This window comes from Talpa europaea, assembly GCF_964194135.1.
Source record: "Talpa europaea genome assembly, chromosome: 12".
In the NCBI taxonomy this organism is placed as follows: domain Eukaryota; kingdom Metazoa; phylum Chordata; class Mammalia; order Eulipotyphla; family Talpidae; genus Talpa; species Talpa europaea.
In genome coordinates this window covers 68,623,481-68,767,659 of record NC_140079.1, presented here as the reverse complement: position 1 = coordinate 68,767,659, position 144,179 = coordinate 68,623,481, and the positions used below count along the sequence as shown (strand labels likewise).

Below are 144,179 nucleotides of genomic sequence, written 5' to 3'. Positions count from 1 at the left end.
CGTGGCTGATACAGGGGTAGGCCAAGCAATCAGGAAAGTGCATTATATTAAGCCAGTTCTCATGGTAAGCAGCTGGAGTTTAATTCTGATAAACAAGGAAACTGTTCAAAACACCTCAGAATAGTTCCACCTGAGAGGCAAGGGAGCTGGGGTCTTTGAGCAGTGGCTATTTACTCCAGGCACTGACAACCAGCAGCAGGGGAGCAGCAGCAGGGTCTTTCAAGATAGGGAGAGGAGAGCCCCCAGATACGCAAAATCAGAGAGATGAGCACCGACTGCCTACTACACCAGGCTAGAACAACAATGGCTTGAAGTCAGAGGTAGAGTGAAGATGGTGAGGGGTGGATTTGAAGTCAACTGGCGAGGCTTGCTGGATGTGTGAGTGATAGAGAAATCGGTTTCCTGGACTGGGACCTAAGCCACCAGGTAAACAGCAGGGTCTGTCTTGTGAAATGGGAATTGGAGGACTCATCAGCTCTGGGGGCAAAAAGAATTTTCAGAAGCCTAGTAAACATCCAAGTGTAACAGTCAGTGAACAATTGGATGTAGAAGGTGAGTACATGGAAAATGTTCCCGCACCCAGCCTTACTATCACCTCACTCCAATCCCACCATACTTTCTAGGTTGGTTTCCCTGAAAGATTTCAGCTGAGTTACTCCACAACCTTGGAAGAATTTGCAAATCACTTAGCAGTGAAAGGACGCTGACTGCAGAAACTTGAGATCCACAACTTACTGAACAGCAGGTTCTGTTACTGAGCAAGTGGTCTCCCTACCCAGTGAACAGAGACTGACAGCGTGACATCAGGCTTAAAAGAGAAGTTCTATTGCAAATTGACTGGCAAGGAGGTAGGAGAAACTCAAATATACTGCCCCAATTAAAGTTATATAGGCTTGGGGGTACCAGGGTTAAAAAAAAGTTAAATTTGGACTGAAAAGCAGGTTTGGGGCAAAGAAATGTGCAGTTGGCTGAAGTTCACTGGCTAGTTACAGGGAAGTTCCTACATGGAGAAGTATAAAGGTTTTTCTTCAGATAAGAGTTCTGAATTTCTGTTGATGGGTTCCCTGTCTGTGTAGCACCCTCTCCTCTGCAGATTCCCGGCTCTTGCAGCCTTGGAATTCAGCTCAAGGTCAAGAAGCCTCCAAGCTCTGCTGTGTCTATAAAAGCAAATCTCCGAGAAGCTCAGATAAGTTTTTTCCCCTATCTTTGTGCTCTTAGGATCTAAGACTGACCAGTTACCCTGTTACTGGCCTTTTACTCAATGTCACAGACATCACATTTAAGCCTCTGATAACCCAGGATATAGATTTCATTGTCATTTGGGATGTGGGCAAACTGAGATAAGGCAACTTATCCCAACATCACACAGTTAAGAGAGAAGAACCATACTCATTTCTGGTACCACATTGCCTGGCCCAGCAATCGAGAGCTAACCTTGCTACCTAACTTAGATATCTGAAGGAATTTGACATCACATTTTAGTCATTTGTTAAAACTTCCCTGCCCCACTAACCCCCAACCTGTCTCATCTCATCTGGGGCTCCAGCACTCAGCCCCAGAAGCAGCAGCAGGTGACAGGCACTTTACCATCCACCACCAGTGGCCCCACCAGACTCAGGCTGCAGGCAGAGGCCAGCAGTGATAGTGGGGGGCAGTGTTTCCTCCACCATGCCATCCCAGAGTATGCAGCCCCTGGTTCAGGGCTGCAGGGAGGGGAAAGAAGCCCCACAGGCCAGCTCTAACAAACGCTGTAGCTGCAGGCAGTCGAGAGGCCCATGGATTTAGCCCCTGGGTCTTGGAATAGACCCATCAGGTGTGAGCTATAAACTGATTGGTGCTACAGTCCAATCAGACTTACTGGGGGGGAGGGGGAGACCCTGAAAAAAGGACATGAGGCAGGGCCGGTGCCAGCTTGGGACTTTCAATTCCTGGCCTCAGACTGGACAGCACTGGCAAATAGTGCTGGTTACCTAGTCACTAGCACCCCAGTTCTTTGTGAGTTGTCCCACAACAACAGCTCTTTGAGGGGACCTCCTAGTAGCCTAGGGGTTAAGTCTCAGCACTCTCACCGCTATGGCCAGAGTTTGATTCCTAGCAAGAGAGCTAACCCACATGGCACAGCAGATCTGTCTCGCCTACTGCTCCCCTAAGCAGTGTATTTCAGTAAATCCACCTGTTCTGCTTCCCACTGTCTCTGAATTTTCACTTCATTATTAAACAATATTTGCTTCCCCCCTCCCCAGGTGTAGTAGCCAAAGAATTTCCTTCATCTGATGAATCTTCTTAACCCCCCCCCCACACCACACCTCTGGCCTACACCCCAGTTCAATGCAAGAAAAAAAAAAAAAGCCAGCACCAGAGAGCTAACCCACATGGCACAGCAGATCTTTCCTGTCTCGCTTAGCTGCTCCTCTAAGCAGTGTATTTCAGTACATCTGCCTGTTCTGCTCCCCCCGTCTCTGGTGATTTCCTTTTACCTCATTGTTCATTTTTAAACAATATTTTCTTCCCCCCCCCCCCCCACCAAGGTGTAGTACCCATAGAATTTCCTTCATCTGGTGAATCTTAACCCCCCACCCCGCACCTCTGGCCTACACCTAGTTCTTCAATGCAAGAAAAAAAAAAAAAGCCAGCCCTTTGAGACACCAGGCCCAGGGCCTTCGGCACTTTTTCCAGGCTATCTTAGAGGCAGGGCCAGAGGCAGGTACAGCAGCCCCAGCCTCTACAAAGCTCTTTAGCTTCTCTGTGAAGCTTTTTGGCTTCACTTCTTTAAGGTTGGCTGCTGAATTTTTCGGAGGTCAGGAACAGAGCACGTCTGAGCTTATCTCTTCTGAAGCCAGGAACCGATAGTTTGAGAGCCCTAAGCTGGTCCCTGTCCTGCCTTATATTCTCTTTTAGGGTCCCCACCCCCTCACCTAGAAGTCTGATTGGACCAGTTTCAGGACAAAGGCTGATTGGACCGTTGCACCAATCAGTTTATAGCTCACACTTGATGGGTCCATTCCACAATCCAGGCACCAAATCCAGGGGCCTCTCTACTGCCTGCAGCTGGAGGCAGCCACAGCATTTGTTGTAGCTGGCTTATGGGGCCTCTTTCCCCTCCCTGCAGCCCTGAACCAGGGGCTGCATGCTCTGGGGTGGCATGGTAGAGAAAACACTGCCCCCCCCATCACTGCTGGCCTCTGTCTGCCGCTGGAGTCTGGTGGGGCCACTGGTGGTGGGCAGTAAAATGCCTGTCACCCGTTGCCACTTGCACTGCCCAAAAGCAGCGCTCTGGGGCCAGGCACTGGAGCCCCAAGTGGGGGAGGGAGTCTCAGTTCCAAGAAGAAACTAGAAAAAGCAGTACCAGCTGACCATTTCCCAGACTATCTCATTGACAGCATCCATCAAATAACAATGCCAAGAATACAACCCGAGGGAAGACTGCATAGCACATTCTCCTCTCAGAGAGTCACAGCGCATAGCGGAATGTTGACTTTTAAGCGCTGTAGTTGAAAGTCTTGTCTACTTTTGCTTCACCTACCATTTCCCAAGCCTGCTCTGCCCATGTCACTCTGGTTTCACAAGAGTCCTAGTCACATCCCAGAATGAGTGTGCCAAGAAACAAGTTTGAAAGCCCACACTTGACTACGTCAGCACACCTGGGTTTGCATGAGCTACCTCCACAATCACCCCTCCCCATTTGCTCTGTGTCTTTGAACATTCTGATTAGACTCTCTGAAACTCAGCCCACCTGCTCCTATGACGGCTCGGCATTCACAACGCCTCCATTCAACAAATGTTCGTTGAACTTGTGCCAGCCCCATGCAGGGATGGGCAAGTGCACGGGGAATCAGCTCCAGGAGCTGGGCTCCTGGTCCTCACCACCTGTTAGCACTACACAATCTCCAGAGCTTTCTCTGTGAAGAGTCAACTGGAGGCTTTAACCAAAGCAGACAAGAGAAATGATCCTTTTCCTACGATGAATCCTAAGGCTAGCTAAAAAGTAGCCCCGAGAGCAAGGCTAGCTACATCATTTGTGGAGCCTGTGCAAAATAAAACCGCAGGGCCCCTTATTCAAAAAGCTGGGGGCAGTGCAGTTAAAGGTACTAAAATATAAAGCTTGTTCATTTAAAAATATTGCACTACTTATAAAACATAATGGGGATGATAATGATCCATGCGTAAAATTTATAAATTATAAAAATATTTTTGTAGCATAATTTACATAACAATAAAAATTCAAATGTGGTATTTTGATTAACCACAATATTTTTCTGGTGTGCTTTTCTGGAAATTTGTTTATTAGGTTATAAAAATTTACACTTTAACAACTTCATTTTCAGCTGCTATAATTGAAAACTACATTTCTCTTGGAAAATAATTTTTGGTAATTTTTTATCTTGAGAAGGATCTTTTTGCTGATGCAACTGTTGCTGGAACTGTTAAGAATATTTTATAGGTTGTGATGACATTGAATAAATTTTTGATAAATTATTTCAAAGTATAAATTTTAGCCCATCTAGAGCTGATGGTTTTTGCAAAACAATTTTTCTAAAAATACTTAACCCTTCATACAATTCAGTTTTGTGTAAGTCTGAATTTAGTTTTAAATATAAATTTGTACAATGGCATTTTAATGTTTCCTCTGACATTTCCTGTTACTTGTGGAGGATCTACAAGCAACCAAACATGGTGTCATGCTTTGTGTATCACTCAAAATGTCTATGTATGAATTATACACCTATGCCTTCAATTAGAAGGAGAATGTACATTTCAAATGGTCTTCTTCATTAATAATGGTGCATCCAAAGTGTCATATGCAAATTGTTTTTTTTTTTCTATCATATGTTGTAGGGTAAGGAAAAAATGTCAGGCTTTTCTGCCCTCCCGCAAACAGGATAGATGATGGATCCTTGCGGTCCTGAATGCATGCCTGATGGTGGACACCTGGAGTAGGGTGTGGGCATAGATAGATGGGATTCACCTGGGCTAAGACTGGGCTTTTAAGGGTGGCATCACAGGGATGCCAGCAGCAGCAGAAGCTGAGAGAGAAGCCAAGAATGAACGGAAGCCGAGAGAAGAAGAGAAGCAGAGAAAACTCCAGAGAGCCCAGACAGAGTGAGGATTTGCTGGGGGCTGGGAGGACTGCCAGCCTCCCGGCCCCCCAGCACCCCTGCCTGCCATTTGCCTGGTAAATCTAAATAAAAAGACCTGCAAAAGTCACTGAGGACTCTGTATCCTCCTTCACCCGGTCTGCTGGATCAGAAAACCTGCTCAGTGGTCATTCTTGCCCCTACAATACGATGACTTTTAATTTCTCCTTTGAAATCTGTGGGTATTTGCTTTGCAATATTGCAGCAGTTTTGAAGACTGGAGATTTTTTTTTAATATATTTTACATCATTTTTCATTTTTGCATAATGTATGCATTTTCATCTTGATTATATGCCCCATACAATTCCCACCCCCCTTATTTGACCCTAATCCCTCCTCCCCTCCTCACCTCCCGTTGTGTGTCTCTGGTTTATAGTTGCTTGTTGATTTTGATTTTTACTTTATTATAATTAGGCTTTTCCTGGTCCCTTATTTCGGTTTCCTAAATTCCTGCTATGAGTGAGACCATCCGGTATTTTTCTTTTTCTTTCTGGCTTATTTCACTGAGCATGATCCCTTCCAGCTCCATCCATGTTGCTGCAAATTGCATGAGTTTATCTTTTTTGATTGCTGAGTAATATTCCATGGTGTATATGTACCACATCTTCTGGGTTGAAGAAGCTTAGCTATGGTAAATAGTGCTGCTATAAACATAGGGGTGCAGGTGCCCTTTTGAATTTCAAGCCCGGAGATTTTAAACTCTTCAAGGGTTATAAAACCTCTTCTTGTATGCTTCCTTGCAATGTCCCGTGTTATGCTTTTATTTTACAATAATTTGCTGACAAAACTTACTTCCAGTACTGGAAGTTCCTTTCGTGGCTCTGAAGAAGGAGAATTAATACCGGTGCAGAAGCCACAGGACAGGTTCTGTTACCGCATCCCCCACAGCCTCAGCCTGCCCCCTAGTGGCGGTCCCCTTTCCCCAGCCCCAACAAGGGCAGCAGCAGCCAAGTCTCCCTGAGCAAACAGGCCTGCCCCGACCTGAGTGCAGGGCAGGTGGAGATAGCACTCCTTTTATATCTGGCTCTAGGTTCAAAAATGCCAATCAGGCATGAGCTAAACAGACCAATTAGGTAGTGGTTCCCTTCATTAATTAATCATTTAGATTGAAAATGGAAAACAAACTGATTGTTGCTAAATAATCTAATCAGATGCTTAGGATTGAAAGTGGTCCAATCAGGCTTGGATCTGATACACGAAGCTTCTGCCATTAACTGAATAGACATGGAAGCAAAGGTTTTATATTATTAGCTTTCTCCACCCCATTCACTGAAGTATATGAGAATGTATGTGCAATATATGAGAATATGAAAATATAATCCTCTCTCTTAATCATAGCACAGCACCTCATTCAACCAAGCTAACCTGACCATGCTCGATCTTTAGCACACTGAGTAAACTTGAGTCCAAGCTGTCAGTTTGCAAACTGAATAAACAAAAATAGACCTAGTTTTGTTTCTCTGATACCAATAAACAATGCAAACCTGGTTCTCACAAATCCGTTTTCAGGCTACTGTCTCTGCTAGGGACTTAAACTAGTTTGAAACAAAACGCTCTTTTGAAGCAAAACTGGGCAGTGATTCCTGTGCCTAAAGCCGTGTATATCTTTCTGTAGAAACAGTGAGTACCATTGATTTAATGGATGGAGGCCCTTGTGAAAGGTAGAAGTAGGAATAAGCAGTATTTACCAAGAATTAAAAACAAATCAGTTAACATTTCCAAAAAAAATAATTTATCCCATACCATCTGTTGAAGAACACTCAACATGCAAGGAAGTGATTGAGGGAGATGGTGAAGGGAGTAGATGAGTAAATGGAAAGATGGTGAGGCTGACACCAGACAGGAGGGGCCACGTCTTTTGGCGCCTGCTGTTTCTTTCCACATGTGGTTGTGGCTCTCTTACCATATCCCGGCTCTCTTGACATATCCCACCTCTCACTGCTCGTCCCCAGGAAAAAAGTAGTGGCTTCATCTGGCTAGTGATTTTAGGAGCAATAAACTAGACACCATGTCAGCAGCTGTCTCTGTCTCTATTGAGAGAGTCACCTACAGAGAACATACGTCTTCTCTCCAAGAAGTCTGCCCCCCTCTGTGCTGCCTGTGGGGTGAGCAGCTGGCTGTCTAATAGAGGGATTTAGTTGGCTCTCACACTAAGCTAAATTCTCCAACTTTGCCTTCATTGGTAAGTAAGGTGCTGTTTTAGCTCCCTCTGCTTACTCTTTTTTTTTTTAAGATTTTATTTATTTTTGCATAGAAGAACTGGGGTGCAGGCCAGAGATGCAGGGGATAAGAGGATTCACCAGAGACAGAGTGAGGAGCAGAACAGGCAGATCTACTGAAATACACTGCTGAGGGGAGCAGCGGGCGAGACAGGAGAGGTCTGCTGTGCTATGTGGGTAGCTCCCTGGCCAGGCCATAGCTGTGGTAGCACTGAGACTTAACCCTTAGGCCACCAGAGAGGCCCTGCTTACTCTTTTGTTTGCTATCTCTGTTTGGGATGCAGGTAGGGAAGAGGGGTGCTGGTGCCAGACCCTTGTTACAGACCCCGGCTCCATCAGATCCTTTCCAACACCTTTAGGAAATATGGTATGTTTAAACTGCTTCCTTCTGGAGACATCATTCTCACGCAGAGAGTCATGCTGAGGAGCAGCATCAGCCTCATTGCCCATGTTGAACATCTCATTCGTAGGTCTCTCGCCCAATGCAGAAATAACTCATGCCAGTTTCAAAAGGACAGCATTCCCTCTGCTCCATCTACTTCTACTTCAAGATACGTTCTGGGATTTTTACCTGGTGTCAATGTCAAGTCTTAGAAGCTTAACTTTTTTTCCCTCTAGGGAGATAAGGAAGCACACAGTCGTGCAACTCTCTCATTCTCCTGAGTGTGCAGAGTTCAGGGCAGCTCTTCTGCGGTCACATCTGCAATTTCTTCCAGCTCCCTTGAAAGTAATTCAATCTGGGTTTGAACTCATTTAGAGCTGCTTTGTGCTCTCTCTTCACCTATCTTAGATTTCAATTCCCTCTTAATCATGTTTGTTCTACCCTTTCCAGTATTAAGGTCATTCTGCTTGATAGAGAAGACAGAAGTAAAATAGGACTGTCTTTTCTGCCATCGGTTAACATTATCACATCTACCCCAAGCCAGGGACCTATCATTCAGCCCTTATTTAAGCTTCTTGCTCTAAAGGTAACTTCAATATATGTATATATTATTTTTTGGTCCGTGACAATTTTTGCAAGCTGTATCTCATTCTGGGCTCTATCTATTCAGATACTGTTTTTGTACATCTGTATCTTTCATGTTTTCCTGGTTATTGGGTGACTTATGCAAAGTATTCAAATATCTGAGCGCACCTGGGACCCTCTGTGTGGTTACCTAGCCCCCTGGGTATCCTCCAGCCTCCACCCTACACTTCTGCTTCCTCATCCTATTTTTGTGCTCTCAGAGAACTTCCTTCTTTATTACTTTGTGTTAAAATATTGGCACGTCTTTCTTCTCTATGTCCTATATTTTACTAGAGCCACGTACACAGTCTTAAGTGTTCCTTTTCTCATGTTCTCGCTCTCTCCTTAGAAAAGTTGGACACTTCAACCATCTTATTTTAATCTTAGAACCCTATCCTCCCTGGTTAACAATCAATAGTCTGGCATTTTTCTCCTTATCCTTGAGTTCCCGTTTAAAGCCACCTCAGGTAAACTATTCTCTTGCTAAGCCCACGCCTCCCCACCCCTCAGCGCTCTCAGTCGCTGCACAGTGGTGAGGATCAGTGGCTCGGTGCAGACACGGGGTCGGGTATCCCGTGGACAATGCCGGCAAAGTCCCTTCACTTCCCTGAAGACATCAGCTTCAGGGCCTCCCTGGTGGTGCAGGGGTTAAAGACTCAGTGCTATCAAACTATCACCAGCCACTGCAGCATAAGTTCAATCCTCGGCCAAGGAGCTGACCCATATGGCCCAGCAGACCTCTCCTGTCTGAACTGCTGCTCACACACACACACACACACACACACACACACACACACACACACACACACACCCTGCACCTCTGGCCTAAACCCCAGTTCTTGTATGCAGTTGTTTTTTTTTTTTACCAAAATCTTTGTTTATTCATTAACCACATATATCTATTGCACATCAGCTATTTGTTGGATTGTTTTATATGCATGGAAGGTACAAATGAAGAAAATTCCATTTCAATGCAGTTTACATTCTAGTGCAAGGAAACTACAATGAGACATACTAAATATACTAACCCTATACTATGATAGAAGAAACTTATGCAGTTTTTTTAAAAAAAAAAAAGATATCAGCTTCATCATCTGTAATATGTCTAACTACCTACTTCCTACCTCTTGTCATCTGTGACAATTAAATAAGGAGAAATCTATAGCCATCTATACAAAAGCTCCCACGAGTCCATCTGTCTTCTCCCATCATCTGTCCCCGGTGCAGGCCTGCCAGTCCTTGTCTCCTTCTGTTTCCTAGGTTTCTAAGCCACACCCTTCTCGCTGACACTGTCTACTCAGCTAGAACCTGCTCTGCTCTTACTGGACTGAGAGTCAGGAATTAGGGTTGCCCCTGACAACCCCAAAGTCTGATACCAGCTCCTGTTGCAGGAAGACCCCATGACCTTCCTCATGGAAAAGAAGGAAGCTGGTTTCCCTTTCCTTTGAACTCCATCTCCTAAGGAGAGGGGGGCAGCTCTCAGAGAGAATTCCTGGCCTGGTACCCAAAGTATCTGGGACTGGTCTCCACTCATAGCCTAAAGATACCATAATGCTGTAGGGCGATAAGTACCCCAAAGGCAAACATTGTTCCAGTGTAGAATGTCTAGAAGGATGTTTCTTAATGAATAAGGCATGAGGGAAAGACTTGACTTTCATGCTTCATGTTTCTGTACTACCTGAATTTTAACTACAGTCAGGTGTCACCTAGCGATGTTTCAGTCAGTGACAGGCCACGTCTATGGTGGTGGTCCCAGCAGGCTGTACCATTGAGGTTTGTGTATCACACGGCATCCATGACACGGCACAAAGATGCAATCACCCAACTCGTTGCTCAGAACAGATCCCTGTCCTTAAGCGAAGCATGACTGTATCTTTAAGGGCCAGTATGTATCTGTTGGTATTGTACAGCCTACTGTGTGTCCTTGGGGGAAGAGGAGAGTCGATTCCAACCCAAGGAATGATTGGTTGGGGAGGCCACTCACGAGCTCTCCTATAATAATGGAGCTAAGGCTTTTTGTAAAAGCATTTACTGAATACCTAGATATTATGTTAAGGGCCTGATCTATTGTCACAATTAGTCCCCATAACAATGCTATAAAGTAAGTATAGCTACTCAGTTGGCTATTCAATTTTATAGATGAAGAAGGCAAGACCTGATCACAGACTTCTCTACTTCCAGAACCTATTCTGGTAGCCGCTCTCATAAGCTGAGCTACCTACCCACTAACCTAAATCTTTAACTTCTAGACACACACACACACACATACACAGTTGCACACACATTCACATAGGTATGCATGCACTAATACACACAGGTAAATACATGTAATGGGCACAGGTAGCTCCATGCACATATACTCACATGTAAATATACACGGATACATAGGTCCATGCATGTCCAGGTACATGTGGTTACACTCACAGGCACAGGCACACAAACACATAAATACACATCAACCCTTCACCTGCAAATAATGGTTGAGACAGATTATACATAACCAGGAACCATTCAAACACTTTAGACACTCTTTCAAGGGTGTAAAAACGGCCTCCCCCTCTGATTTATCTCTCTGGAGGATAAGGAAGAGTTTGGACAAGATGCCAAGCTTGCCAAGCCAAAGGACAGAGGGCAGGCCTCCTGCCACAGGATGGAAGACACTGCTGTTTGAGGAGGGTCTTTGGGTTGAAGTCCTATCTCAGTGTATCTCCTTCTCAGACTTTTCACCCTTGTTCAGGTTTCCCCCAAACCCTTACTATGTGACTTTTACCTCCATTGAGCCCATACTGTATCATTTGTAAAATGGGGGCTGTTACAAATGTGATCACAAACAACTTTCTATGACCTCAGATTCTTCTTTTCTAAAACTGAACATCCACCTGGAAGAGGAAGTTAAAACCATCACCTGAGCACCCTGGCACCTTCCCTGCCTCCTTCACCATCACCTGTGGGACAGATGCCCAAGTCACAACTGCATTTGAATCCTGTGGTATATTTGACAGCAAGCCATGCCCCTTCCCTCCACCTTAAGTCCCTGAAGGTCCCCAGATGACTTACTCACTAGTGTAACTACTTCCTTTCATAAGTAACCCTTGCATGCATGTCCTATAAGAGTCCATAAAAACCAGCACAATGTCTGTCTTTGTGGACAGGACCAAGTCTCGCACTTCTTTAGCATCAGGAAGACAGAATACCAGAGTAGTTAATAGAGATGTCTCTGGAATCAGAAAGTCTTGAGTTCAAGCCCCAAGTTCAAGTTTTCCTAGCTGAATCGACCTCAGACACATTATTTAAAATCCCTGAGTTCTAGATCCGTCATCAGGAAATTATACATAATACTTTCTACTTCATAGACTTGTGAACTTTGTATTTAATACAAACATCAAGTGCTCCATGCCCGGCCTCCATGTACTAATACACACTCACACTCGGTATGCTAATTTTGATTCCTCATAGTGCCTTTCTGGGAGGAGAGCAAAGTAGGTATGTGATATATTTTCTGCTTCTTTGTTCCACTGGAGTTTCCAGACTCCAAAGCTAGAGAGGAAGAGAATGGTGATCACCTCCGCCCCCATGTATCTCTAGTTGATTTGGCAAAGTGAAGGCGATAGGAAGGAACTACCACTGACACCTTTTAGTATAAAGACAGACACAGAGAAATATGAAATGATCATCCTCTCCTCCCCCCAAAGGCAGAAATTATTAGTTCAGAAAGTTGACTAACAAGATGCCCAAAAGACAGACTACTGACCAGTCAAGGGGACAGAAAATCTTAGTATGTTTCCTTTCCATGACCAGAGGCCTCAGGGTCTCGTTGGGTCTGGTATTTCCCTAGCACGATGGTCACTAGCTATGACTTGGGGACAGAAGGGGTGCCATTAGTGTTCATCATTGAAAGGGAAGCTCAGTGAAGCCCAATGCACAGTTCTCTTCCCAGGCACTGACATTATTTTCCTCTAGTATACAAGACAAGCTTTAGCCTTAAAATCAGTGAGAGTAAGGAACAGCTCTGCAGAGGAATATATTGTTTGAATGCAGTTGTTGAGATGTAGCGATTTGTGAATAATTAGTTGATTTGCTCCAGAAGGTAAATAAAAAAGGTTCAGGACTTAATCCCGAGTTTCACCAGCTATTCTGGAATTCAAGTTCCCTCTTAGATAATCATATTAGGCTGTTCACACCGCTCTGGCAAAATTCTACAGGCTGGGTAACTTAAAGTTGTTTGTCACAAGTCATGACCCTGGTCATCTCCGAACCTTCAAGTCTTTCCCTTTTCTGGAAGAACAGTGCAGGTTCATAGCTGAAGAATTCTATGGGACAGCCCTGTGCAATCTGACCATCTCCCATCATTTTGCCTCATTTTTTTCATCTCTTTTTCTTCTATTGAAATACTTGATTAAGTCCATGAGTCACACACATGATCTGGTTGTTCAGCCACACTTTTAGATTCTCTGCACAACGTTTTCACTTGTTGCAATATGGATAAGTTGAGAATTTTCCAAATCTTCCAGTTCAGCTTCCTTTCTGTGGAACAATTCCTTCTTGATTCTCTTTCCTGTCTCTGGTGAATCCTCTCACCCCCCAACCTCTGGCCTGTACCCCAGTTCTTGTATGCATGGATAAATAAATCTTTTTTAAAAAATAAAGAAAGAAATATTCAGTCAGATGAAAATCTCGCCACGTGCCAGTCACTGTTCTAAGTAATTTACAGGTATTATTCATCCTCATAATAATACCTATCTCATAGGGTTGTTAATAACCACATTTAAAAGAGGAGGGAACTGAGCTGCAGAAAGTTCAGTAACTTGCCCAAAGTCTAGAACAGAAAGTTCCAGAATTTAGGCATAAGCTGTCTACTCTTAACCATTACACCACAACATTGCTATATGTTTATGAGCCTTTGTCCATATGCTTTTTTTCCAACATTTCCTTCTGGCTTCTGAGTCGTCATTTAGTGTGCTACTACTCACCCTAGAGGTGGCGAAGTCTCTCCTGACTCCACCAAGAGAGTCAGATCTGGCTCTCCTGCTCTCTTAGCAGGTGGCACACACAGGTGTGTCTTCCTGCACTTGCACTGAAGCCTCAGTCCCAACTAGACCAGGTGAGCCTAAGGATCCCCAGTGGCAGGTCTGTGTCATTTTCATCTTTTTTTTTTTCAATAATTCTTTTTATTTTTATTTTTTTAAGATTTTTCATTTTATTTATACAAGAATCAGGGTACAGGCCAGAGGCACAGGAGGGTAAGAGAATTCACCAGAGACAGAGCGTGGAGCAGAACAGGCAGAAGGACTGAAGACACTGCTGAGGGGAGCAGTGGGTGTGACAGGAGAGGTCTGCCGCACCATGTGGGTATCTCCCTGGCCAGCCGGGAATCGAACTGGCACTGTAGAGGCTGCGGCTTGGCGTTCATCACACTGCACCACCAGGGAGGCCCCATTTTCCTCTTTTAACCCCAAAACCAATCACATGGGATTTCACACATTATTGTCATTCAAAATATTGTTGCTAAAATTAAATTTTAAAGCAGGATTTGGTAATATCCTGCTTTTGAATTTGGATTCAGCCAACTCAGTCAGCTGCTTGAGTTCAAGATCTGACCCTAGTAATGAAATAGCTGACAGCTAATTTTTCTGCTGCAAATTTGCCAGGGATGAAATAGGATCTTGGATCCTAGCATCTCCTCCTGGGAAATGTTTCTTCCTCTCCTTTGCCACTGCCCTCCTCAGCTCTTGCCTGAACAATTGTGATGGCCCCCTCCTGGGCTCCAGCCCCTTGTTTTATTCCAATTCATCTCCCCGGTCACTACCAAAATGATCTACAAAGAAAGATCAACCATGTCATCTCCCACCATCTCTTCACTAGCCCACCTCCCCTCACTTTCACATGTTCAAGGGCGGCCATCAGAGTCGCCCCATTCACCCTGCTGCTATGGTGCATTTTAAAAACATTTAAATAACATCACATTTCAACCTCAGAATGCAGAGTTGCAGAAAGATACTGAAATCATTTTGCAAGCTCAAAGTGGAGAAATTTTAAACACATTGGTTTTCCATGCTGACCAAGTTCTATTCAGCTAAAAGCAAACAAATCAATCGCATCATTTTTCACTTAATTAGCCTTGAAGCTGCTGGCCTGGGCATTCTCCCTGCCGAGCTAGCACAGCCCAGGACATTCTCCTCCCCATTAGTCAGCAGAGGTAACAAACTCCCCCGGGCCCCCACCGCCAAAGTTGGCTCCTAGTCCTATAGTCACTTCCTCTAGGTTCCTATAATCCTTTATTCACATCTATTCCATGAAACTTCTTTCATTTTGCATCATAAAGCAGGTATCTCTCTCCCCTCCAGGCTCAGAGTTCCTAAGGAGCAAAGACAATGCTTACTTATCATTTCTCCCCAAGACTTGGCACAGAGCCAGTATCCAATTAACTTTCAATAAATGATGTCACATCCTGGAGTGAAATTCCCAAGAGTCTGACTTAAGAATTTAATTTAAACTTCTCATTCCACTCCAATAACTGGATCAGGTCCCCCTGCCAGAGTCCAGGGCCCATCTCCTGCTTCCCTCTTTAGAGAGTTATACAGCACTCTCTCTGTGTCTAGCCATGGGAAATCAAAGACACCCTGGCATCTGATGGAGAACTTCTCCCAGATAAACTCCTCCTTGGGTCACTGGGAAAGCAGTATATAGTCTAAGGTCTTGTTAGTCTTGGAGGCATTCAGAAAGTTAGGGGACATTAGGATATGTGTGGTAGAGAATGTGAGGGCACTTGCTATGGGTCAGTGGTCTCTGGATGGGCCTAAGAAGAATGCGACCCATAGCCCTTCCTTGATCCTAGTCTGCTCATGAACCAGTGGTCGCCAGCAAAACTCCACCTGCTCCTTGTCTAGGGAGACACTTTCATTTATACAGCAGATTCTACTCCCTCTCATTCGTGGGAGGACATCACTCTAATCATTTCCTGTATTCTCCCCTGTATCATTATATTTTTCTTGTTGCTGGATCATTTCCATCATTACACAAAAGCACTGTAATATCTCCCATGTTTAAAAAAAAAAACCTTCCTTGACCCCATTGCCCCTTCCAGCTATGCTGTTATTATAAAGCAAAACTTAGAAGAGTTTTCCATGCTTATTGCCTCCACTTGTCCTTCTCTTCTGAACCCATTCTTATTGGGCAGACAGCCCAAACACCCCACCAGTCCCTGGTGACCTCCACATTGTCAGAGCCAATGCCACCAGACCTAGAAGCAGGGGAGGGTCTCAGGAATGACTTCAGTGTGCCAAAAAATCAAGTCTGATGGGGGACGGAACTGGTACAACCTTGACAAGAGTTTATTCAGAGAAGTTTGGTGAGTGGTGGAACTGAGTGAGAGAAAAGGAAGCAAGGGCACTTTTTGAGCCCTATTCATAAAAAGTAGATATGAACTATAATAATACCTAATAATATAATAGAAGCAAAGAAATATAATAGTACCTAGATAGAAAGATGAGGTCAAATAGAAGGATTTTCAGATCTGGAGTTATCGGAGTGTTCCTGCATAGAACAGAGATGATTCAACAGAGAGGGAGGGAGGTTGATGATGCTGGAGAGAAAATGAATCATCTGAGAGGTGTGATCCTTGAGAGAATGAGAAGACATGAGATTCAGAGATGAGTGCAAAACTGCCTTTTCATGGGAAAAGGGATGCATCCTCTATTGCTACACAAGGGAAGAAGATATGTTTACATTATTAGATTTGTGGTTGGAAGATGGAGTTTGCATCTGATAGCTTCTGTTTTCTCAATTTTGCAAGAGGCTAACTTGCCTGGGGATGAGGAAGAACAAGAAGTTGGAGGAAAGGCATGAAACCTATCCTCTTTATATCACAGCACGCTGCTTATTTCCTTTGTGGCAGCTCTAGCAACCTTTAAGGATTTTGCTTTTTTTTTTTTTTTCATTTACTCATTTATTAGCTGCCTCCTTCACTAAATCTAAGTTCTATGAGGAACCAGAGCTGCCTGACCAGGTGGAGCCAATGCCTATCAGAATACCTGGAACAGAGACTATCCTGAACAAATATTAGCTGACATTTGAATGAATAAACATATTAGTATATTCGGGGCTCAAAACTTCTGAGTTTGTACCACTGAGATCACTGTTGAGTCACCTGCCAGGGACACCTGTGCTCCCAACCCCATCACCTGCTCCATTCAGGGCCCAAGTCGAGACCCTCTTGAGATCCACCCACCATCAGCACCTAACACAGAGCCCCCCACACACAGCCAGATAACTGGCACTGAACAATCTCTACCTCCTACTCTGATGAGATGAGCCAGAAAAGTGGCAGAACCTGGAGGAAAATTCTGAGAAACTCTGATATCACGAAAAAGGACTATTTCCCTTTTTCTTAGAAGCAAATGGAATTTAAGAGTCATGACCATTTATTGTTCTGAGGTGAATTACATCAGGATCAGGGCACCCTTTTCTTTGAAGAGACAATTCTAAAGATGAAGAAAATGTAATGACAGAATCTTGCTTAAGCCTCTGTATTTAGAAATCAGGCTGGCTTACTCTTTATGTTCCTATCAGCATTCCAAATGGGAACAGAGAGTTATAGTTGAATGTCATGATAGTCCATGATTTCTGCCCCAGGGATGGTAAGGAAAAATATCATGACTCTCACCATACACTACCACCACTGCTGGTTTCCTATCATGCTTAAGCCTGTCTGTGAGCTGTGAGCCAACCCCTGGATTTGCCTTCAAGAATCCAGGACTGTTCTAACATTTGAAAACTGCACCTTCAACACCAGCCTGGAGGACATGCAGATAATATCTGGTTATTGTTCCATGCTGGGTTGGAAGAGGAATAAAGGAGCAATGAGAACCTAACAATCTCTTGGATTCCTGAAACCCCGATCTTATTATAGTTTTAAAAATTAAGTAAGACTTGGCCCTGGGAAGGCAGTCATCTAATTTTCATCAGGTGCCAGAGCAGCAACACACAAGGCCACAGCATGTTCACAGGTGCACAACCTCAAAGCCTAGTGAGATTAGGAGCAGGCATGGAAGTTAGCAGCCATGACTAGTAACTGTCTCCCATCACCAAGAATGAAAAAAGAGAAAGAGTCAGCATGTGTGTATGTATGATGGATGGGCCAAGTCCCACATGCCATGTTGACTCCAGTCACTTCATTGCTATTTCCTTGCCTAAAATGCTGATCCCATATCTGCCACTGTCTGCTTGTTCTGCAAGGCTCACTTCTCGCACGAAGTCCTTTCCAAATTCTCCAATACTTCCTAAGCTTCACATTACCGATCCTTGTTGTCACTTACATACTCTTCTGCCTCCTGGTGCTATTTAAGCTGTTGTGAATTTTATATTTTAATTTTTAATTTTTTCCCTACATTGCTGTTAAATTTTGGGGTTACTCAAATTTTGAGTAATTTTGATCACCGCAGTTCTCCCACCATCAGAGTATCCATTGTCCATCACGATAGTCAAGAAGATAAGGCATATATACCCAATGAATACTATTCAGTGATCAAAAAAGATAAAGCTCATGCTGGGGCCTCCTGATGGCACAGGCGGTTGGGCACAGTGCTGTGAAGCTGTCTGCAGCCTCTGCAGTGCCAGTGCCCGCTGGCCTCGGAGCAACCCACATGGCGAGCAGACCTCTCCTGTCTCGCCCACTGCTCCCCTCAGCAGTGTATTTCGTCAGTCTGCCTGTTCTGTTCCCAACTCTGTCTCTGGTGAGTCTTCTCACCCTCCCGCACATCTGGCCTGTGCCCCAGTTCTTGTGTAAATAAAATAAATCTTTAAAAAAAAAAAAAAAAAGGATGAAGCGCATGCCATTTGCAGCAACATGGGTGGAACTGGGAGGGATCATGCTAAGTGAAGTAAGTCAGAAGGAGAAATATAAGTATCGGATGGATTCATTTATATATGGAATATAGAGGAACCAAAGAAAAGTTCAGATTTTTTGTCTCCTCTGCCCAAGAAGAACAGGGTAACTTTTCTATATTGTATTCCTCCAGTGCCAACAGAGTACACACTGCAGAAGTTCGTAAGAATTCACACTTTCCCATGAGTCATATGATCAAATAAATGGGTATATTTAAATGACAGTCATGTAATACAACAAGAATGGTTATTATTTGTTAGTATGCACTAATAAATGGGGACCATGCCAAGCACTTTTTATGTATTGTTTAATTCAAATTTATCAATAATGCTATGAAGTGGTACTATTTTCATCTCCACTTTGCAGAAGGGGAAACTAAATCTTTACCCAAATTAGTACTTTTGACCAGTAGACTAATTCCAGAGATGAGTCTGTATATTTTAAATAGGGCATTAAGGACTGAAGGAATACTTTCCAAGCAGATTCATAGCATAGTAGTCCTGGAAAAGACTTTAGAGTTCATCTCATCCAACTGCTTTGTCTTAAAGATGAAGAAAACAGATGCCAGAGACTCAAAATAACTTGCCCAGGATTATGCAATGATGAATGCCTCAGCTGCAGGTTCAAGCCATACCACTTGAGAATTGTTGCTACCCCGAAATGGGCTGAAGTCCTGGCAGTGGGGGTGCCTATAAGGTCAAGGTAACTGGGGTACCAAATATGTTGGGGACACTCCCGCCTGTTCCAGCTTATACATGCAGAGAAAAAAATAAAGGATTATGCAACTAGTGAGAAGCAAGGGAAAGGCTAGAGCTAAGTACCTCGTCCTCAGGCTGAGGGGGCTCCCTATTTGCCATCCTACAAAAAAAAAAAAAAGCAATCTTTTCTCTTCCTCCACACAAGCCTAACATGTTCAGATTCTTTATCAAGTCTTGATCTAGACATGGCTCTAGGATCTCAGTCTAGAGGCTGTTAATACAACCCACCTGGAGAGCGCAAGGCTTCCTTCCACCCTCCTTTCTCGTCCACCCTTTCCCTGCCATCTTCTCCCTCACCACCTCTTCCCCCAGCCTGGATGCCTGACCCCAGAGAGCACAGCCCCTACCTTTATCTTTAACCAGAGCTTCTCTGCAGCCAAGTGCCCCCATTAGAATGCTGTTCAGGCTGCCAAGAAACAGACAGCGACACAGACAGTGACGTGGGCAGCCCAAGAAAACTATGGTCTTGACTGAAACCAAATTACCCTCCGCCTGAGACAGAGAGGGGATTTATACCCATGCTTCCATCTGGCCCCACATGGAGCCTCTGCCTGCCCTGGGCTGGGAAGGAAGGGAAGCAGCTAATTGTATCAGGGTCCTCTAATCCAGTCACAATCAAATCAACCTTGGGGCTGTCAGTAGCAATGCACTTTTCAAAAGACACTTTGCACTCCTGAGTGGTCGCTGCCAGAGCTGCCCACATCAATCTCTCTGGAGCCAGAAGCTCCCAGACTCAAGTACTCATTAAGCCTAGGAATGGCAGAAAGGAGAGCATTCCAGACACACCAAGCCAGATTGGAGCAGTCCCCAGATGCTACACTGGATGGGGAAAATTGCATTTGGGTCCCTTAGGAGCCAACAGCCCTCTTCTACTTCCAAGAAATAAGCATTCTGCTTCAATTTTAATTATTAACACGATGGTCATATACATCAGGAATGACAAGATGTTTCCCAATAGAAAGGTAGAATCAACTCTGAGGAGAGTGTCTTTCTTTCTCTAAAGTTAACTGGGACAAATGCAAAAGCTGGCCTCCCAGGTTCCAATCCACCCTTCAAAGCAAATTCATTTGTCTACCTACAAACCATGCCTGAGCATCCAACCTGCAGCCATTGCAGATGAATATGAATAAGATCCTGGGGAACTGACATGGACACAGGATCCTGGGGATTCTATATTACCGACCATTTGGGGTAATATAGACAATAATGGGAGTATGAAAAGGGTGCCAAACTAGTCTACTTGCCATGTTCCAACCATATCTGGGAACTCTGAACTGCCATCCTGCCCTCTAAATCCTTCTAGCACCCAGTTTAGTAACCCCAATCTTCTGAGAGGTCTTCCTGGATGACCAGAGTCAGAAATGAGTCTTATGGTGAATTCCAGTACCCTTTTAAGCATCCAATTCGTGGGCATTTCTCTTATATAATTTTCTAGAATATCTGGTCATTTATTGTCTGACCCACACTCTCTGTAACTCCACTTTGAATGCCATACACATCATAGTCAACTACCATCATTTGCACAGTTCAGAACACTCATCCAACCAGTTTTCATGAATCATTTTGTCTTATTTCTATATTGAAAATACAGAGAACTCTCTAGGTCACATTATAAATCAGAGTCATGACTATATTTAACCTTCCAATCTTTATCTCAAATTTCTATTTTCTGATCCACTTTCTTGATCCTCTTCATTTTTCCCTACCCCATCCTCAACCACTGGTCATTGTTTTCTTTCAGAGGTAATTTCTCACCAAGACACTAAGCTGTGATCCTTTCATGGGTATGGCTTCTGATGGACAGGGGTTCAGACACGGGGTGGTCAGAATACCTCCTTCACTAGGCTCTTCAGTACTCGCCAGCCTCACAGCACACGAAACATACTCAGCTCCGCAGCACGTTGCCCACCAGGAACCTCAGGTCCTGGAGAACAGCCGAAGTCACAGGTGCTAAATACAGCAATGATCACCTAGCAGGGTGCTAGGGAGGACTAGATCCTCAGTGACGCCTGGTCCACAACAGGTACTGGGTAAGTGACAGCGTTGTAGTCAGAGCCTCAGTCAGACATGACGCGCATACATGTTTCCTCCACGTAAGAGCCAAGGGATGGCCCATGAGATCTTTCTCTCCCCTGGCCCTCCAGCCCTGGCCTTTGTGCTCATTCTCTCATGTGCTCTCACTCTCTCCAGCTTCTCTTTTCTCTTTTTCCCTCTTTCTTTCTCTCTCTCTTCTCCACCCCCACATTTCTTACCATTTCCTGTGCAGCGCCTGAAATTTCAATACGAGAAAGGCTTCTACCTTTGAAAATAGTCTACCTGCCCAAGAAAGACTCTAGGAAAAGCAAAATAAGCTTATTTGACAATGTAAACTTTTATTATCGACAGTTTATAGAAAATTCCATAACCCAGGGGATGGGCCTTAAGATCACAGGCACTTATCCCAAAATGGGAGAGAGACCCAGAAACATAGGAAGAGAATCATTGACCTTTAAAACCACTAAGTCACTTAAGCCAACCCCTCATCACATATGTGAAGACACCGGCTCCCATTTGTGGAGGTGACTTGTCCACAGTCCCAGACCCATTAACGAGGATGCTATTTTCCCACCCCAGATACCTTGAACCCCTGTTTACTGTTGTGCCTATTCCATACATCTACTGGAGACTGAGGTTAGGAGGCCCTAAAAACCATTTAGCTAGAGCCCAACCTGTCATATCAGCCCTACCTCCTCTCTGCCCCTCCTCTCTGCCTCTCCCTATACCTGCTTGCACACCCACACAGCAATCTCTTGTCCTACTTGACCATCAACAACAGAAAATTCCAATAACTAAAAGAAAGAAAGAAAGAAAGTGGGTAGGAAGTGGGGAAGACCAACAAAACAGGGGTTTCTTGCATGGGCGTGGGCATGGGCGAAGCTCTAGCAGGCCCCCCAGGAATCATAGAGCTGCTCTGCCATTCTGGTTTCAGCTGTTTGCAGGGATTCCAAAAATTCATCTGCTTAACAGCAGCAACAGAAGTCTTGCCTGCTCAGCCTCCCACCCTGCTTTTGGGCTCCAAAAAGAGGAAAGGAGCCCAGCCCAGGAGGTCTCTGAGCAGATGGCAGCTCCAGTCCCGATGGATGACTGCACGGGGTGATTACAACTGATGAGGGGGCAGACAAGTCTCCATAACAATGATAATGAGCCAGGATAAATAAGCTAAGCCCCACTCAGATGTCTGGGACAACATGCCATACTAATTTAAAAGGCTGCTGGACAGAGTGCCTATGAAGTACAGGTACTTTATAAAACTTTTTTTGGTTAATCCTTCCTAACAGCCTTTAAGGAATAGGCTTTAAGATCTCCATTTTACATGAGGAAATTAAAACTCAGAAAATATTAAAGCAACATACCCAAAATCATACTAGTAGTAGGTAGCAGCCTCAAGGTTTAAACCTTAGTCTGCCCAATGTGGGGGAGTGCTACAGACATACTCATGACACCACTGATGATCCCAACTACATGGGTCCTTTTAACCAATATGAATCTATGACAGGTTCTAAGTGGCCCTGAACAAGAGACTCTGTGGCTCACCTCATGTTCTCCCCACTATTGCTTATCAGGCCTCCCCATTGCAAAAATCTTTCCCCCTAAAAAGTGAAATATGGAAATGGATCAGATTTTAGGGTTAAGACTAGAAGCAGAGCAATTCCATACTCATACCGGTCCCCGAAAGCTCTACAGAGTTTGGATGGTCATCTTCCAGGGTAGACTGGAGATGTCCTGTCCTGAACAAGTCAGGGAGTTAATGACCCATGAGGTTCCATTTTATTCTGAAGGGCCTGTGTTATGTAAGATAATCCAAGACAAAGGGAAGGATGAGAAGATATCTCATCAAGTTTGAAGTTATTACAAGACAAAGGATCCAAATTAAAAGGTTAATAGCACAATTTCAGTTTGAATCTATTTATTGTATACCTAATATTTACCAGGCATCAGTTTCTATGAGTTGTGAGGAGTAAAGACTAGAAATCCTCACCCTCATGACATAGATTTTACTGGATGAGACAATCACCACATAAAGGAAAAGAAGATAAAATAGGACAATGTGATTGGGAAGCTACCTAACTAGAGAGAGAGCTTAGGAAACTCACTATAAAAAGTGACATTTGAGTTGGGTTATTTATGAATGGTGAGAAAGAGGTGACTCAGAAAAGATCTGGGGGGAGAACATTGCCCAGTGACAGAGTATTGTTGGCATGTTAAAAGCTAGTGCGGCCAGATCTAGGGAACAAGGGAAATGTAGAAAGAGAGCTAGGTGGTAATCAGATAATAAAAGGTCATGAGAAGGAGTGTTATGTCGTTCCCATTAACATGGTAAGTGGTTGGAGGTGTTTAAGCAGCAGAATGACATGATCTGGTTTATACTTTAGAAAGATAAATTCTGGCTGCTGTGTGGAATTTGGACTGAAAGAATGGAGACAGGAGGATAAATCAAAATATTATGAATGAGATTCAGTGCATTAAAAAATATTCCCCCATGATGAGGTAACATTTAGCCCATAAATATAAGGACAAACCAACACTAAGAAATCGCTGAGTATATCATATCACAATTTGTATATGGCTAAAGCACGTGATTACTTCAATAGATGTGAAAAGGCCATTTAATAAAATGTGTATGCATTCCAAATGACACTTTAAGATGCCAGACTAGATGGGAATCTCAACATGATAGAGAGATTCCATTTTCCACTGACAGCATTTTTGTGTGCAAAACACTAGAGGCCCAAAACAAAGATGCCCACCATGTCCATTATGGTTTATTATGTTGTTTATAAAGTTCTAGACAACTCAATAAGACATGAACCATAAATAAGAGGCTTTCATTTGGAAAGAAGAGTATTATCATTATTGATAGAAAGTATGATTTATTCTCCTGCTGAGAATCTAACTCCTGACCTGAGCATACTGTGTGCCAGGTGTTTCTCAAATCCAAAGTCACCAAATCTCACAGCACAAGAGGTGATGTCTTTCTTCTCATTTGATTGAGGACGATAAGTAACTTTCCTCATTATTAAGCAGGGAAGCTGGGATTTGAACATAAGCCTGTAGTCTTACCACATTGTCAAGACATGAAAAGATAAAGCCAAAGGCAATCAGCACTGTCCTTTCTGGTGGTCCCAGAACTGTGAAATTTTAGCCTAACTCTGAGATCAAGGTTGAAGCCAGCCTCTCAGCAGCCAGAAGAAGGAGACATGGCTGGTAGCTGCATCCCATGGGCCATTCCAACCGGGAGGGGGCCCCAGAGCCTCCGCTGCTTGGCATAAATAATGCCAAGAGGTTCTGCATTTTAAGTGTGAGCCTTAGTCCTTCCAAGTAATGTGAAAATTTCAAAGGAAGAACATCTTTTGCCCAGATAAATCTATAATTGGTTGAATTGTGTGAATAATATTCAAACTGCTAAGACGGTTAGGTTTTTGTGGTTTCTCCTACCTCCTCCAAGCTGCTATCCAGACACTTCCCCCTATCCGAGAGAAGGCTGGAACTGCAACCTCACTGCTGGACACATCCTGCCCTGCCCAGAAGTCACATGTTCCTGCATGAGGTGACTTGAATAAAGAACCCCGGCTGTGCCACCTGACTAACCCGGAAGACCCGGCAGAAGCGCAATCCCACATCTGGGAATGCCAAGAATTCCCTTGGCACCTGAACCAAGGAACTCTGCTGCCTGGAGCTCCAACTTCCCAGCAGGATCTGGAATGCTATCTTTCTATTTTAGATGGCAGCATCAGAAAAAATTATGTATCTTCCCATTGTCAAATGAAATCCCCTTTTCAAGAAATTGAGGTCTCTTACTTCTCCAACATAGAGCAGGCTGACATCCCGACATTTTCCTCATCACTCTTGAAATGCCAGTGTCATGGGCAACAGGCTGTTCACCAGCTACCTCACATCTGCCTGAATCAAAGTTGGCAAGTTCAAACTGGCTTCTTCCCAGTTGCCAGTCACTTTGAAGCTTTTCACTTTCTTTTGAATGTTTTATTTCCTCCCACCCTGAACCACACAATATCCACCTGCAAGCAGCCTGGGTCTTCTCCCATCTCAGCCCTCCAGCATGGAGCAGGTGTGAAGTTTGGATGTGGTAGAGAAGAAAAGGGAGGGATAGAGGGACCAAGACGGGGAGGGAAGGAAAGGAAGCGTTCTGAAGAATGGCCTAGAGGGTGCCAACAGAACACTAAATACACGTGAATCTGGCATGTGACAGAATCTGGCACGTGTTTCAGAAGCCTGGGTCCAGGAGGGATGTTTCTCTGTCACAGCCAAGGCACCTGTCTCTGAGCCATGAGGGTGGAGCTGTTCCCAGTCGTCTCAAGCTGCTGAGCACTGAGGAATGTGGGATGTCACTGTCCAGGAAGCTTAGGAAATCTGCCTCTAAGAAGCCTCCCCTATTCTCCTGACCACAACTTGCCTGACCAGAGAACAAGAGCCTGCGGCACCTAGCCCTGCGCTGGTCCGCTCCTCGGACCCTGGACAGCTCCTCACGGGCTCTGCCCGTAGGGGGTCGCCAACAAAACTGCTTTGCACATTGTCTCTCCTGGATTTCAGTCACATAAATGATAACGACAGACTGACTCTAAGAAATAAATATGTGGTGGCTTAGTCCACAGGCAGGATTGGCTATTTTTCAGAACACTATGTCTCTTTCAATATGGCGCCCACGTCCCCCTGGATCTGCCCCGTTTATCATTTATGACAAGATGTTTATTAGCAGCAGAGCAGTAAATGGTGAGCGAACACCTGAAAACAGGGCTATAAAGTCCTGTAAATCACAATTCCTTGCAGGCAGGCAGCAGCATGGGACAGGCCCTCCCATCATGGCTCTGAAAACTACAGCAGGTCTCGAACCTCAGTGGTATCGTTTATTCTGAGCCCAGGATGAGCAGTGCTGTGTACAGAGCATTTTCCTAGGCAGAATCACTTTGTCCCCTGCACACTGTGTTTGCAAAGCTCCTACTATGTGCCAGAGGCCACATTTGATGTCAGGCCCTAAAAAATGGCCCCAGCCTTCCGAGAGCTTACAACCCAAAAGCAAGACACAGGGGACTGAGACCACCTTTGCGTCTTTTATCTCCTAAGGGACCCAATCTCCCCTTCTTTTGTCTCCTGCAACCAGCCCAAGAATCCCACAATGAGTGGATGTCAAGCAGTACACAAATCAAGATGTACTAAAAAAAAAAAAAAGAAAAGAAAAATGATATGCTGAATGAATTTCCTCCTTCCCAGTTCTAAACATCCATATTCAGCCCTCCTCTGTCCTCCATCATTCTTCTCTTAATAACAAGCAGCTGAGGAAAATGAGGAGGCTGTACCCAAGACCAGCACACCAGCAATCCCCAAAACTATTCACTACTAATAGGGCTTGATTCTTATTTTGTGTCTAATTGGTGTGGATGTTACTTACTCCCACGTCCCAGAATCTCCACCAGACGATGGCAGAAAGGCAACTAGTGGAGTAGGCTTTTCTCCCCTTGAACGCATGCAGAAGAAATCTTTCCCTACAGTCACATGCCCTGTTAAGCAGCTGAGTACATCAGGTCCTTGAATAACATTCCATCATTCCATTATAATATGGGTAAGAAAAAAAGAAATTCTGGCCACATAAATGAAAGGACATTATTCAAGGACCTGGTTTCATTCTACCTTGTTTCACTTAAAGCTGCAGTTTCCAAGAAACTATTGACATTGAGGACTTTTGAATGCTTTTTCTGACTCTGTCTTTTTCTCTCTCTCCTTCCCCCGCCCCCTCTCATTCTAGGGGGTGTTTCTGGCCACCTAGAGGAAATTCTGAGTAACAAATAGATCTCCATGTGCTTGTATTTCCTAAACCAGCTGCATCACAGCAGCCCCTGGCAGCTGAGTGATTTGGGGAAAGTAGCTTCTTGTCACACCCTCCACACTCCACCAGCCCAGGGAATCATTAGAATTTCAGAAATGGTAGCATGGAACTTGGCAGTGTCAGTTCTTACTTTCACAGAATAGCAGGGCATGTAAACTCTGCAATCCTTGTTTTCCTTTTGTACAACTTCTTGGTTTCATCTCAGAAGACAGGAGAGCTTTTCTTTCTCACTTGTTCGTATTTTGTTAACATGTGACTCTAGACATCATGCTGCTCTTATACCCAAAAGAAAGCCCAAATGTCTCCTTATTGCCAGCAAATTAAATCCAATATCTTTTCAAGTCTCAAACAAGCTGGTCTGACCTATTTTTAAGTTTATTTCACATTGCATAGAGTGCTATGATCTATGCAAAATCAAACATTATCCACTTTCTGAATGTGCCCTGCATGATCTCTCTAATGAGAATTTACCTGTACCATCCCCTTCCCCCTGGTACCTTTGCACCCCATTGTGCCCACAAAATGTAGCCATCCTTTGGAGTCAGCACAAACTGGACCAATTCAGAGCTCACCTTCTTCTTACCCTCCATTGCACTTTGGGGTGCCTCATTTACCGTATCTCACACTCCACATCACAATGCAATTATTGATCAGTATCTCTTTTTCACTGTTTTAAGTTTCTACTGGGTAGAGATGATGGCAAAGTTACTTTTGTCACTGATAATATAACGTATGTACTAGACACTCAAAAATGTTCTTCTGGGGCCTCCCCTGGTGGCGCAGCGGTTGAGCGCTGGGCTGTGAAGCTGCCCGCAGCCTCTGCAGCGCCAGTTCGATCCCCAGCTGCCGGTGAGGGTCCCACATGGCGTGCAGACCTCTCCTGCCGCCCGCTGCTCCCCTCAGCAGTGTACTTCAGTCCTTCTGCCTGCTCTGCTCCCCGCTCTGACTCTGGTGAATTCTCTCACCCTCCCGCGCTTCTGACTGTACCCAGTGCTTGTATAAATAAATAAAAATAAATCTTTAAAAAAAATGTTCTTCTGAATGAATGAATGTTAAATAAAAGGAAAAAGAAAATGCCAGGCATTCCTTTTGTTCATTGAACAGCCCCAAGTAAAACTAAACCAGTATCTGTCCCCTTGAAAGACTCAGTATAGTGCCCATGAGGCTGCTGAGCTTAGTTCCCTGACCTAAGTCTGGCCAGTCAGTACAGTGATCAAGAATTGACTGATCAGTGCCTGAGGGATTAGGAGAACTCCACTCCAGATGCACTGCCTCTTCTTCTGCTAATTATCTTCAGTGTGTCCGGAGCAAATTGCTCAGTAATCAGTAGCTTCATCCTCTACAGAGAGAGTCTGGGTCTGACATAAGATGTCTGAAAAACAACTCCATCCTCTCCCATCTCAAAGAGAAGTCGAGGGCGATCAACAGGCCTGGCATTGGGTACTAGCAGTAAGTAAGGAGCAGCAAGCTCCCTGATCTGTGTTCAAAAACAAAAAACTGTAAGAACTCAAAGGAATTTTTGTGACAAGTTGACCCAATGCTCTCCTTTTACACACAAGGAAAATGAAGACCAAGAGAGGCGAGAGGGGGTGGGGAGACAACACTTCCCCAAGGACACTTTGGTTCCGCTTTGGTTCCTTCAAAGCAGAAATGAGACTGGAATTCTGGAGTCCTGACTTCCAAGAGCGTTCCCATTAATCATGCCACTGTCTCCCCAAGTCTGGCTGAGCCTTCAATACCTGTGCTTTTCTTAAGAAAGAAGCATCCAAACTTCATTACTGCTGGATTATGTGTGATAAAGAACATACGCTAAAACATAACCAAAATACTACTCCGCTGTAAAAAGTCATGAACTCTTGTAATTTAAGACAACATGGATGGGGCTGGAGGGAAATGATGCTAAGTGAAATAAGTCAGAGGGAGAAAGACAAATTCCAGATGATTTCACTCATTTGTGGAATATAGAGAACAAAACAAAGAAACTGGGAAAACTAAACCAAAACCAACCATAAATTAATGACTGCAGAATTGAGGTTATTAGAGGGGGAGCACTGGGTTGGAGCCCAATGGCCCATGGTAAAGGACTATGGGTACTTTGGTGGTGGGTGTGTTGTGGTAACATGAATCTTAAGAAGTGTGTAGTTATTCCTCTAAATCATATAAAATGTAAACCAATGATACCTCAATAAAATCATAAAGTTCAAAAAAATTAAAATGACCAAGATTCCATGCTTAGGGGACAGAAAAGGAAAGGAACTTTAAAACAGAAAAAGGGAAAATCACAGGCTGATGTTGGCTTTGTAGAGGGGAGTGGAGAGAATTGTGATATTAAAAATGTGGACAACTGCAAAGCAAACACCTGGCCAGACACCCAAGGCAACACAGAAGGCAACAAAATGCTTTACAAGCTAAATGTTAAAACTAGACCAGGGCATGCCAGCTTGGTAAGTTGGAGGCAAGGCAAGGACCATGATCACTAAATGATTAGTAAAGGCTTCCTGTAAAGGAGGTAAATGAGGTGGCACTTGATCCACTTGATCCGGAACTTGAAAGTGGAGCAGGTGTTAAGTGGTGCTGCAGGGAATGAGGAGGAAAAGAAAATGGTGGGGAAATTTAGATAAGTGACCATCAATTAGGAGATGAGGGAAACTCAAGAACAAATGTTCGAGTCAGTGCAGTAAATGACCTTTTTTTTCACAGTCACTTCTACTCTCCTCTTGATGTTCCTTATACATCTCTGCACATACGCTTTCCCCACCACTATCACCAGGTTTTTGCCTGCTCATGGCAACAACCTATTTGAATCAGCCATGCCCTAGACAGCTCCCATATTCTCCACCTTCTCGGTCCTTCTCTGCTCCCAGTATGAACCAGACTCACCTCATTCTGATCGCCTCCTGGCCTTTCCAAACAACTGGGTGAGGAAACTCATACCCAGTGTCATTCAGCACTTAATATATCATTCCATGACGATATTAGCCTATATTACTGGGGTCTTACCATGCCAAGTCCTATGTCTAGCATCTTATTAACTTACAGCATCTAATTTAGTCCTTATAATGGATATTGCTATAATTACCACTTAACCGAAGAGTAAATTGAGTGTGATAAGTTAAATAATCCTCTTTACCCCCTGCAAAGATACACCTATTTAGTCTCTGGACCCTGACAATATGTTACTTACTATGGCAAAAGGGACTTTGAGATGTGATTGAGATAAGGCTCTCGGGATGAGGAGGTTAACCTGGATTCCCTGAGCAGGTCCAGGGTAACCAAGGGCCCTTCTAGGAGCGATGTAGAAGCATCAGCATTGGAGAGAAGTTATGCTGTGGGAAGCAGGGGTCAGACCCAAACATCATGAGGACAGAGGTGGGGTCATGAGGCCAGCAGAGTGGGAGCCTATGGGAGCTGGAAGGGGCAAGGAGTTTGATTCTTCTTGAGAGTTTCTAGAAGGAACAAAACCTGCCCACACCTTGACTTAGCTCATGGGACTCATTTCAGACTTCTGACCTCCAGAAGATAAGACAGTACTATAATAACTGAGTATAGTTTTACAATACTAAGTTTGTGATGATTTATTACAAAAATAGAAAATGATACAGTCATGTGTCATTTAATGACATTTCAGTCAGCCACATATTCAGACGAACCCCACACATGACAGGGTTCCAACAGGCTATACCATATGTTGCAGCCGTGTGGTGAGCTATGCCATGTAGGCTTGTGTGATTACATCTATGATGCATGCACAAAAATCACCTAATGATGTGTTTCTCAGAATGTGTCCCACCTTAAAGTGATACACGAGCCACACTGGGCTTCATGACACTTGTGCTTAAGCAGAGAGACCTCTACTATCTTAACTCAGTGGCGCTCCTTCCAGCAAAAGAAAATTTGTAAAGTCTGGCGGGCCAGTGGGAGGTGTGTGTGTTTGTGTGTGTGTGTGTGTGTGTGTGTGTGTGTCTTTTTGGCTGTCTCTCTTTTAGGATATGAGTTGGGGTGTGTTATAAGGAGTGTTGGAAATTTATCAAGATGGCAACAATCTGTTCTAGTGGGGAAACCCCCAGTGGGGTTAATGCCACAGCCAGGACAAGACTGTGACTAGCTGGAATGAGGGGTCTCACACAGTCTTTGTTCTTCAGGAGCCTGCTGTCAGCCTGACTAATTAGGGAGGCACAGTGATCAGAAGTGGGAACTGTAAAGGAGAGCTGCTGAGTGGTTGGCTGGCTGCTCATTAGAGAGGGGCTGTGCCTGTCACTCCCCATTAATCAAAGAAAGGTGGGGCTTTGCATCAAATCTCAGCTCTCACATTGCCTGGCTGCTTTTTATCGGCCACGGGAGCCTCTGGGAGGAGATGTGGGAACTGTTCGAAAGTACTTGGTTATACAAGACTGGCTTTGCATTCAGCAAAGCAAAGGAAAGCTGTTCTGCTGGTGGAAGGGTGGGGAGGGCATTTGAGCATTTTGTGTTCAGGAAAATATCATCAGTTATTGGTAAGAACGACTCTGTGACATTAGGAGAATGACATTTTACCTCTGAGGTCTTCCTCCCAAAGATTCACATTCTCATCTGATCATGAGAACAGCATCAGACAAATCCCAAATGAGAGACAATCTAGAAAATGTGCAACCAGAGTGCCCTTGAACTGCTGTCTGAACAGGCACTCAAGGGATAGCAGCCCTGTCATCGAGGGTAAAGCACTCCCTGCTGTGGGTCCCTCTGAAAATCGGGGCCTCCATTTCCAGGTGGGCAGTTCTCACTTCATAAATACCCATTGTAAATGGGCACAAAGACTTGCACTTGGAAGGCTCAGGAGACAGGAGATATGACCTGGGCTGTGTTCTGCCTCTGGAATGTTATCTCCCCCTTATAAAATGAGGTTGATTCAAAATCCATGCTTTGTCAATCTCTCACTGCACAGCCATCTGAAGACCTTATGAAAATGCAGCTTTTGATTCAGCAGATTTGAGGTGGGACATAAGAGTCTTCATTTCTAACATGTTCCCAGTGAGGCCAATGCTCTTGGTCCATGAACCACACTTTGAGAAGCAAGGGTTTTCACAGAAGATGCTTTTGCCCCACAAGGGACTCTTAACAATGTCTGGAGGCAGTTTTGGTTATCACAACTGAAAGGCAGGTACTACTGGCATCTAGTGGGGAAAGGCTAGGGGTGCTGCTAAACATCTTCCTAAGCTCAGGACAGTGCCTCACCTCCGCCCCAACAAAGCATTATCCAGCCCCAAACTTCAACAGTGCTGAGGATGAGAAACCTGGTCTAGAAACCAGTGTGCATCAAACTGTAGTCAGGGGAATGCCCCAGAGGACTTGTTTAAAAGATGTGGGTCCCTCCCTAAAGTCTCTGACTCAGTCCATCCGCAGTAGGGTCTGAGGCTTTGCTCCTAGAACATGCTCCCAGTTGAGGCTGCTGCTGTTGCTGGTCCCAGGATGTACCTTGAGAGACCCTGGTCTCCTTGATGGTTAAGAGCTATGCCACTCTTGGGCCTTATGTCCTCCTTAATCCCCATTCAGGAGGAGCCACTCCTATTCTAGATCACTCCAACACAGTCAGAACTTGTTGATTCCAAGGAAAGAATTGACATCATTCTCCTGTGACCATGTTCAATCTAGAAATAAGACAGAATGAGGAGAGTGGAGGGGCACTAACTCCACCGTGAAGAATGACATTCCTGACACCTCTGACCTCCTGTTTCAGTAGATCCACTTTTAAAAGAGCTTTCCCTGAAGCTAAGAACAAAGTGTTGAGAAGACAACTTGCCCCCAATTTTACGGCCTCCTCCACATCTGGTTCCCCAACAAACCACATTCGGGGATTCAGCTACCAGGCAAAGACCACTGGCTGCGTGTCCAGGATGACATCTGGAGGGAGAGGACATGAGACATCACACAGTGTGACCGCAGCTCCCAACTTTCCACTCTCCTCCCTATATGGTAGCACAGTGGGGAAATAAATACAAACCCAAGTCATTAAGACAACCCAGGAATGAGTACTCACTCTCACTTTCCAATCACCCACTTCTCTGTGACCTTGGACAAGACACTAAGACAAGGTGCCTTGGTTTACAATCTGTAAGTGAGGACGCTCTAGTCACCTCACAGGTTGTGCTGAGGATCCATGAGTGAGACATATGTGTTGGTGGTGCCCTACTGCACGCCGGCACCGTTGTCAGCGCTGAGCTTACATCAGTGAACAAAACAGACAAAAAAATCCCTGCCTTGCTGGCTCACGGTTGATCCTCAACATTTTTTGTTGAATTTAGCCAAGGAAAATTAACGGGGGAACCTCTTCCTAAGAGATCTGTCAAATGCAGCCTCCAATCCACTCACAAAGAAAAGCTCCAACAGGCAGGCAGCTGAAGCAGAGAAATGGGGCCCAGGGAGGCCCTCTCCAGGATGACTTATTTTTAACTCAACATGGTACAGGGCTGCGGCTCCCTGAGCTTTAAATTTTTTAAGGGTTTCGTTATGACTGTTTCATTACCCCGAGCAGCCCAGCACAGGAAACAAGGTAGCTTGGTGCGACCAAGGCAGGAGGTGAAGCTGGCTGATACTGGAAGCCTGCCCTGTGGGGCAGGGACACTGAGAGTCCCGTTTTGTGCCAGAAACTGTGTTGGAAAAGGGACCTCCCAGGGTGACTAGCTGTGACTAGCTCTGGGCAGTACCTGCGCCTGCCCCAGGATGGCAGGGAGCAGGGTCTTTTCTGGATGGAGGATTCTTCCAGAAGGTGACCTGGCTGGTCAACAAAGCAAATGGGCCCAGAACCTCCCCAGGCCCAATGTCAAGGTTTCAGTTCAGAGGAGAAAGCCACCCTATGTGAACCCTGCCCTCAGTCTGCCTCTGTCCTCCGTCACTGCTCCTTGTTCACAGCACCCGGGCCCCACAGGCTACTCACCCTGTTACCTCCTCCTCCCAAGGGGTGATTTCTCCCAGAGCACTGGGTCGTTCTAGCCACATCTCTCAATGCTTACCCAGCCCAAGTCCCTTTTCCTCTGCCCCTCTTCCTGTACTGATGGCTACCTATGTGATGGACCCTTCCCCAGGGCTGGGATCTGGGATGGGTCTTGCTAGTGATTCAGGAAGTACACATTGAACTTTTTCTATAGACCTGGAGACTGGGAATGATGGGTGTGGCAATTTGGAGCCCCCTGGGAAAAACGTAGGGGAATTAAAGGCAAGTTATGACAGAGATGAAAAAAGGTATAGACCGATGCAATGGGTGGCTAGGGTCTCAACAGCTAGCCCGACGAGCTAGACATTATTTAGGCAAATCTTTACAGATGATGAATCTGAGAGTAAGTGAGCTTAAGGAATTTCCTCAAGGGTCACCCCACCAGGATTTTCTGGCTCTAAATTGCAAGCCCATTGTCTCTGGTGGGAAGAGGAAAAACTAGTAAAGGCAACCCTGTCCCTGAGTACCAGCCCACTGATAAAATTTGGGATTTGGAGACCCTTCTTCTCCAATCATCTCCAGTCATCTATGGTGAATCTGCTCCCTCACTCCTTGCTCCCCAAAGCCCTCATCTGTGGGGTACAGCTGAAACAATGAGAGAAAGAGGGCAAATAGTGAGACCAGGCCCTTGAAAGGAATGGAAGTAGCTGGGACATCCCTGGAACCACATCTGGATCCAGGTAGTGACTCAAACTGAGACTCTGAGGTCAAAGCCAGTCAATTGACGCGGACAGCAGGCCCTCTGGACACCACCTTCGCATACCTGCTAGGGGCTGGAAGAGGCAGCCTCACAGCAGGTCACGGCTTAAACAAATCAGCGTTTTCAAAGCTATCTTCACATTGCCATATTGGGGAGACATTAGAGAGAAAAATAGCTCTGTGACATACATAGGCAGGTGTAGTCTTCCTACACCCAGAAAATTTTTGATTCCCCAAATGCTGTTTTCTATTTCTTCCCTCCCCCCTTCCCTATTTTCTATTTCTTACACAAGCTTCCCCAAGTTTCCCCATTAAGACTGCTTCTCACCTCTGTTCTGTCACAATGGGAAGGGCCTGTGGCCTTTAGGGGCCCTGCCTGTACCTTTGCCTCAGCCAGGTTCCTAATTAGCCAAGGCATCCAGCTAATGAGCTCCCCAGCTCTTCCCTAGTCAGGTAGGTGTCTGGGAGAGTCCCCAGTGCCCTTTCTGCTGCCTCCCTGGCTCTGTGCCACCTTCTAACACCCCAGTTCCCCTCACGCCTCCCCAAACCTCTGTAGCACAGTTGGCGCCTTTGACAGCTACAGCCCTGCCAGCTCCAGGGCAGACCAGCTGACGGATCCTCCACGGCCCCTCCCCAGATGCTGCCATCACCTCCTCACACACACTCCAGGGGAAAGGAAAGGACCCAGGTCTCGAGCCAGTGAGCTGGAGTGAATTCCAGCTCTGCCCCTCTTTGACCAGGGGGCCTGGTAAACCTCAGTTACTTATCTGAGAAAGGAGGAGGTGACTGACACTTGTATACATCACAGAGCTAAGTGAAGGTCAGAACAAGAGCCTGTGTTTAGGGGCCAATCCGTCATGCTGCTGTCTTCTCCAAACTCAGAACAGAACTAAGAGCAAAAATATGAAGCAGTCTGTTGTTTAAATTAGTTTGATTGGGGGGCCTCCCTGGTGGCCTACAAGTTAAGTCTCAGCCCTATCATCACAAAGGCCTGAGTTCAATACCCAGCCAAGGAGCTGACCCACATGGCGCAGCAGACCTCTCCTGTCTCGCCCACTGCTCCCCTCAGCAGTGTATTTCTGAGGATTCACCTGCTCTGCTCCCCAGTGTGTCTCTGGTGAATCCTCTCACCTCCTGCACCTCTGGCCTACACCCCAGCTCTTGTATGCATGGAGAAATGAAAATAAATCTTTAAAAATAAATAAATAAAATAGTTTCAGTGGTAGAACTGTGTTGGAAAACACAGATCAAATCTGTGGCTAGTGTGTCTCCCTAATATCGTCCTACTATGTCCCGCATGCATGCAGACGTGAAGGTGGAAGGAAATCCTGAGTCGTGCTCTGGGCCAAGGGATGTATGTTTCTATCTCCAAGAGTCAGGAGACGCAAGGCAAGTATGCCCTTCTCTTGTTACAGACGACAGGACTGAGGTAACATCGCTAGGCTCACACAACCAGGAGGAGGCAGAGCTGGGTTCAGCTTCCGAGTCAGTTGATTCTGGAGCCCGGGCTCTCACCACTGGCCTGGGGAAAACAGAGCCCAGGGAGGCTTGATAGTTGCTCGTGGCAGAGGCAGACACAACCGCAGATTCAGCCTAAGGGTGATTCAGCCTAAGGGCTGCATCCTCTCTCCAAGCAATCCCCATGCACCTCCTCATTCCACTCACTCACCCACTCAGTGAACGTTTATCTCCTCAGCTCAGAAGTTACAGCAGGAAGCAGCACAAAGTCCCTGCCTGTAAAACTCATTCTATGTAAATTGGTGCAGCCATTCCGGAATATGGAGATTTCTCAAAAAGTTAAGAATAGAAATTCCATAGGATCTGGCCCTCCCGCTGCTGGGTATTACTCTGAAAATATGAAAACACTAATTCAAAAAGATATCTGCACCCTCATGTTTTTTGCGTCATTATTCACAATAGCCAGCTTTTGGAAACAACCTAAGTGCCCATAAAAAACGTGTGGTATTATTTACACAATGGCGTGCTACTCAGCTATCCAAAAAAAAAAAAAAAAAAGATGAAATCCTACCATTTTCAAGACCTAGAGGATATTCTGCTTAGTGAAATAAGTCAGACGGAAAATACAAACACCGTAAGATTTCACTCATGTGTGGAAGACAAAGGAACACAATAAATGAATAAAAAAAAAAAATCAAACCCAGACTATAAGAACAAAATACTGTTTACCAGAGTGAAGGGGGAAAGAGGATGAAGAAATAGGGTAAAGGTGTAGCCAGATTCCCTTTGTTTTTCAACAGAAAACAGCCTTAGACTAAAAATTAGAAATAAGTGGAATTAAATGTTAAACATTCCCTCCCCAGGACTCTTCACTCACTGAATTGCGCCCCACCCCACTTTAGGATTAACTATTAACTGCCTCCACTTCCATTCCTGGGAACTTGGAAACTGTGTTCCATCCCTAATAAAATTTTGCATCCCTCTTGAGTTGATAGTGGCATCAGAAACAAGTATCTGCTAATTGGCAAGGAAACCCCCTGCTGGGAAAGGTACACACCTTGACTCCTGTTCCCTAGACTTGGGGTCTCCTTGGATGTGGAGATGCATAGCCCTGACCTCCCTCACACGCCTCCCCCTTACATAATCCCAGCACTCCTGTCATTCAGGAGACAGTTGTTTTGGGGGCCTATCCCGCCAATTCCCTTGATGTCCATCTCGCATAAAACACTTCATGTAAAGACAATTCTCTTGATTCAGAGTGTGGCTTTCTGGGCATGAATGAAAAACCCGGTTTGGTCAGTTTCAAATTGGGTTAATTGTATGGCAGCGGATGGAAACTAGACTTTTGGGGACAAGCATAAAATAATATATACATTAAGGGCCTCCCTGGTGGCTCAGGTGGTTGAGCGCCACACTGTGAAGCTGTCCACAGTCTCTGCAGAGCGGGTTCTATTCCTGCCTGCCTGTGAGAATCTCACATTGCACGGCAGACCTCTCCTGTCTCGCCTGCTGCTCCCCTCAGCAGTGTATTTCGTCAGTCTGCCTGTTCTGTTCCCTACTCTGGCTCTGGAGAATCCTCTCACCCTCCCGCGCATCTGGCCTGTACCCTGGTTCTTGTATAAATGAATAAATCTTTAAAAATAAATAAATCTTGTATAAAAAATAAATCTATAAAAATATAAAATCGTATATATAATATATATGTTTGATGCTGCACACCTGAAATATATATAATGCTATAAACCATTTATAATCAATATAGATGACATATATTATTTTATATTATAAAAATATTTTATGACATTGTATATCAGTAAATATATATATACACAAATAAATGTGTGTATACACACACACGTAATTTTGTAAAAGCTTACATTCCAATGAGCAGACAGACCCAAAAGAATAAATAAGTTCAATAAAAAATTAAATCAGGGCTCATGATGGATAGTGGTCAAGGACTGAGCGTCTCATCCAGGACCCCCAAATGAAGTGAGAAAATGTGAGTATTAGGGGAAGGGAGCAGCCAGTACAGAGTTCCCAAAAAGCAAGCAGTGTGGTAAGCAAGTTTTGGCAAGTAAGACATTATGGTGAAACGAGCGAGAAGGAGGGCAGTGGTGTTACAGGACAATCCCAAAGGAAATAGGATAGTCTGGGTGTGAGTCCTCACCCGCACTTAAAAAAAACCTGAGAACAAGACCCAAGGTCAGGCACACACACAAAGGCTAATAAAATGTTTATTTACAAGGGAAATAGAGGGTGAGAACAGAGAGAGAGAGAGAGAGAGAGAGAGAGAGAGAGAGAGAGAGAGAGAGAGAGAGAGAGAGAGAGAGATTAATTGGTCAATATGTCCTACCGTAACACTGACTGAGCTGAGACCCCAGGTGTATGCTGAAGGCAGGTAAAACCAAGCCTCCACAGCCCACGTGTTCGATTTTACACCAAGCATGGCTGCTCAGCTCCACCCTTAGCTCCCAGCAAGCCCCCCTTCAAGAACTCATGGGTCGTGGCATGACGGGAGTTGTAGTACTGGGCTCCTGGGATCTCTTTGGCAGGGAGGTGTGGGTGGAGTCCATTAGGCATCAGTGGACCTGATGTTCACTCAGGACCTACCGTGCCCCCAACAATTGGAGGTGAGGTTTTAGAGCTGGGAATGAGGAGGGTGGTCACAGGAAACATTTTGTGCTAGGACACAGAGGGCTGTGGGAGAAGTGAGTGTTTTTATTTATTGACATTCTTAATACATGCTCACAGCTATGGGGGGAACAGGCAGGAATGGAAGCAGGGAGCCCAGTCCAGTTATAAATTCATTAACGAACATCTAACAGATCATGGTGCCTCTTCTCTGGGGTAAGCAGGGAAAATGTTGAGAAGTAGGTAATTTGGGATCTATTTTTGAAGGATTCAACAGGATTGGGACCCCCAACAACCCTTCTGTGAAATTTTACCAAGTGGGCATGGTCTAGTCCCAGAAACAGAAAAGGAAGCCCTGAGTCCAAGAGCAGAGGGAGGATGAGCGTGCAGGGTATGGTATGTGGATGACCAGTTCTTGAGGCTGAGCTTGCTCTGGAAGCAACCCCCAACCCTGGCCAGGGACCCCTGACCACAGACACTGGAAGAGCCCAGAATGTCCTGCCTGAGGTCTGGTTCCAGCCACCGAACCATCCCTGCTTCCTCACCCATCCCATCAATAGGGCAGCAGGATGCCCCATCTAGCACTTGCTGTGTATTCCTCCAATGACTCTCCCCCAGCAGTACAAACAGACCACACCACTTTAATGTAAGAGAGTGGTATAGAGCACAGCACCCGGGGAGACACTTTACACATCCCTCCATCCAGGGAGCCACACCATATGCCCCACTGAGGAGGCTCTGCTTCATGCCAATATCTGTTCCTGAGTACCACTTGTTGGGTGTCTGCTGGGGAGCCATGCTGCATGTCACAAGGTCTTGTGTGTTGATCGCTGGTGTGTGGGGCACAGGAGCAGAATCCAAGGATGATCCCAGGAGTGACGGAAGGGGTCTTCAAAGTATGCTAGAGGGAGAGGACAATCAGATAGGAGAATGTGTAAGCAGAGGCACGGAGCTGTGAAAAGTGTTGTAGTGCCAGGGTGGCCACAGAGCAGGTTTTCTGTGATCCAATCAGATGGGTAAAAGAGAGTCCTGGAGCCCTCAGTGGGTGTCTCAGGCTTTTACTGACCTTTACATGTAGTGTGGCAAACAGGTACACGGCAGGCAGGGGTGCCAGCAGGCCTCCAGGTCCCCAGTAAGTCTTCACTCTGGGCTTCTCTGGCTTCTTTTCTCCCCTTCTCTTTCCTGCCTCTCTCCTGCTTCTGCTTCTCTGGTGACTGTCTCAATACTCCTCCCATGGCCCACAGAAGTAAACACAACAACAATGTAACAACTGCAGGTGCCCCATCAGGCAGGGCAATCCTAATGGTGGGAAGGCAGAGAAGCCTGAAAACCATTTACCCTACAGGCTGGAGGCAGAGGGGTGTATGCTTGCGGTGTCCAGAGGGTCCCATCAGAAACTACAGCAAGAACACTAACACTTGCTGAGCAACGTGCCAGGCAGGCCCTGTACTAGTAGCTTAGTGGCATTTATTGACTTAGTCCTCACCATGCTGCTAGGCAGGCATTACACAGCCCGGACTATGGGGCTGAGGCCAGAGAACCTAGCTCATTTAACCAAGACCAGAAAATTAATGAGATAAAATTTAGATTTTAAAAACGGCTTTATATTTATATTTTATTTATTAAACTTAAAATAGTTCTTTAGAAAATTATTTCAGTTAATTTTACTGATATTTAATGTATGTGCAGAAAATATGACAAATTCTAAGCACATAGTTGGATCAATTACCACAAAAAAGAATGCACATAGTAAACACTACCCAGATCAAGAGACACTCTTACCTCCAAGGCCCCTTTGCTCCCCTTGTTCGCACAGGAAAACACCAGCCTGGGGCCTCCCTGGTGGCACAAGGGGTTAAGCACAGCACTGTGAAGTTATTGCAACCTCTGCAGCACGAGTTCAATCCCCAGCTGTCCAGGGAGCTACCCACATGGCACGGCAGACCTCTCCTGCCTCACCCACTGCTCCCCTCAGCTGTGTATAAGTCAATGCGCCTGTTCTGCTCCCCACTCTGTCTCTGGTGAATCCTCTCACCCCCCGCACCTCTGGCCTGTACCCCAGCTCTTGTATGCATAAATAAATCATTAAAAAAAAAAAAAACACCAGCCCAACTTCTGCCTCCAGGGAGCCATCTTGGGAGTCGAGCTCCACACCCAGGTGTGTGGGGGCACAGTGTGGGTGAATGGACTACCCCAGTGGGTCTGCTTACCACTGCCAGGACCATTTTCCCAAACATTCCGTTCTGTGCTGGTTTCTCTGTAGCCTCCGCAGAGGCTGCTGGAAGGCAGGTGAAATCTCTAACGAGCATTCTGGAAGCAGTGAGACACAGGGCAAGCTAGGAATTAGGCAGTTTTAGGGACACTGCAGGAGGGGACCTCAGAGAATTTAGGGAGGCTTCAGAGATAAGGACAACCAAGGGAATCTAACCAATTCCACTAGGAAAAACAAACATCTCAGGACCAAGGACAACGTTGTTAACGCTGGTCCTGGTTTCCTTCAGGTGGTAAAGGGAGGCAGAGATTGGAGAAACGGAGAGTGGTTTAATTTATGGACAACTTAGAAGGGCAGCTGTTTAACTTCAATGCAGGGATGCCCATCCAGAGGACTGGGCCATAAAGATAAAGATGCAACAAATGGGGAAAGACAGACCTGCTAGATAAGGAATGTGAAGATCCTCCACTCAGTAGCAAATTAAGTGAGACAGCCGAGAACTAACCAATCACAAAGAGACTGGTGGAGCTTTAGAATAATGAGGGACAAAAGGTCTATATTCCCTGAGACACAACTCCACTTTGGCTTCCTTGCCTCTCCCAGGCCTGGTTTCCTGACCTGGGAGTCCCACTTTATTTCTACTCTTTTTCTCCTCAATAAACTTTTTCTTTCTCTAAACAAACCTGCCTCTTCTCACTTACTCGCCTGAGAGTCTGCGAAGTTCCTGCTGCGGCTTCGTGAGACACCAACCCGCGGGGGTCTAGTGGCTGGGGCTCAGCGCTGCCCTGCAGCCTGGGATCCATTCCTGGCTGGGAGACTAGGCCTGACAATTCCGGTATCAGCAGCATGGGAACTGCCTGTATCCTCCCCGGGGAGTCCCTTCTTGTGCTCAGCGACCCACATGTGCACTGGGCTGCAGGTCAGTGAGGTGCCCCACACCCCATCTGCAGGAAATATGGCTTGCTGACAAGGATGTCTTTTTGCACAAAGTAAATCAATAGCCTTGAGCAGGGTCCTTGAATAGATTTAACCATATTCTCAAAGCTGAGGGTTTTAATACAGGTAATGTGAAGAAATCTCTAGAGTCATCACAAAATAAAATGAAAAGACTCTAGTCAACTGGATAATAAGACTCACTCCCTCTCCTCCAGTTTTTCCCCCAACTTGGTCTAAGTTCTGGTACAAAATTTTTTTAAAAATCAGCATAAATTCTGCTGAGAAAGTGATGAGCTTGGGGGTCCTCTGAAGCCCCTAGTGACACAAGCTTGACCCATCTGCACTCCTGTCACCCCCAATTATATTTTAGCCAAATACACAATCAGAATTCCATGGCCAAGGTCTTGGCTGGCCTCTCTCCTCTCATCAGTCTCCTTTCACTCAGGACAACATCCATCCCTACCTTTCCAGGCAGCATCCATCAGGGCTCACTCCTACCTGACAGGTCTATTAGTGGGTAGCTGCATGGAAGAGTCTAGAAGTAGTGTCCCTCTCCTCTGAGGGGCCCATCTCCCTAAGAGGGTCTGATAGGCTTTTCTTAATCTGCCCAGAGTTGGCCTCTTCCGATAAGTGTGACTTTGGTGTGGGAGGTAAGGTCCACAGAGGCCCTGTAAGCCTGAGAAAGTCTATTGCTTAAGGAACACACATTACTTAAGACTTAGAGCAGTTGAAGGCCTGCAAGACCAAGAGAAGCTTCATCAGTTGTTTGCCCTTTTCCTAACTGAAGAAGCATCACTGTTCCCTCTTCTTATGACCTAGAAAATGTTGGGGGGCAGGGGTAAAGAGGGCTATTAATGAGGTATAAGTTCATCTGTAAACAAGTCCTCTGTCTGAGAATCCCATCTTTTTTTTTTTTAAAGATTTATTATTTAGGGCCTCCCCTGGTGGCGCAGCGGTTGAGTGCTGGGCTGCGAAGCTGCCCGCAGCCTCTGCAGCCCCGGTTCGATCCCCTGCCGCTGGCGAGGGTCCCACATGGCACGACAGACCTCTCCTGCCACGCCCGCTGCTCCCCTTAGCAGTGTATTTCGTCACTCTGCCTGTTCTGTTCCCTGCTCTGACGAATTCTCTCACCCTCCCGCGCTCTGACTGTACCCAGTGCTTGTATAAATAAATAAATAAATCTTAAAAAAAAAAAAAGGATTTATTATTTATGCATACAAGAACTGGGGTACAGGCCAGAGGTGTGGGGGGTGAGAGGATGCACCAGAGACAGAGTGGGGAACAGAACAGGCAGACTGACTTAAATACACTGCTGAGGGGAGCAGCGGGTGAGTCAGGAGAGGTCTGCTGCGCCATGTGGGTAGCTTCCTGACTGGCTGGGGATCCAACTTGTGCTGCAGTGGCTGCAGATAGCTTCACAGTGCTGTGCTTAACCCCCTACGCCACCAGAAAGACCCTGATAATTTCATCTTTAGGATGAGGTAATCCTCTCCTTACAGTCAAGTGAACTCTCTCCCTTTCTCTCTCCTCGATGCCTCAGGTCCTTAAAAATACCATAAGTGTCCCTGGTCAACCCCATTATTCTTTAGAGTTTGTAACCTTGTGAATTCTCCAGTGTAGGTCATTAAATTGACTTTTCCTTTGCTACCTGTCTGGTGCTGTTTTGATTGCTTGTCCAGTCCAAGTAGAACCTAGATAAGCAGGTATTTTCCCCTGTGCCCTGATACCTCCAAGGGCCTGACTTGAGGGAGGAGCCCCTGAAGGAGACTTGGGCCATGCCTCAAGCCAGTTAGAAGAAAGTGGCTGCGATTGTGGCATCCAAGTTTGTGCAGTCAGTGAGGAGTTTCTGGAAAATGAAGACAGGAACTATACAGTTGCAAGTGAGGCTGTTAGATGAGGCCCAGGCTGGGAGACACCATGGTCATCACCTCTGGGGAGATGAACAGGGCCCTCCAAAGGACTAGCTGAATGAGAAGCAGGGTGCATGTGAAGACAGGAAGGTGGGGATGGTGGAAAACCCAAACTCAAGCTCCAGGAGAGCATGACACAGTTGAGGCAACAGGATAGAAGGTGAGGAGTTTAAACTTTACAATCAGAAAAACCCGGTTCAAATCCCAGCTTGAGGTCATTTACCTAACCTCTCCAAAACCTCAGTTCCTTCTGGAGGAACATAATCCACCTCATAGGAATCAAATGAGGTTTAAAACAAAATAATGTATTTCAGAGACAGACACAAGAGAGGCTCATGAAGCACATGGTTAAGGAGTGAAGTAACTGGGAGAAATTTCAATTTTGCCCCCTGGTGGAGTACAGAAGGCTTGCATGTCAGACAATGAAAGCATTTAGGAGATGGTGATGGTCCAGGCCAACGCCGCGTGCACACGCACAACGCATGTTCACACACACACCACACAATGCCTGCATTAAAGTACAAAAATCTCACTTTAACTGAAGTTACAGAATCACTGTGATCAAATTAATGAACAGATCTATTATTTGTTTGTTTGTTTATTTTTGAGGTAACATTGGTTACCAAACCGTTCATGATTTAGGGGAACAGGTTCATACCTCCTCAGATATATGTTGCTACAACACACCCACCAGTAAAGGACCCAGAGTCCTTTACTCTAGGCCATTGACCTACTCTTGACCTGGTTAAACAGATTGGTTTTAAAATGGACGCTGGGGGCAGAGGGCCTGAGAAACTGCAGGTGTGTTTCCTGGTGTGGCAGGAGGGTAAACAGGCAGCCCTCCTCACCCCTCTTCCACGGACCTAAAGTCACCTGTTAGCTGGAGGAGCTTGTCTCCTTCCCTCAAGAGTGAGAGGGGGAGGTCTCCCTGATGGTGGAAGGGGGTAAGCACAGCACTGTGAAGCTATCTACAGCCTCTGAAGCATGAGTTCAATCCCCAGCCCACATGGTGCAGCAGACCTCTCCTGTTTCACCCATTGGTCCCCTCAGCAGTTTATTTCAGTCAGCCTGCCTGTTCTGCTCCCCACTCTGTCTCAGGTGGATCCTCTCACCCCCTGCACCTGTGGCCTGTACCCCATTCTGGTATGCATTAAAAAAAAAAAAAGAGTGAGCGGGGATGGGAACCCTTTGCTGGCCAGCCAACAACTTTATCACATTGGTCCTAAAAAGTGACAGTGACTTTTCTCCTGGTTTCAGGCGTTTAGGCAGCTTCATGCTAGACCCATACAGTCCAGCCCCACCTTAGAGTTCCTCAGGGACCTTGCGGGACAGCAGGAGCCCCTCACCTCAGGGTCCCTTTCACGGGCACTCCTGCTATGGAAGAGCCCCCCTCGGGTGCCAGGCCGCAGCCTCATGCCCAGGAGCATCAGCGCCTGAAGCTCAGCCAGCACTTCAACGGCCTGGCTGTTTTCTCAGCAGGGTGGTCTGTCTGGGCCAGGCTGTTCTACATCGCCCATGCTGCTCTCTACTTCTAGAAGAGTCTTTACATTCTAATCAATTCAATAAATGCCCACAGTGAACCCTCCCTGCAGGAACTTTAGGGAAATTTAGATGAACAGTGTGTTAATGTTTCATAAGTAACTTAAGAATTTTCAAAGCACTTTCATCTTTATGACATCACATAATGATGGCACAACCCTGTGAGGTGGGGAAGACGTATTAAATTCCCTAAAGAAAGAAATGGAGGCAGAGAGAGTGGTTACTCAGGGGTCACACAATGAGTTCACTGAGAAGCCAGGCCCAGGAGGCCTTTCATAGGAAAACTGGGTGGAAGTGATTAGACACCTACATATCAAACCACCATGGGAAATCAGGTGAGAGGGAGGCATAGGGCTCAGTCTGTAGGCATCTTGACACAGACCAATCCGAGTCCCACAGAGATGTTCCTCCTCCCTGAGAACCCCTGGACCTGGGAACTGGAATCCCACTGCCTTTTGAGCACTTTGCACCCTGCCTCATGAGAACGTTGTGTCTACACCTGAATGACCACTTGCACAGTGCTGGCCCCGGTAGGTGTTCAGGGTTTTGGACTAACTGTCCTCCAGCCGTTCTGAAGGTGACGGCAAGTCTGATGTGTTGTGGCTCACTCCTGCCATCTAGTGGCCACTTCCAGGAGAAACAGACCATGGATGGAGTAGAACTTCCAGGCCAATCCAGCAGGCTGGGTAACACCTACCTGGCAATCCACCCGACTGGCCAGAAAAAACTCAGACACATATTTCCAACAAACTCTTTTTTTTTTTAAAGATTTATTTATTTATACAAGCACTGGGTACAGTCAGAAGCGCGGGAGAGTGAGAGAATTCACCAGAGCCAGAGCAGAGAACAGAACAGGCAGACTGACGAAGTACACTGCTGAGGGGAGCAGCGGGCGGTAGGAGAGGTCTGTCGCGCCATGTGGGACCCTCACCCGGCAGCCAGGGATCGAACCCAGCGCTCAACCGCTGAGCCACCGGGGAGGCCCTCCAACAAACTCTTTAAAAATATGTGTGGGACCTCCCTGGTGGCATAGCGGGTTGAGCACAGCACTATGAAGCTGTCTGCAGCCTCTGCAGCACCGGTTTGATTCCTGACCGGCCAGGTAGATTCCCACATGGCATAGCAGACCGCTCCTCCCCTTGCAATCTCTGCTCCCCTCAGCAGTGTATTTAGGTCATCTGCCTGTTCTGCTCCCCGCTCTGGCTCTGGTGAATCCTCTCACCCTCCCATGCCTCCCACGCCTGTACCCCAGCTCTTGTATAAAAACGAATCTTTTTAAAAATAAATAAATAAAAATATGTGTGTAACTCATGCTAGCACAGTCCTGGCTCCAAAACAAACATCCAATAAGGAAGTCAACCAATTATTAGACATCTCTTTTGTGGACAAGCTGTATGCAAAAAAGCCTATTTCACATGCCTGATCTCAAGAGCCCACAGTTTAATCTGGAGTAATGACTCTCCACATTCCATATTTATAGCAATGGAAGTCTGAGAAGTCCAAGTAACTTTTGATCTTGTAGTCAAAACAGACTTTTCTAGAGAAAAACATTGAGAAATCCAATAAGATACTTATATTTTTCACTATCAGGGGTCAGATATACAAAAGTCCCTCTATTACAAAATAATTAGAAATTCTAGGTTAAATAAAAAAAAAAATCCTGCTTAATGCCCATGAACATATAAGAAAACAAAGACAGGGCCTCTCTGTCTGGCCTGTACCGTTAGCCTCGGATTTGGGACATACACAGGGGTCTCACCATGAAACCCATACTGCCTGCCCTCTTCTGCTGTTTCCAAATAAATCCATTTTGTTGTTGGGATCACTATTTTGGGGGGGGGGGAGTTGTTTTGTTTTGTTTTTGTTTTTCAGATTGACTCGAATATAGACCAGGGTTCTTGACCTGAAGATTTAAAACAGAAGCCTGACAGAACTCAGGTGACCTAAACACTTTAAATTTCCTATCTTTACTTTCACCGGCCTCTAACTGAAATTTAGCATTCCCTTCAATATGAAGGTAGGTAACAAACTGCAGGAATATCAGCTGAAATTGTCAGCAATAGAAATCAGTTATTTTCATAATATGATAGTTTCATGATTCAAAATACCACTTAGGTTCATCACTGCTACAGTTGTAGTGATTAGACCTGCCACTGAGTCTTGTTATTTGATGTGTTAATAAAATACAATATATTATACTTTCACAGATTTCTTTGCATATTTGGTAACTGTGCTGCAGAATAATTTACTTCTTTTGATGTGTTTTGGCTACAAATTCATGTATTTACATCGTTATTCTGAGCAGAGGGCTTTAGGCTGCAGAACGCTGGGGGGCCCATGGAACAATGAAAGGTTAAAAATCCTAACCGAGGGCCTCCCTGGTGGCACAAGGGGTTAAGTGTCAGCACTATGAAGCTGTCCACAGCAGCACGAATTCGGTCCCCTGCCAGGGAGGCAATCCACAGGGAGGCAATCCACATGGCGCAGCAGACCTCTCCTGTCTCACCCGAGGCTCCCCTCAGCAGTGTATTTCAGTAGATCTGCCTGATCTGCTCCCCACTCTGTGGTGAATCCTCTCACCCCTCACACCTCTGGCCTGTACCCAGTTCTTGTATGCATGAATAAATCAATCTTTTTAAAAAAAATCCTAACCAAGAAAGGCAAGGGCATTTCATCAGCCGGAGAACCAGCACATCCTGGGAAGTGGAGGACAGGAAGGGCAGGTGGAGGCATCTGGGAGGTGCCACCCAAAGAGGGGCAGCAGGCACAGGGTCCTCTGTCCCACTGAGTACTCCCAGCACCCCTCAACAGTGGTCTGCCCCACAGATGACCTTCACAACAGAACGAGATAACATGCCCTCTCAGGCCTTGATTGTGGTGCTAAGACTATTTTGAGGTCCTCAGAAACACACCGTTAGATTTCAGGATCCATTTGAAATTACTGTGTACTACACAGAGTATTCCTCACTCCCCTCCACCCTGCTCCCACCTCAGAGCTCACACAGTGCAGGAGCCGGGATTGACAGGAAGTCTAGAAATGGAGGATCTCAGCCCAAAGTTTGGGCTACAACTTGTATAAGCGCATGTGCATGTTCTCTCTCACACAGGCAGTTTATGTTTTAGCAAATGGGTTTACTTCATTCTGTTTTAGAAAATGATCTAATGCTACACCTCAAAATAATTATGAGAACAGCTGCCAGCACCAGAAAATAGAAATCCATTTCCCTGGTTCCTTCTCCTAGTGAGCTTCCCCACATCCCAGGTCTCCTCCCAGGCTCTCTTTAAAATCTTGAAGCTTAGGCCTCCCTGGTGGCGCAGCACTATGAAGCTGTCCGCAACTACTGCAGCACCAATCCCCAGCCAGGGAGTTACCCACATGGCGCAGCAGACCTCTCCTGTCTCACCCACCACTCCCCTCAGCAGTGGATTTCAGTAGATCTGCTCCCCACTGTGTCTCTGGTGAATCCTCTCACCAGCCACCCTAAGCCCCTGTAACTCTGGCCTGTACCCCAGTTCTCGTATGCATAAATTTTTTTAAAAAATCTTGAAGCTTGTCCTATCAGGTTTCCTCTCCTCTGCATAGGGCTGGACTAAAGCAACACTGGCCAAACAAGGGTGGGAGGTTGGCTCACATGTGGTGGCAAGAGGGTGGGAGGCCAGGCAGATAGAGCTCCCAAGATCTGCAACACTCTCCCTCCAGTGACAACTGAGGAGCAAAGCTAAGTTCTGAAAAGTGAGCTGAGTTCCAAGGCCTCAAACTCCAGAGGTGGAGCACCAGGGACGGGAGGAGTGAGAACAGTCACCGCCTCTCACGGTGTCTTCATCTGCCAGAGGCAGTCATGCTGGATTAATACCAGCTCTTCCAGCACCCGAAGGGTCACTGTAACACAGCAGCCTTCGTCACTTAAACCATAGTGCCCATGGCTCTGCTGAACTTTAAAGTGTGTTTGCATCTGCAAGTGAAGCAGCCGCCCTAGCCCTAAGAGCTCGTGCTCACATGAATGAGGGCACCCAGGAGGCAGGGGGTGAAGGGATGAGAAACAGGTAGGGGTTATGAAGAGCACAACAGCCAATAGTGTTAACATCCTTGATGAGTGACCTCGGTCTTTGAAAAACTGGGAGAGAAATATAGGGAGATACAAGAACATCTCTCCAGGTTGGTAAGACTATTAGATTCATTCTGAGTAACACACCCAAACGCATGTGTATTCATCTGAAATTGTTCATGGTGTGAACTTCCCCCGCCCCCAGCCCACAAATTATTTAGGTTTTGTTTGGGTTTCTAATGTGGGGTTGGCCCAGGGAGGTAATGAGTTTGCATAATCTGATGACATACAAACCCTATGGCATTCTTGAGAGCAAGCCAGACCAGCCCAGGTAACTTTGTCCAGGTGCCAGGGATGCAGGAGACACGCACAAGCGCACGTCTCTCTCCAGGACCGGAGGCCAGCAAGGTCTGGGACACAGCCAGGCCTGTGAGGCTTGGTGACAGCAGGCTGTGTCACCTTATCCACTCTGCAAATGCGAAGCACCACCCTCCCACGGCCTCGGTGGCTACTCCAGCTTGAATACCACCAAAAAAAAAAAGGCAAGAGCTGGTTCTTTTTGTTACACCTTTATTTACAGCAAATTACATGATATGTTGTCATTTTTATAACGACTAACAATACAGTGGGATGGGAGAAAGAGAAGGGGGCAGAGCAAGCATCTGAAAGGGAACAAAGCCAAAGTCTGGATTGAGCTCCTCAACCCACTCCCGAGCAGGACATGCGAGGCACTCACTACCTCTGAGCAGAGGAGGTGGCCTGTGAGTCTAGTCAGCAGCCCCAGGAGGCAGTGACACCCAGAGACACAGATCAAAGGGGACACTGAATGGAGTCCCCCACCAAGTGATTTTCCCAGCCTGTTCTCACCTTTGCGTTAGCTGATGCCAAGACTGTCTCTCTGGCAGCACCCTAATTACAGGGTGAAGAGGTCTTCCCAGAAGCATAGCCTCCCTGTGAGGCGGCACCCACCCCAGCCTACCTGGGCGAGAGCAAATTATCTGTCTGCACGATGCTACTACTGCCCTCCAACAGTCTTGGGCACCAGCATGGGTCAAGGCTTCTAAATCCAGGAGCTGCACAGGAGCAGGGGGCAAAGTAAACAGTTGGACTCCTGCACCTCCTGCTTGCCAGCTGCTTCAGGGAGCAGGCAAGCCTTCAGCCCAATCTAATGAGCTAAGGAGACTGCCAACACTCCCTAGGCATGGAGACAAGCACCCAGTGTCCAGCCCAGGAGAGGCAGGAAGCCAGCCTCTGCGTGAGAGCTGAGTAGTCAAGAACAGAGGATTTGCTGAAAGATAGTGACCTCTGAAGAGTGAACGAGAGCCCTGCCCTGCCCTCCTCCCCCTGCTTGTCAGCAACCTTGTCCTAAACACCTCTTCTTCCAGGGCTGACCCATCCACTCCCAAGCAGAGGACACTGAGGAGGTGACACTGCATCTTCCGTATACAGACCCTCACCTCTACTCGTGCTGGGTGGGGACCACTGAAGAGCAGGAAATCCAGGTAAGCAGAAGCTCCACTGGCTTGAAGGAGAGTGCCCCAGGCCCTCCCACGACACGATGCTTGTTTTCTGAACACTTGGTCCATGGACAGTAGCAGGGCAAGGAGGGGGAAGCAAGCACCACGGGGCAGCTCTGAAGCCAAGGGACTCCCAAGCACACACAGCCAACACAACCCCACTCTGCTCAGGTATCTCCTCCCTGCACAGCAGAGTGCCTGCTCTGCAAGTCATGGTTTCTGCCCAGTGATTCTACCCCCAACTATCCAGTAGAATCAGAGATTCAGTGGCTCTTAAAATAGTAAGTCCAGATTGGTCACATAGAAGTTCAAGTTTGGATACTCAGTTGGCTAAATGCTGGGGTCACCATCGAGGGGCATACTCTATGGTGCCCCAGACATAGTGTCACAGGATCAGGGGAGCTGTCGGCACTGCCTAGAGAGCGCGGCCCAGGAACCCCAGTCAAGTCAAGAGTTGGTGATGGTTTTACTGCCACGAAGGGTGGGAGTTTCTGACCTAAGACTGGGCTATTCTCAGAGACCCTGGAGGCTTGGTCCCAACACCACAGGTAGGTGAGGGCGGTTAAGTAAGTCAAGGCTCAGAGATGAAAAGAATCCATCTTCCAAGGCAGTGGGATAGTCAGCCAAGGCACTAAATGGTTTGGCACCTGGGAGCTTCAAGTAAAGTTGAGCGTGCTACCCACTGAAACGCTCTCCTGGACAGCGATACGCTGCCCCTGAGGTCAGACAGGAGGTGAGAGGCCCCGACTCCTCAGGAAGCAAACCCAGTCTGCTGTCCACCCTGCAGCTCAGAACGATACAAGGCGTGGCTAGAAAGATAGTAAATATTGATTCAGAATCACACATTCTAGAACTTTTCCATCTGGGGAGTACCAGCTTTCAAAGTGGGCACCTGGTAACCAGGCAGTGGTTACAAAAGTGGGCACCTTGTAAGCCCGCAGCATCGACTCCTGGGTTGCCTTGGGTGGCCAAGCACCACTGGGGACTAAGTTTGATTTTTGCAAACAGCAGAAAAGATTTAGAGTTGAGTCCTGAAAAGGAATCTAACAGGATGGTGCTAAGTCTCAAGGGACAATTTGATGTGACCCAGAGCAAGAGTCAGATGGACCTGAATGGCTCCAATGGGCTCTGAAAGCAAGGGAGGGAGTAGGGCGCCCCAGAATGTTTCAGGCAGTTGTGGTCAGAATGGAATTATGCACCAAGCATCTGGTCAGCAGTGACATGAAAAAATTGAGGCTCTTCTGCAGTTAAAAGCTGAGGCTTTAGGATGCTACAATCACATCTCCATGAACCCACTTGATCCCATTTCCTCCACCAAGAAGCTTCAGGAATCCAAATAAAGAAGTATCCCCAAGATGAAGCCCTTGGAAAAGTTGGAATTCCAAATGTTTTCAAATGAAGACTCCAATTTGAGTACTCACAACATAAACACTATTTCCTCTTTCCTCCTGACCTGCGCCGCAGTCCTAGCGTCCCCTTGGTGGTCTTGTAATAAGTAAATCCTCCCAGCTGCAATGCCGGCAGTAAGAATCCCTGATGAAAGGTACATGCCATCCTCATCTGCTGCAGAACCCCATGTATTGGTGACCAAAAGTACTGGCCCTATATGGGTAGAGCTCTCTCGCCTCCTGTAAGGGGCTGCAAACTGTTGGTTAGCAAAAGTCCTCAAGCAAAGCCCAGACTGCACAGGGCTATCCCTGCACCCCACCATCTGGGACAAAGTCCAAGGAATAAGCTCAGTAACTTCCTTGGGAGGCAAGAGGAGACACTGCAGCAGGCACAGTGCCAGCCCTTCTCACCCATCCTACCAGGAAGGAACCCATCAGATCCCTGCCACGCAAGCAGAGAGGGCCAGGCAGCTCCAACTTCTTGGGAAGGTTGTGAGGCAGCTGAGCAAGGAAGCAGTCTCTGAGCTACCCAAGAAGCCAGAGATGGGGGGCAGGGGAAGAAGAAAACACAGATGGCTTGTTTTCTTCAGTGGGCCTCTTCCCTGAGTTTGAGTTTTGAATTGAGGTCTTGCCTAATTTCAACTCAAAGAAAAGAAAAGAGAATTTCTCATCGACATATCATTAAGCTCCAGCAACAAAAAGGAGGCATCTGACAGGGGAGGCAATCAAAGGTTTCAAACTCCATTCCCATCGAGTTCCATATATACTCAGAGCAACGAGAGACGCGCCTCTCCTCCACTCCCCATCTCCCACACGGACGCCGGGGCCTGGCCCACCTGGAACACAGCAGGCAAATCCCCCTTGGTGAAACTTCAGCTCCAGTTCCAAAACCCTCAAGTACAGGTCCTCCTGTAAAATACTTACAGCAAAGCTTTACAGTATTTGTACATTTACACAAAAATAAATCCTTTTATATATATATATATATATATATGTATGTATGTATGTATGTATGTATATGTATTTATAACTGGTTACACGTTGGAGTCATTATTAGGCATTACCAGTAGTTTAGTTGGCACAGTTTGTCATTTAAGCTCAGGGTCAAGTTCAGTTTTGCTGTTCCAAAGTACAAAAAAAGGAAAGAAAAAGGTCAAAGGCATTTCATCTTCATGGTGTTCTCTTACATACAGTATGTCATATAGGAAACGGTATATACAGATGAACAGCGCCTCCTGACCCTTCCTCCTGTCTCATGGAGATAGGAGTCGGGGTCTGAAGGCGGGGTCAATGAGGCCGGCTGCTGGACTCTGAGGCCTGTCTCTTGCGAGAAGGGGTGTAGCCATTGAGGTAGCCATTCATCTGCCGTTTGGAGAGCCCTCCATTCAGGATGTCCTGGATATGCTGGACGATGAGGTTGATGGCCACTGTGGGGCAGAGACCAGCAGAGGGTTAGGCATATGCAGGGCGGGCGGGGTTGGATGGTTTAGAACACATGTACAAGGCTATGTCTGTCTGGGTGGAAGGGCAGAAGCCCCTTCCAGGGAACTTGGTTCTGGTACTTGTCAGCAGCCACTCAACCTCACCCTGACTCCAGGGGGGCGCACATGACCTGCCTCACAAGAAAGAAGTTCTAAGAGTAAGTCAGACACATTGAACACTTAATGACTGGGCTTGCAATCAGAGGAGCAATTCTATGATAGGATAAAAGCAACCAATCAAATTCTATAGGTTTGATGGCACGAGCTTCCATTCTGACCCCATCCATCAGTTACCTTCCATTTGGGACCTACCACCTTACCATCCCACCTAGAGTGAACCCACGAAGGGCTTTCTCTAAAGGCAATGAAATGAGACTCTTTTCTTTGCATTAGAAATACACTATATAGGTCCTCCCTGGTGGTGCAAGGGGTTAAGATACAACCTATGAAGCTAGCTGCAGCCACTGCACCACAAGTTCAATCCCCGGGCAGGGAGCTACCCACATGGCGCAGCAGACCTCTCCTGACTCACCCGCTGCTCCCCTCAGCAGTGTATTTCAGTAGATCTGCCTGTTCTATTCCATACTCTGTCTCTGGTGAATCCTCTCACCCCTGCACATCAGGCCTGTACCCCAGTTCTTGTATACATAAATAAATCTTTTTAAAAAAAGAAAAAAGAGGAAAAAAAGAAAGAAACTATATACCCTCAGCTAATGATTCAGGTTATCATCACCAAAAGTGTAATAAACAAGTGCTCTCTGAGGTGATGCATAAAGAAGACGACATGACACCTTGTCCACAGCATCCAACAGATTGTATAAACCGAACTCAAGTCTTAAGTCTGTGTAATGGGGGCATCCCTGGTGGTGCAGGGGTTAAAGTCTCAGCGTTATCAAGCTGTTGCCAGCCACTGTGACATGAATTCGGTCCCCAGGCAGAGAGCTAACCCATATGGCACAGCAGACCTCTCCTGACTTGCCCGCTGCTCCCCTCAGCAGTGTATTTCAGTAGATCTGCCTGTTCTGTTCCCCGCTGTCTCTGGTGATTCCTCATCCCCCGCACCTCTGGCCTCTACCCCAGTTTTTGTATGCATAAATAATTTTTTTTAAAAAGACTGTGTAACAGAACCCAACTTAGACAAACTACATAAATTGAGCCCAAATAGACACACCATGTAACTAAGCCCACTACTCCATACTCTGAAAACAGAGCATAATACTCCACATTTTGTGAATAGTCCAATCATCCAACTTGTGTAAAATGAGCCCAATCCTTCAAATTGTGCAAACTGAGCCCAGTCCTACAGATTGTACACAAACCTCCAAATTGTGTAAAGTGAGCCCAACCCAACGAATTGTGTGAACTGGGCCAAATTACCCAAATTGTGTAAACTGAGCCCAATCCTCCAAATTGTGTTAACTTAGCCTGCATGTGTCAAAATTATCAGTGTCACGAAAAACAAAGACAAACAGGGCTAGAACTCCAGGTTAAAATAAATGACAACAGGGGCCTCCCCGGCGGCGCGGCAGGTTGAGCACAGCGCTGTGAGGCTGTCTGCAGCCTCTGCAGCACTGGTTCTATTCGTGGCTGGCCAGGGAGATACCCACATGGCACAGCAGACCTCTCCTGTCTCACCCATGGCTCACTTCAGCAGTATATTTCAGTCCTTCTGCCTGTTATGCTCCCTGCTCTGTCTCTGATGAATTCTCTCACCTTCCCACACCTCTGGCCTGTACCCCAGTGCTTGTATAAATAAATAAATCGTTAGAAATAAATAAATAAATGACAATATCATTCCTGTATTTGATGATTACATTGTGATTATTGTGAAAATGCCCATTTTTTAAAAAAAAATTAAATATTCATCGCTGTAATAGACTCCCCTTGGAACAGCAAACAAACAAACAAAAAAACCTTTTTAAAAGGAAGAAAATCAAAACAATTATAAAGAAAACTAAGATAGGTTTTCTTACAAATCAATCTGCCCTTATTGTACCTAAATGCAGAGACAGTCGTACTACTCTGCATTGCGCCTAAAAGCAGAGATAGCCATACTACCTAGACAAGTCCAAACAAACAAATAATTGCACACTGACAGCAACCAGCTTCCTTTAGGAAGGGTTACCTTAATGGAAGACTACGTAAATTAGATTACAAAGTAAATCCCTGTTTGTTAAAGATGGCCACAAACACATGGTCTCCAGGTGTCATGAATGGGCATAACAGCAGAGGGCAATCTAGAGCCTCTGATTTCTGCTAGAGAAGTTCAGGTTCGCGCCTATACTGGTAGGCACACACACATACACACCATACATAGCACAGAAGCCTGTTCCCAAGGCCAGACATGTAGGCAGAAATTCCCTTCAGGTGGGACTTTGGTCACCAAGTCCCACCCCAGAGTAAGACTGACAAAGGATAAAGGCTATGCCCACGACTCAACACCCACTGAGGACTCACCTATATTATCTGCACCTCTAGGAATGATCACGTCAGCATACTTCTTTGTCTGTGGAGAAAGATATTGACCATGTGTTAATGAGGTGGTCAGGGAGAAACTGGCCCCAGGCCCTCTTGGAGGGAACCAGGAAAGGGACTAGCCTCACCATGAACCCAGAGGGCAACAGCTTGAGGCTTTGGAGACATATTTTTTAATCCAGATTATCTGAATTACAATGAATCATCTTTTCCTTGAATCCACATTATTAACATTTAATATTCCTTAAGTTTATGACCTTAGAGAACATGGTCTTTGAAACCCATTATGTAACTGCCTCTTCCCCAGTAGGAAAAGTATGAATTAGAAAAACCCCAACTTAAAAGAGGAGCGGTTGGCCTTGGAGTTCTACACACAGTCTTTCTATGCAAGGGCAGAAACCCAGAATGAGCAATTCCCGTCAATGGCTGTTTTTCCATTGGCTCTGTTATTACAGTAATTCTTTTTTAAAGACCACAATTAGATATAATCTTTTTTTTTTTTTTTTTTTTTAATTTACTGAGCTTTTGTGTGGACCATTTTCCCAATGACCTAATGGCACACAATACGTTTCCAGAAGACCACATAAACAGCGTCTTCAGTGCCGGCCTCTTTACTCTGCGGCTTCCACGCCACATCTGTTGAAATGTGACATGTCAGTGTTGGGGCACAAACCCAACTTGATCTAGGCAGACAACTGAGTGGGCCCAGTTTCCAGGCTTACATGGGAATGAGCTGATCTTCCCTGACCACAGTGTGGCTGGATAGTGGAGAGAAGGAAAAACCAGCCTAAAAATGTGCAGGATTTTGAAACCCACAATTCAGTTCAGCAGCAGAAAACTGGCAGTGAGCCTTAATGCATGTCCAACAGTTAAGTCTCCTTTGTGTTCTCCTTATAAAGTGAAGAAGGGGAAGAGAGATCCTCAGATAGAGGGATAGGATTTCCCAGCTCTGCCCTCCTCCTCTGCCCTCTTCCCAGAAACCTGATCTCGTAACCTAATCATCCACAAGGCAAGGAATAGGGCATCCAGGTTACTCAGGCTGACTCAGAAAGTCGGCCTATCTCCAACCTGACACAAAAGTCAGGTCTGGTTTGACGCAAAACCTACTAACAGACTTAAAGAAACAAAGATCATCTGAGATCACAATATCCAGGAAAAGAGTTAAGAAAGTTAATTATTAGGAGAAGCTGTGAAATCCTCACACTTGGTCTCACTCTCAATTTTTCTCAATGCCCTATCACACCCCACACCTCCACTCCTCCCGACTTAATCATAAAAATCCACAGGGAGTTGAGCCAGGGTTTGGACAACCTGGAGAAGACATAGAGCAGAAAGTTAGGGGCCTCACTTCCCAAGCCAGGCTGTCTCCCATGGTGTCCCCCCTCCACACCTCTGTCCCTGGAGGTTCTCCCTTTAAGTCTTTCCCCAGGGAGCAGAGGGTGTTCCAGAATTGAGGGCCATTTGCTAAATAGCGAGAATTCTCTGTGTCCTGATCTGCCTTTTCTGAGAGCCACCTCACTGGAGAATTCCCAGCTGCCAGGGGTAGGACTGGTAAGCCTGTGCCAGGGCAGAAGTACAGAACTTTATTCCAGTGGGGACACTTTCCAAATGGGAGCTTATACAGGGGCCAAAAGACAGCTTTAAACTGGGTTCTTTGGAGTGGCAGAAGAGAGTCAGAGGGATACCTGTAGCAGAGACCTCCCTGCCTACACTCCCACATCGAGACCCCTGGGAGACAGACAGATGGCCAAGTCTCTGGAATCAGCAGGCTGGAGCTTCCGGAGAACTAACTCAGCAGAGTAAGAGACAAAGCACTCAAAGCTGCCCTTTCTTAGGACTTTGGCATGGAGGAGCTCTCAGGGAGAATGAGATTCCAGTTGGGGAATCGTGCTAACATCCACCCCTTCCTTTGTACAAGTCCATTTTAAATTCTAAATCCAATGAGAACAAAACTCACTGGCAAGCAGAATTCCTCAAAGGCAGGCTTGACGAAAGTAATGTACTGAGATAAAATCTGCTCGAGGTCTCTCCCTCTTTCGCTGATGTCCCTTAATACTGTAAGAGAAGAAAAAACAGGAATCAAGAAACGGCGTATGAGCCAACACTGTTCACCCGTGTGAGGCAGCCGGGGCGTGCGAGGGCGCCACCGTGTTGCTGGTTGAGCCCCAAGCTGGGTTCCCAGGGGACCATTAAGAGCAAGTCAGTGGCAGCAGCATTGGGAAAAACAAGTTATATTTCTGTGTCCTATTACAGTCAAAGTCTGCCATGACAAAAATGCTCCCTGGTGCCAAAGGCTAGCGAGCTGAGGCCACCAGTCTTTATTTCTAGCAACATCTGACAGAATTGAAACGTCAGTGTGAACAAATAAATAGCAGGACAGTCCTGGGAAGGTGCTAAAGGAAGCAGACGAGGCCTGGTCAGGTGGTGGCAAAGCGGACAGGTGGCCTCTGCTCACCTTGGTCCTCATCCCTTGGCACTGACTTACCTGTGCTCCTTAGTCCAGCAACTTAGCAACAGTGTTAACACCTCATCACACATGCCCCGCCCACACCTCAGCCCCTCTCAGCCAGTGGTTCCCAGGGTCAGCGTGTCTGCTTACTTCAACCCAGAGGTTTACATTAGAAAACCATTTAGTGAAAGATGAGAAAACCATGGTTTAGGGAACAGCACTGAAGGGGTGAAAGTAGCCCAGACTGACCAAAGATACCATCTTCTGCTTCCTTCCTCCTGTATAGTGTTATTAAGGGACCTTCAAACACCTTTTTTTTTTTCTTAAGATTTATTTATTTGGGGGCCTCCCCTGGTGGCGCAGTGGTTGAGCGCTGGGTTGTGAAGCTGCCCGCAGCCTCTGCAGCACTGGTTCGATCCCTGGCCGCCAGCGAGGGTCCCACATGGCACGCAGACCTCTCCTGTCGCGCCCACTGCTCCCCTCAGCAGTGTACTTCATCAGTCTGCCTGTTCTGTTCCCCACTCTGGCTCTGGTGAATTCTCTCACCCTCTCGCACTTCTGACTGTACCCAGTGCTTGTATAAATAAATAAATCTTTTATAAAAAAGCATTTATTTATTTGTACAAGAACCCGGGTACAGGCCAGATGCGCGGGAGGGTGAGAGGATTTACGAGACAGAGTGGGGAACAGAACAGACAGATTGATGAAATACACTGCTGAGGGGAGCAGCAGGCAAGACAGGAGAGGTCTGCCATGCCATGTGGGAATGGCCAGCTGGGAATCAAACCGGCGCTGCAGAGGCTGCGGACAGCTTCACAGTGCAGTGCTCAACCTACTGCGCCACCAGGGAGCCCAAACACCTTTTTTAATAGCATCTTTGGGCCCAAAATGGAAAACAGTCTGCTGGTCCAAGACTGCAATCCCATTCTGTTGCTCTCCACCAACATCCTAGGTCTCAGTTTCCTCAAACTCACTGTCTGTTTGGAAGGAGATTCCTCCAAACAGTCCCTCTGAACAAATTATCATGTTAAATCTTATTATCATAAGCTGTTAAATCTTTCACTCCATCCCAAGAAGAGATCATATCCACTTACAATCACTTCTAATGGTCTCGCTGTGTACCATTTCAGGCAACACACTCTAAAGACACCTATGCAATACTTGCGAGTGCATTTCTGGAAAGTTAGGATGCAAAGTAATTCTATTTCCACACACACACACAAGGATGCCCACCAAACACACATGGGCATACACACCTGCACACACATACCCGCACCTCCTCGGGCCGGGACAGGCAAGAAGGGCGGTTCTCATCCAGGTCAAGATAAAGGTCAAGATAAAGTCTGCAATGTTGAAGTCAGGCACTACTGCTACCACCACCAGGCTGTTCTATGAGGGCCCAATGGTTGACAAGGAGTTTTTGTCCACATGAGCACTGGAAATAAAATGTCTGGAAGGCCCCACAACCCCTCCTCCCACCCACCCAAACTCACATGGTGCCTTCCCCAGCCAGGACAAGGTCCTCTCAGGCATCTGACACAGGTACCTACCCAATCACCCTACCAAGGAGACCGGGTTAAGAAGCCCCAACCCCTGCCCTGTGGTTCACCTCAGAAGCTTCCAGAACCATGGCACATGGAGCTTCCCAGTTCAACTTGGCCAAAACACACACCTAGTCTAGCCTTCAATTCTCCAGAGAAATTCCACAGAAAAAAGGAAGCCAGATCAAAAGGGTATCAGAGCTGGGAGGAAAACATACACACACCTGCACTCAGGCAGCTGTACTTTTATTTCAAGTCCTACAAAGGCACACCTTTCACACAACTGCCAAAGGCTTGACACTTTGGGACCTCTCTCCTTCCCCCAGCACAAACCCATACACCCCATAAACACACACACACATGCTTGGAGTGCTCCTGCTGTACTCAGCCCAGGCTCTGGCCCCCACTTCAGCCCCAGACCTAGCAGACCTGACAGCTTCACCTGCTACATCTGTAACTGGTGGCTGAAGCCAAAGACTGCCACAGGTGGTGCCCCCTGGAGGGGGGTTGCTGGTGAGGATAGACAGCCACAGGGAAAATGCCAAAAAAGTATGGAATTTGGGGGTAGAGCAACTGAAAAGAAATATAAGGGACTGCAGAAGCAGCCAAGGACTACTGAGTGTTCAGGATTCGGTGTTTGAGGATTCAGTGTTGGAGCTTTCATCACTTGGGATTCTGCCGATCTTCCAGGAGGCTGCTATGGGCCTCTGAAGGTGGAAGTCTCTAGCAGCCAACCTCAGAGAGGAAAAGTTCAGAGGCTTTGCAATTAACCAAACAACTAAAACTGTTTCTGGTTTTGCTGCTGTTACAGACTTGGCAGAAAAGACGAATACCTAGAGCTGGGCCCCTCGCTGAGTGAGTGTGGTCTATTGTCAGGTTATTCAGCCACTGCAGCTACTGTTTTGAGTGTCACCTGTCTGGTAATATGCTGGGGCATCTTGGCAGTTCCAGGAACATGTCCTGTGTGTCTTCTGTTGTCTTCCTAAGTTGGAACATGGCCTATAGTCCAGCTACCACATGCTTCAGATCCACAGTAGGAGGAAGATGCCATCTTGGGCACGTGGCCTATTGTTCGGGAGAGGAACTCTGCATCCTCAGTGGTGGGAAGACACCATCTTAGCTGCTTTTGTTTAGGACTTGAAAACATTGAACACTGCTTCAGGTGAGTTAAATGGCCTTTTTTGGCCTCAGAAACTCTTTGTTTTTCCCTGGTTGGTTAAATAAATCCCATTGTTGTTCTCTGGACCTTAGTATTAGTAGTCTTACAATTGTATGCACTGGTGATAAACTCAAACGTGTCCTTGGCCAGTTATAGTGCCCCCTGTATCACATCCAGGAGAGCAGAAGGTGGTAGGGTCAGAGAGGGTAAAGACAGGGCTGCCACTAGTGAACAAGAGCCACTGTGGTCCTGGAGTCAAACTGACCTGGATTTAAATCCTGACCCCACCCCTTCCTACCTCTGTGACTAGACAAGTCATTTTACTGTTTTGACTCTCCATGTCCTTAAATATAAACTAGGGACATTAGTGTCTTTCTCATGAAATTGTCACTGAGGAATACAGGGAGGTGCACAGGCAGACCTCACATCACTGTGCTTCACAGATAACTGCATTTTTTACAAAGTAAAGCTTAATGGACTGCAGTATAGTATAAACAGAAGCTTTATGTGGGAAAGCAAAATATTTGTGTGACTCATTTAACTGAGATGCTCACTTTATTGCAGTGGTCTGGAACCAATCCTGCAGTAATCTCCCAGGTGTATTTGCACATAAAATTGAGCACAGTGGGAGGCACACAGTTGTGCTGGGAAACCTGTGTTTCAATGAGAATTGCAAAGACAACAGAAGCCACAGGAGAGAACAAGGAAACCAGAGCTGGAGCAGCAGGAGGGGCCCAGTCCTGCAGATTGGGAGTGAGGGTATGGTGCGGGAGGGCATGGCAAGACATAAGCCCAGAGAAAGACAGAGCAGAGGGAGAAACAGGGAAGACTGGGAGGAGCCATCCTACAGTTTCCACCCTGGAAATGGAGGAGATGTGGCCAGACATTAGGAATATGCAGAATCAAAGGCCTTGCTACCTCTGCTGCCCAAGAGCCTTCCCCAGAGTTATCCCCTTAAACAGACCAGGACCCTCTCTGTAAGCCAAGGCTAACACATGGCTGGCCAGCTCAGGGCTGACACGCCCAGCTCCTCAGGCGCAGTCAGGAAACAAGGCCAAGCAGAGGGCTGAGTCAGATCAAGGTCTCAGCACTAACCAGAAACTCCAGGGACCAAAACTGGCTCCCTCATCATCCCTCTGACCCCAGCACATTTGCTTGGCCCAGAAAGGCCCTTTCAAAGGCGAGTAAAAGGGCAAGAAGCTACATGTCCACCACCTTTCCTTCTCGACCTTCCCCTGCAGCCTTCCCAAATCCACGAGTGCTCTTTCCTGGCAGCCAAAGCCAAGAACAAATTTTAGAAGGACCAGGAATAAAGACGATTCTTAGTCAATTCATTTTCAAGATTAGCTGCAGAAATGCAACTCCGTGAAAAAGAACAGATGGGCTAGTCAGGATCCACCTCAGCCCTGACACCACGTGAACCAGACACAGAATCACAAGGAAGACTTGCTGTCCGCAGTCCTGGTCCCTCTCCTGGTTCTTCCTGGTCTCTGAGTTCAAGAAGGGGTTAAGGTACACAACAGAGGGGAAGGCAAAGGCACTGCTGGAAGGAAACCAATCCCTACAAACACATCTACCCATGGGAAGGAGATACTTCTCTCAGGGCCACATGATTCCCCAGGCAACCCATCAACTTGGAATGTGAGGGTCAAAGTCCAGCCAGCATGGCACACAAATGAGCAAAACCATGGAGCTGAACAACTCAAGTCCCCAGGAATGTCCTCACACAACAGCCGCTCCTGACTAACCCATGCCACAAAGCACACGCCAGGCATGGTCTCTGTCCAAAGTGGACAAAGAATGCATTGGCAGAAATCACATGTGGGAAAGTCCCACAAGTCCAAGAAAGTGACTTGCCAGTGGGTGACGCAAGAAGACAGGAGATCTGTAAGAGGAAGGGAGAAGTGCAGAGCAGACCTGGGAAGCCCCTGAGAGGGTCACCATCACCTCTAGTCCTTCCCCTACTCGCCTCTGGCCCGAGAGACGTCGGTTGAACCTATACCGTGATTAGCTGTTGGAATTAGAGGCTGAGAAGATATGATTTCCAGGGACACTGCTACCACACAGTATCTTGTGTTCTCTGCCCTCAGGCACTACTGCATCCCCTGGGACTTTAGTACTGGCAGCTGGACTAAAGATGGTGTCTGCCGGCATCACCAGCTCCCAAGGATGTGACCAGCCTAGAACCACTCAGAAGCTCTCCAAAAACTCTGGGAGACAGAACAAAACAAGTTGTCTCCCACTGTAGGTGAAGAGGATTTCTGATCTGCCACCTCATCATCTATGGACCAAGCCCCACCAGGCCGTACCTCAACTGCCTTACCTCCTAATGCCTTACTTCCAACTGCAACCATGATGCTGGGAGTACTGCTCATTGGGTGGTCAAATGAATGCCAAGAGGTTAAAACAAAATTGCCCCAGATCATACACTACCAGGTTTCACCAAGGCAGGAGTTAAGCCCAGTTTATGGGACTCCAATATGTTTCCCTCAACACATCAGGCTCCTCCCTAACTTGGTCAGCTAGTAAGGACGTGGGGCAGATCACCCAACAAAGGACCTGGGCTGTGCGCTGCAGTGACAAGCCAGGCCCTGGGGGTAGATGCTTGAGGACTGTCAGACTCAGGCCTCAATTATCAAGAAAGAACAGGCAATTCTCGCCTGGCTAGTCACACCCTACAAACCAGGCTTATCTCCCTCTTATTACCTATAAAGAAACCTAGGTCTGGAGGTCAGAGAGCTGCTGGCTGGGTCTCCCACTCCCCTTATGTTTCCCTTCTCAGCCCACCTGAGCAGAAGGGTATCCCCAGCTGTTAAAAGAGTGGGCAGGGCCTCCCCTGGTGGCACAGCGGTTGAACGTTGGGTTGCGAAGCTGTCGGCAGCCTCTGCAGCACCAGTTTGATCCCCGGCCACCGGCGAGGGTCCCACGTGGCACGCAAACCTCTCCTGCCGCCCGCTGCTCCCCTCAGCAGTGTACTTCGGTCCTTCTGCCTGCTCTGCTCCCTGCTCTGGCTCTGGTGAATTCTCTCACCCTCCCGTGCTTCTGACTGTACCCAGTGCATGTATAAATAAATAAATAAATCTTATAAAAAAAAAAAGAGAGAGTGGGCAGATCCTGTGACTGCCTGAAAGGGTAAAAGCCTAGCAACTCATTTCTTTATATTCTACAGGTTTCTTGTCAAGTCCTTGCAATGACTGTCATGAATTGCCGTGAAACTACTAATGTGTTTCATGAAAATTTCACAGACTTTGAGATCAGAAGTCTCTGGGCTGGAGCTGACAAACTTTTAATCTGCCAATGATGTGCCGTGATTAGGAGCTGATTCACTGGCCCTTGCCTACGCCTCGCTGCTCTTGCACACTCAAAGCCTTCATCACCTTCAACCCTCTCTTCAGTCATCCTTGCCTTCTGCCCTGGCTGGGCCTTGTCAATTCCAAATCTAATACCTTTTTTGTGTCTCCCCAATTCTCCATCACCCCCCACCCATGCCCCTCCACTACTGAATGCCCTACCCACGAAACAGTCTTCAAACCCTTGTCTCATCTCCACTTACATCTCCTGTGTTAGAACAATTGTCCAGAGAGCTCTGGCCAGGTCACTGGGCTAACTCAAAATCCTAGGGAGGCTCTCCCTTGTCTATAAGAACCAAATCAGAAAACTCAGTCCCCACAACCTTCCACAAGCAGCTTTCCAATGTCTCTCTACAACCCTCTATAGATTCCAGAACAAGACAAGTTGTCTACAGCTGCACCCAATACCTTCCTTGGTTGACTCTGGTACCTTTCTTTGGTCATCGCCCTGCCCAACAGCCACATCCCGAGCCCCACTTCCTCCATGAAAGTTCCTGGTGTCTCTAGTGGGAGCAAACTCTCTATGCAATATCCTATGGAACTAAATCCACAGGCTCAGCTCCCCAGCTGATGGCCAGTTCTGTTGGGGACGAGACACATGCAGGTACCTAATCAGGCCTGCAGAGGGAAAAGGCCTTGCTTTCCAGCTGTCTGGAAAGAGTGACACACCTCCCAGAGACTGCTGGAAAATAAAGGGCTAGAGAGAAGCAGGCTGGTGGGATGAAGAGCCCAGCGCTGCAGGCATGGGGGTTCCTGCCCCCAGATGTCCCACAATTAGTTTCCATCTTGACAGTGATGACTATGGAAAAATCATAAGGAAATGGGCATTTAACCAAACTTTTTCCCGGCAAAACCAGAACATAAACTTCTGATTCCATCTCCATGACCTTACACAAGCCTTCCTTCATCCAAAACAGCAAATGACTAATCCCTTTTCAAATGTCACCAAGCGTTTAGACAGCAGGACAGCCCAGAGCTGAATCGACGCAGCCGGGCAGGGCCTATGGCCACACAGCCACCTCAGGGAAGGCTTGGCCTTCAGACTCCAGAAGGGCAGGGGCCTGTCTTGGTGGCCAGCAGGCCTGAAGGCTTTAGGACGTACCTCTACGGGAGAGGCGAGTGTCCGCATCTGTGTCAACAAAAAGCTTCATCTGGAACAGGTCTCGCACCTCCTGGGAATAGAAGGCCAGGATCCCCTCGAAAAGCACCACGTCGGCAGGGTAAACAGTGACTGTCTCCTCCTTCCTACGAGGCACAGAGCAGAAACAGGGCAAGCTAAGCATAGCGGGAGGGGAGAACGGATTTGGGCGCCTGGCTGGAAGTCGGGGTCCTGCCCTCAGACATACAGGGAGGACTAGGGGTTTAGCCAGTATAGCTGTGAAGAGCCCTGGAACCCCTACAAGAAGACCCCAAATGGGACCACCTCCTTTGAGTAGTTCTCCTGAGTTTACACCATAAAACCAAATCAGAGGGTCCTTCCCCTTGGAATAAAAAATCTGCTGCTGAACGAGGACTCAAGATAGACCAAAGCAGATGTGACTTCTTTTTATCTCCACAGGCATCTGGAGAATTCCCTCATGTTGGGTATTTGTGGACCCTAACATTGAACTTTCAGAAACAAAAACTCAGTCTTCTCTCAACATCCCCACCTGCTTCCCCAATCCTGAAGCAACTGGAAGGAGAGAAGGAGGGGGGAAAGTCTCAGAAGAGGAAAAGGGTGGAGAGGACAAAGTGTTTACACAGAGGTGACAGCCTTCAGTTCATCTGCCCGACTCTCCCACAAGCTGGCACTGGCTAGAAAACCCTGTACAACTGTGTGGTTTGTTTGTTTGTTTCCCCCAAGTTCCATAAGACAATGGGTTTGCCCATTAGCTGCCCACTGAGCAGGGCACCATTCCAATGCCCCTCCTGTGAACACTCCACCTCCTGACTAGCTGGGGCCCTTGGACTCCTGTCTAAATTCTCAGGCGGGTGCTGCTTGGGGTCACCTCCCAGGTGGCAGAATATGGGACAGAGCAAGCCAAAAAAAAAGGCCAGGCTGGTAAGAGATGCTGTGCTGTGACTCCAACACAGAGTTACCTGGGGAGCTTCTCCCTGGACCCTACCCTTGGAAGGCACAAACTTCATTATTGCAATATGGAACAAACGCATTGTTATTTTTAAAATGCCCCCCAGGTTTTCCTAGTGAGCAACGAGGGTTGAGAAACACCAGTCTAGGAAGGTGTGAGCTTCCAGAAAACAGGGTGCCCATTGTGGTTTAGGATAAGGAACCACACTGGAAGAGGTCAGAAGCAAAGCGGCCAGAGAAGAGGATCACTGGGTAAGTGGGACAATGAGCCCGCAGAGGCAGAGCCTCAGGCCAGCGGAGGGGCGGGCCCTGCTGGGACACAGAGTGTGCGTGCCAGGCTGCCTTGCGTCTGGTCTCTGGTGACATCAGCACCCCACTCCTCTGGGCAAGGTGCAGGAGAGCAGAGAGAGCGTTTTTCTTTGTTCTTCCTGCCTTTTCTCCTCCCACCCCCTTAGATTTTCTTCCAGAAACAACAGCTCAGGGAGGTGGATCAGGACCAATGTGCAGTCCCCCCAACCCACCCACCCCGGCCCAAATCCATAAGCCTATTTTTTAGTCTTCTAGTGTTAAGGACATGAGATGACTCGGCTGTTCTGGGAAGCGCCTGGATGAATTCCCCAACCCAGGCACTCAGGGTGCTCACTGCTGCCACTAAGGTGTCTTTAGGCAAGGGATAGGAAGGGGTCTGAAGCTGAGAAAAAGGGAGCAGCGAGGAGCAATCCATGGCCTGGGGTCACTTACTCACCGAGAATGGGAGACAAAGTCGTATACAGGAATCTCGACTGTCTTCCCTTCGGTGATTTCTTTGAGTGTTTTGAAGATGAGTTCGTTGTCAAAGGCATCTGAAGGAAATCAAACTGTTGACTGTTTCTTCATTTTTACACACTTTCTCCTAAGAATCATGCTCACAGATACATTTCATTTTTCACATCACCAGTCCCACAGCTAGATTTCAACCCAAAGCAGAATGCAAGCTCCCGATGTCAAAACGGGAAGTGAATTCTGCTAGGAGGATGTCATTTCTTCTTCCTTGATGGTGCCTCCCTGGCCTTTGACCTCACAACTCCAAGCCCTGGGAACTGGCATTCATTAGCATGGAAAGCCCACTCATGACAAGAGTACCATGGGCACCATACCAACAGGTTTCCATTCTAACAATGATAAGAAACAAATCATCTAAGGGGCAGCAGGCTGATCAGTAAGATCGGGGCACAAATCAGGCATCGGGGACTCTCCACGTCCCTTCCCACTGGTCGCTGAGGTTCACATCCAGGCCATGTGCACACATGTAGGGTGGTGGGAGGGTGTGATGTGGCTGCTTCAGATGAGAGGAAGCAGAAGAACCAGTATTGCCCAGTCGATCTCGAGTAACAGGCTCATGCAGAGCTACCCTTGTTCAGACACAGGCCAGATCAGCATTATGTGCTACATACATAATGTCTTTCAAGATTCCTTCTTTTGTGTAAGCCCCACCATCAACCTGCAAGGTAGCTCTCAGTCCTCCTTTTATAAATGAGAAACACTCAGAGAGGCTAAGCAATTCCTCCTTAAACCAGCACACACACCCCTTATGCTCCCCCAAACTCACCCGGGTGATCGAAATTGAACTGGCCCTTCAGGGCTTTGGCCTTCTGCTCTGAAGTGAGGACACGGTAGAAGCTATCCTGGCTCAGGATGACCACCTTCTTCTGGCGACAGTCCACCTCATTCTGCCCCAGCAGCTGCACGATCTTAGCACAGACGGAAGACTGTAGAAACAGAATACTGAAGAGTCAATGGAAATGTAGAGCCACTCAGCTGATGCCCACACCCTAAGCCAGATCTTTGGAAAAAAGCACCCAAAGGCTACCATCTTCTATGATGGGTTAGAAGGCAAAGGGAAGAAGATACACCTGCTGAGAGGCAAGTGTGGGGGGTCCCATCTCCTGCTCCCTCCTTCCTTAATACCCTCAGGTATCTACAATGAGTGCAGGGGGAGGAAACAGCAATTTCTGCTTCCTTTTCTGTAAAGCCTTTTCTAAAGCCACCAAAAAAAGGTAGCACTGATTTATTCCACCCCGCTTGCACCCTGATAAACAAGGCAGCAGAGTGGAGAGAGCACCTTGATGGTGTGCTGGCAGATGGAAGGGCCCCTGTGCTCCCAGGAGACATGCCCCAGCCCCTGCACATATTCGCAGCAATGCAATAAAAGCCACAGGCGAGGGACTCCGCTTCAAGGTAAACCAGGAGGCCTTTTCACAGGTGTGCCATCACTTTCAGATGACATGGGACACAAACATCACCAACACCTCAACTTGGGGAGGCCAGTCCCAAGTGAACTCAAACCTACAAGCTCTGTTTTCCGTTGGTAATAATATACCTGTGACCGGTGAAATTCAGAACCCCACCGAAAGGAAGTCAGGAGGCTAGCGGCGACCCAGAGAGCACAAGTCAGCAAACGCAGGACTCAACGTGCCCTGCAGCTCCCACAGGAGCTTCCAGCTCCCACAGCTCTTCCAGTGAAACTGAGGGGCATTCTACAGAGGTTATTTAAAGGGTGGTTAACCTTAAATTTTGGAAAGTGGGTCTCTCCACTTCTGCTGTTTTGTTTGTGAATAAGCCATTTTGTTGCTGGAATGGCTGACTGCTTTTGTTTGAGGTCGACTTTCACGATATACTACCATGTTTTTCCCTCTCGAATGTCATATAGTTTGTAAAAGGAAAAGCATAAAAGCACATGAAGCAAATGAACTCAAAAGACTGAGAGGGCGGGCCTCCCCAGTGGCGCAGCGATTGAGCGCTGGGTTGTGAGGCTGCCCGCAGCCTCTGCAGCGCCGGTTCGATCCCCGGCTGCTCCCCGGCCACTGGAGGAGGGTCCTGCATGGCGCACAGACCTCTCCTGCCGCCCGCTGCTCCCCTCAGCAGTGTACTTCGGTCCTTCTGCCTGCTCTGCTCCCCACTCTGGCTCTGGTGAATTCTCTCACCCTCCCGCGCTTCTGACTGTACCCAGTGCTTATATGTATGTATGTATGTATGTATGTATGTATGTATAAATAAATAAATAAATAAATAAATAAATAAATAAATAAATCTTAAAAAAAAAAAAAGACCGAGACGGTAAAGGATTAAATAACTTTTTTAAAAAACAAAGATTATTTATTATAAAATAAACAGGTCTATATTACAAAGCTCTGGAAGCCATAAGGAAGCCTCCTGCAGGAACTGCTGGGCTGACCTAATTGCAAAAAATGGAAAAGTTGGCATAAAGATTTTTTGAGCTCAGTCTTAGAATCCTTCCTATTGAATCTATTTTGCCAAATGATTTTAGCAGGGGGAAAAAACCAGGAAACCTTTCAAAGTCACAATCCTATAAAGCTGTGCATTTGATTTGTCCCAGCACAGGGAAACCTGGCACTCCTGTTGTACTAGTTAATGCAGACTATTTTGCACAAATTAACCTGTTGCACGAGTTGCAACACACAACCAAATAAGGATCTTTGGAAGAACAGTATCCTTACTCAATTGTGCATGATTTGAAAACAATTCATTTCACATTTATGACATTTCTGTATATTAACTAAGAAAAGCTATTTAAAATTACATTTTAAATGACATTTTAAAATGTCATTGACATTTTCCTTACTGCAAATATGCCCCACCCAAAAAATCATAGGAAGGTAAAACTTGCACATGACTTAAGATTCAAAAGCAGAAATGCTGTGAGAGAATCAAAGGCTCTATATTATATTTATAAAATCTAAGTTTTTTGAACATACATATACATAAGGCCCACACTTTCATTTCCTACCATCCACCTACTTCTTACATCCTAAGGCTACAGGAGGGTGAAAGTCTACAGCAGCAGCTGTTACTAGTAAATTAGATGACTTTTTAGAATAGTAAACCTGCCACCACCAAAAAAAATAAATACATAAAGAAGTTACACTGCCCAATTTTTGCAGCTGAACAATCATCTCCATTTACCCAAGCACAACCTAGGCCGGAACTTACACAACAGCCAATAAAATTGAGTTAATGAGCGTAGAGTTGGCGTGATTCTAGAAACTATGCTTGTCATAAGTCTTTACGAAGAATAAAGTGTGGCTACCTTGCTGCTCCATGGCCACATGCCTCAAGTTTTAAGTTCTCAAGGACCTGAGTAGTGAGCTTTCCTACAAACACAGCACCACTGGTAGCTGCTAACACTTTCACTGTTTGGTTATTAGGTGCCCAGCCCGGGCCAGATGTTCCATCATAACCACCCTTGTAAGGCACAGCTCTGTCATTCACAGACTGGCAAACTGGCTCTTATGACTGGTTGACAATCATTCAATCCTGGCTCCTTTTTCCTCAACCTAAAGGTGGTGAGAAAGTCCTAAAACGGAGGAGACTCAAGAGACAAAGCACCACTGGCATGACCAAGGAAAGAAAATGTAGATTCATCCATATTTTTCCAATGTTTTCTTCTTCCTGGAACTTGCTGAGAATGAGCCTGGAAAAATCTAGATACCTGTCGAACCAGGACAACAGATATATCAGACCGGTTCATTCTGCTGTTCCCTCTGCTGGTGTATAGATCTGTTTTCATGCAAAAGGGAAGGGAGGAGGAAGAAGTATAGATGGTCTTCTCTGACTAAAGACAGCTCTCCACTTTCACACCTCCTTCACTTTAATATCCCTTATCCTTATAATCCTACCCGTTCCAGGAGGATGAAGTGAAGCTGGCTGCACAGTGTTTTCTTCACTAAAAAAAGAAAATAAAAAGCCTTTGATGCCTAAGGTTTGAGAAAAGCAAACCTTTCTTTAAGTCTTAGCACTTATCACCACTATGGCCTGAGTTTGATCCCCGGCCAGAGAGCTAACCCACATGGTGCAGCAGACCTCTCCTGTCTCGCCTGCTGCTCCCCTCAGCAGTGTATTTCAGTAAATCATCCTGCTTTGCTCCCCACTCTGTCTCTGGTGAATCCTCTCACCCCTCACACCTCTGGCCTACACCCAGCTCTTCCATGCAAAAATAAATAAAATCTTCGAAAAAATAAATTGGGAGGGTCGATGGTGAATTAAAATGATTATAGTCATAAAAAGACCATCCTATATGATCCCATTTCTATGAGGTGTCTAGAGTAGTCTGATTCACTGGAATAGAAAGTATGGTGGAAGCTGCCAGAGGTTAGGAAATGGAGGGTTTGGGGAAGGGTAGATATGGGGAATAGTTTAATTCAATGGACAGTTTCAGTTTTATAAGATCTCAAGATGGGTTATCCCAAAACATGAACAGACTTAACACTGCCGAACTGTATGCTCAAGCATGGTTAAGATGGTATACTGTATGCAGTGTGTATGTGACCACAATGAAAAACAACAACAAAAGAAATATTATTACAAGAGTCCACTTTTAATAGGCAGTTTCTTCCCATGGGCTAGGTGTTCATGAGTTTCAGTATTTTAAATGCAGCCAATTTATTTATTATAACCTTGTATAGTGGAAATGATTATTACACCCATTCCATTAATGCTGAAGGTTAAATGATTTGCCGGGGTGTGTGGCAGTGGAGCCAGCACACCAACCCACAGTCAACTCCAGAGCCTGCCCCACAGGCAAGTCGGCACTGACATCAGGGCCATGTCAGAGATTCATTTTGTATTATACCCCACATGCCATGCAGGGTGTCCAGAGTATAGCCCAACCCTTGAACAACATGGGTTTAAGTTGTGCATGGGTCCACTTCTATGCAGATTTTCTTGCAAACAGGTGGTGTAAATTTATGATTTTTTAAAAAGATTTATTTATGTATACAAGAACAGGGCTAAATGCCAGAAGTGTCAGGGGGTGAGAGGATTCACCAGAGACAGAAGAGAACAGAACAGGCAAATCTATTGAAATACACTGCTATGGGGAGCAGTGGGCAAGAGAGAAGAGGTCTGCTGCATCTCGTTGGTCAGCTCCCTGGCCGGGGATCAAACTCGTGCTGCAGAGGCTGTGGACAACTTCATAGTGCTGCGTCCTAACCCTTTGCACCACCAGGGAGACCCAAATTTATGATACTGATAAACATGTTACAGTACCATAAATGTACTTTCTCTTCCTTATGACTTTCTCAATGACACTTTCTTTTCTCTAGCTTACTTTATTGTTAAGAGCACAATATGTAAAACATATGACTTATAAAATGCATATTTATCAACTAAATTACCGTTAAGGCTTGTAGTCAACTGCAGACTTTAGGGATTGTTGAGGGTAGTGGGGTGGGGGTCAAAAATTATACACAGATAGTCTGACCCTGCCATTTCAAGTACATTATTTCGGGGGCAATAAGCCAACTAGGTTAACAGTCCCATGAAGTTAAAACCAGGTCAATATGAAGTTCTATTTGGAAAAAGAAAAAATATCAGATGGAACAATCAGTGAAGGTGATTTACAATTTCTTCACTTGTGTGGCATTTTGAAGACATAAACTCATTTCATTCCATTATACAAGATGTCATTTTGTCTTTTTTGTTTCTAATAAAGAAATTGAAGCTTAGAGAATTCATCAAGATAATGACTTGCTCAAGGTCACAGATCTAAATGTCAAACCACAGAAATTCTAACTCCAAATGCACACAATTCTTTTTATTATTCCAGAACTGAAGAGGCTTTGGCATCAGCCCCAATGTTCTCCATACATTTACTTCACTTTCTGAGAACAGAAATAGGGTAAAGGAGACAGAGGGGGAAGTGGTTAGACATACAACACAATTTTCTCCAACTGCAACATGAAAGTCAAGATTGATGTCAAAATTTCATAGGATTTCACACAATTAAAGGCAGGCGTGTGATTTGTATACCAAAAAAATCTACAAGAACCAACATGTACACACGCCCATGCACACATGTTCAAGGTATTTGGAACCTAAATTTGGTTATCTTCAAAAAGAATCCAGCTTTTAGGCGCAGGTAATTATGGGGCCCGGGGAATTCTTTCAAGATCATCCCGTACAACCAGCTCTGACAGTGGCTGCGGTGATGGGGAACAGCACGGATGGCTGGGAGAGTCCTGCCCAAGCTGCAATTCTGAGAGCGTGCCAACGTTCAACTTCCCACCGAGGCCAATTCACCAGATGTGCTGAACAACATGCTGGACTCCTTCCACAGACACTTCCCTTGCAGATGCCGCACGAGCAGTCACCGCCCTCCCAGGCCCGTGCAGCTGGTGCTTTCCAGAAGGGCAGCTGTGGAGTCTGACAACTTCCTTAATTGCTATAGAAAGTGCACTTCTCTAAAAAAGTCTCCCCAAGGAGGCGGCTCACACACCTCATCTTACTCTGCAATGTCTAGTGTGTGTCTTTTAGGACTTAATCCCTCAGATCCTCTTGGCCATTTCCAATATTGCTGAATGAGTAAAACAAACAACAGGCATTGGCGCTCTACTAGCCTCTTTGTTAAGAGGTTGAGAAGCTGGAGAGAGCCCAGCTCGGGGCAAGATGAAGAGGCCCTCAGGAGGCCTTCAGGCAGGGTGTGTGCCTAAGAAGGTAGTCTGGCATTTTCCGTGGGCACCCTTACAGGAGAGTAAGACTAAGGGCCATGTGGCCTATCGTTTCGAAATCTCAGCAAGCTATCCCGAGCCCCTTAAGGATAGGAGGACTGTTCAGATGGAACAGCGAGCGGGCAACCACAAGTCAGGGCTTAAAACCACTGGCCGGTGCTCCTCACATCCTCCCTGTTCTGTGAATGGAGAGCCAATCAGTCCTCAACTCTGCTCCCAGCAGCTGAAGGCACAGGAAGGCCAGACCCTTAGATTCTTCATGCAGAAAGGCTCCACAGATCCTTTGCTTGGGACTGTGCACAAGTCCCCTCATTGCACTCAACCGTGGCTTACCCTGTCATTATCGCTAAGTAAGCAACACACCACTAACTTCTATGTGTGCATCCCAGCGTGGCCCCCAGACATTACATCACTCTGTTGGGGGCAGGGGCTGCTCCCCAAGCTGCTCAGAAGCTCTAATTTACAAGCCTGACAAAACCAAAGCTCCAGTAATTTGCTCTGAGTGAGACTGAGAATAAAGCTCAGACCTGCTGACTCAACTCCTATCCCAAATGACTGTGTGACAGCAACTGGAAGGAGCCACCCAAAGCTCCCCTGAGAATATCTGTGTGACTGACAATCCAATCCTGGAGTCATGGAGAGCCCCAGAGCCAGACACTGCTAGGTGGGTGCTCCTAGTTACAATAAAATGACCACTATCAACGCACACACACCTATGTCAGAAACTCACTAAATTGCTGCTTATTAAAAAGGTCTTAGACGCCAAAGAGTAACCACAGGTCAATCCAAAAACCTAAGAGTTCCTGGAACACAGAGACCGGTTGTGACTCAGCTTTCATTCTGGGGCCTGGCATGACTTGGCTCCTGGGGAGCTCACTCAAGCATGTGTTGTTACAAGGATTACCAAAGGAAATGTGTGAAATCACCCAGACATCCTCTTTTTTCCTAGAATTTCAAAAATGTAGCATGCCCTGCTCCTTCTTAGCATCAGCCTTAATTCCATCCAAAGGACCTTGACAGGCTCGGGCAGAGACTACTAGTTTTGTACCCAAATCTTGGTCCCAGCATTGGTGGGACAGACACATAAATACATTTCCCAGTGTCCCTTGCAGCTCGTGATGATATGCTATGTTCTGGCCAATCAGAAGCACAAGTGTGAAGTGGCAGCTCCCTGGAATCGCCTGAAAGAATCTCTTGGCCCTCTCCTTTTGGCTAAGGAATGAAGGCTTGATGGCTAGAGCTCAAGCAGCCACTTTACTGCATCTGTATTAGTCTAACAAAGGTGGTGGGGTAGTTAAATAAAGGCGTCCCAGACTCAATGGTCACAGAACTGTGATAACAAAGAGTGGGTAAACTAATTTTGTTGATACTTGTTGGGGTTTTTTGTCACTGGCAATTGAAATGATCCTCATACAGATGTCAACACACACTTACCCAGTATGTCTTAGAGTACGTGGCCTCCTGAAGGGAGGGGATTCCTCAAGTCCTGGGCCAAGAGACTGCCTAATTCCTCCCAAGTACCCCAAGTATCTCATCAGCCTCCCTGGGTGAAGGAGGTCCTGCGTGGACCAAAGTCCCCAGACCACTGTGTGCTGCCCTTCCACCCTGGATGTATTTGCCCTGGTGTGTCAGAGGAAAATCAACATCCTCCCCACCTCCCAGCACCTTGCTTGTGTTGCAGGTCAAGTTCTCCATGGAGGAAGCAGTATCCCAGAAGGGGAAAACTCGGAAGATTATAAACAGTGTTGCACAAAAAATTCCCCACTAGGAGCTCTCAGTTCTAATTCCTGGTTGACAGGCTAGTGCTGCAAAGCCAGTACAGCCTAGAAAAAAAACAAGCATGTGCTGGCTTTGGTCTGAAAGAAATTTTGGTTTATCAGCAGTCACCCACATAACCCTGTCCCTGGGACTTTTCTGTAAATTGCCAAGCCCATGAAATTCTATTCCTTGGAAAGACATTTCAAAAATTTAATTCTGGGTTCATAAAATTACATGTTTGGGCTCTGTTCTCTTTAGAGTCATGAATACTCACTAAGAGCCCCCCACCCCCGCCCCTCAAGAGCGCATGCTCCAGAGATCAGGCCGTTTCACGGTGAGCCAGGGCTGTTGGAGGAAGGACTTTACATACACTGCACTATTTAATCTTCCAACCAACCCTGTGAGGCGGGTGTTCTGACATCCCCAATTTACACAGCAGGAAATGGGAACAGAGAGGTGCTTTGTGAGACTGGGCCCACAATCACACAGCTGGGAAGGAGCTGAGCCAGTCTTCAACCTCAGGCAAGGCTGGCTTCTAAACCCGGACACGTAGTCTTGCCACGCCAATAGAAAGGGGTGGAAATCTCATCTCCTCCCCAAGAGCCACGACGGCACTGACGCAGGTGCAAGGCCAACCTCGAATCCGCAGGAGCCCCAGGGAGCTGCCATTTGCAGCGAGGCTGTCTGCAGCCTGCTCCCTGGGCCCACCGCGAAGCACACACCTGTGGGCTTCCTCTGAAAGCGATTTTTCTGATAAATATTTTACAAGGAAAAGAGCAAGACAGGTCACTTCTGATTTCCAAGACTTTGTCCTTTGCTAGAAAATGGGATCCAAGCACATGCTGAAGGAAGCAGGGACTGGGGTGCTGGGAAACAGTATAACCCTGCAGGGGTTTGGGAGCAGAAATCAGTACACTCTTTCAAACCTCACCATATTAAACCACATTAAACACACTGAAACATATTAAAACAGACGCACTCACCTGGCTGGGGTGTTGGGAACCTGCACAAACCTCTTGCCAAGCAGGACAGAGTAGGGGTCATAACAACATTCCTGCCACTTATTAAGGAACAGTCTTACAATGAACTCATGGAAGGTCACAGAAATACAAGTCATGTGTAAGGCCAGGGGAGAACATAAACTGGTAACCACTATGACTGCAGCCACAGGTAAAAACCAGGAGGGGGAATCTGGAAAGCCAGTAAGTCAAAAATGAAAACTGCTATGATTCTTCTATATCCTCTTAAACAAAGAGGGGAGGGGTGCATACTCCTGATGTGAAGTCAAGTGATGGGTCTCATCCACAGCTCAATTTAACTGCGGCCACCCACCGAAGGCAAAACATCAGGCCAGGGCCTCCCCAGTGGCACAGGCGTTGAGCGCAGCGCTGTAAAGCTGTCCGCAGCCTCTGCAGTGCCAGTTCGATCCCCACCAGCTTCGGAACAACCCACATGGCAAGCAGACCTCTCCTGTCTCGCCCGCTGCTCCCCTCAGCAGTGTATTTCATCAGTCTGTCTGCCTGTTCTGTTGCCCACTCTGTCTCTGGTGAATCCTCTCACCCTCCCAGGTATCTGGCCTGTACCCCGACTCTTGAATAAATAAAAATAAAATCTTAAAAAAAAAAATCAGGTCAGACAGGCAGGACAGAGCTATGCTCAAGTAACCATGGAAGGCCTCACAACTGAATTGTTCAGTAAAAACAATCCATTTCAGTCTCCCCTTGCTGATGATTTTGAGCCTGAAAATAGCATCTGTGGATAGTTCTTCATGTTGCCCACAGGAAAACACAAACAGCATCACACACATAATTGAGTCTCTCCAGGCTTACTGCTACTTTGATGAATGTGCTGCCAAGGAAGCCTTCTCCAAAAGGTAGACGCTGAGAAGAGGCCTGCTGGAGGGTCTTGTGTGCGAGTGAGGTTCCCAAGTCCATTGCCTTTCCTTCCCACAAAGAATGAGGAGGCCAGATGAGGTGGAAAACCTTTGTCTGAGAGAAAGATGAGGACACTTTGGATCAGGTAAAAGACCTACCCGTGTGCTACAGTTCGGCCTACTGAGCAAGGATAACATGCCTAGTATAAAAACTTTGGCCCAGGACTCTAAGTCATTCTGGGGGAGAGAGAGACAAGAAAGTTGACCCATTTGAAAGATATGAATGGATAAAAGAGGTCCCAGCTGGAGCCTCTGCTGACTCTTTTCAAACTAAAGGCCACACACGGGTAAACATTTGCTGTGGATATAAACAGCACAACACTGCTTTGTTGGACAAAGTATATTTGAGGCAGAGATTTAGTCCAGGCCTTGTGGGTTTATTCTCCTATCGCTCCCAGCCCGAAGTGTCTACCACAGCCATGCCCCACCTCAGATCTTCAATCAGGCCAAGTTGCACCTAGTTTGGATCCGGGGGAACTGAGCAGCGCTGTATGTCGTGTGCCAGGCGTGGCTCAGTCCAGATGTTAGTCAGGACAGAAAGAAAGACCCAGAACAAACTGGAACCCAATGATCCATACAAGTCCTACTCAGCAAATGCAGGTGACAGCAACTGCAGTTAAGACAGTCCAGACTTCTACATGATATATTTTACTGCAACATTGATTAAAACAAAGGTCTTCCAAAAAGCCGTCTGCATAATTTTCCACTTACTCAGGAAATACCTCACTCTGAATGCACAAAATTATGTTGGTGGGTTGTTGGGGTTTACACTGATTAATAAATATCTGAAACTTGAGTGGGAGCGGGGGAGAGAATATTTGAGTTAGCTCTTCCTTCCCAGCATTCGTTATCCAAACCAGAAGTTAGACTATGTGTGGTTATAAAAAGTGTTCTGCTTTTCCTCTTCAGGTCTGCCCCAGCACCTGCGTGTAACTGCACAGCAGCAGGGAGGAAACGGAAAGCTGGTGCCAAGTGCCCGCATCCCTTCCAGTTTGAAAGTTTATTTTACTGTCCTTGAAAACTCAAGTTTCTATTTATTCCTCACAGCATTTGAGAAACGGGTTCCAATCCTCTCATCAGACTGAATGCCCCCCTAGGTTTGGACGGGCTCATCCTTCACCACCACCAACTAACTAGGCTGCAAAACTCCTCTGGAATCAAGGTCTGTGTGGACACAGCTAAGGTTAAGGATCTCAAGATGCAATGAGATCACTTGGATAAGGCTGGGCCCTAAAGCAAATGACAAGTATCTTTTTCTTTTTTCTTTTTATTGGACAAGTATCTTTTTCTTTTAAGAAAAAGAACAGGAGAAAACACAGGGGACACACGTTTGAGGGCAGAGTTAGAGACTGAACTGAATTACATCTAGATTGCATCTAAAAGCCAAGGACTCCACCAGAAGCTGGAGTGAGGCATTGGACAAATTCTCCCTCAGAGCCTCCAAAAGGAATCAAAGCTGCCAAGCACCTAGACTTTTGGACTTTCAGCCTCCATGACTATAAGATAAATTTCTGTTTTAAGCCATCAGGCCTGTGGTAATTTGCTACTGAAGCCCTAGGAAACAAATAATACACCTGATATTTGACAACGTATGCATTCAAGATCTCTTATTTTAATCACAGAGGATGTGAACATTTTTTCAACATCAATTTCTGTATATATTTTTCTTCTTCCAGAACAAATATGCCATACAGATCTATCATTTCATTATCTGTTCCTACAGAATTTTTCCTGGTGTGTGTTTCCTCAAATCATAAACTGTTGCTAGTGAGCCTATAGGAATGTCTACTTCACCAAATATCCTGGTTAATCATTAGCACGCATGCTAAACACAACCAGCCAGCTCTTAAAGACCTCAACTATTCTTACAAATAAAACCACACTGAGCACCAGATTTAATCTACTATTTCTTTGGTGACTGAGAAGTTGCTTCTAAATACAGAGATGTATTTGAGGGTCTTCAAAATGTATCACAATTATTAGGCCACTGAGCATGTGGAAGGACCACTTGAGAGCTTTTGTGTTATAGAAATACCCAATAAACTTCCAGACAAGATAGATTTTAAAAAAAAAAGTGAGATTGATTAAAAAAAAAAAAAAACAAAAAACTATCCACCTATCCACAAAGTTCTGCAAGGTGAAATAGGGTCCTATAGCATCAGGTCAGCATAAAGGCCCCAGCTAGCTTCCACCTGTACCACACCCATAGCACTTGTATCTGGGGCAACTCAGCTCTTAAACCTTTCCTATCCTTGCTGTGAACTCTGAGGAATGGTATCAATTCCACAAATGGGCTCTGAGTGTTACTAGCTACCAAAAAGCACAAACTCAGAAAAAATTATTTTCTCTAAAATCTCTGCAAATGTTCATTTATACAAATATTTCCTGGAAATCATCCACTAGGAAGCTTTTTATTTTATAACTCTGTTGTTGAAGACTGTGATGCATGCCCATCTGCTTTATTTTCTATACATCTGTAAGACTGTTCAAAACTACATTATCACACTGCTACACTACACTACACAGCTTAAACAACACACCACTGGTTACGTTGCAGGTCAGAACAAACATCCACTTCCTGACATTCAGTGTTCCTGGCACAGCCAGCTGAGAAAACATGAGAAGGAGCCAGCATATGCTCCTCCACTGCCATGTCTACCAGAGCAATAGCAATGTCATACGGGTGCTGGGTAAAAACCCTCCTTGAAACAACTTAGAGGGCCTCCCCGGTGGCGCAACGGGTTGAGATGCAACCTATGAAGCTATCCGCAGCCTCTGCAGTATGAGTTTGATCCCAGGCCAGGGAGCTATCCACATGGTGCAGCAGATCTCTCCTGACTCACCCGCTGCTCCCCTCAGCAGTGTACTTCAATCTGCTTGTTCTGTTCCCCACTCTCTCTGGTGAAACCTCTCACCCCCCACACCTCTGGCCTGTACCCCAGCTCTTGTATGCATAAATAAATATTAAAAAAAAAAAACTTAGAGACTGTATATTGGGGGAGGGGGGGTCTCATTCATTCCCAAAAAAGAGAACCCTTCCTGTATATAAACACATCACAGAGCTATCCCTCAAGAGGCAGGCGGGGGTCCAGGAAGCCTTATCTTCACATTGGCCCTAGGTGAACTTACAGCCAGGGAGTCCATTAACCACTGCTTAAGTGGGCAGATGGGCAGTAGCAGAATCCACATTTCCACCTACCCCATCTTTTTTTTGTTTTACTAAAGCTAAATGATAAAGTAAAAAGAGAGATTATGTTCAAAGAATGGAAGATATGAAGCTAAGGTTGTGGAGGTCCTTAGGTAGTGGAAGGCCTCAGGTGAGAGTCAGTGACTAAAGCAGAACATCTAACTTTACACTGAAATTGCCAAGAGCCACAGAGAGGGGTGATATTGTAAAGACAAGAATGTAAGAGATATCACCCAGGAGAAGTGCCTTGCGGACTACAGAGGACCTAGTTCCTCAGCAGAAACTGAGGAACTGAGATTCACAGCTGTGGGGTTGGGCAGGAGGGAGAAAGAAGAATCTGAAAGTAATAATCAAACACAGGGAGAGCGGCAACAGTCCCACCTCTGGCAGTGAAACCCTATGTCTTCAAGAAGGTGTGGGACAAAGTCTCCTCCCAGATCTGACTACAGGGGAAACAAATCTAGGAAGAGCGGGTTGTTGATATAGAAAAGGCAAACACTTGAAAGGGCAGAGAATGACAATCAGGGGCCCTGTGAAAAGAATTTCTGCAGGGTAAGGGGTAGGAGAAAAAGACAAAGTACAGAGACTCCATGGAAAGGGTAGTAGTTTTATTTTTCCTCATCATAGAATGATATGTAATTATTTCTTAAATACAAATAAATAAAGCAAAGAAACAACTGGCCACACCATACCAGATACATGTGGTCACCATTTTTTAAATTAATTATTTATTTATAGAAGCACTGGGTACAGTCAGAAGCACGGGAGGGTGAGAGAATTCACCAGAGCCAGAGCGGAGAACACAACAGGCAGACTGATGAAATACACTGCTGAGGGGAGCAGCGGGCGCAGCGAGAGGTCTGTGCGCCATGTGGGACCCTCGCCGGCAGCCAGGGATCGAACCGGCGCTGCAGAGGCTGCGGGCAGCTTCGCAACCCAGCGCTCAACCGCTGCGCCACTAGGGAAGGCCCACATGTGGTCACCATTTTAACAAACATCTTTCCAGACATCTTTGGAAACATACAGTTTGCCTCCAAGATAACTGCCGCTGATTTCCTTCCTCCTTCTACCCAAAAGCCACTCTTCCACTACGGTAAAACAACTGTCAGCCGTATACAGGCTTGGTTAAAGATAATTATATCATTTTATTTTTTCTAATTCAGAATTCTGTCATTTGTCCTAGTTTCACTGTTAAATCTTGGCTATCTAAAACATGAGTTACAATTCTGGGGAGTAGGATAGTTCTCACCCACACCTTCCTACTTATACTACTGGAGACTTATCTCTGTTGCTCTTTTCAAGTTTTAAACTTCTACCAGACAATAACCTCCAAAAGAGTATAAAGTTGAAGAGATGCAAAACAGCATATAGTACGAAATCATTTCCATCCCAACCTATATACAACCACCTAACTGACCACTTCTCAGAAGCCACTGTTTCCAGTTTCATGCTCATCCTTTCAAAGGTAGTCTCTACAGATATGAACGAGGGTGTGTACAGTAAACTTTTCCAACATTAACACAATGCTGTCTGATCCTCATTCAAAGTTTTCTGAAACGATCACATCAGTCCATTTACAACCACCTCCCTTTCATTTAGTCTCCCTGTTGCATAAAGGAACCACAGTCAGCCCCCCAGTGATGAACATTTAAATCATGCCCAATTTTTTCTAAAACAAGTTTTATGCATGGGTATATGGACAATACATGTCTGATGTGGATGTGCCAGGGCCAAGAATCTGCATTTTAAGATTTTCTATACATAAGCCTATAATCCCCACTGTGATTTATTTACATACACTTATTTCCCCATACTCTTCATGATCTCTCACTTAATGCTGTTTAATCTGCCAATCTATCATAAGCGGTAATAAGCATCTTTTATGAGTCTTTTTTTTAAAAGTTCTGATTTGTTTTTTTTTTTAAAGATTTATTTATTTATTTATTTATTTATACAAGCACTGGGTACAGTCAGAAGTGGGGGAGGGTGAGAGAATTCACCAGAGCCAGAGAGGGGAGCAGAGCAGGCAGAAGGACCGAAGTGCACTGCTGAGGGGAGCAGCGGGCAGCAGGAGAGGTCTGCGCACCATGTGGGACCCTCCTCCGGTGGCCGGGGAGCAGCCGGGGATCGAACTGGAGGCTGCGGGCAGCTTCGCAACCCAGCAGTCAACCGCTGCACCACTGGGGAGGCCCTAAAAAGTTCTGTTTTTCTTAAACCCATGTGTTGCTATCCCCCTGAGTTCTTGGCTTTTCTTACTGATTTCTGAAACGTCATATTAAGAAACATGGCTATTTGTATCACAAATCTTTCCAGTTGAGGGTCTCCCCTGGTGGCACAGGCAGTGGAGCACAGTGCTGTGAAGCTGTTTGCAGCCTCTGCAGCTTGATCCTGGCCAGCCGGGGAGATACCCACATGGCGCAGCAGACCTCTCCTGTCTCCCCCGCTGCTCCCCTCAGCAGTGTATTTCAGTAGATCTGCCTGTTCTGCTCCCCACTCTGTCTCTGGTGAATCCTCTCATCCTCCTGCCCATCTGGCCTGTACCCCGGTTCTTGTATGCATGAATAAATAAATCTTTAAAATAAAAATCTTTCCAGTTGACCATCTTTTTACTTTAAAGTGATATTCCTCAAAGACTTATTTATGTAGCTACATCACTGATTAATTTTGTGATGTTTGAGTATGTAATAGTTAACAAGGCCTTTCTCATACAGAAACATGTAAATGGGTTCCCCTATATTCTGTCTCAGCTTCCTCTCATCCTTTCTTTGCCTTCAACTGCCAAGATCCCACCCAGATCAAAGGAGAGCCACAAGAGGGCACCAATCCAGCAGCTCTCTGAACCCTGAACCGACAAGCCAGACAGCCAGAGAGAACAGGCGGAGAGGGCAAACAACTGAAAGGAAATGAGATCTAGCAGAATGGGTTGTAAGGCACTTCCTGTGCACACACAAAGAGACACAGAGAAACCTGCAGCTGTGTCCCTCTGGAATTTACCCGGAAAGAGGCACAGGATCTGCTTTCAACCCTCCAGCCCACAGCTGCACATAGGCAAAGGGCTGGGGTTTGTGGCACACTCTCAACAGCAGAAATATGTACCACGGAAGATGGTCATTTGTAAAGTTATCTTTCTTAGAAACACACAGTTCATTTTCCCAACCCATGCAGGGTATTCTATTAAGAATGTGAAATCCTGTTTCTCCCTACCATGACAAATAGCATTAATATAAGCACATACACATATACCCGAAAGGAAAATAATACCCACAAACCAAAGACTAAAAGGGAATTGGAATACATACAGAATTGAACACAGGAAATTAGAAGAACAGCGAATACTATGTGTTTCTCCTCTTACCTTGATGACCTCCTTGCCCCATCTCTCACTTAAACTGGCCCCTGAAGATTCCACGAAACAGTACACGGAAAAGTTCCCTCAGGGGAGCTTCCTCTGGTGTGCTTTCTCTCCATAATAGAGAGGTCAGAATCTTTTCCTCCTTCATCATTCCAACAGAAACCCTCTTGCCAAAAACCATGGCTCAAAAACTCCTGTGAGTAGCTGCCTAACATCATCTTTCATATATTAAAAGCATCTCCCAAGGAATTATACTGGGAAATCTGGATATTCACGAGTATGAAAATGAAGCTGTATCCTTACCCTCTACGATACACAAAAGTTATAAGTGTTAAAGCTGAAAAACTATAGAGATCTCAGATGAAAACATAAAAGGACAGTAGTATGACACTGAATTTGTCAATGATTTCTTGGACAAGATACCAAAACATAGACAACAAAAGAATAAGACTTTATCAAAATTTAAAATATGGGCCTCCCTGGTGGCACAAGGGGTTAAGATGCAGCCTATGAAGCTATCCACAGCCACTGCTGCACGAGTTCGATCCCCGGCCAAGGAGCTACCCACATGGCACAGCAGACCTCTCCTGTCTTGCCCGCTGCTCCCCTCAGCAGTGTATTTCGGTTGATCTGCCTGTTCTGCTCCCCACTCTGTCTCTGGTGAATCCTCTCACCCCCTCCACACCTCTGGTCTATACCCTGCTTCTTGTATGCATAAATAAATCTTTCAAAAAAATTTTAAAACATTTGTGCATTTTTAGGGCACTATCAACAGAGTTAAAAAGGAACCCAAGGAATAGGAGAAAATATTTGCAAATCATTTATCTGATAAGATTAGCATGTAGAATATATAAGGAATGCCTACACCTCAATATCCAACAAGTCTGATTAAAAAGTGGTCAAGACTTGAACAGACATTTATCCAAAAGATATATAAATAGCTAATAAGTATCTGAAAAAATGCTCAATATCACTCACTAATCCTTAGGAAAATGCAAATCAAAATGTCAAGATAAGGGCCTCCCCGGTGGCGCAGCTGTTGAGCGCTGGGCTGCGATGCTGCCTGCGGCCTTTGCAGCGCCGGTTCGATCCCTGGTGGCCAGCGAGGGTCCCACATGGCACAAAATGTCAGGATATTTCTTCACACCCATTAGGAGGGCTATTATCAGAAGATGAGATGGGGAAACCCACTGAAAATAACAAGGGTTAGCAAGTATGTGGAGAACTTGGAACCTTTGTATTTCGCTGGAAGAAATATAAAATGGTGCAGTCACTATGGAAAATAGTAAAGTAAGTCCTCAAAAAATTCAACACAGAATTACCACATGATTCAGAAATTCCACTTCTAGGGATATAGCCAAGATAGGCAAAAGCAAGTAACAAATATTTGTCCTCCCATGTACATGGCAGCATTGTTGACAATAGCCAAGAAGTGGGACCAACCCAAGTACCTACTGATGGATGAACGGCAAACACAAAATCTGGTATATACGTCCGATGAAATATCCATTTGGTATGAAAAGGACAGAAATTCTGACACATGATACAACATGGAAGAAACCTGAGATCAATTCCTCAAGAAATTAAGCTGTCACAAAAGGACAAACACTATACGATTCCACTTAGATGAGGAGCCTAGAGTAGTCAAATTCATAGAGACAGAAAGATCAATGGTCATTACCAGGGGCTGGGGGCTCGGGGGCAGGGAGGAGGGGAAATGATTTACTGTGAACTGAACACAGAGCTAAGTTGGAGAAGATGAAGAAGCTCCGGAGATGAGTGGTAATGATGGTTGTAAAACACTATGACTAGGTAGGTACTAACAAAACTGTATACTTAAAAATTATCCAAATGGCAAATGTTATGCATATTCTACCACGACAAAAAAAATTATCTCTTTATATACTACTATCCACTATATACTACATTTAAATCAAGGGCAAAGATGTTATCTCTTTAATCTTTATGTAACTGTGCCACATCCCCAACAAAAGTAGACTGAATCTGTCACATTTCTCAGGTAGAATCTCTAGAACCAAGATGTCGTCCAGGTTCAGAGAGCTGAAAAGCAGCAGCACCTGAAACATAATGGGGTGGAAGGGAAAAGAGGGCTTTGTCATGTGACTCTTTTCTGTTACGGAAATCAATTTTCTCATTAACGAATATTTAACAAAAAAAAAAAATCGAGACCAAGCCAAGTCCTTAAGAGATGCTTACTTCTTAGTATATTCTAAAACCAAGGAAACACTCCAATCTACCCAAGTTAACGTTCTCTTCCAGGAAGAGTTTAAAAACAAAAAAGATTATTCCTCCACAGTACTTCTGCTCCCTGCTCTTCCTTTTCTTCCTCTTCCTCTTCCTGTTCATCATACTGGCCACCATTCAGCTTTCAGCAGTCCTTCCTCAGTTTCCATCCACACACCAAATAACTGCTTTAAAAAGCTCAGCTGGGGCCTCCCTGGTGGCGCAGCGGTTGAGCACTGGGTTGCGAAGCTGCCCGCAGCCTCTGCAGCACCGGTTCGATCCCTGGCTGCTCCCCGGTCACCAGAGGAGGGTCCCACATGGCGCGCAGACCTCTCCTGCCGCCCGCTGCTCCCCTCAGCAGTGTACTTCAGTCCTTCTGCCTGCTCTGCTCCCCGCTTTGGCTCTGGTGAATTCTCTCACCCTCCCGCACTTCTGACTGTACCCAGTGCATGTATAAACAAACAAACAAATAAATAAACAAAATAAATAAATAAAACACGTGCCTCTAAAAAAAAATTAAAAAAAAAAAAAAGCTCAGCTGAATAGGCAGAGAAGCATTAGGTTTGGCCTCACAGCTCCAAGAGAATCAAGAATCCTGGTGTGGGTTCTGTCGCTACCGATGGAGGCCAAGTCTGGTTAGATGAATGTTCTGTAAGTGGTCGCTATGGCCTGGTTATCATGGGTAATTACCCCTGGCTCCCTCTTCCCAGCTTTCTCATGGGGTCCGACGCTATCATCAGAGGCGTGTTCCTTTCACATCACTTTCACTGTCGTCTCAACTCACGGAAGAGTTTCCTACTGAGATGGAATGGAGCCTGTCCCTGGCTCTTTTCTGTGATAGGAGAGAGGTTTAAAAAGACAATACAGCAGATCCCTGGGTAACACTGTTATAATGTTGATAAGATAAAAAAACAATCTTGGCTGACTTGAAACAATATATTTCCTTTCACTTAAAGTCAGTTTCTGGGTCTCCCTCATGCCACAAGGGATTAAGACCCAGCAATCTGAAGCAATCTGCAGCCACTGCAGCAAGAGCTCGATCCCGGCCAGGGAGCTACCCACATGGCACAGCAGACCTCTCCTGTCTCGCCCGCTGCTCCCCTCAGTAGTGTATTTCAGTGGATCTGCCTGCCTGTTCTGCTCCCCACTCCGTCTCTGGTGAATCCTCTCACCCCCCACATCTCTGGCCTGTTCCCTAGTTCTTATATGCAAAAATAAATCTTAATAAAATAAAAATAAAGTCAGTTTCTCTAAGACCCTAGTGACACTGAGGACTTACTATATAACAGAGGTCTATCTTGTTATGTGAAAGACATAAGGAATATATGCAAACAGCACTGAAAAGAGGAAAAAAATAAAAATTGATCCAAATTTTCCCCTGCCCCCACAAAAAATGCAACGGCCAATAATGTTAGAAACAGTTTTTCTGCGAAGGCTCTCACTACTGCGTTCTCCAGGCCTGAGTGAGGGTAGAGGGGCCTCATCTTACTACACTACTATTCCAATATGTGCTTCTGGGACCAGCTGTCCTGGGAGACTACTCACCACACTGTCAGCAGCAAGTACTAGGATTTGTCCACCAATTTGGTGAGGAGGTGAAAAGGGTGTTCATCCTTCTAATCGGTAATTCAACTTCTAGAAATTTATCCTGGAGTAAAGAAATAATTTAAAAGGGAACCAAAAATTATGAAAATGTGCCGTCAATACAAAAATAAGTGTGTGATGACATGTATTGTCAACAATGAGGGGGCAGGGTGTGTTAAATAAACCATGGTACACCTGTAACTGTGATAGAAAGAGGAGGTTCCAGGTTCCCTGCCCCACCAAAGGAAGGTGGAGCTGAGCTGGGCGGTGAAGCTAGAGAGGACCTGAAGAAGAAAGGAGGGAGATCAAGAAGACTTAAGTTTGAAGGCACATGGAGCAGCGAGAGACAGACATGTGAAGAAGCTGAGCTTGCTTCTCGGCCTTGGATTTGTACCAAGAATTTGGGGTACATAGGAGATACTTGAAAGAGAGTGACATGGGCGAGAGACCTGTGGGGAGGCTGACAGTGGTGGCCCTTATCATGACTTGGATTTTGATTTTGCTCTTCTCTTTCCAAGCTTGCCTGGTCCCTTCTGCCCCTTCCCTAGGGTTTCCTGCCAGAAGAGTTCTTAGACTGTGGCAAGCTTTTGGACCTCAGTGGCCCTGCTTTGGGCCAACCCTATTTGGCTAAGCATTTACCCATGAGGGGATGGGAAACTCTGGATGTTTAACTGGAAACTATTTTAACTAAATATTTTTTCATCTCCTCTCTATTGCACACCAATTCTACTAAACTTTCCATTGAAAGTCTTATACATTATAGAGTTTGCAGTAGATGACAAAACCCATTTAGAATTGGTAGTTTTGGGGTTCCTGGGGTACCCACTCCTCACCCTGCCTTATAACAGACTGACATAAAATGCAATGTAATATGACCACCCAAGATATTTATCAGATATTTATCTCAGCAATAAAATATCTGATAGTATGGGGAAATGCTCAAGATACATTAAGTTTAAAAATTAACATACAAACCATTTTTTTTTTGCTATTTTGTTTAAAAACAAAATATGGGTTTATAAAGGTTAAAGTTCAGGAAAAAATCTAAAGTTTGAAGAATGGCTAAGGTGAGGGTGAAGGAAGTATGTCATTGATTTCTTATTTATACTATCCTAAATATTTTGTACATATCAAATAAGGCCCAAGCAGAAAAGAGGTTCAAGCCAAAACCCCATATATGAGATGCTAATACCCATAACAAATGTTATTGAAATGCTCATTTTAAAAAATCAAGTAACCACTAAAAGGAAAAAGACCTGCTCCTATGAAATTGTCATCAGGACAGGTTGTGATCAGGTGGAGATAAGATAGTGTGGGTCTCTGTCCTCATTCAGCACCGTTCTTATTTGACCAACACAAAAGTCAAAAAATACACAAAAACAGGTGGCAGATCCAGGACCCTGCCTAACTTGTGGGGTCACTTACCTGGTTGTTGGAAAAATAAGGCAATAACTATTTAAAAAAAAAAAAAAGACAGGTCTTATAGAGTACATGCAAGGGGACTGTCATACCTAATAAATATATATAACGGATATAACCAAATATATGCTTTCTATATACATTTCAGACTTTCATCTTCACATCGTCCAGACTCATCTGCCAACCAGCAATAAGGAAGCAGTGAAAGTTCTCTATGATGCCACTTTTAATATTCTGCATTTCTAGAACACCCTGTTTGAGGTTATTCGGTCTCAAGCTGAGGTCAAGTCCAAATCTAAATTCGAGCATGCTTTTTCAGCATCTGGTTCCAATGACAACTCCCCGTTAGCCCACAGAAGGCTTTGGTTTGAAAAGAATGTTTCCTTTCTTTACAAACACCCTAACAAGCAGTCCCCAATTTTCAAACTTATTGCCATTTAAAAGTTCACTGGCAAAGCAAAAGTGGGGACATATTTTTCCATACAAACGAAGTGAGGATTAGTTTCCCAAATAGCGTGGTGTAATATCAATTTGTCCCAACTGCTGATGAAATAGTGGGGCTGGTCAACCAGACAGAAGACAACGCTGCTATGATTCTAAATAAATAAGCAAAAGAGAACACTACAACGGAGCTGATCTGGGGCTCAAGGATCTAGAAAGACCTGTCCCTGAAGCCTTTTTTTTTTTCACACCACTCATAGAAAATGGCCAGTGTGGCCTGTTCTCCCGCGCACAAGATGCCCCCCTCCTTCTGGCCAGCTTGCCTCCAAGCCTCTCTGGGCCCCACTCACTTCCTGTGTGTCCCCAGAGACAAGGCGAGCAGTACACACATCCCTCTTAGGGCCAAACTACAAAGCCAAGCTCCAGCACACCTCGGCCACTGGCAGGGGCATCCTCACAGCTCTAAGTTTCTTTTCTTAGGGACCATGAGCTTCCACATAATTACATGCTTCCGGTACTCCAGATCTGACTGGGGGCAGCTGAGAACCAGACAGTGAAAATAACCTCTCAGTAGCCAAATGCTTATTAAAGTCCCTGACTTAAATAAAGCCTTGCGTTTTCTACACAAGGAGATCCTCACTTAAGAGTTACTTATATCTTATATTTCTACCCACCAATCTAAACAAGTTTCCTGGCCTGACTTCAAGTGAAAGAGAAGGTGACACAATCGTTGCATGCCTCTGTGTAGCACTATTTCATTCATTCTTTTTTTAGGGGCTTAAGTGTTTTGTCAAGGCCACTCAGCACCCACACAGGACCTGATAGCTGGACCCAGGGCCTGTCTGCTGGCTCTGTGGTCAGCTGAGGCATAGCCGCTGCCAGTAGCTACCTAGCTGCACCATCAAAGCTTGTAAAAAGGAGTTGACATAAGTCTAGGACTGCAGCAGTTCATTCGCCAACTGCCGATGGAAACAAAGGGGCACTTGGGATAGTTTCCAACCATTTTTCTCTAAATTCAGTTTTTCCAAGTGTTGCTCCTAGCAGGAAGCTATCTGAAACACTGCCAACCCAGGGGCTGGGGTTCCTCCAGGAACCTCACACCTGTGGTCATCTCCACGGGCCATCACCTTGCCCATCAGCCCCTGGACCATAGGGCTGTAGCAGGACAAAGCTCTCTGGCCTTTTCTTTGTGGATGCAGCAAGGTGCTGGCCTTGGTTCCTGAGGGAGAGCTACTTCTCCTTTCAATGAGTTTGTAATGGAGCAGAAGACTCCAGAACACAGGTAGAGGGATTAGTTTCGGAGAATTTTAATCATTGGCGGGACCACAGAGAAGAATAAAAGACTCTACATGTAAACAGAGACTGAGCTGAAGGGAAGCCAGGTGCCTTTAACATCTTCAGTCAAGTATAGAAAAGGGTTTGTTGTACTGAGGCTGAAAAAAGGAGCACTTTCTTTTCGATAAGCAAGGACTCCAGGTGGAAATCACTAAAGGATAAACACTGCAAGGGCCTCCATCGGAATTCATATCACCCATGGGCAAACCAATCATTATCAATCCCTTTGTCAAATAGGATAACAATTTACTGAAATCATAAAAATGGCATCAAGAAACTTATCTATTTCCCTGGAGGCAGGACAGTAAGGTGAAGAGAAAATGAGCTTGAGTTACACAAATTTGCATTTGAATTCAGAAGCAGCTGGAGGACCTTTGAATAAAGTGGTTAACCTCCTTCAGCCTCAGTTTCTTCATCTGAAAGAGGGTCAGGTAGGGAGGGTACCTAGCTGATGGCCATGTACTAAGCATTTAATAAGCCACAGCAAATTTGTTTTACTGCTAAGACACAAATTATAGTTGAGTTGTTTTCTTTTCCCTTTTTTTTAAAAAACTTTGCACTCCGCAGTCCCCTCTTAGGGGACATCGGAATTCTAACATATCACTCGGATGTCCCCTTCTCAGGGGACACTGCAATTTATTAGTGATTACGGGGAACTGAGTTATTTCAACGCAACTTTTTGAGACATGCATGTTTCCCTGAAGTTTTATCTTAAAATGGCACAAGAAATTAAATCAAAATATCGTAAAATTACTAAGATATATACAAGAAATGTCAGCGGGTTTTGTGTCGGACGAGAATGTGAGATGCGTGCTCACGACGGTCCGAGCACTTCGCGACGCCACTTGAAAAGAGCTAGATAAGGGGAGTTTGTAGAAGAAAGGTCGGTTTTCGAACATAGCACGCACTGTATAGTGAGATATATAATTACAAATAAACAAGTCTACATCTGGAGGAAAAGATTTTCAAAGCTGAGCTCATTTTGGTTTGAAGCTTCGAGCAGTGCACATAGCTCTAACGAGGAGAAAAATCGGAAAAGTGATTCTTTTCTTAGTGAATAAATTGTTTGGTGAAAGCTATTTTGGTAAATATCATCTTGTCAGTTAGTAATAACAATTAGAAATTTTCAACCCATGCATTTATTCATATTTTTTATTAGAACAATGGCAAAGCGTCCAACGACGAATGAGTCTCATGACACAAGTAGTAGTGAAGATGAGCTCCAGATAGACCTCTATACAGACATGTCAAACATGCACTAATCAGCCTGCAATGCATATTGGGGAGTGTTACAAAACTTATCATACTGTACAAAATTATAAACAATAAAATATTGTTTTTTTTGCAAATATACATTCCTCGATGTCACCCAATTCATATAAGTCCAATATCATTATAATACGTTACTTGGTTCCAAAATTATACTAAATAATACGAGGGTCTGTAAATGCACGTTTCCGCCGCAAAGTAGCGTCGAGTACCTGGTAGCCAATGTCCAGAATGGTTCAGAGTGCAAAGGGTTAAGATTTATTTTTATTCATGCATACAAGAACCGGGGTACAGGCCAGATGTACGGGAGGGTTAGAGCATTCACCACAGACAGAGCAGGGAACAGAACAGGCAGGCGGACCAAAGAACACTGCTGAGGGGAGCAGCAGGTGAGACAGGAGAGGTCTGCTGTGCCATGTGGGTATCTCCGCAGCAGGCTGGGATCGAACCCGTGCTGCAAGGCTGCAGACAGCTTCACAGAGCTGAGCTCAACCACCTGCACCACCAGGGAGGCCCTCCTTTTCTGTTTAAAAAAAAAAAAAAAAAAGGCAATTTCAGGGGCCTCCTGGGTTTAAGTCTCAGCACTATGAAGCTATCTGCAGCCACTACAACAGGAGTCCAATCCCCGGCCAGGGAGGTAAGCCACGTGGTGCAGCAGACCTCTCCTGTCTAGCCTGCTGCTCCCCTCAGCGGTGTATTTCAGTAGATCTGCCTGTTCTGCTTCCCACTCTGTCTCTGGTGAATCCTCTCGCCACCTGCATCTCTGCCTACACTCCAGCTCTTATATGTATAAATAAATAAAAAATAAAATATTTTTTTTTAAAAAGGGCAGTTTTTAAACACCTACTTCTGCCTGGCCAATCATGAGGCATTTGAGGCAAATCGTGCAAATTTAGTCCCCACTCTTGGAGTTTATCATCAGAATCCCAAGGATACTAACAAACAAGGGAATGACTTTACATTAAGATTAAGAGTTTGCTCTGTACAAACATCAATGCAACTGAACTGTAAGGAGGGGATCTAGAGAGTCTTGGAGCATAGTCACCTGTCCTTTTATCAATAGTGAGGAGTCTGCAACCAGAGAAAAGGGCAGGGCCTTAGAGGCAATTCCAAGGAAGGAAGGGGACAAAGTAGGGGAAATGTACATCCTAAAATGTATCGGGGTGCTTGGGGCTAAGGTATGGACAGGTGCTGGCAGAAGTCCAGGGCTCCCACTGGGGGAGGGGTCTGTCCTACTATTGTAGGAAAGATGGCGATTTGAAGCTATTTGAACCTGTGAATGTGAATGGCTCTGCCCCTCCACAACCTTTCTCCACCCAGCAATCCCAAGAACAGTGTGACTGGTCACCAAAGAAAGTGTCGTCTGTGGTCATGGGCAAGCAAAGTGGGCCACGAAGGCAACAGTGTTCTCAAAAGAAAAAGGAAAGAGAAGGCCGGGAGTCTCTTCTAGATTCGAGTTTGGGAAGAGCTTTCACTTTCAATCTAAATGATCTTATTGACTCCAGAGGCTGTTGAGGTCTGAAATGCAGGCAAAGGTTCAGAGATGCGGGCCCAGAGGGCAGATGACACTTGACTGAGAGCTGGGACACTGGTAACCAGGAAAATGAGAGCAGCTCAGATTAACCCATCCAGACAGCAGTCAAGGAGGGAGGCCAAGAGCCTTCTCTGTATCTTTCGAGAACACTGCTGCCTTCGTGGCCCACTTTGCTTGCTCATGACCACAGACGACACTTTCCTCGGTGACCAGTTCACACTCTTCTTGGGGTTGCTGGGTGGAGAAAGGGTGTGGAGGGGCAGAGCCATTCACCATTCACAGGTTCAAATAGCTTCAAATCTCCATCTTTCCTACAATAGTAGGACAGATCCCTCCCCCACACGGGAGGACAACAGAGGCTCTGGACTGGAGGACCGCCAGGAGGGAGACATCAAGTCCGCACCCTAAAATGCCAGCAGCCTCCCCATCAGGGGAGAGCAGGAAAGCACGCACTCAGAATACCTGTCCCAAGAAGTTTCAAGTACACATGGAAAATATGACCTTTGTACAGATTTAATTATAGTCTTCTTGGCCTGGATCATAAATGTAGCAATTCCTTGACCTGTCTTATCTTTTCCATTCTTCAAAACATATGGGTATTAAACATGGTAGAACAACAAGCAGCAGTTCCAATGGAGGGTTTATCCATCCAGCAGATGCCAATCTAGAGGATAAGATTCATGGTTCACCCAGCCTGCTTAATACTCACTTTGCTAATAAAACAGTCCCTGCAGGTCTCCGAAAGGGGCGACTCTATAGGAGCACCCACTCTCACAGTAATTTTCACTGCTCTGAACGTAGCCGTAATGTCTGGCTCCTCCAAGAATTCCCAGTCTCATGGGCAATTCATCTCTTTCTTGCAAGAATGGTCCCAAGGCACTGTGATTGTCTCCCAACATAAGAAGAGAAGAGAGAGCCTTCTCTGGCACAGGAGCAGAATTGCTGGAACTCTCCCTCCTGCAGCTGGGCAGCTCCAGGCTGGAGATGGGCACCTGCAGGCCCGGATCACCTGCCCATCTACCAAGTGGGATATGAAGCAGGTGCTGAGACTCAGCAGATTCTGCAACACGGCCAGACACTTCTGCGAGACCTGGTATAACCTCCCTGCATTTGGCCGCTCTCTCCAGAGACAAGTTCCCGGGCCTGTTCGAGCAGCTGGCTGCCTGCTCGTTCTTCTGTCAGCAAAACTGACTGAATTTGGGCACATCTGCTTAGGGGGAAGACTGTGAATGAGGCACTCGAATGACACCCAGGGCAGTGTCACCAGACCCACCAACACCTGCAGGAGGCACCAGGCACCCAGGAAGAGCTAGACAGATGCCAAGTGAATCCTTGGCTTTATCCCTAATTGTCTGTGCAATCCCAGGCAGGGGAGTTAACTACTCTTGAGTCTCCAATCCCTTCCCTATTACAGACCAATATTTCCCACATAAAAGTAAAGGGGCACATTTTTCTCTTTTTTGTGCCTCTTGTATGGTGCTGGAACACTCCATAAAGTCTGAGGGGGGCTGACACACCCAACACACACACACCCATCCAGAGGTTTTGTAATGGTGTGGAAGAACAAGCCTTCCTCTAGTCTTCCTTCCAGGCTCGCCCCCTCACATTCTCAGTGTGCTCATTCCAGATGTCAAAGAGCCTCAGAACGCCTCTGCCACTCTCGAGGCCCCCGGCGGATACAGACCTGGGGGGTGGCTCCTCTAGGGAGCAGACTGCACCTAGCAGACGAGCTAGTGTCTGTGGCTGACACTGAGGCCACGGGCAAATGCAAGAGGGGACAACACAGAGGCGGGGGTGGGGGTGCAGAATGGCAGTGGGATGACAGCCAAGGGAGCAGGTAAAGCACATGCACGGGGCAAGGGGGTATCGCATGCCTCCACTCAGCACCCCAAGCTGTCAACCTGACCCCCAAACTGCTGCTCCAGGGGTTGCTCAGCAAGTATGAGGCCACACTGCAGTTCCCAGCCCTCTGGAATGCCACTGAGTGTCCCAACCCCTCTTTCCAATCTGGCTAACTCCAGCTCATCCTTCCTGCTCCAAATCAGTGATCTCTCCTGTCACCGTCTCCACGGCCATTCTCCCTCTGGGTGTTTCCACCGGACTCCACATTCCACAGCAGGTGACTCACTCACGGCACTGCCGAGGCTTCTATCAGTTATCTATCTGTTCTGATGGCCTGACTCATCTTTGGGTGCACGTACTGGGGCACAACAGGCACTCAATGTTTGCTGGGCAAATAAGTGACCCAGGGTGTACTTAGGCCCGTGGCTTGCCTACTGTCTTGATGGAGCCTCAGCGATCTAGAAACTGAGAATGAGAGAAGAGGATGCAGGTCCAGGCTGTGCCACCTGCCAGCTGTGTGCCTCGGGAAGGTACTTTCCTTCCTGAACCCTGGTACTATTGTGTCTTACAAGAAGGGGGGGTATGAGTCAAACCACCTACCTCACATGCCTGTGGCTGACCTCAGAATCACTTGAGAAAGCAGGTGTATAGAAGTCCGGTAACTGTCAGTGCTCCCCCAGAATATGCATGCTTTTCCAAACCCCTCACCCCCAAAATGTTCCCCCATGAGCAGGATGAAGCCAGGGCACAGGAATGACAACCTTCCGGTCTCATCTGCACCAACATATTCCCAAACATCACAAAGAACACCCCGGAGCTCCTGAGGCCTTAGTTAACACGTACCCTTAATTCTTAGGCTCAACACTTGCCCTAGTTCACACCTACAGCCGCCAGAGGAGTGATATTTGTCGCTCAAAGTATTCCCCAATTAATTTGTCTATCAAAGTATTCCAGGTCCTGCTACATGAGCCCAAAGCTGGAATTGGTAAGGTTAACAGTCAAGTCACACCTGGCCAACCACACACAAGCTGCCACCTTCACGTGTCCAACTCCCAGTGCCCTCTCTAAAGTCACTCTAAGTCTTCTTTCTAGGAGACACCCCTCTGGTCAATTGCAAGACAAACATGCACAGGAATATCAACTAAGAAGAAGTTAAGACTAAAAGCCAAGGGTGGATTTCTTATTAAGAGGAAGAACTGTTTGTTTGTTTGTTTGTTTGTTTATCATTTTTTATTTTTTTAAATAAATTTTATTTTTATATTCCCCATACAATTGCAACCCCCTTATTTTGACCCCAATCCCTCCCCTCCCGCCCCCCCCCACCCCCCATAGAGTGTCTCTGGTTCATAGTTTTTTGTTGATTTTGATTTTCACTTTCTTATAGTTATTCATTTTCCTGGTCCCTTATTTAAGTTTTCTAGATTCCTGCTATGAGTGAGACTGTTATAGAGCAACCCCGATATTAAACGGGTTCCTGGCTGTGGGTCCTCACCCGCGCTTTAAAGGGACTTATGAATACTCTACTACAGACACACACAAAAGGGTTAATAAAAGGTTTATTTACAAGAGAAAAGGAAATAAGGAAAATGTACAACTCAGGGAGAAAATAGGGAAATAAAGTCTTTAATGCGTCCTACCGGATCCTCCGACCTGGAAACCCAAAGTCACTCTCAGAGCTGGCCGGACGCTGCTGCTGGCCAAGAGCCCAAAAATGGAGAGCCCCCAAAGCCCACGTGTCTGCCTTTTGTATCCACCTGGCTGCTTAACCCCACCCTCAGGTCCCAGCCACCTTCCCTTTGGTGGTGATGGGATTTGGAGTTCCCGGTGTCTTTGGCTTTGACCTGGGGTGGGGGTGGAGTCCACAAAGCCTGTATGGAATTTGCTTTGGGACATCCTTTTCCCCCTAACAAGACCATCCAGTATTTTTCTTTTTCTTTCTGGCTTATTTCGCTGAGCATGATCCCTTCCTGTTTTAAGCCAAATGCCTTTAAAGCTCATTACAATTTACTTAGGGAAAAATACTTTGTCATGTTGTTTGAAAACATGCAGAGTCACAGCACCATGATCTCCTGGCAAAGTAGAATAAGTAATATAAAACTGACAGAAGGGGCCTTCCCCTGTTCTCATCTGGTCAAGTCATTTCTGGCCAGGGTGGGGCACCATCATGGGTGGGACGGGAGGTCTAATCACTGGGGATCCAGGAGTCAGTGGCATGTGGCCTCCCCTAAGCGGCCTTATTCCAGGAGCAGGTCCTACTGACATCATCCCAGGAGGAGGCGGGCCCATCACTGGCATGATGGGAGGGTCCCCCTATGGATGCTGGCATTATACCAAGATGAAGACCTGGGGGGCTGGAGAATCTTTCCTTGCTGAAATGCAGGCTCTGAGCTGTTCTTCCACCCATTTCCGACAGTCTTTTATATTCTCTGTGTTTCCTACCACTACAGTGTGTCTTTCTCACAGATGGAGAGTTGGGGTGACATATGCATCACAGCATCACAAAGAAATTTGGGCATGTTGTCCCACAGACCACTGGCCTCCGTTTCAGGGGAAAATAGTTTTAAGACAAAATGAAACTTACCAACTAAAGCACCGGTTATAGGACCTCCCTGATGGCACAAGAGGTTAAGACACAAGCTATGAAATTATTTGCAGCCACTGCAGCATGAGTTCGATCCCCATTCAGGGAGACACACACATGGCGCAGCAGACCTCTCCTGACTCGCCCACTGCTCCCTTCAGCAGTGTATTTCGGTTGATCTGCCTGTTCTGCTCCCCACTCTGTCTCTGGTGAATCCTCTCACCCCACCCCCCGCCACACCTCTGACCTGTACCCCAGTTCTTGTATGCATAAATAAATAAATCTTTAAAAAATAAAAAGCCAGTTATGAGGGATACAACAGGCACTTAATGTTTGCTGAATAAATTAAGATATGAGAGGGCACCTAAAACCCTATGTTAAGTTGCCTCCTGCTTCAAAGGACTTTGTTTAACTTAGGAGAAACCAAATTTCAGAGAAAAGACTCAAGCACTGGCTGTGCCATTTAACAACTGTGTGAGCTTGGGGAAGATCCTTTTATTTCTCTGAACCTTAATTTTATCATCTAAGTGGAACTGGGGTATGTATTATACATAATATGTAACAGTGTTTAGAAAATATAATACATACTATCCTGTATACTGGAAGACACAGATCATTTTATCATGGAGAGTTTCTTACAAGTTTAAAAACATTTTCATGCCAACTTTCATTTTTTATTGTTACATCTGGATGCCATAGATAAATAAGGCACATTCCCAATCCCTTTATACAGACAATCAGCATTTAGCCAGCTTGTGCCACGGTATACCCAGGGGCAGAGCAGGGGCAAACACAGGCTATTTCTACTTCTATACTCTGTGTCTCTTCCCAGTGTTCCCTGCTGGCCTGGACAAAGAAACAGTTACACCTGCACCCCCACCCACCCACCTACCCAGATCTGGTCTGGGAAGCACAGCTCTCTTCTCCCCTTTGTACCCACTTGCCCTCTAGGGGTCCCCATGTTCTGCAACACAGTCTCAGACACCCAAACATGCAAGGTTCAAATAGTGTTTAGACACCAGAGGAAAGGCTGAATGTGCAATTCAGCTGAAGAGGCTCTGTGGGTTCCAGTTAGACAGGACATAAGGCGTTTATAATAGAAAATGCAAAATCTGGTTAATTTAAAAAAAAAAAAAACCCCAGATCAGGAAATGAGCAGAGGATCTGAACACTTCCAAAGATATACAGCTGGGTCCTCCCTGGCAGCGCAGGCAGTTGAGTGCCACACTGTGAAGCTGCCCGTAGCCTCTGCAGCGCAGGTTGGATCCTGGCTGGCCGGGGAGAAAGCCACATGGTGCAGCAGACCTCTCCTGTCTCGCCCTGCTGCTCCCCTCAGCAGTGTATTTCATCAGTCTGCCTTTTCTGTTCCCCACTCTGTGTCTGGTGAATCCTCTCACCCCCCACACCTCTGGCCTGTACCCTGGTTCTTGTATAAATAAATAAATCTTTAAAAAAAAAAAAAAGGATATACAGCTGGCTAACAAGCAGGCACACAAAAAGATGTTCATCATTGCTTATTATTAGGGAAATAATGAAAACCAGAATGAGATACCATCTCACATCCATGAGAATGGTTATTATCATAAAGATGAGAATTAACATGTGAGAGAAGGGACCCCTTCTATATTGTTGGTGCGAACATAAATTGGTACAGTCACTATAGAAAACAGCACGGAGGGTCCTCAAAAAACTTAAGAAAGGGCATGCCATATGATTCGGCTAAGCTATTTCTGGGTATTTACCCAAAGAATATTAATTCAGAGATATATGCAACCCCATGTTCACTGCAGCATTATTTTCTTTTTTTTTTAAAGATTTATTTATGCATACAAGAGTTGAGGTACAGGCCAGAGGTGTGTGTGGGGGGGGGGTGGTGAGAGGATTCACCAGAGAGAGTGGGGAACAGAACAGGCAGATTGACCGAAGTACACTGCTGAGGGAAGCAGCGGGCGAGTCAGGAGAGGTCTGCTGCGCCATGTGGGTTGCTTCCTGGCGGGTTGGGAATCGAACTCGTGCTGCAGTGACTGCGGATAGCTTCATAGGCTGTGTCTTAACCCTTGCAACACCAGGGAGGCCCACAGCATTATTTTCAACAGCCAGAGCTGGAAATTAACTCAATGCCCAGCAAGATAAACGGATTCCATACAATGGAATACAATTCAGCTATAAAAAAGGATGAATCTTGCCATTTGCAACAACATGGATGGACCTAGAGGGTATTATGCTAAATTAAATAAATCAGACAAAGAAAAATTATTTCATTTATTTATGGATAATAAAATGAGCAAAACAAAAACTCTTAAGCTAAAGGACAAAACAATGGTTATCAGAGGGGAAAAGTAAAAGGGGAAGTGGGCAAATCAGGTAAAAGGCTCAAGTGTAAGGTATAGACGGAGACTAGACTTTAGTGACTACAATGCTTTATGTACAGAGGTTGAATTATAATCCCATACCTACATTTTAATCCAATTTTATTTTTTTTAATAGAGGCATTTTTTATTTATTTATTTGTTTGTTTATACATGCACTGGGTACAGTCAGAAGCACGGGAGGGTGAGAGAATTCACCAGAGCCAGAGCGGGGAGCAGAGCAGGCAGAAGGACCGAAGTACACTGCTGAGGGAAGCAGCGGGCGGCAGGAGAGGTCTGCGCACCATGTGGGACCCTCCTCTGGTGGCCGGGGAGCAGCCGGGGATCGAACCGGCGCCGCAGAGGCCACGGGCAGCTTTGCAACCCAGCGCTCAACCGCTGCGCCACCGGAGGCCCTTAATCCAATTTTAAACCAATGTTACTTAAATTAAAAAGTGAAGGGAAAAAATGCCAAATTTGGGAAGTGATTGACTATTTAAAAAGTTTTACTTCCTATCGTAGTGGGTTTCTGCGCCTGTTCAAATGTGTTAAAATGTGAGCTGTTCTGAAACAAGACGCAAGGAAGAAGGATCTGTTGCTAAATATAAGTGTCTTATTTTGGGACAGCTTTGCTGCAAAATAAATGGAAATTCAGGCAGGAACTAGAAATGGTTGTGAACTATGGGATGAATTCAGAAAACTTGTCTGTCTCTTTCAAACTAACCTGCACATCCTAAGGCCAACTACTTCGGAAAGAAGTCCTAAAGAGAGCTAATCAGACCCCAACCAATACAATCTACAGCATTACAGAGATAAAGGGCGCCCTTGTCATTTGTTTTACAAGTGTCCACCCCTCCTATGCTGGCAAACAGGCTGGGTCACTTACTGTTCAAGGCTGCGAAGGTGGTCACCGCCATGCCCCAGGGAAGTTAGGTTTACAGGTCCTGTCCCTCTGTTCAGTGTCCATAAGGTACTTAGCAAATTAGTAATCATACCTTTCAGAAGGGAACTGAGCTTTTCTAACCCATTTAAAATCTTCTCAATTATGTTCTTTTAAAGTAGGGCTCAGCGCTGGGTTGTGAAGCTGCCCGCAGCCTCTGCAGCAACGGTTTAATCCCCAGCTGCTCCCCGGCCACCAGAGGAGGGTCCCACATGGCGCGCAGACCTCTCCTGCCGCCCGCTGCTCCCCTCAGCAGTGTACTTCGGTCCTTCTGCCTGCTCTGCTCCCCGCTCTGGCTCTGGTGAATTCTCTCACCCTCCCGCACTTCTGACTGTACCCAGTGCTTGTATAAATAAACAAACAAACAAATAAATAAATCTTTAAAAAAAATAAAGTAGGGCTCAGGAAGTGCTGGGGATCTGTAGGAAAACACAAATCTAAGGGAAAGGGTTTGGACTGGAATAAAGAAATAGACTAGAAAAGATGGTGAAATAGCAGCTAAGCAGGAGGGCCAGGAGCTGCATCAGCAGTGAACAAACATGAACATAAGCAAATGAAAATCTAAAGCAATTCGAAAGAAGCATTTTTTGAATAATTTATTTATTATTATAATTGTTGAAAAATACATTTTCTTAAAAAAAAAAAAAGGTTACGATGAATAGTCTAAGAAATAAGTTTGGGGCTGGGGGTAGGGCATGGTTTCCTGGACAGGCCCTGTGCACACAGCTACACAGATACACGGGTGGGCTTGGCGGTGGGGCCTCCTAGGACCTGAAGGCCCTCTGCATTTTAGGAATCAAAGTCTACTTTCCCCTGGGATACGCAGGAATCACCTGCAGTAAGTTCACCAGATCCCAGGACCAGCCACCATCTGTCCTCCATCCCTCTGTTGTGGGGATGATTTCAGGGTGGGGGGCCCAGTCCTTTTGGGCGGGATGGTGCAGGCACTCCCAGGCCTGCTTCCCTGCTCCAAGGTCCAAGGTGCCTGGGTGAGAGGCCTTAACAGAACTGCTGCTTGCCACTTCCTGCCTCTCCCTCAGGGCATCCTGCCTCACAGCTGGAAGCCCAAAGGATGGGGGATGTGAGTGGAGCCTTAAGTTTCACACTCTCCTCAGGAAGGCAAGGAGTTCTGCCTTATGGTTCTTATTTGAGAAGGCTGCAGAAAGTTTATCACCCAAGAATCTAAAACCCAATGGAAGAAATTTTGAAAGACGAGATTTTCATTCTCCAGTAACTAAACACAACAGCTCCCACAAAGGACGACCCAAGCACCTCATGCTTGTGCTTGTCCCAGGAAGACAGCTCACTCTTCCCCAGTTGTGCAATACTCAGGAAAGGAAGAAACACAATCAGGGTGTGAAGGTAAGAAAGAAGAAGTTTCTAGATACCACTAGTACTGACCCTGGTAATACCAAAACCACTGTAACAGGGTGGTCCCCAGGAAAGGGGGAGGTTCCCTGCCCCACCCAAGGAAGGGTGGAGCTGAGCAGGAAGAGAAGCTGAAGAAGAGACTGAGGAAGGAAGCAGGATGGAGCCAGGAGACCTGGAGGAGGCGCATGGAGCCTAGAGACATGTGAAGAAACTGCGCTTGTCTTTTGGTCGTGGACTGGGTGACACAGATGTGGGTGAGACCCGTGGGGAGGGGACCATGGCAGTTTTTATCTTGATGTTGATTTTGCTCTTTTCCTTCCGGGCCTGTCTGGTTGTTTCTGGCCCTTTTCTGTGGGTCCCCACTGGAAGATGCTTTAGACTTGTGGCAGGCTTTGGGGCCTTGCTTTGGGGCCTTGCGCCATTCCCATATGGATGGACTTTTACCCACGAGGGGACGGGTAACTTTGGGTGCTTCATTTAGAAACTAGACTCTTTGCCTTACCTGTATTGTTTCCTAGTTGTATTAAAGTTCCTTCCCATTAAAGTCTCATATGTTTTGTGTTAATACGGCGGATGGCAGAACCCATTTAGAATAGGCAGGTTTGCGGGGTTTGGGCTGCCCCTCTCCCTGCCCTATAACACCACTCCCACTACCACCAAAAAAAAAAAAAAAAAAAAAACAAAAAAACAAACTTTCCGGTTTTCATGGATAATGAGCAACCAAGGGAGGAGGGAATGGAGAAGGAGACTCTGACACTGGGAAGAGACACTGAGCTCAAGCAAAAGCAATTCCCTCTGAAGACTTTACTTCCTTTTCAGATAAAGGCCCTTTCTCAAAGACCTGCCTGGGAGGTGGGAGGGAGAGAGAACCCACTGGGCTGAGCAGGCAGAAATAATACCTGTAACACCTGTAATACCTGTAACACCTATAAATAATACCTGTAACAAATGTGGTATATTTGGCATATTTGGTATACTTAACATATAAATGTGGTATATTTAGCATGGTCTGTGTATGTTTCATTAAGACAGAAAAATCTCACCATAGTGCATGACTAGTTGGAAAGGCAACAGGGGAACACCGTCCTCCTTTTACTATGCAAGTATAAGTGGGCATGAAAACCACTGCCCAGCACCTGAATTTTCCCATGTCCCCATATCTCTGATAGGACCCAGGAAAGAGACAGCTCTACCCAGCACTAGCCACCCAAAGCTGACTACAGCCCAGTTCTAAGCCTGTTCTCTGAGATCCTCACTGTTCTGCCAAACTCTGGGGGGAGGCAGCCCCTCTGTGGTGTGCACCGAGGCAGGATGGGGACCCTGACTCAACATGAAAGGGGCAAGGTGTCACAGCCAGGGCTGGGAGGAGGCGGCCTTGGGGCCAAGGCAGAAAGCTCTTGGATGTTTGAGAGCTATTTGATATTTGACTCCAAGCAACAGTTTTCCCTGTTTGACTCCAGTCTCATCACCCTTTAAGAGGACTTCTCAGAATGGCCAGGTGAAGGGGGATGGCCCCAGGTGCCCAGGCATGGCTCTGACGTCACTGCTAGGAACCACAGCAGAACCCAAAGAAAGAATAGGGCCCCTGAGGACACTAAAACAATGGAAAGAGCATGAAGATATGCACGCCTGTGGCTGAATCCAGGAGATAAGAGTGGATACTTCACCTTTCACACACACTCTTGCTGCCCCTGGGGATGGAGGCGACAGGATGGAGGAGAGGCCCAGGTGCACTGGGCCGGTTCCAAAGACAAGCTTGCAATCTCCTGTTTGCACTCCCCAACATCCAGACTAGGAGACCTGGAAGGGACTTGAAAGGCTGTTTAATCTAGTCCCCTACCTAAGGCGGGGCAGGGCGAGGGGGGGGGGGGGGTTGTGCTCTGGGACACGCAGCCATCACTGGTTCTTTTCACTAATCCATACTATTTCTAGGTCAACCCCCAAATCCCTTACCTGTGAATCTAGCCAGTCTCAGTATCAGTGATGCCTCCTTGACACAGAAGATGACCGAGTTACAGAGGCCTATGACTAGCAGTGGCGACTCAGCAAATTTCATAAAAGGGGGATGAAAAATGTAGAGTTAGGAACCAAGCCAAGAACAAAATGGGGAAAACTACCTCGAACCAGCTACTCTCTGGTAGCTCTCTACTTTCTAAGAGACACGCTCTCCAGTCTGAAACTTTTCTGCCGCTTTTCCGCTCTCCTTCACGCCAATCGCCCTACAAAATGGGTGGCTAACAGCCAACACAAAAAGTTTAGAGCTCGAGACAGAAAGAATGGCTCTGATTTACACAGAAATGAACCCCATGTTTCTGTATCAATGCAGGATCTTACTGCTCTGTACAAAACTGATGAGTACGGACCCCACTCTGCCCAAGCACTGGTGTCCTAGTTTCCTGTCTTTACCTTCCCACGCCCACCACTTAGCCCAGGATCACTTCAGTGTGATTATATTAACTGTAGGGCCAGAGACAGAATCTGCTGTTTCTGGGCTTCCTCCACACCCCCAGATCCAGAACCCACAATGCTGCTGGGCTAAAAGACAGTGTTTTGCCTCCAGTTGGGATTCTGAGTGGGAGGCCCAGCACCACCTGACCACCTCTCTCTGGTAAACCTCAAGCTCTATAAAACCACAACTCCCCGTTTTTCTTTATCCTCTGCCCTCTCCTCACTCCAGGTAAACTGGACCAAGTAAAAGTAACTTAATATTGACTCTCCAACTCCAAAAAGTTGGAGATGCTGAGTGCATCTTTAAGGAATCTCTGCTGCCCCCAACCACCATTTCCCTTCTCCCACATCAGGCTGGTCTTGCTCCTGGCCCTTAAGCAGTCCCATTCTGGGGCTCCTGGGAGCTACCCTATTTTCTGAAGGTAGTTAGAGGCTTCTATCCATGGATGATATCAACCAAAGCACAGGACCTAAAGGGCAGCCAGAAGCAAAAGCTGATACAGGCCTACACGCCATCCACTGACTCCAAGCCCCCAGTCCATCCAAAGTCCACGTTTGATGTTCACCGTTCACCAATTATTTGTAAGATTCCAGGAGGATATGCAAAGCAACGGAGGTCAAGCTAAGCAAGAAAGAAATGGGCAGGCTATAAAATACATCTTAAAATGCCACCAACCACGAATAACCCTTATATTCATTCAAAGTAAAAGGTAAAACAAAGTCCTGTTCATTTTTTTCAATTCAGTTTAGCAGTTACAATGCTCAAAAACACCCAGAACTCTCAAACATTATTCCATGACTCAGCCGTGAACAATGTTTATATTATCATAACATTGTAAACACTGAATTTCAAACCAAATGAAACTTGGTATAATTACATTAGGAGAGACATGTGGATAATTGTTTAAACCTAATTGTCAAGGATAAGTCAAGCATGTGCACATACTGAGATGTGAAAATGTACCCCCAAAGTTAGTTACATAAACGACTGACATATGAATAAAATTTAAGGAAAATACAAAATCTAATTGTCAGCAACAAGAAGTCAATAAAGAATGCCTAACATTGAGACACTCACGAAATAGCAGTATAAAAATGATTTCATGAAATACAGAGATAAATAAAAAGAAAACTAACTAAGAGTTAAAAGTGGTTCTCCCTGGTGGCACAGGGGTTAAATAAAGTCTCAGCATTATCAAGCTATCACCAGCCACCATGATCCCTGGCCAGGGAGCTGACCCACATGGAGAGGCAGACCTCTCCTGTCTAGCCCACCGCTCCCTTCAGCAATGTATTTCAGTAAATCTGCCTGTTCTGCTCCCCACTCTATCTCAGGTGAATCTCCTCTCTCTCTCTCTCTCTCTCTCTCTCTCTCTCTCTCTCTCTCTCTCTCTCTCACACACACACACACACACACACACACCCCCTCTGGCTTATACCCCAGTTCTTGTATGCATAAAATAATTTTTTTTAAGATTTGTTTATTTTTATACAAGAATTGGGGTACAGGCCAGCGATGCATGGGAGGGTGAGAGGATTCACCAGAGACAGAGTGGGGAATAAAACAGGCAGACAGACCAAAGTACACTGCTGAGGGAAGCAGCGGGCGAGACAGGAGAGATCTGTCCCACCATGTGGGTTTCTCCCTGGGTGGCCAGGAATCGAACTTGTGCTGCAGTGGCTGCGTATTTCTTCATAGGTTGAGTCTTAACCCGTGCACCACCAGGGAAGCCCTGCATAAAATAATTTTTAAAAAATAAAATAAAATAAATAAATAAAATAAAATAAAAAGTGGCAGTCAATGAGAAATGGACAGGTTGAGGAGGAAGAACTAGTGGTCTCTGTTTCTAAGTTTTTGGTTCTAACTTTTTGCTGCAGAGTAATCTGGCCCTTGCTGTCCCATCATCTTCATCCTCATCAGAGCTACCCTTTACTGGCTGTTCGCCAGTACCATCAACATGTCAGCTACCTTCTCTGCATTATTTCATGCAATGCTTATAACCTTTGAGGGTTGGGCACTGTTTTGGTGCCCATTTTATAAGTGAGGAAAGTGAGGCACAGCAAGACTAGGAAGTGGCAGAGCTGGGGCAGCACTAGCAGTATTTGTCTTTCTATACTATGTATATTTTTCAACTTTTACCAGAGTAGTAATAATATACAGGTTACATTTTTCATTGTATACACACACAAGCAACTGCAGTGTTCAGATAAAAATGGCCAGTTAAATATGAGGGTGTGAGCTATTTCCACTCTACATGATGCAAGGTTCAGATGGGGTCAAAAGTGGGCATGATGCTTCGGTCCCACCAAGTTGTACTGAACCTAAATGGGTGCCCCCCAACCCCGCCCCAGGTGCAGACTGAACCTACATATCCACTCCATTAGTGAGAAGCTCTGGGGCGCTAATGAAGGAAAGTCCATATTCTCCCTGTGCCTCGGACCAGCACAGCAGTGAGCGATGAGGTCGTCTCAGGCATTAGCCCTAAGGGTCACTGCAGGGGGAGGTGCAGCATCCCTGGAGTTTCATTCATGCCCACCTCATTTGCAGGACTAGAAAATAGTATTTTTAATTTCTAAATCAAGACCGTTTCTTAGGCTACCGTTCCTGTAGCCTAAGACAAAGTACGTTAACACCCATATAAAAAAGGGCTCTTTGCAGCTCCTCCTGCTCACCTTGGTAAGGAACACTCTGCCAAGCAAAACTGCACATTTAACAAAACTCTACATACAGATTCAAGAGACTGATGCTTGTTCAGAAGCCTGGCTGTGGACCCAGGCTGACCTCAGAACTCCTACCCGGCAGGGAAATCCTCTGCTCCCAGTAGAAAAGAAGACAAGACTTAACCACCACCAAATATTCTGCTACTAAAAAAATTGTTTTCAAGCCCTTTTTATCAGCCCCATTATAGGGACTAGGAAAGGATGACAATCAGAAACCAAGAGGCTCAAAACTCCACACAAGATACATCCTTAAGATTTTGCAATGATGACTGTCTTTACAGGAAGGACATCTTCTGGAAAGAATCAAAAGGAACTAGAGGGCAGCTGTCACCTGCAGGAGCACCCCTCTCCCCAGGATATTGCTGATAAGGTTAAAATGTGTCCCAAATCTCAAGGAGACTAACATTTAGCTAACCTAAAACAACCCCAGATACTGGTAATTGCTGCATAGCTAATATAATGTCACACCTCAAGAGACACAGTCCCCAAGGGTTCATGGAGAAATAATGTGCCTCCCTTGGGGGGGGGGGGGGAGTAATACTTATGCAAAAAGGACTATATCTCTGCCTAAATGTATGCTTGCAACTGAAAAGAATAAGCTTTATGATGGAAATCACCCCATTGCAGGAGGAAGGTGCTAAAAAAAGGAATTTACTTTTCACTTGGTGTATTTCATGTTTATTCCCTCCCAGTGAGCAGCACAAGGCACTAGGTGCTGCAGGAAACCAGGCTTCCTGGGGCAACACTGAGACTTGGGAGAGCAGAGTGGTTCTGGATGCTTGAGTTTCAATTCTGGCCCCACCAGGTGCTGGGAGATAGTAACTTCTCAGCGCTGGAAACCAGGGGATATTCTGGTAACTTACCACTCAAGGCTTTCATAGATTATGGGAGCGAATACACATAAAACACTTAGAACAGCACAGTCAGTGCTCAGAAAATACTAGCTATCACTGGAAGTATTTCTGAAAGGAAATAGTAATAAATACACATGATTTCTGAAAACTATAAAGCCTGACAGAAGGAAAATACAGCAAGGCAATGGTATAGAGTGGTCACATGTAAGTGCCCTGACAGTACTGTCTGATGTAATACAAGCTGTGCTTTCTAATAAATGAAAAATCTGCCACCCCAAAAACCCATGACCCAACAACTTCTTAAAACTCAAATATCTGCCTAAGTGCCCTATAGAAAAAGTGACAGTATTGCTATACAGTGTTCATTTAAAGCACTTTCCCACACAAATAACTTTTGATTATTAACTAATAATTTTTAAATGCACGAGACTGAAGTTTGCTGAACTAGTCCCATTTTCCTAACCATCAGGGCCTAGAGCATTTGCCATCCCCGCACCCAGCACCTGCCCCTCTTGCTACTCACAGGGGGGAGCCATGTCCCACCGTAAACCAGGGTGCCACCTGTTCACACACTTCTTACAAACACAGCTCAACATTCAGCTCCTTAGAGAACAACTCCTCTGAAGATCAGTACTAGCATCAGCCACAAACTCCATACATCACTAACATTAGATCTCAAAATTCTGATGTAGGATGGGCCTCCCTGGTGGTGCAAGGGGTTAAGCACAGCACTATGACGCTCTCTTCAACCTCTGCAGCACAAGTTCAATCCCCCGCTGGCCAGGGAGCTACCCACATGGCGCAGCAGATCTCTCCTGTCTCACCTGCTGCTCCCCTCAGCAGTATTTTCAGTCAATCTGCCTGTTCTGTTCCCCACTCTGTCTCTGGTGAATCCTCTCACCCTCCCACACCCCTGGCATGTACCCCAGTTCTTGTATACATAAATAAATAAATCTTCCCCAATTTTTTTGATGTAGGATGAAAAAAGGTAACTCAGATGAACTCCTCCATAATTCCACACTTTTCAACTCCAACCTGTATCCTTAGTACCTATGATATTCTAGACCCAGAGGACAGAGATGGAGGATAGCTCTTCAAACTCAAGCCTATAGGGAAGGACAAGCAAACAGCAGCATGGAGACTGCAGCAAAGACAGGATGGAAACCTCAACTCCCATTGCAAGGGACAGAGAACACCTCCTACTCATTGGAAATGCTAGGGCTTTGAAGAGACCAGACCAAGGGGAGGGGACATGTGAAGCTGGAGTAGCACCCCCTGCAGAGGTGTGGAGGTGGGCTCTAAGGAACCCCAAGGAGCTGGCAAATTAAGGTAACTGGCCTGGCCTAAGTGGAGGTAAGACTGGGGAGACTATGGGTAGTAAGGGTTGGGGGGGGACACAATGCTGGCAGCAAGATTAAAGGCAAAGAAGAGCCACTGAAGAATTTTAGTGGGGTGACAGGCATGATCTGAGCTGCATTTTTGAAAAGATCACACCAGCAACATGGAGAAATGTCTTGAACAAAGTCCAGGCCAGCGCTGGGAAATCACACTCTGGAGAGTTATCCAGACAAGAAAAGCTAGATTTGGGAGTAACTGCAAGGGAAATTTGGAAATTAGAATTGATGGCACAGGGAGCCTGGATGGATGTGGGTAGAGGTAGGTGTGCTGGGGAATGGCAGAGAAGACTAGGTTTCTGTCCTGTGCATGGAGCTGGAGACAAACACAGGCAGGACAACAGGGACAGGGAAGTGCGTGGGAAGTTCAAGAGCATCAAGTGGCAATGCCCACAAGACAGAGGAAAGGACTGGTGGCTTGGAGCAGGGAGGAAGCAGAGGGGGGGAAAGAAGTGGAACTGCAGACATGATGTGAAGCTAGGGTCAACAAGATCTCCTAATAAGGTGTAAGTGAAAGAGTTGTCAAGCACAAATGAGCAACTAGAAAAATGAAGCTGCCACCAGCTGAGAAGGGGAAGGTTGCAGGATTGAGCATCTTTGAATGAAAGAGCAGTAGTTCAACACTGTACATACTGAAATTGCTATTATAGACCCAGGTAAAGATGCCAAGGACTTTGAAAAAGGTTCTTAAAATATTTGATTATTCAAGAAACATCATTGGAACCTACCTAAGCTGTTTTTAAGTTTATGTGTTGGGTCTTCCTGGTGGCACAAGGGGTTAAGCACCGCGCTATGAAGCAATCCACAGACTCTGCAGCATGAGTTCGATCCCTGGCCGGGGAGATACCCTCATGGCGTGGCAGACCTCTCCTGACTCGCCCGCTGCTCCCCTCAGCAGTGTATTTCAGTCAATCTGCCTGTTCTGTTCCCCACTCTGTCTCTGGTGGATCCTCTCACCCCCGCCCCCCATATTTCTGGCCTGTAACCCAGCTCTTGTATGCATAAATAAATACAAATCTTAAAAAAAAAAAAAAAGTTTATGTGTTAGTCTGAGATAACAATGAGAAAAACAGTCCCTGACACCCCCTTGTCCCCCCATGTCAGAGAGGAGGTCAGACTAAGCAAGCAACGGCCATGGGAGTGGGGTGGGTGGTTCACAACTCTGAGGACTGTTAGGAAGGTCTTAGCAACACAAAAGAGGGACAACACCAATCATCCCAGGAGAGTCTGGGAAAGAATGCACATGGAAGATGGGCAGGCATTATCCAGCTCCGGAAAAGGATGGTGGGTAAAGGGAGGGACTCCAGGAAAAAGGAGCAGCAGCTGTGAAAGTAAGCCTCCGCGGTCCCAGGACCAATGGGAAATACAGTCAGTATCCAGTTGACGTAAATGGTGGCCAGTGAATGTGTCTTCCAGAAGCCCATCACAGTATTTCAAATGCCACCTGCATTGTGCCGGTTCTGATTCAAATTCCTTGGTGTGTGTGACAAGTGATGAGAAAACAATTCCAGGATACTTAAGACTAGCCACAAATATGTGAAGTTGTAAGGGTTGAGGGACCATTTCTATGGAGGTGCTTAGTATGTAACAGACAAAGCTAGACTAGAACCCTAGTTTCCTGTAGAGGCCAAAGGGGTGATTTGAAATACTAAAGCTATACTAAAAAGTGAATGACTTAATGACTAGACAACAAATCTTTTCACAAGTCTAGAGGTTTCTAACGTTCTGCTTTCAACAAAATAGGGAGACAAGTGGCAAGCTAGTAGATTCATAAAAATTTTATCAGGTTCTTACATATAATTTGAAAGGTAAAAACAGAGTGACCCTGATACAATGAAAGTCCTTCCTTTCCTATCTACTTATGTCAAAGTTTATATGTATATAGGCAAAAAATCTTATTCTAGCATCAGTAGCAATGATCCACTAACATATGAAATAATCAGGTGGGGGAGGAGCTCCATCTATCTCAGCAAGTTGCTTCCAAACAAAATTCTACCTTTATGATTAATTACTTATCACAAGTGTACATCTGCTTGTTTTTGATTAATTGATGCTAATGACAGTAGTAATGCAATCCAAAAGAACTTAACACTAAAGAGACTTGTAAGAACAGGAAATAAAATCATTCCAATGTCTATATTCTGAAGCAGAAATAGGATAAATGATCAATAAAAGATTTTTTCATGCACAAAAATATGAGATTAACATTTTGCAGGGGGAAGTGAATTCAAATACAGCTTCAAGGAGAAAAAAAAAAATGAACATTCCTGACTCAAGTACTTAATCACGTATTTATATTTTTTTAAGATTTATTTATTTATGCATTCAAGAACTGGGGTACAGGCCAGAAGTGTGGGGGTGAGAGGATTCACCAGAGACAGAATGGGGTACAGAACAGGAGGACTGACTGAAATACACTGCTGAGGGGAGCAGCGGGCTAGTCAGGAGAGTACCATGTGGGTATCTCCCTGGCCAGGGATCAAACTCATGATGCAGTGGGAGGCCCGAATCAGGTATTTATAAATGGATGATCACAGGTCAAATTATTACAATATGGAAAGTCCATCAGATTCATTTAAAAATGAAACAATTCTTTTAACATATCAATATTTATAATATATCAGTAACTGTACATCTTTTGCAACTCTTTTATAATGAAAAAATTTGATGTCAAAATATGCAAAGGGATGAAGAATTCTCCAAGATTCCCTAAGCATTTAAGGATACAAACATGTTTGAGGATCACAGTTCAAAATCACAGGTCAGGTCATCCCTGGTGGCCCAAAGGGTCAAGCACAGCACTCTTAAGCTGTTCACAGCCTCTGCAGCACGAGTCCTATCCCTGGCCAGGGAGCTACCCACATGGCACAGCAGACCTCTCCTGTCTTACCCGCTGCTCCCCTCAGCAGTGTATTTCAGTCAGTCTGCCTGTTCTATTCCCCGTTCTGTCTCTGGTGAATCCTCTCACCCCCTGCACCTCTGGCCTGTACCCTAGTTCTTGTATGCATAAATAAATAAATCTTTAAAAAAATAAACACAAAATCACAGGTCAGCACTGTGGCCCCCACTCTCCTCCAAGCTCTGAGAGAGACTGCCATCCTGCACAGGTAGGGGTACATGCCCCCAACAGTACAGGAGACAACCCTTGAACACTTGCAGAACTCTGGATTTCCTAGAGGAAAGGCAAGAGCAAACAGAGGACTTGTGCCGGGATATGCCAATGGAGCCCTTTAAATAACAAAAATAAGGCCAAAATATTAGACAAGAGAGCATACTTACATACTAATTAAAGCAATAAAGCACAACTCCACTGCAATTATACAAAGTTCTTACACTTCCACCATGTACATACCAGTCAAAATTCTTACAAAAACCCTACAGTAACTTCTACAAGTCACACAGGGCATGTGGCAGAACGTTTATCATTATTATTGTGAAAATGAATATTCTACCAAAGTGAAGTGTGGGATCACATGGGACAGGACACCTGTTTCCTAGGGTATGCAAGATTAGTCCATAGGATACTCAGAGATGCCATAGGAAGTGTGGGAGGGTAAGAGTCACTGACAATTTCTGCAGTTTCACTGTAAGTAAACAGGTGAAAATAACAGCTTTTTGAAAGAAATATAAGCTATGGAAAGATCATTTTTAATATTCAGGTGGCAAAGCATATAATTTCTTCTTTTTATTTTTTTCAGAAATTTTACTCTCTTCAATCACCATTCAATAATATTCTCAAAGCACACCCAATTCCTTTTATAACCAATGTCCCCATATCTAATCAAATTACTGCTTCTGAGAAGCCTGAAAGCCTAATGCATGAGTCTTTATACTTTTCAGGTTGTGTTAATAGTCTATTGGTGACACTTTTATAATGGTAAATTCTTTGTTTTCTCTGAGTCATCTCTCATGTCAGACTAACTCCTTCATGACAATAAACTGACTAGTCTTTTCTGACAACTATTACATTTAGTTGGTCTTTCAGAAAATCCTTTTCATCTTTGTTTTCATGTAAACATCGCAGTTACAGATTTCCCTTTCAAAAAAAATGTTTTGACTTGCTGTTTTGTGTTGAATTGAAAGAAAATACATGTATTCAAAATCAAATGATATATATTTGAAACTATCGTTAAGTAACTTTGTTGAAAAACTGTGAATCTAGCAACTTCTAAAAATTTATAAACAGAAATTTTAACCTATTTTAAAATATTCCAAATAAGGATTCTCAGTGGGTTTGAATCTACTAGTTAAAAAACTTTAAAAATGGAGCACCTTGGTTTCCAAAAAACAACAGATGGACAATAGAGAACATGAAAATTTTCTAGCTGGTTTTTAACAAAAGCTTCTGCATAATTGGGGGATGGGACTATGATGATTTGTCAAAACACTGCAAATGATGAGTTTCTTGTATATAGATCTCTGTGTGGGTTAACTTTCAAATCTAGTGGTCATTAAATCAAGGTTCAAAAGACTAAACTTAGAACAAACCTTCAATCTTGTTTTATTATGAATTACATTAGGAACAAGATATTTAAAAATAAAACATTCTCTAGTCACAAAAATATCTTTCTAAGAATCAAGTTTTTATGCCACTAAAGGAACCACAATTTTAAGTGTTTCTATCATTTCCCTATCCTTTTATAATTTCTATTTTTGTTTTTAATTACACATGGATTACATTTAATATATGCATACACTTGACACATACAGATGATCAAATGCTTAATGACAAATCAACTCAATGATAAAAATAGTTAATGACCAAATCAAACACGTTCACAGAGTACACCTTCAAAACTTTTTTTATTGATTTAAAACACTGAGACATACTTGGAAATCTTGGACATTTCCAACAGCACCTTCTCAGAGACCACTAGCTAAAGGTCAAGTCTTCAGCAGAAAAATACTCAAATGCCATGTCTCCATGAGAGCCTTATCAAAGCATGACTCAAAGAAATGATGGCATCAGGGAGAAGACCTGAGCAAACACTATACAGTGAGCTGGACTTCAGGACCACAGAGTGAGCATGAGAAATCACACTTCAAAACAGTCAAGGAAGAAAGGAGACTGCTGACCACAGGCACAGCCCAGAGGAAAGGCAGCAGCAGGAGAGGGGCCACAAGGGGGCTGCAGGTCTCTTCTCCCTTCCACTAGCCACTGTCCTGGGTGCAGACTTAATGAATAAGAGAATTTTGGGCAGAACACACAGCAAGCATTTGGGCAGAGCGGTAACAGGGGCACATTCTAGCAGTGGGTGAGTCTAGACTGGAGAGCCAGGGGAAGGTGGACAAGAGGTGGGCAGGGCAGATCCCACCTGACTTTGATAGCCACACAGGGGTTTTGCAGAGGTAGAAAAAAATACCAGGCCAGTTCTGAGGGGAAAAAACAACCAGAGCAGAAGGATCAAGCCAGTCTCAGCTATGGAGCATCTGATAGAAGGAGGGTGTGCAATAAGGAATCTGGTCAGACAGAGATGGTGATTGAGGTTCCAAGAACAGGGCAAGGGGAGCCAAGAAGACCCAGGTCCAGAGCACATTCCAGAAGGCTCCAAAAGCAGATGCTGACTCACGGTCAAGCTGAGCTGAGGTAACAGCCCACACCTCTGAGGAGACTGCAATTTCCTCTCTTGGTCTGTATTACTCATGCCCAGTCAGACCAACCTGCCCAAAAATATCATGAAGACTGGTTGCGGCTCATGTAGAAAGCTCAAAACAAGTATAGATTGGGAAAAGAAAAATCTCGGGCCTCCCTGGTGGCGCAAGGGGTTGGGACGCAACCTATGAAGCTGTCCGCAGCCACTGCAGCACGAGTTCGATCCCCGGCCAGGGAGCTACCCATATGGCACAGCAGACCTCTCCTGACTTGCCCGCTGTTCCCCTCAGCAGTGCATTTCAGTCGATCTGCCTGTTCTGCTCCCCGCTCTGTCTCTGGCGAATCCTCTCACCCCCTACACATCTGGCCTGTACCCCAGTTCTTGTATGCATAAATAAATAAATCTTAAAAAAAAAAAAAAAAAGAAAAGAAAAATCTAGATTTCAATGCACAATCTATCATGGGCTAGGGAGCTAGCTCATGCCACAGGCAGGGCAAAGTCGTCCAACCTCATCTTCTGTTACCCACCATCTAGAAAGATCCCCACCTAACTTCAAAGGGAAGCAATACACAAAAACTTTCATGGTAAAACTATTTAAGCAGTTTATAAAATACTGACAGAGACTTTATCTCCTAAATCCTTGTATCCTGAATTCTTCTCTACCCCAAGCACTTACTACAGTGTTCTGTACAACAGGACTTTCTGAATACATATCTGTCAAGCACATGCTTAATAAATGCTAGGCTCTAAATTAGCAATACCAATGTATTAGGTTGGGGGGAGCTTTTATTTGGGGGGCTCATTGCAACATGAATAACAGTTAAATATGGTTTTAATTGTGGCTTCAAATCCTAGTTCAAACAGTCTTCTGAATTACAAAAATTCAAAGGGTAGTTATAAATTATGGCCTGCCTAACTCAATTCAACAAACTCCAAACACAGACGCTGCTACATCAAACACTGGTGATATATTCAAACACAAATGTTGATGCTCTTTAGAACTTACAGTGGGAGAAGCAGCCAACCAGTAGCTACATTGCAGGCAAAATATGTGAAACTATGGAAGCATTAGAGACCAAAAAATAAATCTGATTAAGATAACAGATACCAAAGTTCCCTACAGGAAATATTAGCAGAAGAGAACTTTAAAGGGGCTACAGGCTATTCCAAGGGGAAGACTAGCAGCAAACATGTGAGAGCAGTCCTCTAAGAAGTGCTCGGTTGCACTGGGGTGTAAGGAGGGCCTGAAGACTGGGAAAACAGTCTGGGACCGCAGTGGGGTCTGAATAAGTGCTCTCTGCTCACATCAGACCTGCAATGAGTAATGGGGAGTGATCTGAGGTTTCCAAAAAAGAAAGTGACAAATAAGAGCTTAAGGGAGGTGACTTGATGGCAGTGTGGAGGAGCAGCTTAAGACACCAAGGAAGAAGTCACAAGGGCAGTGACAGAGGCATGGGTATATATGCAGGTGAAGAAGTCGGAAACTGCTCTTTCCCCCACTTCCCATGCTATGTCTCACCCCTTTCTAGACCTGTCCTTTAGTAGGAAATACATGAATCTGGTTTGTGACGTAGATCAGAATTACTTTCTCATCCTACCACGACTTTTAGATGACGACTTTATAACAATGGTTTGCCAGGTCAGCCTAGCAAAGCTTACTGTAAAGTTCTAACTCATCTTCATTTGTAAAACAAACTTTTAAAAAATGCAATACAGGGACTGCAATCACTATTTTTGCCCTCTACAGCCAAATTAATCTAATCTGAGATAAAACACTTGTACTGGGCCAGCCTCATCACTGAGATGCAGGCCAGTCCTCAACAAAAGCAAAGCAGGGAGGGCTGGGGAGGAGAAAGAACCACCCAGACACACTCTGGGTCACCCCAGCCATCCGCATTTCCATTTCCTTTCGGGCCAAGTACCTCTGAAACCTTTCTGCAGCCATTCCTTTCAAGTTGAAGGTGCAAGCACGTGCTCTTGGGGAATGGCCTAGTCAACTCTTGAGAAACTGCAGGGTTGAAGGAACACCAGCCTAGTCTTGGCTCTGTCACTGAGTACATGATTTGAATACATTATTCTCATCCTCAGTGATAAGGCTACATATTGGACTCTGGAGGCTCTGCAGTCTCTTCTAATTCTAAAATTGTCATTTTTGATGATGCTGTTAGTCCTGTGCCTTCTCCCAAATTCCTCTAACAAACACCCAGGGGCAGAAAGCTAATACTGCTTTCCAGACCCTCCTGCACTACAATGTTCAGATCTGAGACGCCAAAGGAGCTCCAGTTTGTGGATGTTGACCAACCTTAAAAAAAAAATCTGCAGGGGCCTCCCCGGTAGCACAGGGGTTAAAGTCTCAGCCCTATCAAGCTATCCCCAGCCAGTGTGGTATGAGTTCAATGCCCCACCAGGAAGCTGACCCACCTGGTACAGACCTCTCCTGTCCCCTCAGCAGTGTATTTCAGTAGATCCACCTGTTCTGCTCCCCACTCTGTCTCTGGTGAATCCTCTCACCCCCTACCTCTGACCTACACCCCAGTTCTAGTATGCATAAATAAGAATTTTTTTAAATTTTGCAAATTCCTTGGAGGAAAGGCACTGATATCTGCTCAATAATAAAACTAAGATAGAACTGCAGCAAACTGGTGACAACATGGAATTCTATAAGCCCAATGCGCCTTTAGACTTTTTAAAAAACAAAAAAAAGTATAAAATAATCTTCACTAATGACAGGATCATCGCTACCTCAAATGCACATGCTTTGAAAACTAAAAAAAAAAAAAAAAAAAAAACCACTCAAGAGCTTTCTACAATCGTTTTCCTGAAGTCACTGCCCACCACGGGCTCCCACTTGACAAGTTATCTAAGTAACACTTACAACTTAAACTGATTATCAGCTGAGAGCAGGTGATGATTGAGGAACACCCGAACAGAAGAGAGACTCACTTCCCCCTAAATAATTTAGTAACTAATTTTTTTTTTATAATTACCAAGATCATTCTGTTTCTAAACTTACACGCAACAGCCAGTTTAAATCTCCCTCACCCCAGGAGGACTGGATCTCGGGTTGCTATTAGGGCCCTACTGTAACTGACCAAGCATGGTTGTTAAAAGCTCTGGGAATAAAACCACGACCCCCAAACGCCCCATGCAATAGGAATACGCTATGGAAAGAGGAGAGAGCAATAATTTTAAAAGGACAAGTAAAGCTGACTGCAAGAGCTGGGATCCTGGCTTTGCTTTGGATTACCAATAGTAGTGTTAGTAAAGAACCCATTTTCTAAAATTTTACTAAAATATGCATTCAATCGGGGCAAATGGAACCTAAACTTCCGGGCCCTAAAAGTAAAGCAGACGCCGGTTCCCAGCTGCGTGAGCGTGTAACCACGCGAACTTAATCAATAAAGAAGTTCCCCCAGCGCCACTGCAGGCTCGGGGCGCCCTAGCAGCCCAGACCCGAGGAGAACGCGTAAAAGCAAAATGGAGGAGGGGCCACCCGGGAGTCGCCGGAGCGCGAACCTCGTGGTAGCTTCTCATGGCGCCAAGCAGCCTCCCAGCTCCCTCTCCCCGGCCCCGGAGGCAGCATCCCGCCTCGCCCGGCCCAGTGCGCCGAACCGCTCCCCCGCAGGCCCGTCGTGCGGAGCCTGGAACTGCAACAGAAGTGAGAGGGTGCGGAGCGACAGAGGAAACAATTAGCCACATCTTCGAGGCAGTTAGGGGAGCAAAGCCAGAAACATCTGGGAGGGCGCCACCCTTCTTCACCTGCAGAACAGCCAGGGGTACGGCGAGGCGATCGTTGTTCCCCTCGTCTCCCCTGGCCTCGCCAATAAAACAAAGCAAGCAGGTTCCTGGGGGAGTCAGGCGCCCCCCCAAGAAGAGCCCCCTCCCGGGAGCCAAATCGCGTTCGCCCAGGCATCAAGGCGCATGGAGCCATGAACTTTCTCATTGAGGCGGCGACGTTTCTTCTTATAACCATTAAAAAAAAAAAAAAAAACCCAGAGGCGGCGGCGATTATTTCACTGATGTCACCGCACCTATTTGGCTCCCAGCATTTCTCCCCGAACCCCCTGCCATGCCCAGCCTCGGCGCGGGCTCCCCTTCCCCGGGACGCCGCCTGGAGCATTCTCGCGCTCGGCTTCCCGGCTCGCTCCGCCCTTGGCACTCGGGCCGCACCGCAGGGCCAGCACCTCCCGGCGAGGCCGAGGGAGGGGGCGCACCGGGGGGCTGGTGGGGAGCCCGGCCAGAAGCCCTCTTCACCCCCCACCCCGACAGACTTGTAAAACAATAAGCATCCGCTTCCCCGCCCCTCCCCCACAGGACCCCGGCCACGAGTTCAGGCCGCCAGGGAAAGAGGCTCCAGGGAGCGCGCCCGCCCCGCGATCGTGGCCGGCGAACCCCGGGATCCTGCGGGGCCCGCGTGCTCGCCGCCGCGCCCGAGTCCGCGCGGGGAAGACCGCGAAGGCGCGCGGCCAAGAGCCGGGGCGCGCGGGCCACGCGGTGGCTGCAGCAACCGCCACGGCCCGCGGCTTCGGCCCCGTGCGCCCTGGGCCCGCCTGGAAGCGAACCGGGGCCCGCCGCCCGCCGTACCTTGCCGCTGGCCGTGCCCCCGCTGACTCCGATCAGGAAGGGCTCGCCGCTGCTGGGCTGCTGATGGCTCTGCAGGGTCTGCTCGCTGTCCCCGGCCATGGCTCGCGCGCCCTCCTGCCGCCGCGGGTTCGAACGGCTCCCGCGCGCGCGCCTCGGGCTCCCTCGCTGCCGGCCGGGCGCTGCCGGGTGAGGCTGCGGCTCCGAGCTGCTGCGGGACTGCTTTCCCGGGGGAAGCGAGGACCTTCTCTGCCCGCAGCAGCCCGGCCGCTTTACATCCCAGGCAGAGGTCAGCGTGATGCTGCCGCTCCAATCCGGCGGGCAGGGCGCTGCGATTCGCCCAGGCGCGGGCGGCGAGGCGTCTGGCCCCAGCCTCCGCCCCTCCCAGGCCGCGGCCGCCCGAGGGCTCCGGGAAAGGTGTGAGCCGGATCCTCCTCCCCACCCGCCCGCTTAACCCTTTCCAGACCGCCTGAGGCGGACCGGGGCTGGGAGAGAGATGCGCGCCCAGCGTTTGAATTCGGTGGGCGACCTCCTACTTCCAAGGGGAATGAAAAACTAGAAAAGCAGATCCCATCATGTAGGGAATGCCCCGGCTTGGAGAAGCAAAATTAGAGCAAGCTTGGAAGGTTGGGGTAAAATAAAGAGTTAAATGTCACTTGCCCATTATACAGGCTGAAAATTTGTATTTTCTGAAAATGACTACCCCTCTCCCCTCCGATTTGCCCCCCCCCCAAAAAAAAATGTCAGTCGCTGTCTTTAAATATTTCCTCTTGGAAAACCCCAAAAACCATTCCCCTTAGTGGGCAACCCCCTAGAGCCCTCCAGAGAGAAGGGTAATTTGAGGGGCTTATCTGAAGTATGTCCTTTCAAATCACAATTTGCAATCTCCAATATTGGGATTCCTACAGAGTTAGGGTTTGTGGAAACATTAAAACACTGCCATTTTGATCCATTAATGGCTTTAATTGGACTGGAATTTCAGAGAGCAGCCATTAGTTACCGAGTTAGAAAGGCCGTTTGGACTGGTGACTCACTGCAGCCTCCACCTCTGCAATTAGATTCCTGCAATCAGATCTACCAGCCAGTTACTTAATCTCCCTGTGCCTCAGAGTTCCCATCAATTAAATGGGAATAGTAATGACACTTAGGTTCTGATAGGTGTGAGCATTAGATGAATTCTTTGTGTAATGTTCTTAGAATTGTCCGTGGCACAGTGTAGTCCCTACAAAAATGTTTAAAAAGAATAGGCCCCTCAAGGGCTGAAACTGGAAAGGGAGCTTTTGGAGGTGGAAGGACTAGACTAGTAACTCCCAGTCTCTGCTCCTGTGAACCTGAGACTAACATCAATGAGCTGATGGAGAGCCTGCTATCTAAAAGAGAGCTCAAGTCAACAGCATTCTCTTTTAAAATGTCAATTATCTAAATTCAGAGTTATGGGGGGGGATAGCAATGATAACTAACAGTATCAGAAAACACAAATGTTCTCTTCATTTTTGACACATTTCAGGTCCCCATCCAAAACCTAACTCCCCAGAAGCTCAGACAAGAAATTGAGAGGCAGAGTTGCCACGTGGCACCCAGAGGCACACCTTTGGCAGAGGTGAACTATGAGGAGGAAGCCCTGCCAGAGGGCTGTGGCTGGGTAGCTTTTAGCCAATGGATGATGATTCTGCCTCTTCTTGGAAAAGTCTGTCCTTCACTGGAGTGATCTAATAGTCTTCGAGGACTTTTGCAGGTATCGTTATAGCCCAAGACACCTTGGAATTGGGACACCTAAGGGAATATGAAAAACCGAAGGGAAGGAAGTCATGGCCTCCAGAAATTTTTCCCAAGTCCTTCCCTTCCTTATCATTCCTATAACCTTTCTTTTTTTTTTCATTCCTATAACCTTTCTCCCAGATATTTTATCATAAAAATTTTCAAACATAAAGTTGAAAGATTTTATGGTAAACAACTATATTCCTACCATGTAGAGTCTATACTTACCACACTTGTCATCTGGAAACATTAAAACACTGCCATTTTGATGCCCACCAGCCATCACATTTTAGTACAGTATTTGTTTCCCTTTGGTTTGCTAGTTGTGACTTGCTCTGAACTGGTTTATACATTTATTGCTTTTTTAATTTTTTTTAAAGATTTATTTATGCATACAAAAACTGGATGTAGGCTAGAGGTATGGTGGAGGGGTTTGGGGTGAAAGGACTCACCAGAGAGAGTGGGGAGCAGAACAGGCAGATCTACTGAATTACACTACTGAGGGGAGCAGCAGGCAAGGCAGGAGAGGTCTGCTGCACCATGTGGATTAGCATCCTGGCCTGCCTGGGATAGAACTAGTGCTGCAGTGGCTGGCAATAGCTTGATAGCTCTGTCTTTAACCCCTGCACCGCCAGGGAGGCCCTATTGCTTTTTTTTTAATTTACTATGTGCCAGAAACTGTACTAGATGCAGAGGATTTAGTACAGTTTCTAGTACAGTTTCTGGCACATAAAAGATCCTTAATAAATATTTGCTGAAGAAGTGAACACTGTGTTGCTATATTCTGGATGTCCACAGAGCAAATGACTGGCAAGCAGAAAGATTCAATCTGTGTTTGTTGAATGAATGAGTGAACAAATGAACAAATACAGAGGAGTAAGAAAGTACTGTCAAGTAAATTTCCCTTCTAACTTTTTGGAAAAAAAGGTGATATTTCCTAGGCTGTATTAATGTGGCTACTACTCTTATTTCTGGATGTTTTGTATTTCTGGCATCCCAAGTAACTATCTACATCTAGTCCCAGGGGTGTGTCTGTTAGCTTCTGACCCTAATTCAATATATTCATCTGCACCTAGTTTAGTAATAATTTCACCTCTTTGCAGCAATGAAAATACATAAAAGGGCTCTGAGAAAACCAGAAGCCATCTGCATAAATGTAAGGCCTACTCAGCAGAGGACTTCCTGGTGTAGTCCATGCTGTTTTCACTTGCTGCTCTCCTTTTCTGTCCCTGGGACTGGCCTACCTACCCTCACATAAGGAAGTCACACATGCCCCTTGCAATCAAGCACTCTCAGCACAGGCGACCTCACAAGGACTTCCACAGCTCTGCTCTCTATGAAGCAAGCCAGGCCATCTGCTACTCCCTGTGCTGTGTCATCCTCTCCTGGGAGCCCAGTCACCAAATCCCATCACTAGCTTGTTCAAGTCACCTTAGAGACTATTGTAGGCAATTACACTGCAGATTCTGAGGTAAGTGATATCCAACATTCTCCCTCCCCGCCATTCAGAAAAAAATCAACCACTTTATATTAATAAAATCCAGTTAGATGCAATGAGATATATATTCTCAGTGTCGATCTATGATAATGTGTGTGTGTGTACAGATTCCAGTCTGATCAAGTACTGCATCCCCTGGTTAACATTCGGGCATGCAGTCAGCGTGAGTTTGCACCCGCAGCTGGCATCCAAGAACAGGAGACCTGCTGTTGACAGTCCTCTGCCTGCCCTCTCTCCTTAAGGGGCTATAGTTGCAGCCAGACAAAGGATATTACACTTTGCCTCCAACTAAAAAGCTCCATCTTTAGGTGCTCAGGCCCCAAAGTTAATTCTCTAATTCCTTATCACATTCCCCCCAACAGAAAATATGTTATCACAGTTCAGGACTCTGGAGCATTTTGGTTCTCTCTATGGTCTTTTTAACTATTTTCTGCCTCTCATCAATCAGCAATTGCTTTGACAGATGTACTGGTCTGAAGATGACCAGATGATTTTTAAAGCATCTATCTCTGTGATCTTAATCACCTTCTCAAAATACTGTCAGGCAGGATGATACAGCACAGTCTCAGGCCAGCAGCAGCTCGGAATGCAAATGGTGAAGCAAGAACTAGTGAAGTCAGACAAAAGGCAGTGGGGAGAGCCCAGCTAGCTAAGATTTAATCTGATGCTCTGGAGGAAAGAAAACAATGGCTCTCTGGTCAAAGAAGAAAGGTTTCCATCCTTGCTCTACTAACTTTGTAACCTTTGTCAAATTACTTAATTTCTATAAACTGCAGATTGTTCAGCTGTTTAGTGATAGCTTTTAGGATGGTTGTGAAAATGACTCTAGGGTCTCCCTGGTGGCCCAGGCGGTTGAGCGCCTCATTGTGAAGCTGTACTCAGCCTCTGCAGCACGGTTCAATTCTGGCTGGCCAGGGAGATTCCCACATGAGGCGCAAATCTCTCCTGTCTCGCCCACTGTTCCCCTCAGCAGTGCATTTCAGTCAGTCTGCCTGTTCTGTTCTCCACTGTCTCTGGTGAATCCTCTCACCCTCCCGCGAATCTGGCCTGTACCCTGGTTATTTATTTATACAAGAACCAGGGTACAGGCCAGATGTGCAGGAGGTAAGAGGATTCACCAGAGACAGAGCGGGGAACAGAACAGGCAGATGGACCGAAATGCACTGCTCAGGGGCCTCCCCGGTGGCGCAGTGGTTGAGCGCTGGGTTGCGAAGCTGCCCGCAGCCTCAGTGGCACCGGTTCGACCCCCGGCTGCTCCTCGGCCACTGGAGGAGAGTCCCGCATGGCGCGCAGACCTCTCCTGCCGCCCGCTGCTCCCCTCAGCAGTGTACTTCGGTCCTTCTGCCTGCTCTGCTCTCCGCTCTGACTCTGGTGAATTCTCTCACCCTCCTGCACTCTGACTGTACCCAGTGCTTGTATGTATAAACAAACAAACAAATAAATAAATAAATCTTTAAAAAAAAAAAAATGCACTGCTCAGGGGAGCAGCAGGCAAGACAGGACAGGTCTGCTGCGCCATGTGGGACCCTCCCCGGCCGGGCCGGGATTGAACCGGCGCTGCGGAGGCGCAGACAGCTTCACAGTGCTGCGCTCAACCGCCTGCATCACCAGGAGACGCCCAGTAAATAAATTTTTTAAAAAAGAAAATGATGACTATATATTGGCACAGAGTCCCAACTGTGCCAGGTTCCCCTCCCTCTCCAATTTCTGCCACAGCTCTGATTTGTCACAGAAATTCAGCATTTAAGGATTAAACTCACAAAGATAAAAACTCCTAGTCACCAGGACATTTAGGTAAAAGAGAAAAGATAATGTCCAGAATGGGAAAATTTATAGAGACAAAGTAAATTAGTGGTTGCCTAGAGCTAGGGAAGTTAACAGGGTGGGAAAATGGGGTGTGGCTGACATTTTATAGGATTTCTGTTTAGGGGTAAAGGAAATGTTCAAAAGTTGATTGTCCTATTGGTTGCACAACTTTGTATATTATAAAAACCATTGACTTATACAATTAGTGAATTGTGGGGCACAGAGGCAATGTGCTCAAAGGCAACCATCCAGATGTCACTACTCATTTCAGGATCCCAGATTTTTATCACCAAGGCGCTAACCTAACACTCCTGCCTGGGATGATTAATTCAAGTAACAATGGAGCTCTAAGACTCCAGCAATTAGATCTTCAACCTTCTGCTCAAATGTGCCTGCTCTTCTACTGCAAGAGACCAGGGCTGCTTTACCAGCTCCCACAGAGGTTCTCTGACTATACACTTAACCATCAGTGCTTGCCAAATGCAGAGTATCACCACAACACAGTAACCATACAACTCCACTGTCTTTGGAGGCCTTGCTTCCCCATATCTTGAAGGCCTGAAAATTTCACCTATAACAGCATTTTCCTCCACCCAAACTTTCCCCCCTGTTACCACTAGTGAGATCCTTAGACAATAAACTGAGCTCTTGTGCCACATGCAGTTTCGCAATCAGGATAACATCTTCGATCTGATGGGCAGTTGGTGGAGCTAGTACCAAATCCCCATCTGACTACCCGTTAAAACAGGATTGTACTAAAGGAAATGGCTGTGAGTGAAAACAGGAAGGGAACTGAGAAAGCCTGGGAGAGAGCCTGACCTGAGTGAAGGAGAGTGACAAGGAAGGTTAGGTAGAAGCCTCTAAGATAGATGCAAGTCAAAGATGTCAGCAATCAGGTCCTCTCTAGTGGCCTAGGGGTTAAGTCTCAGCGCTATCAACACTAAGGCCTGAGCTCCATCCCCAGCCAGGGAGCTAACCCACACAGTACAGCAGACCTCTCCCATCTAGCCCGCTGCTCCCCCCAGCAGTGTATTGCAGTAAATCCACCTGCTCTGCTCCCCAGCCTGTCCCTGGTGAATCCTCTCACCCCCTGCACCTCTGGCCTATAACCCAGTTCTTCTATGCATAAATAATTCTTAAAAACAAACAAACAAATAAAAAGTTGTTGACAATCAGAAGAGCATCTTACCTCCTAGGTGTGGACCTGCCATAGTAATCCCATGACATACAGTCATTGGTTGGAGGTAACCTATTTTATAAAAACTCTAAATTCTGTTTTATATTTCTGATGACTACTGGGTTTTGTTTTGTTATTAATGTGACCTGCCTGGACTAAAACTGCAGCATCATCTCCTCAGTGTTCAGCCACTGGTGTCGTCACTATTCTGACTCCTTTTATAGAAATGAAATCCTCTCATAAAATTGAAAATTTTTCCAGTGAAATAAAACAACATAATAAACAAGGATCTGATACTTGTTACAAACATTCAAAGGAGAGTTAATACCAAGATTACACAAACTTTACCAAACAGATGAATAAGATGAAGCATTTCACCACTCGTTTTAAGGGACAGCACTTTTATATCCACAGCTGAAAACATATTACAAGCATGGAAAGTTAAGGCAATCTCTCTTATGGGCATAATATATAAAAATCCTAAACTGTTAAAAAATAAAATTCACAAATTTAGGGATCTAGTTGGACTAATTAAAAGATTCACAGATTTGAGGGCATCTCATCTACATGCTGGGAAGGATTACTACATGCTGGTCCATGGAGGTATCTGTAGATAGAAGGAATTTGGCAAGTAGAGGGTATCTTTTAGCAAAAGGTTATTTCTGGTAAAGAAATAACCTTCCCTCAGGGGAAAACCAGGGGTCTTATTCTGTAGATTACCTTCTTGGTGCACATTAGGAAACTCCAGTTTGGTTGTTTTAGGATTACATTTTTGGGAGAGGTTGAAACTGCAATGAGATTAGGTGTTAAATCTGGTGGAGACCTGGCAGAAAGGACTTCATTTGAGACCAGTTCTTTCTAGTTTTTAACAACAAAAACCATAATTTTAACAAACCAAATCCAGCAATTAATAAATAGAATAATACAAAAAGTTTTATTTTAAAAATGTAAAGTAAGGGCCTCCCCAATGGCGCAGCGGTTGAGCGCTGGGTTGCGAAGCTGCCTGCAGATTTTGCAATGTCGGTTCGATCCCCTGCTGCTCCCCGGCCACTGGAGGAGGGTCCCGCATGGCGCGCAGACCTCTCCTGCCGCCCGCTGCTCCCCTCAGCAGTGTACTTCGGTCCTTCTGCCTGTTCTGCTCCCCGCTCTGGCTCTGCTGAATTCTCTCACCCTCCCAGTGCTTGTATAAATAAATAGATAAATAAATAAATAAATAAATAAATAAATACATAAATAAATAAATCTTTAAAAAAAAAGTCTAAAAAAAAATGTAAAGTAAGTTTAATATTTGAAAACCCTGTACTTTAAATGATCTAGATCTGGGCCCCAAACTATGTACAGTTAGCAGTGTATCCTCTTGCAACAGAATTACTCAATTCTCCCAAAAATGGTGGCTTAGAAAGGTTCTCTTTTCAGAAGCAGCAGTTATATGTTGACTAAATCTAAAAATGTGGACCCTAACTTTCATTTTTTCTGCCGATGATCACAACCAAGGATTAGAATATTCTTCACATTTCCAAGCAAAGTCCATCTTAAATTTGTTCTCACCAAACACCCCAAAAAAACAGCCACTCAAGAGAAAATCAGCTGATGGCCCCCCTGGTGGTGCCAGAGGTTAAGTCGCAGCACTATGGAGCTATCTGCAGCCACTGCAGAATGAAGAGCAGCATGAGTTCGATCCCCGGCCACGGAGCTAACCCATCTGGCATAGCAGACCTCTCCTGTCTTGCCTGCTGCTTCCCTCAGCAGTGTGTTTCAGTCAGTCCGCCTGTTCTGTTCCCCACTCTGTCTCTGGTGAATCCTCTCACCTCCCCTATGCCTATGGCCTGTACTCCAGCTCTTGTATAAATAAATCTTTTTTTAAAAAAAAGAGTAAACCAGTCTAACATCGCATCACCCCAACAAAGCTTAAGGTTTGGGTCTGCTGGCGCAGGTGATTGAGTGCTGCACTGTGAAGCACTGTGAAGCTGTCTGCAGCCTCTGCAGTGTGGGTTTGACCCCAGCCTGCCAGGGAGAAACCCACATGGCATGGCAGACCTCTTCTGTCACGCCCGCTGCTCCCCTCAGCAGTGTACTTCATCAGTCTGCCTGTTCTGTTCCCTGCTCTGTCTCTGGTGAATCCTCTCACCCTCCCACACATCTGGCCTGTGCCACGGTTCTTGCATAAATAAATAAATCTTTAAAAAAAAAAGCTGAAGATTTTATCACAAGTACCAACTAATCTACAGAGCTAGTTTTACCACTCCTCTTTTACAGGATTTATTTTATACCTACTATATCAAACAGAATTTTATTTTAAAAGACTTATTTATTTATGCATACAAGAACTGGGGTACAGGCCAGATCTGTGGGGGGGAGGGTGAGAGGTATATTAAAGAAGAAACAAACTGCAAGAAAAAAGATAGCTAAAGACAGTGAAATCTGGGTAATTTCAAACAATAAAGAGGACACACCAAATAAGTGATACAAAGGGATAATTTACCTTAAGATACACAGAACACTTATCTTTTAAGTACTCTGAAAGTATCATTAAAAAGTTTTCATTATGGGCCTCCCTGGTGGTACAGGGGGTTAAGCACAGCACTATGAAGTGGTCCGCAGCCTCTGCACCACGAGTTTGATCCCAGGCCGGCCAGGGAACAACTCACATGGTGAAGCAGACCTCTCCTGTCTCGCCCACTGCTCCCCTCAGCAGTGTGTTTCAGTCAGTCTGCCTTTTCTGTTCCCCACTTTGTCTCTGGTGAGTCCTCTTACCCCCTGCATCTCTGGCCTGTGCTCTAGCTCTTGTATGCATGAATAAATAAATCTTTTTTAAAAAAATTAAAAAAAAAGTTTCCAATATAGGGCCTCCCTGGTGACACAAGGGGTTAAGCCTCAGCACTATCTAGCAATCGCCAGCTACTACAGCACGAGTTCAATCCCTGGCCAGGGAGCTAACCCACATGGCACAGCAGACCTCTCCTATCTGGCCCACTGCTCCCCTCAGCAGTGTATTTCAGTGGATCCGCCTGTTCTGCTCCCCACTCTGTCTCTGGTGAATCCTCTCATCCCCCCACACCTCTGGCCTACACCCCAATTCTTATATGCATAAACAAATCTTTTTTTTAAAGTTTCCATTATGATTATCATAAATCAAGATACACTTACACAGGAAAATATTCACAGGCATAAAACTATTATTTATGCCAAGAGAATGAGTAAAAGACTTAAGAAATTGATAGTTATGGTTGAAGGGGAGTTCTCTGGTCCCTGAGAATCCAGGATTTGGAAGGAAATGGAGGTCCGTGGTAAAGAGACGCTCATCCTCTTGATGGTTGGCATGCAACTAAAGGTGGGTCAGCAGAAGAATGAACACTGGGCACATATGTTCCCTCCATCCACGGTGCTTCTAGGGATCAAGTGGGCTTGCAATAACAAAAAAACTCTTGTGAGTATCCCCATAGGAATTATCACATTGCATCAGCCTTTGGTCATTTAATGCACGTCGGAATGTCTAATGATCATCTTCAGGGCTAGTTTGTGGAAGGATCTCATTTTCTTCCATGCTGACAACAGCTGCAGTTCCAACAATTACAGTTCCCCATAACAGCTCAGGCTGAAACACCCAGTATGTCTTTATCCTGTTCTCTATACCTCTCACACTTACATCAGTTCCCCCCTCCTGGAGCCCTCCTCTAGCTTAGTGCACTTTCCCTCAGCTCGGGACTCAGAGCTGCATACAGTATTCCAGATGTTGAACTCTCCTTTTCTGTTTCCTGTACAGCGTCATTCCTAAAGACCCCAACTTTTTGTTGGTGTTAGAGGTAAAGAAGCAATCTGGATTGCTATGTTGAAAAATCCAGATGATTGTCTTTGCTCTTCTTTTCTGAATTTAGGTGAGAGTCCAGCCTTCTTCCAGTTTGGTGGAAAGAGAACCTGGCCAGCAAGTCAGCAGCCCTGTTTTGAGGTCTGGCAATATCAATCAGGAGTGATGACCCCTCTAATTTTAGGTTATATTGGCTTCAACTTACTCATCTGTTTAATGAGGGCATTGACTTTTAGATGTTCTAAGTTCCCTCCCAACTCTGAATTTACGATTATGAACTTTTAGCTTTTTTGCCACTTTTCTCTACATTCTTACATCTCACAGGAACTTTTAATACTTTATCCCTATCTCAGTATTTCATTTGTTGAAGCTGGTTAGTGTCAACTACAAACATAAATATTTCACTTTAAAATCTGAAATCTTGGCCTCCCTGGTGGTGCAAGTGGTTAAGCACCGCACTATGAAGAAATCCACAGCCTTTGCAGCACCCGAGTTCGATCCCCTGCCTGCCAGGGAGCAATCCACATGGCACAGCAGACCTCTCCTGTCTCACCCCGCTGTTCCCGTCAGCAGTGTATTTCACTCAGTCTTCCTGTTCTGTTCTCCACTCTGTCTCTGGTGAATCCTCTCACCCCCCATGTCTCTGGCCTGTACCCCAGCTCTTGTATGTATAAATCAATCAATCTTTAAAAAAAAAAAAAACTAAAAAAACCCCCCTGAAATCTTAACTCTAACATTATTTAAAGTACCATCTCCATTGTGCATTTTAAGCCCCTATCCTTTATTTCCTACCTCTAAATGGGAATAATATTGTAGGGTAAGTGATTTTCAGGCTTTTCTGCCCTCACACATAAGGATTGCCCTGCCTGATGGGGGATCCGCTATTGTTACATTGTTGTAAGCTGTGTTGTTTACTTCTGTGGGCCATGAGTGCAGTATTGAGATATCTGCCAAGGGAAGCAGAAGCAGGAGAGAGGCAGGAGAGAGAAGGGGAGAAAGAAGGCCAGAGAAGCCCAGAGTGAAGACTTGCTGGGGGCTTGGAGGCCTGCTAACCTCCTGGCCCCCTAGCACCCCTCCTGCTGCGTACCTGGTTGCTGCATTACATGTAAAAGCTCAATAAAAGCCTGAGAAAGCCACCGAGGGCTCCAGGACACCTCCTTTACATGGGTCTGCTTGGATCGGAGAACCTGCTCTGTGCCTTCCTGCCACTACAAATATCCATTCATTTATTTATATATTCTTTCATTAAATATTAAGCTCTTATTATGTGCCAGTAAGACAGATACCATTCCTACTCTTATTAAGCTTACAATTCAGAAAGAAAGACAGGCACTTGAACAAACCATAGCAATAAAATGTGGGGCTAGGGAAATGATTTGAAACTTTGAACATTTAAATAAGTTCGTTAAAGCAGTTCTTTGAAGTAAATGAAGTAATAACAATTAGAAAAGCTTTCCCTAAAAATTGGTATCATTCAAGCACCTCTATCAGTAACACCTTACAACCTAGAAGAACATTTGCCAAATGGCTTTATATTTCCTAGTAGCTGAGAGACTGCTTCCTTCCTTTATATATTAGTTGGCAATATATATATATATATATATAATATTGCTATTTTCTGCACGTATTGTGCAAAGATCGCCTGACATAGGTGAAATGAATCAAATCCAATATAATTGATCCATTGTTCACAGAAATGTTTTGGCTGTATTCTACACAGAATGCCCCACAAATCAGTGTAATGCATTTGCTACAAAGGAACATAATTGACCAGCACAGACAATAGTCTTTTGTGTATTTAAGAGAGTAAGCTTTCATTGCTGTTGTTATTGTTGAATATTTTTTAATCTTAAATTTTATGGTTTTGATTTTTATTATTTCACCATTATGTAAGTATCATAGAATTACAAATTAGATATTCTTAATGAATAAAAGAAATTAGACAATCACCTTGACAGTCCCAGTGAGAGAGAACTACCATTTACAGTTTAGTGTATAACATTCTATGTGTTTTCTCCCCTTTTATCATTTCAGTGGGCTTTAACTGCACAGATTTGAAATAATTATAACTTTTATAACCCTTATTTTGAAGATTTATTTTTATTTATTTATGCATACAAGATCTGGGTGTAGACCATAGGTGTGGGGGTTGAGGGGGTGAGAGGATTCACCAGAGATAGAATGGGGAGCAGAACAGGTGGATCTACTGAAATATACTGCTGAGGGGAGCAGCAGGCAAGACAGGAGAGATCTGCTGTACCATGTGGGTTAGCTCCCTGGTGCTATAGTGGCTGGCAGTAGCTTGATAGCACTGTCTTTAACCCCTGTGCCACCAGGGAGACCCACAAGGTACATATGTTTTAAAGGCCTGTGATGCATCCTGCTAAATTGCTTCTAAAGTTTAAACTAGGTGCCTCCCTGGTGGTGCAGGGGTTGCCTCAGAACTATCACCGCTATGGCCTGAGTTCAATCCCAGGCCAGGGAGCTAACGGCATATGGCACAGCAGAATCTCTCCTGCCTTGCCCGCTGCTCCCCTTAGCAGTGCATTTCAGTAGATCTGCCTGTTCTGCTCCCCACTGTCTCTGGTGAATCCTCCCACCCCCACACTTCTGGCCTACAACCCAGTTCTTGTATGTATAAATAAATAAATCTTTTAAAAAATAAACTAATGTAGGCTCCAGTGGCCTCACTAGAGCAGCACAGGTCCTGTTGCCTTAAGACCTCAGGTAGCTGGAAGTTGGTGGAGTAAATACAACAGTCAGATCTGGGGGAGGGGAGAGCACTGACAGACTCTTCTGTTTTATGAAGAAATTACATACAATGCTTTTATTTATTTTCAGACATTCTGAGATTCATATTTTATTTACAAATAAATGAAGACTGTTCCCTGTAAAAGTCTAATTTGAGGTGAGAAGAGCAAAGATAAAGTAGTTGCTGGCTCCACAGTGATATGTGAAAGGAGACCATGCTTGTTTTCTAAAACAATGATTTTGCTTTTAAAAAGGAAAAAAAGTCACTTGACTTCTTCATGTTGCATGTGAAACAAACAAAAAAAGACTTCTCCAAACTTTGCAGTCTTTAGTCAAATGTGTGAAGTGACCAGATGCCACTTTCATTTCATGTCAGTCCCTGATCCCCAAGATCATCTAGAATATCTGCTGGAGGAATGGAGAGTCCTCCATCCTTAAGTGCTTGAACTTTCAGCTTCTCTGTTTCCAGCTTGGTCTGTTTTGAATGTTTTCCATATATGAGACTCTGTGTTGGGTATTTTTAGTATAAATATGAATTAGAAACCATTTCTACCTCCTTGGAGTTGTATACTATTTAGAAATACAGTCACATAAACAATTAAGCAATTGTAATACTATGAGATGTGATAATCTGGTACATGGTAGCAACACAAATCTACTCTACTGTGCCAGGAACAAAAATGCTAAGTACTTTATATGCATCATCTTATATCCACCACAGCCCTATGAAATGCCTATGGGAGATTCTTTTTAATCAAGGTTTCATTAGCTAAGTCCTAATGCTAAGAGATTGCACTAAGAAGCAAAAGATGCTCTATGATACATTTACAAGTGAACCAATCATTCATGAAATTAGATATTAAATATCCCTTGCCATGTAACATATTTTTCTGTTCCCATTAGTCTATTTGTAAATTCATTCCAAATGGTTTGCAAAGAGTAATTGAAACTCTCTTGCAAAAAATGTAGGGCTTTCATAAAGTTTTGGAAAGTAATACTTGAGAGCAGCTCCAATTACAAGCAAAGCCATTGACAAAATTAGGGATGTTGTGGAAGTAGTCTAGTTAATAATTAATGGGGAGAAAATTAACAAGAGTAGTAATATAAGCTGGCACTTTACCAGAAAATAATTTGAATGGAAAGGACTCAAAAATAAAATAACTTTATGCTTTATGTAAGCCTCATGGTAACTACAAAGCAAAAACATGCAAGATTAAACATATCATTATCAAAAAAATCATCAAATCACAAGGGATGAGACCATGAAAAAGAGAAAGGAGCAAAATGAATTGTAAAGCACCCTAGAAACCAAATTAAAATTTTGCTATAGTAACTCCATTACTATCAATAACTACTTAAAACATAAATGAGCAAATTCTCCAACCGAAAGACATAAAGTGGCCAAATGAAAGAGACAACTAAATGATGCCTACAAAAGATTCACTTCTAAGATATAACGTGTAAATATTTATGCACCCAAATATAGACACCTATGAGTATATAAGGCAAATTTTAACAGACCTGATGAGAAAAATAAATAGCAATACAGTAATAGGCGCCTTCAACAATTCACTTTTACAATGGATATATCATTGACAAATGATCAATAAGGAAATATTGAACTTAAACTATATGTTAGACCAGATGTACTTAATATGCATTTATAGAACATTCCATCCAACAGCAGCAGCATACACATTCTTCTCAAGGGCACAGAGAATATTTTCATATGGTATATGTTATACCTAAAGTCTTAATAAATTTAATACTAAAATCATGTGAAGCATCTTTTCTGACTATGGTGGTATGAAACTAGAAATCAATTATGAGAAAAGCAAAAAATTCACAAATATGTAGAGATTCAACAACATGCTACTAAACAAAAACAGTCAAACTGAAGAACAGAAAAGATGAATGAAACTTAAGAGCTTGACTTTTGACAGATAAATAAAATACTTTCAGAGTACTCAAAAGATAAGTGTTTTGTGTATCCTAAAGTAAATTATCCCTTTGTATTACTTATTTGGTGTGTTTTCTTTCTTGTTTGAAATTACCCAGATTTTACAGTCTTTAGCCATCTTTTCCTGCAGTTTGTTTCTTCTTCTTTTTTTTTTTTTTAAGATTTATTCATTTATTTATACAAGCACTGGGTACAGTCAGAAGCTTGGGAGGATGAGAGAATTTACCAAAGCCAGAGCGGGGAGCAGAACAGGTAAAAGGACCGAGGTACACTGCTGAGGGGAGCAGTGGGCGCAGCAGGAGAGGTCTGTGCACAATGTGGGACCCTCGCCAGCGGCCAGGGATCGAACCAGCACTGCAGAGGCTGAAGGCAGCTTTGCAGCCCAGTGCTCAACCGCTGTACCACTGGGGAGGCCCTTTTCATTTTTTACAAAAGATTTATATTATGCATACAAGAGCTGGGGTCTAGAGGTGCAGGGAGGGTGGTGAGAGCATTCACAGAGATAAAGTGGGGAGCAGAACAGGGAGACTGACTGAAATACACTGCTGAAGGGAGCAGCAGGTGAGACAGGAGAGGTCTGCTGCACCATGTGGGTCAACTCCCTGGCTAGGGAGCCAATTCATGCAACAGTGGGTGGTGATAGCTTGAGAGCACTGAGACTTTAACCCCTGCATCACCCGGGCGGCCCTTGAATATTTTTAATTTTGATGAGATCTAACTTATCGACTTTTTTTTTTTGCCCGCTTTTGGTGTCATATCCAATAAATCATTGCCAAATCCAATGTCATGATGCTTTCTCCCTGTTTTCTGCTTAGGTTTTAGTTTTAACTGCTAAGTTTAAGTCTTTGATCACTAAATTTTTGTTTATGTTTTAAGGGTCTAACTTCATTCTTTTGCCTGTGGCTATCCAGTTGTCTCAATAATGTTTATTGAAAAGACTGTCCTTTCCCCATTTAATGATCTTGACATTCCTGTTTAAAAACATTTGACCATTTATGTGGGCTCTCTTTTATTCCACTGTTTGACTTTATAACAGTACCACAACGTGACTTTATAACAGTACCACACCATTTCAATTACTATAGTTATGAAATCAGGAAGTATGAGGCCTCCGACTATGTTCTTCCTTTTGACTATTTGAGGTCATTTGAGGTTCCATGTAAATTTTAGGATGGATTTTTCTGTATCTGCAAAAAATGCTGTAATTTTGACAAGGATTTCGTTGAACATGTACACTGCCTAGGGCAATATGAGCTTCTTGACAATACCAAGTCTTTCAATCCAGGAATATAGGTCTTTTCATTTACTTGTGACTTATCTAATTTCAATGTTTTGTAGTTTTCAGTGTACAAATCTCTCTACTCCTTAAGTTTATTCCTATGTATTTTATTTTGATACTATTGTAAGTAGAATTGTTTTCTTAATTTACATTTCAGGTTATTCACTGTTATAGAGACAACTGATTTCTGTGCGTTTATTTTGTATTCTGCAAGTCTGCTGAATTTGCTTACAAGTTCTACTAGTTGTTTCTGTGTGTGGAAACTTTAAGATTTCCTATGTAAGATGTTATATGTAAACAGGTTATTTTAATTTTTTTTTAACAACAATGTTTTTTGTTGTGTTTTTTTTTATTTTTAAAGATTTTTATTTATTTATTTGTTTATACAAGCACTGGGTACAGTCAGAGGCGCCGGAGGGTGAGAGAATTCACCAGAGCCAGAGCAGGGAGCAGAGCAGGCAGAAGGACCGAAGTTCAACTGCTGGGGGGAACAGTGGGCGGCAGGAGAGGTCTAGCGCGCCAAGTGGGACCCTCCTCCGGTGGCCTGGTAGCAGCCGGGGATCGAACCGGCCACCGGGGAGGCCCTAAACAGGTTATTTTAAATTAATTGTTCCTTTCCAGTTTGACCACCAAGTTTTTGCCAACTGAATGGAGTGCTTTTGTGATTGATCTGTAGATTGGTCTGTGATTACTAGTGATGTTGAGTATCTTTTGATATGGAAGCATTAATATCAATCCCTTAATGCAAAATTCATTTATGTTAGGACAAATATAAAGTCTTAAGCTTCATTCAGTTTTATCTCCAGATCTTAAGCTTTTATTCCCTCACTTCTGCACCTAAAGAGTACTGTAGGAGAGAAATTTGAGGTCTAACTGGCTTTAGCATCAACCTTAAACCTGTTTATCAGTCTCAAATGTACAATATAAGTAATTTCTAAGTCAACATTATAAATTCCTTTGAGAATTTGATGAAAACTTTGAATGCTCAATTCAGAAACAAAAATACACATATGAAGTTTTATGTGCAATATCAGATTTATAGATCTCCTGGAATTCAACCATGAACCTCTTACAGATATAATCCAAATTTACTTAGTCAATTCTTTTTTTTTTTTTAAAGATTTATTTATTTATTTGTTGATTGATTGATTTATTGATTTATACATACATACATACAAGCACTGGGTACAGTCAGAAGCGCGGGAGGGTGAGAGAATTCACCAGAGCCAGAGCAGGGAGCAGAGCAGGCAGAAGGACCGAAGTACACTGCTGAGGGGAGCAGCGGGCGGCAGGAGAGGTCTGCACGCCATGTGGGACCCTCCCCGGTGGCCGGGGAGCAGCCGGGGATCGAACTGGCGCTGCAGAGGGTGCGGGCAGCTTGGCAACCCAGCGCTCAACCGCTGCGCCCCCGGGGAGGCCCCTACTTAGTCAATTCTATTTGTACAGCACACAGTCTCTGTAACATAGTGTTTATTGCAAGTACACCCAAGCTCCAATCACCTACCTCTTTCTCATTCCCAAAAAATGCTACTGACCACTGCTTTTCCCACATCTAATTAAATTTCACTTTTTCAAGATCAAGCTAGAATTCCCAATTCTTCTAATATATATGTTTAATCTATTGTCTTTTCTCTCAACAGTATCACTCATTAATAAATATATATTGAGCAGATTTTCTGTGCCAGATCATGTTCTAAAAGCTGAAAATAAAACAATGAACAAGAGACAGTCTCTGTCCTCAAAGACAGTGCTGGATTATCCAAAAAGCAGATTAAAGATGTACTTGAAATACATACATACACACATTCACAGAGAGAAAATTATTTGAAAAAAATAATATACTGAAAAAAACTTTCATTTCACATTAATAACAGTTTTATTGTAATTCTGTTTTGGGAAGGGGCCTCATAATTTTCTTCTGCTTAGGTTTTCTGAAGGTCTTTATATAATCCTGTTAGTGTAGAGAGTGAAAAATATCTTCTAAAGACCTGATTCCCATCCTGTTTTCTGTAATGTGAATATATTCAGGTATACCAGAAAAAATCTGGGAGCTGCCCTCAGTACCTCTTCTAAATTTTCCATATGCAATCATCATAGTATTTGAGAAAGGTCATGAAAAGAATGGCCCGGCAGGGCAAAATTGGACGTATGAATGGAAACCAACCAGGTAAAAGGCTGTCATACAAAAGAAAACAACGATGGAACTAAAGTGCAGTGGAGGGGATATAGTTGTGAAAGAAAGACATGAAAGAAGGAGGATTTATTAAACTTGGCGCTTAGATATGTAGAAAAAAGAGGTAGTTATTAAAGGATAGTTCCCATATTTCTGGGATTCCTTAAGGGAATAAGGTTAGAAGAGAAAATGGAAGTTTGGGGAAAATAACTGCCAAGGCTCAATTTCAGATATCCACATAGAAATGCCCAGTTGGCAGGCAGAGACTAGGCCTGAAAATCAGGAAAGAAACATGGGCTACAAATACTATTTTATGAGTCATCAGTGGATGGACTGTAACTGTAGCTATTGAAGCAAACAATATCACAGGGGAAATGAATAGAATGAGAAAAAAGTTGATTTAATAGAAACCAATCATAGCAGTTGATACAGACCAGAAGCAGGAGCCTTAGTTCTTCTTCCCATCTTGCAAGATAGTGGGTGAAAAAGCTGAGCAGCTGACTACTAAAGAGAAACCTGAAGACAGGAAGGCTGATGCTTATTAAGTGTATCCTCAGGACCCAAATGCCAAAGAGGAGGCCCTCTGTCCCAGTCAGAGGAATCGGCAGATATTCCCAACCTGCTATGCAATTCCAGAAAGGCTACATACAAGAGGAAGTATTCAGCAGTTAATCAAGGATTGAAAAGAAAAAAAGAGGTTCTTGTTACTGTCACAAAACTGGTTAGTGGTGGCAAGAATGGTGGTATGTGAGTAGTTGAACATAACCAACAACTAGATACTACCATACTGAAGATGTACCTCAAAAGCTGTTGACCTTGGCAAAAACCCTTCAGTAGCAAGTGAGAAAACTGTGAGCTACCTTCATTACTTGGACCATTCTGATCATTGTGACTGGGGGCCACAGAATCAAGGCAGTGATTTTCCTGAAGCAGCTGAGCAGTGGGTTGCAACTTGTGACTGGCCCTCGTCCCTCAGTCAAGTTCCTCTGTGTAGAGTATACCAGAAATTTGTCATCATCATTTCCACCAAAATTGCTATTGGTGGTGTGAAAATCCTAAAGCATATCACTTGATGTTTATATCAAGAAGCAGCAGCTTCATAGGCCTTGACTCTAGGCAGGCGAGATCTTCAGCAGGAAAGAGAAATAGGAGATTACAGAGGAGGGCAAAGTTGATCAGAAAGCTGTGGACTTGCAAGTCTGCTCAAAGTCAAAGCTATTTCTCAGCTCCAGGCTACCTCCACTCAGTGTTTACTTTCACAAGTGCAATTTACCCTCACAAGTTGGTGTTCTAAATATCTTACAAAGAACCAATTAAACAGCTAATCCATTAAGCAATAAGAAACAGCGATTGTTCCATTCCTGTGCCAGGTACCATGCCAAACACTTTACTTACACAGTGATTAAAAAAAACCCACAATAATAGTACTTAGGCTGAAATCAAGATTTAAAGACAAGTAGTCTTACTCCAGAACTTTGCTCTACCCTATATAAAGCTCACAGTAATTCTGGAAGGTAGGTGTTCACATGTAGTGGGATTAGGATTCAAACCTAAAGTCCTTACCATATCAACCTACAAATTTCAGTTATAAACAGTGATTTTTAAACAATGCCTTGCCTAGTATTAAAGATTTGTTTAAAGAACAGCATTACTACTGCTACTACTACTATGCTAAAAATGTAAGAACAGGGCCTCCCCGGTGGTGCAGCGGTTGAGTGCCGGGTTGCGAAGCTGCCCGCAGCCTCTGTAGCGCCGGTTTGATCCCCGGTTGCTCCCCGGCCACCGGAGGAGGGTCCCACATGGTGCACAGACCTCTCCTGCCGCCCGCTGCTCCCTCAGCAGTGTGCTTCGGTCCTTCTGCCTGCTCTGCTCCCTGCTCTGGCTCTGGTGAATTTTCTCACCCTCCCGCGCTTCTGACTGTACCCAGTGCTTGTATAAATAAATAAAAAATAAATAAATCTTTAAAAAAAAATGTAAGAACATTATTGAGCTCAAGATTGAGCTCCCATTGTCTCCCTGGTGGCACAGCGGGTTGAGCAGAGCACTGTGAAGCAGTCTGTGGCCTCTGCTGCGTGGGTTCAATGCCCAGCCGGCGAGGGAGATTCCCACATGGTGCCGCAGATCTCACCTGTCTGGCCCGCTGCTCCCCTCAGCAGTGTTCTTCGGTCCGTCTGCCTGTTCAGCTCCCCTTTCTGTCTCTGTGAATCCTCTCACCCTCCCACACCTCTGGCCTGTACCTCAGCTATTGTATAAATAAAAATAAATCTTAAAAAAAAAAGATTGAGCTCCCATTTACCTTTTACAGGAAGTTATTTTAAGTTGTACTACAACATAAAGTATAAACTAAGGAAGAAGATGTGGGTCCAGAAAACAGTGAATCTTACCCTAGAGAATACTAAATGAAATCCCAGAACAAAACTTTGTAGTAGTCAGAAATTGGATCAAGACAGAGAACTCTGGGAGGGTGGTTTTCATGGGGAAAACTCTGAAATCTAAAAATCAGTACAACTGAAAGCTTAGGACACTTGGAAATACGATAAAAGAAACCTGTAGAATGTAGAAAAGATGATATTTGAAATTGTCTTTAGCACTGTTCTTCAATAAGGGGCTTAGGATTCTGATATCTTTACTGCAGAAAAGGAAATGTCATCCCAGCAGTCCATAGTTCTGTAGTAAACATTCGTATAGAAATAATTAAAATGCTTTTTACTATTTTTAAATGATTGTAAGGCCTTTTTTCTCACATTTTATTTATTTATTTTTTAAAGATTTATTTATTTATACAAGCACTGGGCACAGTCAGAAGCGCAGGAGGGTGAGAGAATTCACCAGAGCCAGAGTGGGGAACAGAACAGGCAGATGGACTGAAATACACTGCTGAGGGGAGCAGTGAGAGCAGCAGGAGGGGTCTGCGTGCCATGTGGGACCCTCGCCCGGCGGCCTGGGATTGAACCGGCGCTGCAGAGGCTGCGGGCAGCTTCGCAGCCCACCGTTCAACTCCTGCGCCACCAGGGGAGGCCCTTTTCTCACATTTTAAACCTCTGAAAGGGATAATCCTGCATTCATTGGTGTGTCATGGCTGTATTAGTTGTTTATTTTCTTTTAATAGTGTACAAAATGTTGCTTCTTACAATTACTAGACTGTTGGATTAGATGAAATATGTATGTCAGGCACAGCTTTAGATGCTTTATAGTACATGCTTTCTCATTTAATTTTCCTAACAGTTTGATGAGCTGATGTTATTATCATCATTTCGCAAAAAAGGAACTGAGGCACAGAGATGTTTAACAATATGCTCAAGGACTGTTGTTCATTAAGTAGCAAAGACAGAATTGAAAACCAGGACTGGAGTGACTTTATGCTCTTATTACCTCAAAGTTTACCATACACACACACCTCACACACAAAATTGAATAAAAATCTGCCTTATCCCAACGTAAGACTCAAAAACATAGTCTAGCCCAAAATGCAAGGCCTTCTCAATGCCTCCAAGAAAAAATAATCTTGCCTTAATCTGTACTCCCATAACATTTTATGAACCTATTATACCTTATATAATGTAAACCTTGCAAGAATTATACTATTCCTATTTTCACTGGGAATGCTGAAATTTATACAATTATCTTCATCACCCTCTGATCCTACAGTACCTACCACTGTTCCTGACCCATAAAAGTTAAAAGGAGATACCAGGGTCTCTGCTGGTATATAAGTAAAAATATATAAGTAAAACTATATAAATAAAAAATACCAAAATTTGTGTTCTAGATAAAGTGCATTAGGGTATAAAGAAAAGAGCCAAAGAAAGTACAAGTCAAGGGGGTGGGGTCCTTGGTGGCGCAAGGAGTTAAGATGCAACCTATGAAGCCACCCGGAGCCACTGCAGCAGAGTTCGATACCTGCCAGGGAGCTACCCACATGGCGCAGTAGACCTCTTCTGTTGTGCCTGCTGCTCCCCTCAGCAGTGTATTTCAGTCAATCTGCCTGTTCTGTTCCCCGCTCTGTCTCTGGTGAATCCTCTTGTTAGGGGGAAAAGGATGTCCTAAAGCTAATTCCATACAGGCTTTGTGGACTCCACCCCCACTCCAGACCAAAGCCATCAGGACATTGGGAAAGACCAATCCCATCACCACCAAAGGGAAGGTTGCTGGAACCTGAGGGTGGGGTTAAACAGCCAGGTTTGGTATAAAACCACACACATGGGCTTTGGGGGGGTGGTTTTCCCTATTTGGCTCTTCTCAGCCAGCTCTCAGAGGTTGGCGGATCAGGTAAGACGCATTAAAGACTTTATTTCCCTATTTTCTCCCTGAGTTGTACATTTCCTCATTTCTCTTTCCCTTGTAAATAAACCTTTTATTAACCTTTTGTGTGTACCTGTAGTGGAGTATTAATAAATCCCTTTTAAGCGCGTGGGTGAGGACCCACAGCCAGGGAACCGGTTTTATATCGGGGCTGCTCCATAACACTCTCACCCCCACCCACATATGGCCTGTACCCCAGTTCTTGTATGCATCAATAGATAACTCTTTTTTAAAAAAAAAGTACAAGTCAAGGGTCAACATTTCCGCCAGTTTCCAGATTTTCATACACATTCACACATACATTATCAGTCTAAAAAAGCCGAAAACCTCTACACATGTTGAAACAGGTTGCTGAGACATTTTCTTTAACCTATACACGTTTAAAAATTATCAGCATTTATAAAGTGAACTTGCACATAAAACGAGGATTGCTGATTTTCCTGAAAAAATGGGGAAGATACTAGCAACCAGATGCTTATTGTCTCAGGAAAAATGGGCTGAATGTCCCAACTGCTCCTTTCAGATAAAGTTATCGTTCCCTAATTCATCATTGTGCCTCCCACCATTTTCTCATGCTCAGCCTGCATAATTTATGCCTCACCACTGTAGGCATTTGGGTGTAAGATCCCTTCCTTAAACACATCATTCACACCCTATTACACACTGGGTACATTTAAGCATCCGTGTCTATGCAGAGAAAGTTCTTTGCTTTCTCCGAAGCACGAC

The 144,179-nt window shown here is 45.3% G+C and overlaps 1 protein-coding gene across 1 annotated transcript; it reads right to left on the bottom strand.

Annotated features, from left to right (window-relative positions):
• Positions 1–53,473: 53,473 nt before the first annotated feature.
• UCK2 (uridine-cytidine kinase 2) lies at positions 53,474–121,046 on the bottom strand (the record flags this gene model as incomplete). Its single annotated transcript, XM_084251308.1, has 7 exons — positions 53,474–53,613; positions 56,125–56,173; positions 58,100–58,197; positions 65,744–65,886; positions 67,455–67,551; positions 68,298–68,457; positions 120,948–121,046. The coding sequence occupies 7 exons, from the start codon at positions 121,044–121,046 to the stop codon at positions 53,474–53,476; spliced, it is 786 nt and encodes a 261-aa protein (XP_084107434.1).
• Positions 121,047–144,179: the final 23,133 nt, after the last annotated feature.